Source organism: Oryzias latipes, chromosome 1 (genome assembly GCF_002234675.1).
Source record: "Oryzias latipes chromosome 1, ASM223467v1".
NCBI lineage: Eukaryota > Metazoa > Chordata > Actinopteri > Beloniformes > Adrianichthyidae > Oryzias > Oryzias latipes.
The window spans coordinates 23,235,090-23,343,107 of NC_019859.2; the positions used below are offsets into that span (position 1 = coordinate 23,235,090).

General features: G+C 40.4%; 7 protein-coding genes across 12 annotated transcripts; 4 read left to right on the forward strand and 3 right to left on the reverse strand.

Moving 5' to 3' along the window:
• Positions 1 to 12,729: 12,729 nt before the first annotated feature.
• On the reverse strand, positions 12,730 to 18,450 carry LOC101167931 (serine/threonine-protein kinase pim-2-like). The gene is made up of 10 exons (XM_023958579.1): positions 17,754 to 18,450; positions 16,917 to 17,081; positions 15,749 to 15,853; positions 15,558 to 15,640; positions 15,431 to 15,478; positions 15,117 to 15,332; positions 14,819 to 14,999; positions 14,453 to 14,623; positions 14,215 to 14,374; positions 12,730 to 13,454 (listed from the first exon to the last, which is right to left on the reverse strand). The coding sequence occupies exons 1-9, from the start codon at positions 17,791 to 17,793 to the stop codon at positions 14,280 to 14,282; spliced, it is 1,104 nt and encodes a 367-aa protein (XP_023814347.1). The 5' UTR covers positions 17,794 to 18,450; the 3' UTR covers positions 12,730 to 13,454; positions 14,215 to 14,279.
• Positions 18,451 to 20,406: 1,956 nt separating this feature from the next.
• On the reverse strand, positions 20,407 to 29,496 carry LOC105354629 (mitochondrial dynamics protein MID51-like). Its single transcript, XM_023958582.1, has 2 exons — positions 29,375 to 29,496; positions 20,407 to 21,425 (listed from the first exon to the last, which is right to left on the reverse strand). The coding sequence occupies exons 1-2, from the start codon at positions 29,380 to 29,382 to the stop codon at positions 20,624 to 20,626; spliced, it is 810 nt and encodes a 269-aa protein (XP_023814350.1). The 5' UTR covers positions 29,383 to 29,496; the 3' UTR covers positions 20,407 to 20,623.
• A 1,480-nt stretch (positions 29,497 to 30,976) lies between these two features.
• On the forward strand, positions 30,977 to 41,655 carry parn (poly(A)-specific ribonuclease). The gene is made up of 26 exons (XM_023958584.1): positions 30,977 to 31,091; positions 31,306 to 31,383; positions 31,465 to 31,544; positions 31,682 to 31,749; positions 31,924 to 32,005; positions 32,607 to 32,667; positions 32,792 to 32,957; positions 33,072 to 33,134; positions 33,231 to 33,269; positions 33,355 to 33,397; positions 33,473 to 33,553; positions 33,851 to 33,907; positions 34,731 to 34,808; positions 34,926 to 34,969; positions 35,057 to 35,099; positions 36,515 to 36,590; positions 37,440 to 37,550; positions 37,662 to 37,731; positions 37,807 to 37,862; positions 37,941 to 38,027; positions 38,103 to 38,177; positions 38,250 to 38,421; positions 38,882 to 39,000; positions 40,111 to 40,171; positions 40,250 to 40,383; positions 40,825 to 41,655. The coding sequence occupies exons 1-26, from the start codon at positions 31,073 to 31,075 to the stop codon at positions 40,869 to 40,871; spliced, it is 2,010 nt and encodes a 669-aa protein (XP_023814352.1). The 5' UTR covers positions 30,977 to 31,072; the 3' UTR covers positions 40,872 to 41,655.
• Positions 41,656 to 50,745: 9,090 nt separating this feature from the next.
• rexo5 (RNA exonuclease 5) lies at positions 50,746 to 59,750 on the reverse strand. The gene is made up of 19 exons (XM_011477890.2): positions 59,678 to 59,750; positions 58,206 to 58,488; positions 57,993 to 58,119; positions 57,798 to 57,909; positions 57,236 to 57,343; positions 57,005 to 57,093; positions 55,796 to 55,911; positions 55,473 to 55,611; positions 54,991 to 55,085; positions 54,799 to 54,901; positions 54,627 to 54,715; positions 53,620 to 53,728; positions 53,349 to 53,468; positions 53,135 to 53,272; positions 52,924 to 53,016; positions 52,505 to 52,823; positions 52,229 to 52,404; positions 51,423 to 51,562; positions 50,746 to 51,327 (listed from the first exon to the last, which is right to left on the reverse strand). Exons 2-19 carry the CDS (start codon positions 58,454 to 58,456, stop codon positions 51,282 to 51,284), a joined length of 2,370 nt encoding a protein of 789 aa, XP_011476192.1. The 5' UTR covers positions 58,457 to 58,488; positions 59,678 to 59,750; the 3' UTR covers positions 50,746 to 51,281.
• A 276-nt stretch (positions 59,751 to 60,026) lies between these two features.
• On the forward strand, positions 60,027 to 64,958 carry eri2 (ERI1 exoribonuclease family member 2). Its single transcript, XM_011477900.3, has 9 exons — positions 60,027 to 60,248; positions 60,513 to 60,574; positions 60,678 to 60,758; positions 60,856 to 60,983; positions 61,080 to 61,242; positions 61,358 to 61,458; positions 62,128 to 62,209; positions 62,303 to 62,391; positions 63,039 to 64,958. The coding sequence occupies exons 1-9, from the start codon at positions 60,226 to 60,228 to the stop codon at positions 64,449 to 64,451; spliced, it is 2,142 nt and encodes a 713-aa protein (XP_011476202.2). The 5' UTR covers positions 60,027 to 60,225; the 3' UTR covers positions 64,452 to 64,958.
• Positions 64,959 to 65,111: 153 nt separating this feature from the next.
• On the forward strand, positions 65,112 to 70,667 carry thumpd1 (THUMP domain containing 1). The gene is made up of 5 exons (XM_004066053.4): positions 65,112 to 65,575; positions 66,595 to 66,760; positions 66,849 to 66,934; positions 68,143 to 68,305; positions 69,878 to 70,667. The coding sequence occupies exons 1-5, from the start codon at positions 65,366 to 65,368 to the stop codon at positions 70,171 to 70,173; spliced, it is 921 nt and encodes a 306-aa protein (XP_004066101.1). The 5' UTR covers positions 65,112 to 65,365; the 3' UTR covers positions 70,174 to 70,667.
• A 10,665-nt stretch (positions 70,668 to 81,332) lies between these two features.
• LOC101155494 (axin-1) lies at positions 81,333 to 107,703 on the forward strand. 6 transcript variants are annotated; one of them, XM_020704575.2, is made up of 15 exons: positions 81,333 to 81,538; positions 90,207 to 90,334; positions 91,123 to 91,239; positions 94,158 to 94,839; positions 97,442 to 97,635; positions 97,799 to 97,948; positions 98,208 to 98,342; positions 98,495 to 98,591; positions 99,058 to 99,195; positions 100,882 to 101,269; positions 101,581 to 101,755; positions 101,839 to 102,012; positions 104,239 to 104,535; positions 104,610 to 104,759; positions 104,845 to 107,703. In XM_020704575.2, exons 4-15 carry the CDS (start codon positions 94,228 to 94,230, stop codon positions 104,984 to 104,986), a joined length of 2,652 nt encoding a protein of 883 aa, XP_020560234.1. In that variant the 5' UTR covers positions 81,333 to 81,538; positions 90,207 to 90,334; positions 91,123 to 91,239; positions 94,158 to 94,227; the 3' UTR covers positions 104,987 to 107,703. The 6 variants fall into 6 exon arrangements, with proteins under 6 accessions (XP_020560234.1, XP_020560237.1, XP_011476229.1 ...); XM_020704578.2 differs by lacking the exons at positions 81,333 to 81,538; positions 90,207 to 90,334 and having other exon boundaries at positions 91,106 to 91,239; XM_011477927.3 differs by lacking the exons at positions 81,333 to 81,538; positions 90,207 to 90,334; positions 91,123 to 91,239 and adding an exon at positions 92,465 to 92,662 and having other exon boundaries at positions 104,242 to 104,535.
• The last annotated feature ends 315 nt before the right edge of the window (positions 107,704 to 108,018 follow it).

Below are 108,018 nucleotides of genomic sequence, written 5' to 3' on the forward strand. Positions count from 1 at the left end.
TCAGCTTACTGATTGGACACCCAGGTGTGTCCAATCTGGGACTCAGTCTTCATGGGGGTGAAACAGCACAAAACCCAAAAACCAACTCCACCATAAAAGCATGCAAACAAAAATCAGAGAAGACTTCCTCCATCAAAACAAACTTCAACACAAAAGTGTGCAAAAAATGACAGGAAAAGGTTTCACCACACAACACTAGGAACAGCTAAGATACTGCGCAGGACCCTCAAGCTCCCAGGCCTCTGGTAGAGGACCCGAGCTTGGAGGAATATACTTGCCTTTAAACCTAAATATCTTTAAAAACATATGAACACATATTTACCTTTTATTATTTATTTATCTATTAGCCAAGGTGCTCAGTAGGTATTAGCCTGGTACTTGAATCAAAGTTACCTTTTTTTTCTGTCATGTTGTACTTTTTGTCATATATATTTACTGAATTATGTTTGTCCGGATGTTAAAGATTTTTTTGTGTTTATGTTGTGCAAATACGGCACTAATACCATTAAACTCACCATAAGGCATCTTAATTCTTTCACCTGTCTTTGCTTTAAATGTTGTTCAGCTGTAGTAATCGCTCCTCTGTCAGTTTTCTAGAAGACTCCAATTCACTCCATCACATTCTATAATGCACGATTGTTTGTTTTTCTAACAGTACACCCTTATGTCATCAATGGTTTTTAACAAACAGTGAGTCTTCAGCAAACACAAATCCAAAAATAAACAACATGACTCAAATTCATTAAGACCGTTGGAGCTGGAAGTGAAAACAGAGTCCGCAGATATCCCAGATTCTCAGCCAGCGTCTGTCACTTGAGACGGATTCTGATTCTAAACAGGCGCTGTGTGGCACAGGGATGTATAATATACATTTTAGATTGCCAAAGGGATTCATAATGAGAAGTATAGAATAAATAATAGTGGAGATTTCTGTCAGAGCATCTTTATGTGTCCCATTCAACATTGAGTTAGCGGAAAAACCCTCAGGGTGAAACTGTCCACACCACATTAGAGCAGAAGAAAAATGGTTTTGTGTCTCCACTAAATTGAGCTTTTACATTTCATTAGTGTTGTGTCTCAGGTGAAGAGGTGTTTCCTGCTGGCTCTACTTTGCAAGTCCATCATGCAAAATAACCAGACAACAAAAAAACAGCATCACCACACTGTGAAGCACTCCAATTCAATCAGGTCCACTGAAAACCAGACAGAGAAAACACATTTCAGTCTTGCAACTTTCAATCCTAAAATTAGAGTTTGAGAAAATGGAACCATTTGTGTAATCCTATACGTACACACCAGGCATATATTTCAGCGTATACATGGTGATCACTGTCCCTACCTGATACTAGTTCATGTACTCACAGTTGGAAGAGGCGAAATGTTAACGCAGTGCAAATCTCGCAAATCTTGTTCGGGCTTACACTTTCAGAGCTTCGATTTATGACCCACAATTATTGATTTCTCCTTTTCGGTCCATTTTCAAACGGTTGGCACTTCCGTAAATTAAAAAGGATCGCCACCCATACGTCACTATCGAATCCAATCCCCTGATTGGTCGAAGTTCAACTGGTTTAACTTTCAATTACCACTCGTTTTGTACACAGAGCCCAAAAAACAGACTTAAAAACATGCATAGCAATATTTAAAAATAATTTAAAAGGTACCAACACACAGCCAGCATATGACGTGTTTAAGAACGTGCTAAATGCAGTGTCATGAGCGCGTATCCAGCTGGTGATGTTCACACAGCGGACAAGTAGGTAGTGAGAGGAAGGGGCTTCTTCTTCTTTTTTTTTATGTTTACTAGCACATTTACCTACAATTAGTAAAGGCTTGATGGCAAATGTCAAAGCGGGGCAAAACCCATAAATCTTGCTCCAGGCTTTTTCTTTCACATCTCTATTCCCATACATAAAAGACTTGGTGTCATATAATTCTGGCCGAGCAGAAAATGCGCAATTACATGTAATAATTTTTCCCTTATGAACAACAAATGGCACCTTTGTGTTCTAAAAAGGACGCTACTTACACTTTACCACCAAATCTGAGTTCCTCATTGGTCTCAGTTGGACGTTCTCTCTCGATTTAGCAGCGATCAATGAACGCCTGTTTTGTATGTGAAGTCGACGACCGGACTTAAAAACTTGAGTACCAACCCATGAAGTGGTGCCGCTTTAACGCCGGGTTCTGAGGGCCATGTGATCGTAGCATAAGAAAGATCCAAGTGCTTCTGTTTGTTAAAAAAGTTTGGGTTTATTTAATATTTTTCATTAAAGAAAAACATTTGACACAATCATTTTCCTCTTATAAAACTCTAGTGAGCAAAGCTAAAACTAGTCTTAAGTTTATTTCTACCATTTGGCCTTTTGAGACAAAAGTAAATCATGTATAATCCATTTTAATGTGCAAAGTCGGACTCGTTTTGATACGCTCTAACAAAAAGCTATACGTTGAATATCTATTCATAAGGAACGCTCTCAACCATTTCTTTCATTACACTGAAGGTTTCATTAAATTCATTCAAAGCTGTTCAACCTCACAGATTGCACTGTGCACCCTGTACTTAAACATTAGAGAGGCTGCTCTCATGCTGCTCCGAAAAGAACTACTGTGGGAAAGTAGCATAAATACAGCAAATGGCAGTTGTTTTTCGTTTGAGCCACATTAAGTTACAGGTGCTGCATTCATCAATATCCATTTCTTTTTTTTTAAACCAACATATTATTTCATATCAATGCTTTCAAAAGCTGTTTTCAGAGCCAAACATCTGTCAAATGGTTTATTGGTAAAGAGGCAGTCAGCTTTTGTTCAGCCTGCTTTCATTCCTTTTTTTAACAGATAAATGCATTAGCATTCAGATGTTCTTGTCCTTTATCTCCATCTGACTCCATATTAAGGCTGCAGTTACCTTTAAAACCGGTGCCCATAGTCAATAAATCTAAGGGTTGGTTTTTGTGTGTGCCGACTCATATGTTGCATCTGACAGTTGGTTTTCCTGATAAAATCATAATTATTAAAGACAACACAAAGCATCAATGAAGATAATAAAGGGGAAAAAATACTCCAAAGCAAATACACTCTTTACCAGGGAGCATTTAAAAAAGTCAGTCTTCCTCTGTTCCACACATGCAGTGACTTTATTATAGAGCAGCATACCTTGAAAAGAAATATAAAGGAAAAAAGGGGAAGGGGGGGGGGGGGGTCCCACTGCAGGCATGATTTGAGCTTAGCTGCAGTCTGGCTCGGTCTGGTGGCTCGCACTTCAAACTCTGTTTTGCAGGTGAAAATGGGGTAATGTGAAGATGATAACAAGTGTAGCTGCTGTAGCTGAAGTAGTTAATTCATCTCTTTCAGCTATGTCAACTGTTGTAATCTTGATAGATTGAAGCCACACTCCTCTGTTTTACCTCCATTGATTAAACCTTTTCTTTTACCTCATGCTGCTGTTAATTGCTCTCTTCCAACACTATGAAAGGGGAATGGTTGTTTTTTTTTACATTTTGCATAAAAAAACCCAAGTAAAAGGCTCTGTAAAAACAGAATTCTTACCTTGTTATATTGTCTTTTTTTTGCTAGGGGTATAGTGTGAGAATACAAAGTGCTCCCTTTGATCTGACTGAAGTTTTATTGAAATACAGCATTTTTAATTAGGTGAGATGAATTGGAGTGGAACTCATTCAGCAGTTTAGGCTTTAAATGTCGAGGACAGGATAAATCGTCCAGTTTCCTATGGCTAATGGGAGGAGGAGCAGCTGACAGGGGAATTGCCCGGGATACAGTCCGCTCTGGGACTTGAGAATCAAACGCAAAGCTCACCTTCCACTCCTATGAACAAGAATACCCGTGTGTGTGTGGGTGGTATTGAAATCTGTTCCCTGAGAGTACATGTTTGTTTCTTCACAAGCCAGCATTTCACAAGCAGGAGCGTTAATATTTAGGTGAGGCAAGTGCCTGCGGCCTTGCGGTCAGCATGCCTATTACTGCTTCGAGTGGAGTTATGCCTGTGCCAGTGGACTGGGTAAACACTGACAAAAGCATCTGAGAGATAATGAATCAATTTGACTCTCTGTGACTCATTAATCTCAGTATTTGCAAAATCAAAATCAGGACAGTGTTGGGACTTCAGTTGGTGTTTTTTTTGTGAACTTACCCATTCGCCAGACATCATAATCATGAATTAATGACACAGATTTTCAGTCATTTTGCAGATATTTTATTCCAAAGCATTTTACAAATGAGAAACACAACAAGCAAAAACCGAGCGGTGTCAGAAATGATCTCAAAAATGTTTTTGTTTTTTGTTTCTAAGGGGGTCCAGGAAGCTATCGAAGACATTGGTCTCAGCCAACCATACATTACTACCAAATCCCTGACTGGTCAATGCAACACGCGCTCCGCTGCCACATGTTTTGTGCGTGTAAAGCCCGAAAATGGTCTTAAAAATGTGGAAGTGAGAATTCTGAAGGTGGAATCCCGAAATTGCATGTACGTGCATTGACTTTTCAAAAGAAGTGGTTGCTTGAATGTGCTATGCGAACGTAGCTCTAAGGTTATAAGAATTGGATGAAGGAATTCGGGTAGGAAGGTGCTGCTGCTCTGCAGCTTTGAATCTGATGCACGGGAAACCAGGTAAAGATCACAGGAAACAGATTTTCCAGGGAGTTTTGATGATGCTTTGTCAGTTTTATTAACAATTTGATCTAGCATCCTCCATTCAGAAACATGGTTGCATTGTGTTCTGCATTAACAGATCAGTTCCCAGTTTGAACCACTTTGACTTCAACAGTTAGCAGATCTGACTCGAACACAACACCTTTGATAGGTGGTGGATTAAGAGATTCACACTATCGATTTGCAGGTAACAGACATGCTTTAATGCAACTCTGATGTCAGAAGTACGGTGGCTCTAAAGTGCAAATCACAACAACAAATCACTCAATGAAAAAATATATAAAAGATCACAACAATTAAAAAAGCAAAGCAAATCATAAAAGAAGAGAATTACATTTTAGAAATGAATAAAAAAATCAATAACTAAAAGACAATTACAAAAAAATGTATCAAAATGAAATGTTAATGTCATGGTGGCCTGTCAGACTCCTCCCCCTCCAGCTCTGCTGCTCATTCATCTCAGCTGTGACTACTCAACTCATCAAGACACCTGCTACTCAAGGAGACCCAGCTTCATCATTCTTCACCAGTTTGTTAACCCTGATGGTGCCTAGTCTCCTGAGGCGCTTTACGTCTGGCCCCTTGGCTTGTCCTGAGCTAACCTTATCTTGTCCTCTGCACTTCAGGTTTTCATCTCATGCCACGAGTGTCACCTGAGTTTTACCACCTTGAGCAGCAGCAGCCACAGCTCTCCATCGCTGACGCCGCCTGCCATTGTGAGCCACAGTCTCTGTGCTCCTCCAGATCTCCAGCCACACCATGCACCAAGAACCCAAGCCACGAACTCTGTCTCGGCCCTCACTCAGGGAGTTCGCCACGAACAGTACCGGAGCCTCCAATCAAGAGCCGCAGCCACGTTACCCACAGCTTCGCCAGGACCCAAGAACCTAAATAAACTTCTTACATACCTCTCACTTACCTCCCTCTGCCTTCTGGGTTTCAGCATCTGGGTCCATACCGTGTTTTAGTCATGACAGTTAAGAAACAAAACACAATAAAACAAAAACGGAAATCGTGGATGACGTTTAGTTTTTGACATTTGAGTTTTTTAAATGTGTCTTCCATGTCCGCATACTAATAAAAATGTTATGATTAGTCCGGAGCAGATCCAGTATCTCTTTATGCCAAATACCTTTCAGTTGAAATGATGGACAAACGTCACCAACCAATCAGCGATATCCCATAGTAACATCCCACCTGCCTTTTCTGGCTTCCCAAAAAAAAGAAGAAAAAAGAGTTCGGAAAACAAAAGTAATTTCAAAAAATCAAAATGAGATCTTAAAAATGAAACAAAAGAAAGGGCTCCAACTCAACATTTGCAAGTTGTAGCTAATTAAATGGCCGGTCAGTGTTTCTATTTTTAACTTTTTTTCAGCCGTTACCATCATGTGTGGTATGCCCAAATCCACGCCCATGTTAACCTTTTTTGAGTACAGTTTTAATGGAAAAAAGGTTGAACCTCTGCCTTCTAGAAGCACAAATATTCTTTGGCTTCTGCATCCACCCACATCCTAAAGGATCCTGTGTTGCTTGTCAATGACTTGTCTGTTTGTCAGATGTCCACTTGCTACATCTAATTATTTGCTCTTGATGAGCATCCTTAACAAGTCCTTCACATGCGTGAACATGAATAGAAGTGAATATTAGGATATTTGCACATGAGCACACTCATAGCAAAGCTTACATTAAATACTATCAAAACAAAAAGCAATAAATACGTGTGTTTTTCTTCAAGTGCAGCTCCATTCTCAAACTGGAGAAGGAGAACACCTGATCTCATGGGTCTCTTCACAATCTTACTCTTCCATTTTTTTTGTAATTGCTTCTCATTTTCTTCAAGGCTGAGCCGGAGTTTTACAGATCCCCACTCAACACCAGGCCATGCCACTGTGTGTTGGTGTGTTCACCAAAAACTCCTCCCTTGCTGTTATTGGGATGGGTTTGTTGTGTGTGTGATCTAAATCAACAGAAAAAGGATTTTTTTGCTCTGTGGAAAATGTTCTTTCACTGGTATGAAGTAAAAAAAAAGGTCAGGCAAGTTTGATCTGATTGAACAACTTCAAAAATAACTTCTTCTTTGCAACTATTGTCCCACGAAGTGCATACAAAGAAAAAAAATTGTATATGGACGAAAAAATATCCTGCGTTTGTTGTGGAAGTTGTCTCACAGGGCAATGAGTCCTTAAAGAGTGGCTAAAAACACATTTAAAAAGTGTTGAAGTCCCATCAGTTATTACACACCCAAGTGAGTGAAATTTACTTCTTTAATCTAACATGTCCCCTTAAAAAAGCTGTGAACTGTCCTACCCTATTTTGGTGGTGCAAGCCCCCAATTTAACCCTAAATGTTGAAACACCAGTAGAGAAACACTGGGTTCCAGTTTTTTATTGACTGTGACATAACCAAACTGTGGCTTTGAACCCACAACATCCAAGTATTGGGCATACACACTTCTACTTGGCCAGCATGTCAACTGAGGCACTTTTCTATATTTAGATTCTCAGACAAAAGAATTTGATTTGCATGGTTACCACCAAGGTACCTCTGGAGATTTCCCTCAGTAGGGGGTTGATGAGCAAATCTTAGTCATTCTCACAGCAGAATGCTTGATTTTAAATTAGAAACGACCTTGCCACCCTCCCCAAACTGGTTAGCAGCAGCTTGTGGTGTAAAATCCTTGCCAACTTTTTCCTTTTACAGTATATATACATTTCAAAGGATCAAACCTCACATTTTGCTCTTAAAATTGAAGCTTTCAAACAGCAAATGTTGCTGTTCCTCAAATGACCACTAGAGGCAGGTTTCAAATGAAGGCAACTTCTCACTTTGGAATTTTGGAAGGTCCAACTCATAAATTTATGTCTAGCCTTTTACACGAACTTTTAAGTTTGTTTCAGGTATTTCTGTAAATGAAAACTGTGGGTGGGAGATTTTATTTTTAAAATAGATTTACTAATTTATTTTTACCAGTGGTCAAATCTTTATTTTCCATTAAATTTTTAAAGAATCAAAGTTGTACTCCACGATGCCTTCACTTCCACAGTAGAGTCTAGAACTCAAATGCAGTAAGTTCTTCAAAATATTGCTGAAAGATCTCAAATTCCCCGTTATAAGTCATGGAAAGTATAAAAAATCCAAAATCAAAAAACGAGCACAAATCAAGGAGCAACTTGAATATCACTGAACACAGTTGGTGGATGAGTTTCCATTGGCCAGTTTGAGATCCCAGATGGTGGGATGTGTCCAGGCTTACATGTCGTTCAACCACAGCCAGGCTTTATATAGTTTGGAAAATGAATGAATGAGGTTACAGATCTAGACTGAAGCTTGTTTTCCATGTTAATATGTCATCCTTACTCAATTACAATAGCTTGCTTAGATCAGTTTCAATGAAAACTGGAAAAAAAAAGAAAAGACCGAAGTGACATGTGATGGCTTTAATCTTCTTGTGAGAGCTTAAAAGCTGAGAGTGCTATGTTACTGAGTGTACCAAATGGATAAACACAGAAAAATGATTGGAAACTGCAGGACAGAAAGAGCTTTGAGTGCACCAAAGGCAAACTGAAGATATAAGAACACACCAGCTCGTTGCTGATCACCAGAATAGAGGACGGCATCCACGTGTGGAAGAATTCTTGATTGGAAATTGGAATATGTAAATGTTGATTTTGCCCCTCCTTTAGCCATGTATCTGTTCAAGACAAGGCAAATCAAAAGTGCTTTGAAAAAGCAAAACGGTCTTTGGCTTTCCCCTAAATATAACGTCACAAAAATATACTAAAAGAAAACATAAAGGAGCAACATTTCAATAGCTGAACACAAATCGACGCCCGTTAAAGACCCACTCTAATTATCTTTTGATATATTTTCAAAACGTTCCCAGTGGTCTTTTACTTACGATTATGCCTCTGAGTGGTGGGCGCAGCCATTGGCCATTGTTGCTGAGAGCTCTTTGCTAACAAGCTCCCCTTCTAGCTTAAATCCTTGGACCAACAAAATTGCAGAGCAATGTTAGAGCTATCCAGCTCTATAGTTTTAAGCCAGATGCCAGGTCAGACGAAGCTAACAAAGACGTATGTGGATCTAGTCGTCTACAGGGGGATGTGACGGAATGAAACGGAGCATGGAGCTTTTGGCGTGTTTTTTAACATGTTCCTGTAGCACTTTTCTCACGATAGAGGAAATATATTAAGAAAATTAAGATCAAAATTCAATTTCTGGGTATTTCTTTAATCAAATTGTTGTGAATCAGGAGCAGACGAAAAAATGCAGTTTAGAAAAATACACTGGTGGGCCACAAACTCCCTGCAACAAGGTCTCAGCAACAGAGCATATGTGCTTGCTCAGCGCCAATAGTCCCACCCACAACTGAGGGGTGTATTTCTGATAAACTCCTCCTGCTCTGCAAAATCTGTGTCCTAGAAAATGACAGATTTTTTTATTTTGACTCAAAACTGCATCATCATAATTAAAAGACCACTGGGAACACTTTTTAAATAGCGCAAAAGAGGATCTGAGTGGGACTTTAAATGTCTAAAAGGTGATGTGTAACTTACAGAAACTGGTGTGAAAGGAGAGCATGACATGGAACACAGAAAAAAAGAAAGAAAACCTACCTGAAGAGCGCAATCCCGCTGCTTCTTTCAATGAGTGTTTATTTACTTCTTCATTATTTTCAGGTTTAAATCTTCTTTCAGTGTTTACTGAGTTTGTATCACAATGTGCCACATTCAATCCTGCAGAAAACTTTGCATTTTTAGCAATAAACTGTGCTTTCACAGCTGCAGCATTAACATTAAAGTGCATGTTTAGGGAAGTTTAAGCAGCACAAACACAGTTGCTAAAACAGGTGCCAAAGCAAAAATTGCCGAAGGATGGTGAAAGTACTGTCTTCTTGTGCTCACTCCCACTCAGACCACAGTTTTCCGGGCAGATGGGCCCGGATGAAAAGGCTGCGTCTCCAGGTTAGTCACAGCTGCAGTGCTAATCTGTGGCTGAAGAATGGGACTGAGCCCCTGACCAGCTTAAACCACACTTTTGGTAGAGAGTCAAAGATACACTATTGAAGGGAATCCAATGAAAATACCTGTTACAAAGGAAGCAAGTTTTGCAAAAGACACACCATTGCTTATCATGAAGTGTAATAGAACTTTAAAGCATTATAGTTTCTTATTTTCTTTACTGTATTTGTGGGAGTGACGACATGAAACAGTAGGTGTGCATGACAACACAGGATGCCTCTGGCAGATGCCAAAAGAGTAGAATAATAATAAGCTGTAGTAACTTCTGTTTAGAAATTTCAAATTTAGAAGTAAGCCTATGAGTTCTGAGTATCACCCTGAAAGAATGGGACTTCCTCCCCCGTGTGTTCACAAGCTCAGATTCAGTTGAAGCTTTTCCTTTCATCAGAACCATCCTCCTTCTATGAAATCCTCTGAGACAAAGGACCAGGCCAGAAGGGAGAAAGCAAGCAAAGCTCCCTTTTTCCCCAAAATGCCATCCATTTTTTTTCTTTGTTCTTCTGTGTCTGTTGCACTTTCTCAGCTTTGGAAAAACTTTCATCCCTTCCATGTCGATATGTCTGTCCCTCCTTCAAAAATGAGAATGCAGTGCACACTCTGTGTGGCCTCAAAGAAAATCAGTCTCTTGTTTTTATGTGGAGCAGCTGAAACAGACTCCGCGTGCGTGCACATTTGGTCCTGGTGATGAAATGGGATAGGACATACGAACAGCAGCATTTTCCTCGTGTGTTGCCACCTAATCTCACGGATGATTAGAAGAGCAATGGCACGACTGTCTGAGAAGGTTACACGACTGCAGGCTTGCTCTTCGTTGAGTGTCTACAGACGTGCACGTCTGTCGCATCCATTCCACAGAAAGAGGACATTCATGAGGTAGCTCTTTTTCCCTCACAAACTTTTTTTGTTTACTCACATTGTGCACCTTCTGTACATTTTTTTTATTTCAAATCTACTCGATCACAAGCCTCCAGCCATCACCTTTGTCCAACATTACCAATTCTTCCCTTTCATGCCTTCCCTCCCATGTGGCCTCACTTCCATTTCTTTGCTCAAAAAAGGGTTGATAAAGAGATATTGAATTGTTAGGTCAGTGTGTAACAGATTGAAATGCAAAGCTCACCTCCCAGTGAACTTTTCCAGAAAATGTTCTTATCTCCCAGCTATGGTGGGCTTTTGTCGTTTGTGTGTTTGTATTTGTAACCTTGTTAGGACCGTGCATACTAGAGCCCTTAAACAGGGACGTTTGAGATCTCTTCATGTGAATTTACACTGTTTACAAATCTCTGGTTAAGTTCAAGATTATGGAGAATGAAGGGACAGGCTTTAACTAGTAAGAGTTCATTTTAGCATGAAGCTGTGAAAATAACAATGAAATTCAGATAGATCAAAGTTAGTGCACGTGCCTGTGTGTATGCGTGTGCAAACGCACGTGTGAGTGTGTACACGTGTATGTGCAGGTGTGCATTTGTGTGTGAAACTGACTGGATGTGCACATGCTATTTTTTCTTCGTCTTCTTAGTTCCCTGATATATTTCCTGCAGGAGTGATAAATCCGTTATGCTGCCCTTTACAGGTCACAAACTACTGCTGTAGATTTGTTTTTTTTTAATTATCCTTTAAACAATACCCTCTAAAGAATCTTTGTCTATTTTGCAAACAATAAACAGCATTAATAGAATGTGGTAGTAGGCATAGAGCCCAGTCATTTCAATGCAGTTTAAAAAAAATATCTAAAGGAAATTCAGTATATACAGTACAGACCAAAAGTTTGGACACACCTTCTCATTCAAAGAGTTTTCTTTATTTATTGTAGATTCACACTGAAGGCATCAAAACTGTGAATTAACACATGTGGAATTATATACATAGGTCAAATTCTAGGTTATTTACAGTAGCCATCTTTTGATTTGATTACTGCTTTGCACACTCTATATTTGCAAATATATCTATTTATAAATAAGAATAATTATAATGTCAAAAAGAAAGCATTTTTTTAGCTTATCATTTTATGTATTAATATTGAATGAATTAGACATCTCCATGTGTTTATAAATTCTTTCCTTTTTTTAATGGATGGAAATCAAGCAATCAATCAATATTTGTTCTTCAGGTTCTGCACAGCCTCAGTATTTCTGGTAGAGATAATAGAATTATTGACTAAGCTCTAATGTATTTGATCAAGATTCTTCTCTGAGTCACTCAGTCAAGCTAATGATGTGGCATAGAGGAGCAATATCACGACTTTTTTATATAAAGAACATGTTTTAGTAGAAGGTTCAGGTACAGTATAGTGTACCAAGTGCAATGTACAAACATGTCAGAGCATTTCCTTAAACCGTCAAAGAACGAAACAGTTTAACACAGTCCTATAACAGAATAATTAACCCAACATAACACAAGGAAATTACATTTTAAAAAGAAGAAAATAGAAAATAGAAAATAGGGGTCTGCTAACCAAAAGTAATAAAAAAACTTTAAGTAGTTTAATTGTTTTTAATCGTTTCTGGTTAAATGTACGCTTGGCGCGTCCACGTGTTAAAGAATCCTTATAGGCAAGACGCCAGACCTCACGTTGCTCCTGGTGGTTATAGGTTGGCTTCAGTGTTTGGCAGTGGAGCCGCCGTCAGTGTGGGACTGTGAATGTATGAGCACTTTAAGTCTTCTAAGAAGATAAGAAAGTGTACACCATTCGCCATTTTAAAACAATTAATGACATCTAAAAATGATATTAAAACTCAAAAGCACATATTTCCTGATTGCAATTTAGTCAAACTTTTCTTAAATTAATTATAATGGTGGCCTTAAACAAAAAAACACGACCCCAAAATGTACATAGGCTGTTTTAACAGTCAATTAGGTTGTAATAAAAAAGAATGTTTTTAACAATTTTGTTATTTTAGGTAATTTCTTATTCATAACTGTTTTTTATTTTTTAAGATAAACCCATTGTTTTGTATTTTAATTATTAAGAATTTTTTTATTCTATTTTGTTGTTCCCTAAAAAAATAAAAATAATAACAGAGCTATGAAACTCTCCTCTTCTTTATCAGTTTATCTGGACTGAAAATCAACCAGACTGCAATACTGCACTGAGGAGCTACACTAAAAATACTAAATTAAAGTCCTAAACTAAAGTACTGCACTGAAAAGCTACTGTAAAATTCAAAACTAAAATACTACATTAAAGTACTAACGTACTGCACTGAGGAGCTACACTAAAATACTAAACTAAAATACTACATTAAATTACTAAACTAAAGTACTTCACTGTAGAGCTACTCTTAAATACTAAACTAAATTACTCCACTGAAGAGCTATACGCTAAAACACTAAACTAAAATGCTACATTAAAGTACTAAACTAAAGTACTGCACCAAAGTATTACACTAAAACACTAAACTTAAGTACAATGTACTACAAAACACTACACTACATCACAATATACTACACCACAATGCACTACACCACAATACACAACTCTACACCAAATATCATGATAGAAAAGATCAGGTTTCTGTAGCAGAGGGGGTTACATGGAGAACCCCTCCTCAGGGACGGGGCACATGAAGAGGAGCGACCCCAACGATCCTCCACAGAAAGAGAAGACTTGAGGTATGATTCTGGTGTTCCTCCTCAGGAATGGATGGCTGGATCCGGCATGACTTTCAACGTAGCTGAAAGGAACCTCTATGGAGACTTCTAAATGTCAGGAACTGGTGGTGAAGGACCCAAGATGCTGGAGACCGGGCTTGGGGGCAGAAACTTAAAAAAAACAACCAAAGGAGCATCAGTAAGGTGAAAAAGTAGATGACCTGACAGTGAAGAACTGAAAACCAGGGACTTAAATACACTAAGGATCATTAATACAAATCAAGACAACTGTGGAGGATTGAGAACCAAAACGTGGTGTGACTGACAACGGCAAAAACGGCAAAAAGAGCATGACCAAAACCCAAATTTTGGGTCATGGTAAGTTGTCTTGATGTGTCAGTGTATTTAGGTATCTGCTATTCCGTTCTTCATTGTCAGGTAAATGGTGTATACTTATATAGCGCCTTTCTTCCTACAAGGACAAAGCGCTTTACAGTCACAGACCCATTCACCCAGTCACACACACACATTCACTCACACACTGGTGGCAGCTCTGCTGCCAAACACAGGCGCCCGCCTACCACCAGAGGCAAGGTGGGGTTCAGTGTCTTGCCCAAGGACACTTTGACTCATGGGCGTGCAAGGCGGGAATTGAACCTGCAATCTTATGATCATGGGTCGACCGCCCTACCGCTGCACCACGGCCGCCCCAAGGTCATCTGTTTTGTCACCTTACTGTTGCTCCCTAGGTTTTGTCATATCAATTACAAAAGAAAAAGTTGACATTTCTGCCCTGGTCTCCTGCACTTTGGGTCCTTCACCACCAGATCCTGACATTTAGAAGTTCCCAAAGAGCATGTAAACAGGGTGGGGTTGGTGGTGAACTGGAGTGAAAACACACGGAAGATGGATTGATGTGAAATCCCTGTACCTGTCCTTCTTTTCAAAGTGTAGCTTTCTCACAAATGCTGAGTGTTTCTCTGAATCTAGATCTTTTCATCTTCTTAACCACGGATGACAAAGAAGCTCCTCCAATGTGGGTCTGGTCTCTGGGAGAGGAGCCAAACAGCTTCTCAGGAAGTTCCTGCAATCTGTAAAGACGAGAAAACAGATGAAGCTGACAGATGCAGGGATCTATCCACTCAGCCAAGTGGAGAAGGTTTTCTTACCTCTAGACAGCTCCCGGCTGATTCCTAATTTCTTCCTGAGAAATGAACTTGTTGAGAAGAAACGTTTGTGGAGAACTTCATAGGTCAATACTCCCAGCTGCCACACCGTGGTGGGCCCGGCTGAATACGAGCCAGTTTGGTCAAACTCTGGGGGGATGTGAGCAACTGTTCCTGCAAAACACCCCATCAAGAAAGACAGTTAATGCCTTAGTCAGAATTGCCCTTATGGGTGGATACAGGCTGTCTGCGGGCATGCAGGTGGCCCACATGAAATTTTAAGATAGCAGACCGCTCGATGTACCCGAAGAGCCAAAATGTTCACGCGCACAGTTAGTGCAAAACTGAAGCAGAAAGCCCCTCACTCACCAAAGAACATTGTGTGATGAGCATCCTTCTCTGTCAAACAGCTGAGTCCAAAGTCGATTAGGCGAGCACGAGGGACGTTGGAGTTGGTCTCGATCAGGATGTTTTCCATCTTAATGTCCCGGTGAAAGATGTGTTTGTCCTCCAGCTCTTTTGCAGCCTGGACAAGCTGCTTCAGAATAATCTGAGAAAGACATAAAACACAGAATCCTCTGTAAAAAAAAAACCATGGAAGAAGACCTCCTCAGAAGGAGAAAGAGAAGACAAATGTGAGCAGGCTGCCATGTCAGAACCAGCCTACCTTGGTCTCTTCCTCCTCAATCCTGCTTTTCTTTTTTTTGTACGTAAACAGACACTCAGCAGGGGTCGGTCTCTCCATAACTATGATCAGCTGGTTTTCCAGGTCATAGAAATCCAGAAGAGTCACAGCAGCTGTGGTTCCCACATGTCCATCTCTTCCATCAGCCACTTTAAGCATGATGGCTACTTCAGCTGGGAGCTGCTTTCCATCATCGGCCTGAAAAATGCCAGCAAATTGTTAGATGAGTAAACGCCATAGGAGAAGCTGCACAAGAGGAGCTTCAGGTGAGCAGCAGTGACTGCAGCGGAACCTACTGGTTCTCTGAAGCACATGTTCTCAGATGAAATGTATTTGATTGCGACCTGTAAGATCCAAACAGAACCTTGGTGAGGATTTCCCTCTGGATCTGCTCATTCGAGGGCTGCTCTACCTCACACTTACTGGTAACCCATCAGCAACGCGATGGCCGGCATAAACAGAGCCACAGCCTCCTTCTCCCAGCAGGCCCTCCTTCTTGTACTTTACTGTAGAGACACACCAGATATGTTCAGTTATGACTGTGAGGAAAAAGGATTTCAACAGGATCATAATGGTCTCCTTCACTGGTTAAGAAACCTGACTATTATATTCACCTTCAAATGTGTCTCCATTGCTGATCTCTGGTTTCTCAAAAGTAGTCTTTGGAGAGAAGGTGGTTTCTTTTAAAGATATTCTCTCCTCTGGAGAACTGCTACCACCTGAAGGTGAGAAGAAGTGCAAACACGTGTTTGATGAACTAAAGCTAAAGAAAAAGTTACCCCAGAATGAAAGGATTCCTTTTCCTTCTGTGGGGCAAACATGACAGAGCGGAACTTTCAAACCTCTTCAAACAGGATTCATTTCAAGACATGGAGAGACGTGTTTGTCGATCGTAAGTAAGTGGATTACATCTACAGTTGATAGACGGGATCAGTTCTGGATCATCTCAGCATAATGAAGTGCAGAGTTCACAGTTTTTCAAAGGTGATCATTTTGAATTGACACTGTCGTTCAAGTTCCTCAACAGTCTGATGGTATTTAAAAAGTCATTTCTGTCATTTTATTCATGAACAGTTTCCTCAGAGACGGTCAGAACAGCTTCAGAAGATGGAAATCTTTAAAGGTTGCATTCAATTATTGCTTTAACTTCTTACGATCTCAGTCAAGAATTGTTGAGTAGTTACAGAAAAATAATTCTTTTAATTTAATCTTTTCTTCCAATATTTCAAATAAAATGATAACTATATAAAGTTATGGTAAAAATACAGAAACCTAGGGGTTTTTTATATTTATTAACCTTTGACAAAACTTCTGTCTGAAGTGGAATAATTGATCAACACAATTTCTGTTCCTAACAGAAGAATAATGTGTGCTCAGTGGAAGTACTAGTGTTATTTCATTGTGCAAATCATATTAAAATATATACACTTTTTAAAAATGTAAATTTTATTATGTGATTGTTTTTTTTCTTATGTTCAGGTTTTACAGTAAAAACCTGTAATTTTATGTGTGAAAATAGTTTCAATGACTGACACACAGAGCTTTGTAGAAGAGGATTTTTAAAACATTTGAACTCATACATTTTTCATTTATCCATTGAAATTTTTGACCAAATAAAGTCTTGTTTTGAAAATGTTCGTCAACATATTTCAATGCAAAATTCTTAATTTTAATGATCCTTGTGTGAGTTCGAGTTCAAACCAGCTTCCAAAGTCAAATATTTAGTGCATTTATCAGTTTGCTAACAATGAGAGGCAACAAATGGTCTAATTATCATCTCACCGCTGTCAGAGGCATCATTTGACTCTGGTTCTTGGCTGCTGGGCAGAGAGAGCCTCTTCTTTTTCCCATCAGGCTCCTCTTCAGTAGACCTTTTTTTTTTCCTTGATGTGGTCCCATCATCTTTTGAAAAGGATGGGGGTTGATGGAACACACAGCTGACATGTTCTACAAATAAAACAACCCAACAATGAGGGTTCATTTAGGGGAGATCTGAGTGATATAATGATAATGATAATAATTTATGACGATCACATAACATTTAATAGCAGAAATATTTTATGAACATCTGATAAAATTGAACATTTGTGAGTTTAAATGCTTAAATTGTAATGTTGGAAATGGAACATCCCTCAGTCTTTTATGCTGTTACTGATGGAACCTGTGCCGGATGTTGTTGTTTTTCAAAATCCAAAACGCTGATGTGATTATTCCATTTTTGAACTTTTCTTTTAAGAGTTTGAATGAATCTCTTGAGTAAAACAAACGTCCCCCTCAAACTCACGTCACAGATCTGTTTAAACATGATAAACAGCAAGGTTGACATTTCAAAAATCTGGCCGCCCAGTGTCTAGCCGCCTCTCTGACAAACCAGCTTCTTTGACGCCTGAATTTATGTCCAGCAATGTAAAAAAAAATATCACTTATGTTTTGTTTCAAGTAAAAACTAAATTGGTGTAATTTTGGAGCCAAAGTGGTTTAAAGCATTTTTTTGCATCACTGGACATCATGTGGTTATTGGTAATGTAAAATATTGGTAAATTATATTAAAACATAAAAATCTAATCACAAACATAAACTTTGCCTGAAATCTTGGTTTGTCCTGGTTTTTAAACTTGCCTTCACTGGTTGAGCTGAGATCGGCTGAATTTTCCATCATTGTTTCTTTTCGCGATTTTGACAAAACAAGACTTTTTTCAAGAAAACCGAAAAAGGAGGAGAACAAGTTTGCGCTTTGACGTCCCTGTGTCACCTGGCAGTCTGCTTATTTCTAAATACGTTGCTATAGTAATCTGTGACACCACAAAGAGGTACAACGCAGAGTGACATCCTGCGATGACCGTGTGGAGTAAAATCGATTTGAATAAAAACAATGCAGGGATGCAGCTTTTACAGCAAATATGTTTCCTTTTAAATTCAATCAAATCTCCAAATCACATGTTAAATCTTTTCAGAACCTTTTTCATGTCGTTTAATTTTCATTTTTAGACATGTTGGCATATAGCGGAGCTGGTTAGGTTGGTGTTTCAGACAAATCGTGCATTTTATGGTACAAGCACCAAATTTGGCATGAATATACCTAAGATCCCCTCTTTCCGAAAAGATTAATAAAGTTTAAACGCTTAAAGATAAACAATAGTTTAATGGCTACAAGATAAAAATCCAACATGGTGGCCATTTGTAAAGATGGCTGTCATACACTAAATTGTTTCAAAAATATTCAATGTCTGTTTGCCCCCAATATGGGCTGTTCATGCACACAATGCAACCTTCAAAATTACTACAGAATACTTTTATGGAAATTATATATATATTACATTTATATTTAAATCGTGAATTTTCCCACAATTATTTTATAATAATAACCAGCTCCACTAATATGCTCTTTTTTTATTGGTAGTTATGTGAACTTGTGTGTGCAGTCAACAATACACTTACTTTACTCAGTAGTCACCATGCCCCTCCCACTTCAGACTTCATTCTCACCTTCAAAATCCTCTCGGTGATGTCAGAGTTTACCCATCTAGACTCTATACAGTTCAACTGACCACATGACTAACACACAGTGTATTGTGGGTAGGGGTGGCTATTTTACCAAAGCAAACTCATGTGATGACACTAGAAATCTTTTACGTTTGAAATTGGACGTGTTGGTGTGGAGAAACAAACATCACATTCAGCAATGAAACACAAAACCCATTTTTCAATTTGAGGACATAAAAAATGTTGAATCCTAAAGGAGAACTGATCACATCACAGCTGTCCTTAAGTCAATTCGTTTGCTACCAGTTTAATATAAATCTAATGCAAATATACTGCTGATAGTTAAATATTTACTCTGTAACGTGGACTTTCAATACTCAGATCATCTTGTGGTTTTCAAACCCATTTTTGCTCTGGAGGTAGAACCCATAGACATTTATCACTGCACAAAGCAGCGGTGACGTCATCCATAGAAAATGCCTTACCTCTGGAAAAAAGAAGCCAATTCGTTAGCCATTTTTCCGTGGTACGGGCATCGCCATTTGGAGCCAGTCAACAGTGTTTGGTCCGAGTGGGTCTGAGTCATTATTCCAAAGAAACCACTGTCACCAATCATGAGTAAGCCTATTGGAAGTCCACACCCTAAAAGCAGATCGGGAAAATCTGTCAATCAAACTTTCGAGGTGGGGGCCATCGAGCACCAAACACCTTTCCTGAGACATCTGATTGGTCAGTTTATAACTTGTCATAAAGAAAATCTATCATGAAAATTATTAGAACTAGCAAAATATGTTAAGAAAAAGATGTCAGAGCAAGAATTGTTATCCAGACCAATAGAATGACTGAGCAATAACTGTTTATTTCTCTATAGAAGTCTGTGGGAGTTTTGGTTTCTTGGAGCCAGAGGGTACTTCCTATTTGGAACACAAGGGCGGAGGGGTCAGTATGTCCATCGCTATGTGATCCATCAGTAACCTGAACCCTGTGATGTGGGGTGAACATCCATGCCCTGCTAAATTTGGGTATTATCATTTTTTGACATTCTGTTTTTTGCGAGTTACATGAGCTGGAACCCCAAAATATTTAAAAAAAAAAAAAAAAGAAGAAGAAGAAGAAATGATTTAAATAAATTCAGCAGTTGGCCCTGAATCTATATCCTATTAAAGTTTAACTTTTTTAAATTGAATTTTGGAAATTAAGACACTTTTCTATCATTTTCAATTTTTTTGGAAAAGGTTTATATGTAGCATACTACAAAAAATCCTGTAACATGGACTCACACGTGCACACTAGTCTAAGCTTTACTTGTAGAGGAAGTCAATGCGTCTTTCCTTTTGAGCAATAATATGTGATTTTAAGTAAAGGTCTTCTATATTTTTGTTTTCAAAGTCTCCCAGTCTCAATTGGGTTTTGTTGGTCCAGCATTTGTCATCCATCGTTTATTACTTCACGTTTTGCTTGAAAGTCCAATTTTGAGACATTTTTTTAATTATTCGCCATTTTTTCAGAAAAAAAGGACTCTTATTAAACTTTTTTAAGCCATAACTGCAAAACCATTTTCACTTCTGAAAACTAAAATAAACATATATGCACATTAAGATAACCACAATAAATAGGGAGCAAACATTAAATGCAGATGAAAGTTCGTAAATATCCCACACATCAGATAAATAGGTTTGGGAAATGTGTGTCCTTTTTTATTTTTATTTTATTTTTTTATAGAAGAGCATTTAATTGACTTTTAGGAAAACACAAACAATAGAGAACACAGAAAAAAATAATACAAGCACTTGAATAAAAATTGCACTCTCTTTATGATAAATAATTTATTTAAATGTATGTAGTTTTATTTATGGAAGATTTTCATAAAAATTAAATGCACATCGTATACAACACTGTGTTGAACTTTTGCATCAATCTGTTTCTTGGCACGTCTCTTCTGACTAGTTTAACAATCAGGTCTGGAGTTTAGCTGCTGACATCAGTGGACGATGTCGACCTTTTAATCACCGTAACGTTTTGCTTTTTTTTTCATTCCATGGGAGAAGTGAACAAAAGGTTATATGAGCAATATGAATGAATCCAATCTGGTCCACCTGGTCTTCTGACAAGTTGCTCAACAGGTTGACGGCTGGTTTGAAGTAACTTTGCAACACGCCTTGCTCGAGGTAGCCAATCAGCTCTGCAATGCACTGCTGGAACCGCGCATGGAGGCTGTTCTGGGACCAGTCGCACTCACTGTCACTGAGGTGCAGGACAAGGTTGGTCAGCGGGGCGGCCTCCAGCGCTCGCAGTGCAGGGTTCAGTCGACACACGGCCATCAGGACTTTAACTGTTTGTCTGCGGCAGCCGTCATCAGTTGAGTCGAGCTGAACCAGACGCTGAGTCTCGCAGGGGTAAAGGGAAAGACGCCAGGCATTCACCCAGGGAGAGGTGAGCTCAGGCTGAGCTGTCAGGACCACGTCCCCCTCCCTCAGGATGGGCAACACAGAAATGAACAGGGGCTGATGGCAGCGTTCAGCTGCTTCTTCACTTCCAGGCCTAAAACACAACAAAAGAACACAAAACAACAAAAGATTTCTGTTAGTCACAACACTTGTAGTGATAAAAATATGTCCACAAACAGAAAGGCAGCTGCTAAGAGCAGACACACACCAGATCTCCAGTTTCAGATCTGGTCCTCCTAGAACAGGTCTGACAAGACAGTCCAAAGTGCTGCTGATTGCCGGCCAGTTCACCGTTTCCATGACCGCCTTGCTGAACATGTTCACCACCACTTCTGCAGACAGGTAACCCCCCACCAGGTATCTGTGGGACACAAGCAAAGATCCCAAATCAGTGATGCTGCAAGAAGAATTTTCAGGATTCATTTATGATGGGCGGCAGTGACTAAGGCGGTTGAGCAGGTCATCCATGGGCAAGACACTTCACCCACCTTGCCTCCAGTGTGGCTCCACTGGTGTGTGAATGTGTGTGAATGTCCCGGTGATGGTCAGAGGAGCCGTAGGTGCGAACTGGCAGCCAGAATGTCAGTCTGCCCCAGGGCAGCTGTGGCTACATCAGTAGCTTACCATCACCAAGTATGAATGAGGAGTGAATGAATAATGGATACACATTGTAGGCGCATAGAGCGTCTGGAAAAGCGCAGATAAATCATATCTATTTTTATTAAAGACAAGGAACTCAAGTATTAGGGTTTTGTAGAACTATTATGACTGTTTTTCTGTTGACGAAAGACAAATTTAAAGGAAATTAAGATACAAATTGCATTACTGTGTATTTCTTTATTCAAATCATTGTGACTCAGATGTAGATGAAAAAATGCAGTTGGAAAAACCTTTTGGGACTGACGTAGAAAAGACTCTGGGCAGGCCATCCTGCTCCACTCCATTCTGATGCATCATTTGTAGACGAATGGATCCATGTAGGTCTTTGTTTTCCTTGTCTGAGCTGGAATCTGGCTCAGAACTGCACGGCTGGATAGTTTCTTTCGATGTTTTTTGTTCCACTGATAACGTTAGGTTGAGAGTGTGATTGGCTGTAAGCTGACCCTGCAAACAAATGGATGTTGGGAAATGTGGGGGGCTTACTACGCACCAACGGTCCTGCACACTACTTAGAGGTGAATTTTTAATGAACTCCTGTCCTAGAAAACAACACAGGTTTTTAGATTTTGGTTATAAACTGCATAATCATAATTAAAAGACCACTTTGAACGCTTTTACAATAGTTAAAATGATGATTGGAGTGGGACTTTAAAAGCCAACAACCTCACAAAATGTAAATCTGAATGTAAGGACTGCAGAGTTACATGGGAATTTTTTACTGGTCAATCGTGCAGTTACTGTCCCAGTCACTGTCCCAGCAACTCCAATACTCGATTACTAAAATCTTTCCTAGAGGAAAATGTTGTCATCGGACCGTCCAGTGCAGAGAGTGTGTGAGGAGAATCTCTTCCCCTAAAATCATGGCGTCAATGGCGTGTACTTATTTAGCACTTTTCTACCTTCTTCGAATGCACAAATTGCTTTACAGTCATAGTCCCATTCACACACACATTCCCACACTGATGGCGGCTCCGCTGACGAACCCTGGCGCCAACCTTCCAAGGTGGGGTTCAGTGTCTTGCCCAAGGACACTGCAATCTTCCGATCAGTGGTTGACCGCCCTACCACTGCACCAAGGACGGCTCAAAAAGGCTTCAAGCTGCAGGGGAACCAGCAGAAATGCATGGTCTACTACGCTAACCACCTAAACATGCACACAACATGATGGAAGTCAGATGAGATGACAGTAAAGGTGCATGTTATGATCCATCATGAGCTTAAAGTGAATGTGAACCAGAAGCTTCATCCAGCAGAGAACCGCCGAGGCTCGTTTCTCCCAAAGGCATGTCTGGATGATGGCTGTTAAGAAAGCCAGAGGCTGGACTCTCTGGACTCATGTGGAGCCAGGACCGCCCCGGTGCAGCATGCTCCAGAACTGCTATGCATGTGTGTACCAGCATGTCGGAGATCCGAGTCTTAAAACAAACTTCAAATTTATTGTTTTCTAAAAAATCAGGGTTAATCAGCATAAACAGAAACAACGGTGAGTCGAACATTTTGCCACAAAATTAAATGCAAGAAATTTTCATTTTAACCCTACGAAAACTGTGTTTTTTTTCCCTTTTTAGCAAACATTTTATTAAATGGTAAAATGGTAAACAGTAAATGGTGAACTTTGATTCTTCTTCATAAATACCTACAGTGAAGAGAAACAATAAAATAAACGACATAATAAATCAGAAATAAACTAATTCATCTGTTAAAGCTAACAAACCTTAAAACTTTGGACTAAAGAAAATGGTTTTCTTTGAGTGAGCATACAAACTGTGCATGCACGTGTGTGCACACCCGTTACGTTACATGTAATACTGGTTATCAGCTGCTCTGCCCTCAAACTTTGGAACTCACTCCCCCAAAATATCAACTCAACTCAAACCACACTTGTCTAAACTCACTCACTACAGTTTTTCACTGTTGCTGTTACTTTAGGAATTTACCACCTGTGATACTTTGGCTTTTTTTGTTTAATCTTGTTTTAACTGTACAGTGACCTGAAGGGCCCTTTAAATTAAAAGTATTATTATTATAAATGCTCATGGTAAAAATGAATCACAACCTTTGGGCTACAGCTCCCTCATGTGGTAAACTCTGTTTTTTGTTTGTTGGATTTTTCTCGTCATCCCATCAAATCAATGAATGTGAATCACTGTCATGTTTGCACACATTGAAAATGCAAAACTTGATTTCTTTAGTAAGCCCTTTCTGAAAAACAGAACGAAAAACAAAAAAGGGCCTACAGCTGTAGGATGAGAGGAGGAATTTGGGTCTGAAACTGAGAGTGATGGCAAGGAAGCCTCTGGTCAACAGAAACTGGAGCTTATCAGATAAGAAGCACCATTTAGAAATCCAGTGAACACAAGCAAAACTTCTCTCAGGAACTGAATTAATTGAAAATATATTTGAACATGGCCTCCCACCGGAGATAAAGTTTCAGCAAAAAAAAAACGTCATTTCGAATCGAACATCTTGAAGGTGTTAATCATTTTGAGGTCAATTTAAGCAGTTTAAGCAGTCAAAGTGATTCCCATCTTATATTTCCCAGTGAAATAAATGAACAATCCTAATCTGATTAGCTGGTCACATGTTATAGGCTGGTGAGCTATTTATGTGACATTGGCTGCTTGTAGAGGCTTTGAAATCCTTGTATCACTTTTGGAATTAGCGGAGCGAATCTTTGATTAGCAGCAGACGGAACGTGCCACTCGACTGAATGCTGCCTGAATCTGAGACACATGTCAGCTGCATGAACAGCTAAGTCTTTGAACGGTGAAGTGACAGGAAGCTTCTGGAAAAACAATGGAGACAAATAAACGTCTTTTAACTCAGCTGGGAGAAGGATCTCGATTGGAGAAAAGATTTGTGCTGTTGACCTTGTCTCGAATGGCGATGGAGCCAAAGTCCCCAGCTGTCATTTCAATCACTTCCAACGTGTAGCTAATGCTCATTCAATCAGCTAAAGTTCTTGATAAACCGTCTATCTTTCAGAATCACTGTATAATTTCGAGTATTTCATCAACATTATGCCTTTCTCCTCACAATGTTGTTGTCGTTGTTCACCTTTCGGCATATGTACCTCAATTAATATTGTGAAAAACTCAGTGGATGTCAGAAAGACAGTGATTCGGGATAAGGAAACAATTGTATTGGGGTGATAGACCAACCTCCCCCTGCAAAAGAGTGCAGACGCTTTTTCCCCTGCTCCTGCCGCTTCCTGCTTTATTTGCTTTTTAATCATTTAATTAATCATTTTTAATTATTTTACTTCATCCACAACTCCTGGAATATCAGACTGGTCCTTTTTTGTGACTTCCACCTATACAAATCAATATTTTTACGTCTGACAAGCCAGCGACATGTCCGGAAGAGGAAGAAAAACAAACTCCCACTGTGAACGCTGTCGGATTTACCAACAAGAAATAAAAGAGCTACAAACACGGATATTTACTTTGGAAACTGAAATGGACTTCACAAGACCCTTCCAGTAACATCGGGTGGTAAGAAGCCCACTCTTACTACAAATGAAAAGAATAACAGTGACATAGACCTGAGTGATGTTGTGTCCTTTCCAAAACTTTGTGTGGAGGAACTCTGTGTTAAGCCAAAGCGTAAAGATGACAGAACATCCGAAATAAAGCTCACAAACAGATTTTTACCCCTAACACAATGTGATGTTAAAGAACAAAGTGAAATTGGACCACAGAATAGGAGTCATAATGTTGGAAACAAAGCACAGGCAGAAAGAAAATCTGTGCCAAACGTCAAGGTCAGAGATACGCTGCTGCTTGGAGATGGCGCTATCAGTGGAGTCAGCCACAGAAGAATGCAAACTTTATGTTGCCCAAGTTCTACTGTTCCAGTGATTACAGGACTCTTATCTAAAGTCTTGTACCAAGGAGTCAAACGAATAATCATCCATGTAGGTGCTGTCGATATCAAAAAAGAACAATCTGAACTTTTGAAAAAAGACTTCATCAAGTTATTTGAAGAGATTGACAAAGTAGAGGTTGAAGCCTTCATCAGTGGACCTCTACCTAACATCGATGGGGTGTCACTCAAGTTCAGCCGTCTGTTTCAGCTGAACAATTGGCTCTCCAGAGAGTGTGCTTCCAGAGGATTCTATTACATTGAGAACTTCAATACATTCTGGAAACGAAAGGACCTATTCATGGGAAGAGGCCCACACCTGAACAAAGGTGGAGCAAGAGAGTTAGTAAAGAACCTCCTCCACGCTCTGGGGCATAGAGGCCAAGGCCCTGAAAAGGCAGTAAGGAAGGACCGAGCCAGTGTCCCAGGAACCACAGCACAACGGCAACAACAACAACAACTACCTCCACCACCACCATCGGTCAAAGACTTGGATCCGGCAGCACCAGCACCACAACCACCTCCATCTAAGGACTCAGCTGCACCAGCATCACAACAACCACCGCCAGCTAAGGACCCAACCGCAGAACCACAACAACAACCACCAGATTTGGCCCCAGAAATACCACCGTCTGACCAGCTGTGGTCGCCCCCTGCTACATCTACTCCCAGTGAAGACTCACTTTCCTTTTCATCCCCCCCACTTTCACCCATGGCCCTACCTAGCCATTTTGATAGCCTCATTAAGTCAGGAATTAAGATGGCTCCCCTAACACCTGTGAGCCTCACACCACACAGGAGCTCTCCTACCCCTCCAGCACTCCCTCCTTATCCTTCACCCAAAGTCCCTCCAACACGTCCTTCATCCAAAGCCCCTCCAACGCGCCCCCTCCATCGTTCACCCAAATCCCGTCCAGCTCCCGCTCCTCCTGGTCCAACACCCAAACTACCCTCAACTCGACCTCCCCTGCGCGCCTCTAGACGTGCTATCCCCCAGAGCTAGGATGAAACGGGCCCCCAGTGTCCTAGGAAAGGTTATGTCAAACTGGGACCCTGTGATGAACAGCTTCCTTCTGGTGCTATACCTGTAGTTGCACCACGTAGAATGCAAAAAAGGGCAGTTAGACTGTCCAATCAAAGAAATCTAGTTCATATCCCCAGCAAGAAGGTTTCGACCAGTCCCAAGGAAACTAATCTCAAACTTGCTGCACTCAATGTCAGATCTTTATGCAACAAATCATTTTTAATCAATAATCTTATCTCTTCTTTTAATCTTGATTTTATGTTTTTAACTGAAACATGGCTTGACAAAAACACAGGAAACATAGTTCTAGTAGAAATCAACTCCCCCCAACTACAAACATGTATCAGAAATACGAGAAAATAAAAAGGGTGGAGGCGTTTCTGCACTGTTTAGAGATAATATTGCAACCCGCAGAATATCATTTGGTGTGTTTTCATCATTTGAGTATGTGTGTCATGATTTGAACTTGTCTTGTTTTTGGTCCTTGTTCTGTCTTGTTTCTGTTTCCTGTTTTATTTTGAAAGTCTCCTGTCTTGTCTGTTTTCTTGAGTTTTACTTCCTTTGGTCCCCATCAGCCCTGATCGTGTCCACCTGTGTCTTGTCTGCCCTGTCTGTATTTAAGTCTTGTCTCTGCCTTCCTCCTGTGTTGGTCCATTAGTTATTCCTGTCCTGGTTGTCCTTGTCATGCCATGTTCCTCGTTTCTTGTTCCACGCCACAGTGAGTTTTGTTTAGTTTTGTCATCCTGCTCTGCAGCGCCTTTTGTTTGTTCATTAAACCCTCTAGACTCTGATCCTCATGCCTCCACCTCTGCGTCTGGGTCCAACCGGCTCTCGAGCCACCCTGCACCTTGACAGAATGGACCAACCATACTTTCTGGACCCAGCAGAGCGGGACATGAAGCTACTAGAGGCCTACTGCCAGGAAGCAGAGCGTACGAGGTCTTACTGGGTTTTTGACCAGGCCCAGTTTGCCTCGTATGCCTGGAGTGGGAGCCACCTGGACTTCACAGGGAGCCGTCTCGCCATGAGGGGGGGTCGTCGTCGCCGTCGTCCCCGCCGTCCCCTTCAACCTCCCCTTCCTGTTCCGGAGGTGGTCCGGCACGCACCACAACCCCTTCCAGTGGTGGTCCCGGATGCCCTCCAGCCCCTTCATGTTCCGGAGGTGGTCCCGGACGCACCACAACCCGCTCCAGTGGTGGTTATGGACGCACCCCGACCCGTCCCGGCTCCCAGGGGGTTGCCGCCTGCACCCCGACCCGTCCCGGCTCCCAGGGGGTTGCCGCCTGCACCCCGACCCGTCCCGGCTCCCAGGGGGTTGCCGCCTGCACCCCGACCCGTCCCGGCTCCCAGGGGGTTGCCGCCTGCACCCCGACCCGTCCCGGCTTCCAGGGGGGTGCCGCCTGCGCCCCGACCCGTCCCGGCTTCCAGGGGGGTTCCGCCGGAACCCCGACCGGTCCCCACTTCCGGCTCCACGCCTGACCCGCCTGAGCTCGGCTTCACGCCTGACCCGCCTGAGCTCGGCTTCACGCCTGACCCGCCTGAGCTCGGCTCCACGCCTGACCCGCCTGAGCTCGGCTCCACGCCTGACCCGCCTGAGCCTGACTGCTGGCCCGACCCGCCTGAGCCTGACTGCTGGCCCGACCCGCCGGAGCCTGACTGCTGGCCCGACCCGCCGGAGCCTGACTGCTGGCCCGACCCGCCGGAGCCTGACTGCTGGCCCGACCCGCCGGAGCCTGACTGCTGGCCCGACCCGCCGGAGCCTGACTGCTGGCCCGACCCGCCGGAGCCTGACTGCTGGCCCGACCCGCCGGAGCCTGACTGCTGGCCCGACCCGCCGGAGCCTGACTGCTGGCCCGACCCGCCGGAGCCTGACTGCTGGCCCGACCCGCCGGAGCCTGACTGCTGGCCCGACCCGCCGGAGCCTGACTGCTGGCCCGACCCGCCGGAGCCTGACTGCTGGCCCGACCCGCCGGAGCCTGACTGCTGGCCCGACCCGCCGGAGCCTGACTGCTGGCCCGACTCCACGCCCGACTCCACGCCCGACTCCACGCCCGACTCCACGCCCGACTCCACGCCTGACGACTCCACGCCTGACGACCCCTCCACGCATCTCATGCCGGACCTGCCTCGCCGGACGGCGCGGACCCCCGGCCGTCCTCCGGACCTGCCTCGCCGGACGGCGCGGACCCCCGGCCGTCCTCCGGACCTGCCTCGCCGGACGGCGCGGACCCCCGGCCGTCCTCTGGACTCTTGTGCCCGTCGAAGTTTATCCTCCGGGGCCCCCCCCTCATGTGACTTTTGGAACCTCGGAGCGGTTCCTTGAGGGGGGGGTACTGTCATGATTTGAACTTGTCTTGTTTTTGGTCCTTGTTCTGTCTTGTTTCTGTTTCCTGTTTTATTTTGAAAGTCTCCTGTCTTGTCTGTTTTCTTGAGTTTTACTTCCTTTGGTCCCCATCAGCCCTGATCGTGTCCACCTGTGTCTTGTCTGCCCTGTCTGTGTATGAATTGTGCTATACAAATAAACTTGCCTTGCCTTGCCTTGCCTTGCCTATGTGTTTTCTAAAGAATGGTTTCACTGAGTACAGTGTGTCTTACTTATTGGGCCCAAAACCAAAACCTTCTAAATGAAAAACCTTTTCAATGTGGCATCAATTTCAACATTCTGTAGGGATACAAAGCTGATTTTCCCAGTCAGTCATTCCAAGTTCATCATTCAAACAGTAATCAACACACAATGTCGCTTAATGGACGAGCAGTTTCACCTGGCCATGGCACATCTCCGGGTGGGTATTAGGCAGTCAGATGTTAAAAGGGGAACTTGGTGTGTCTCAAAGTCTCAAACAGACTTGCATCAAGACACAGAACAACTGTGGGAGATTTTGACAGATCCAGGAAGGGAGCCCCACCGGCAACAGACCAATAATGACCAGTACCTAAAAGACCACTCAGACATCAATTTGCAAATGCTACACAGCTGCTGGCCTGTTTACCAGATGTGAGGGGTATAAGGGTTTCCAGACAAACCATTCACAACCAACTCCACCACTTTAACTAAAATGCCAAACAACCGTTGCAGGTGACTCCACTTAGACATTTGTTTAGATGCAGAGAGTTATACTGCATTCATTTGCCGTTGGAAGATTTGTTGTTTTTCCAACATTTATGTGTATTTTCTGAGTTGGACAATCATTTTTCCGATCATTCCAACTCCACATGATCACAGCATTTCTCTAGGTTTGCCCTGAGCAACCCAGTCTTGCCTATGGATAAATCTATGTATTACACGTTTTGGAATGAGACTGGCTGCCCTGAGGGACATCATTCCATTGTTACTATGCGTCTTTGCTCCAAGACGGTTCCCCTTAAATGGAAACAAATCTTTCACAGGCATCAATGCGTCAATGTTTTCTGAGGCAAAAACAGGCAATTGATCACTTATGTCACTGAATAATAGACCTCAACTATTGTTGGAGGTCTATTAAGTGACGCTTGGTACTGGACTGTTGCCACAGTCGGTAAGCCTCTCCACTAGCTTACAGCCCCTCACAACCCCAAGTTGACATTAGCAGCGCAAAAAAAATGGCAAGCAATATTGGAGTTATCCTGGCACACAGTTTTGAGCAAGATGACAGGTCAGACGAGAGACATGAAGATGAACACAAATCTATTCATCTACAAGTGGATGCATCAGAATGGAGCAGAGCAGGGAGCTTATGACATTTGCCATAGTAGCCTCTACATCAAACCTGCACAAGCCTTTTTCAAAATGAATTTTACGTCTCCTCCCGATACACAACAATTTCAATAAAGAAATACTTATAAATACAGTTTTTTTGGGGTTAGTTTTCTATAAAGACATAGTTTATATATATATATATATATATATATATATATATATATATATATATATATATATATATATATATATATATATATATATATATATATATATATATATATATGTCCTCCATTGTGAGACAAATGCCGCAAGAACAAGTAAAAATGCCAAAAGACACGATTTTCATTGGAGTCGGTCTTTTAAATTGACTATTTTTTGATAAGGGTTGCTTATCTCATTTTTCTTGCTTTAGAATAAATGAATAAAAGGAAGACGGCAATTATTGAACCTGTAAAGGGTATTAGTTGTTCGTTATTGTTCCATAATTATATAAACTAACACGTTTGCCTACAAAAACAAAAAAATAACGGACAAGCTTTACATTTATTCATTTATTTATTTTTAGCATAAAATATTTATTTTTTTCTTACATATTCTACTGAATTCACAACTTAAATAGGTACACAGCTGAGAATGAAAATAAGTTAAATTTCTGTAAAAACTTAACGAGGTCACCGGGTTCCGTTCTCGGTGTTGCACCGGAAGTGTTAGCCTGCTTAAAAGCCAGTTGACAAAGGCTAGCTAGGTTTAGCTGTCAGCCGGGTTTCGTGATTCTGTTGGCATGGAGGTAACACGGACGAGTAAGTATTTGCATTAAAGTGTTCTTGTAAAATCCTATACCTCTTGAAACAACGTACAGCATAGTAGTTACATGGCTTATATTTAATATAAACAGTGCCGAGTATGGGCATCTCCTTTAACGGAGCGTGCACCTAGCATGCTAGGTAGCATCTTTACCTCAAGCACTTGACTCTGCCTGATTTTTTTTTTTTTAATTGCTCCTTTTCCCCGCAGATTTTAAAGAATGTTTGAGCCATGTGTACAGCGCTATAGACGAAGCGGATTTCCTTGCTATCGATGGAGAATTTTCAGGTAAATAAATTTGTATTCCGTCATAAAGGAAGGCTGACAAACTCCGCGATGTCTGTTCAATCAATGAACTGTTGTTTCCAGGGATAAGTGATGGTCCAAGTGTCAGCGCTTTAACAAACGGACTGGATACGCCAGAGGAGCGATACGTCAAGCTGAAAAAGGTTCCAGCAAATGAAACGTTTAAGCTGAGATTTCAGTTTTTAGCCTCCAACCACTGCGTGTCTCTTTTTTAACATGGTGGTTAAAAACTTGCATTTGCTGTTGATTTATTCTCTAACTTTTCATTTCTGTCCTCCAGCATTCCATGGACTTTCTCTTGTTCCAGTTTGGATTGTGTACCTTCAAGTATGACCAGGAAAAGTCAAAGTAAGTGACACACCAATGCTGAAAAATCAAAACTCAGAATAGACTTTGCGATCTTTATCCTCTGATTAACTGAGGAGACCTTTACGCTTCATGTACATGTGTCTCAATAGTCGTCTCCTCTTACCTCTAATGTCTGATACTTTTTTTTTTCCTTTTATTCTTGTTGCTCTGCAGGTATGTCACAAAGCCATTTAATTTCTATGTATTTCCAAAACCCTTCAGTAGGACGTCCCCAGATTTAAAGTTCATCTGTCAGGTGAGCGGAGTTTTTGGGGTACTATAGTTATCCTTAAAGTCCCCACTCTGATTAAAATTGTGTTTTTTGGTGTTTTTAACATGTTCTTGTAACGTTTTTCTGATAATGGAGAACATTTTTTAACTAAATTAAGATTAAAACTGCATTTCTGAGAATTTATTGAAATCGTCGTGAATCAGAAGCTGATTCATTTGAAATGCATTTGGAAAAAACTGTTTTGTGATGTAGAAAATACGTTGGGCACGCCAAAAGGTCCCTGCTCTGCTCTATTCTGATGCATTCACTTGTAGACAGATGGATCTATGTACGTCTTTGTCTTTGTCAGCTGAGCTGGCATCTGGCTCAAAGCTGTACAGCTGGATAGCTATAATATTGTTCTCCATTTTTAAAGCACCACTAATGTTGGTTGGGGGTTGTGAGGGGCTGTAAGCTAGCGGAGAGAAACTAGAAAATTGCACTTTTTTTTTCTTTTTGACTAAAAACTGCAGAAACATGATTAAGGTCCATTGGGAGCGCTTTTACAATAGCTCAAAAGCTGATCGGAGTGTGACTTCAAATGATTTTGTCAAAGTTCTAGATATAAAAACATCTTTACCTTCAGAGTTCCAGTATTGACTTCTTGGCCAGTCAGGGATTCGACTTCAACAAGGTCTTCTGTCACGGTGAGTGAACAGCTGCTATTGACCTTCTCTTGTATATGCATGTACCGGTACTCTGTGATGTTCACTTTATTTTTATTTTTTTTAATATAACCCCCCCCCCCCCCCCCCCCCCCCCCCCCCACAGGAATCCCGTACTTAAATCAGGAACAGGAAGTGCAGCTGAGAGAGCAGACAGAGGAGAGAAGGAATCAACATGCTAACGGTCTCGGGACGCCATCCTTCATCTCTCCATCCTCCAAAGCCCCTGCACATGTGCCTGATGAGCAAAAAGACTACATCAACAGAGTTGTGTACGTGCTGACTCATCAGTGTGCATCTCTGTGTTACCTGTCATCCTTAGTAGAGAAAAACTATACTTTTTTTTTCTTTCTGTGACTTCCAACCATTTTTGTTTTCTACAACAGAGAAAAGGTCGAAAACCTTTTCAGTAGCAACAAAGAAACTTTGGATTTGGAACCATGTTCTGGGTAAACTGGCTATTCTCTCATGAATCATTTATTTATTTTTAATTTATTTTTAATCTGTATAATTGATAGCTTTTATTTTTATTTTTAATCCGTCAGCTTCCAAAGAAAGTTGATATACCAGACTCTTAGTTGGAAGTAAGTGTTGCCTAATTATTGATTATTGTATTTCTTTTGTGATAAATTTGTACTTTGCCAACAGACGTGTGTTCTGCTCTCTCAGGTTTCCCAAAGGTCTTCATGTGGAAACCATAGAAACCGAAAAGGTGAGCTTGGTTTCCTTCGACCTGCCTTTCCTTCTGTCTGTGTGTCTGTCGTTAACCCAAAGGTGCTCCGTGCAGAAAGAACGATTCATCCAAGTCAGTAAAGTTGACGAAGAGGAGAGGAAGAGGCGGGAACAACAGAAACTGGAGAGAGAACAGGTGAACTTTGCCTTCAAACTTTCAGCTGTAGAGTTTTGGTTATTTTGTGGCTTAAGTCAATCTTAAATGTTATTGGAGACTCTGAAGAAAAACATGCTCCCACTTTTATCTGCAAATGTTTTATAGAGAATCTCGTTGACAGTTTGTTTTTATTGCTGTATTTTCTATCTAGATCATTGATAATAGTTTAGAATAGTTAGGTTTTTCTTTGTTGGTCTCTCTGAGTTATCTGGATCTTGGAGAAACGGTGGCATCATCCTTTTAAAGTTGACTTTTACTCCACTTGTTGACCAACAGGAGGAACTGAACGATGCTGTCGGCTTTTCGAGAGTCATCCACGCCATTTCTAAATCTGTGAGTTCTGTGATGTCTGTTTTAACTTGCTATACGTTTCAAGTTGCAGTGTTCCCTGGTACGTTCCATAAAGAACCCATGATGGATGAAATCCACAAAGTAGGATTTTAGATGTTTTTAGCAAACTCCTCTTTGCATACTTTAGACTTTTCTCAGACAGAACTTAACATTTTCACCATTTTCTCTCCAGTTAAAACCCTCAAAGTTCAAACCGAACGGAAACAGCGAGACCGCAAAAGGTTAACAAAGATGTATTAAAGGAACACTATTGAGGAATAGAATTGGAATTCACTGAAAAAAAATAAAAATAAATCCCACAGCCTGCACAGAATGTGACACAATTTGGCTTGAAACACAACCCTGTGCTGAATGTTTTAGAGTAGAATAACTGAGATGGCCTGTTTGTACTCCATTTAGAAAGAGCTTTGAATGCTCCGTTTGTTAAGCACAGAGAAATTAGGATTTGATTCCAAGGGGGCGTGATGAGCTTCATCCTGTGTGGGTCCTTAGGGAAGACCCTTCATGCCAACTATGTAGCCACAAGAAGGCCCAAGTCTAGGTTTCCCTGTGCCTGTCCCCAACCCGGATAAAATACTGGGTTGTCAGGAAGGACATCCGGCATATAAACTCTGCCAAACCACATGTGCAGATAGGTCAAAGCTGACTTGCTGTGATGAAGGGATACGCTGAACGGTGAACTACAACCAATATCCAAGGAAAAGCAGATCAAACTAGATGGAAGTTGTTGGATGATCTCAGAGAAAATGCAAAGATTCAAGATGAGACGTGGGATGATGAGGTTGAGGTTGTGTTTCTGTCACAGGGTAAACTTGTTGTCGGCCATAACATGCTCTTGGATGTGATGCACACGATCCACCAGTTCTACTGCTCTCTGCCAGAGGTTTGATACTGATGTTTTTTTCACATTTTTAAATGCATTTGCCTTGTTCTTTTAAGCCATAAGTGCCACAAATGGTGAATTTAAAATATAAGTTTGTCATTGTGTACAAATATGCAGGACCTTCAAGACTTTAAAGAGGTTACAATGTGTGTCTTTCCGAGGTATTTCTCCTTTTTCTAACTGCATTTTTTTGTCTTTACCTAATAAAAATTCTCTCTTATAATAAATACATTTATTTTTATTAACAGACTGCTGGACACTAAGTTGATGGCCTCAACTCAACCATTTAAGGTAAATGAAATACTTGAAGTCACCACTTGAGGGTGGGAGGTGTCAAACTATTTACACCTAAAGCAGTACATTTTAACCTGAAGGTTAATCTGTTACTAGTCAAACGATTCTAGTTGAAAGCTGCACCCATTTCCTGTAGGAACCTAAAGCTGGGTCAACTATTTTGTCTGAGTGATGATACAATGGGTTTAATGCCATAGTAATGCCTTAGACCAGGGGTCGGGAACCTTTTTGGCCAAGAGAGCCATAAATGCCACATATTTTGAAATGTAATTTCGAAAGAGCCATACAATAATGTAGTGTCCCTTCCCCACACTGAGGCACGGAGACTTAACCTCTTTTAAATTTCTTTATTCCGATTACTGCAGACCGCAACAAATGCCGTTCAATTAATTCAGCAACTCCTGAATCTCTCCCGCCGAGATGAGAGCGCTTCTCCCAACTTTATATTCCCCTGCTACCGCTGCAGCCCTCCCATTTCCCTGATTCGGCCCATAGCTGAACCCCATTGGTCCAAACTCCCTAACAACAGGCTGAGCGACAGAACTGAGGGCCAATCAGATCTCTGCTTGACGCGTTCAATGAACTCCAGAACTTTTAACGCGGCCCAACAGCCATACAACTCAGTCCGCGACAATTTGTTTAAAACTAAATATACAAATGAATGTGTGCATTTGATTTAATTTCAACATTTTTAAAGTACAATAAGTCTGTGGATCCTTTTTAATAACATTGTTATTCTGTTGCTAATAAATGATGAGTATTTCTCGTGGTAGTTTTGCTGATGGTCTCTAGTCTGGTTGATACGTGGTGAGTTTCTGCTTCACCATGCAGGCGTTGAGACTTTAAACGTGATCGTAGGTCTGAATGTTCTTTAGATGTGACAAAGACTGATCACATGCAGACGCGGAGCCAAACACACACTCACACGCTGCAGTGAGTGACGGGCAGCGGGCTTTACGTTTTTACAATCCATGCGCGATTCACCTGCTGCCCCCCCCCCCCTGCTTTCTCCCTCACACATCCCGTCCCCGCATCTGCGCGCTCTTTCTCAGAGACGGGAGCGCGCAGTTTTAGGCACGTCAATTCACAGGTTTCCAGCTGGTACAAACTCTGTGAAATAATAGATAATAGTAACTGATAGCGCTGGCGCAGATTTCTCTCTCTAAGCACCGCTACTACTGCGCGCCTCTGGCATCGCATCGCGCCCGAGAAGGACTGGTCTAATGAAAAAAAAAGTATAAGTAAAGATTTGTCTGCGAGCCACATGTGACCATCAAAAGAGCCATATATGGCTCGCGAGCCATAGGTTCCCGACCCCTGCCTTAGACTGAGGCAGTAGTCCTTTTTATTGATTTTATTTTTTTTATTAATCGATGTGTACGTTTGAAGTTGTTCCACCGTTTGGGTTCCAGGAGCTGATCAATAACACGTCTCTGGCAGAGTTGGAGAAACAAGTGAAAGAAAGCCCCTTCAAGGCGCCAGCTGTTGGTGAGTAAAACTGCCCCAAATGGTTGGATTCCTGGAAATTCCTGGAAACCACGTAGAGCTCCAGTCTGCAAACCTTTATCACCAAAAGAGCCTCTTGGTTCCAGTTTCTTACTGACTAAAACGCAGCAGGAGCCGCATAGTCCCACCTCACCGTTTAGAAAATCCACTTGATTTATGTTTTGTAACCATTCATTTACAAAATGTAGCTTTTAAATATTTGCATAATTAAATTATAAAAGTATTAAATGTTTATAACAATTTTGAAGTTCCTTTCAAAATAAAATACCCCCTGTGTCAAATAGGATCCTATTGCAGCAGATTTACTTGACTTAAAAATGCAAGAAAGCAAAGTCAGGGATGGAATTTTCCATCTGACTTTGCTGATCGTTCATCCTCTTTCTTTTTTCGCTATTGATTATAAACATGAAAACATTGGTGTAGAATCCATTTTACTTTTATTTATTGAAGAAAATGGAATTATGAACTTTAAGAACTGAGCAGCAACTAGACACTGTTGTGCAGCAGAAGATCAGAATATGTACTTTCTAATAATAAACCTGACAGTTTAGTAAACCTTTTACTGTGAGTTTTCTAACTAGTTAAAAATCTGACAACAAAACAAATGACCCAAAACTAGACCATTATTTATTTTCTGTCAATTATTGGCGTTTTTATTCAAAGCCAAAATGCTGCATGTGCTTCCTGATCCAGAGTGACTTTACATTTCTGATATTTGTCATGTGAGGGTGTTGGAACATGCAAACTGTGGCCCTTATCTGCAGAGGATAAAGCTCACGTTTAGGCTTACAGCTGCCCTAACGACAGTCATGTTCTGCCCGTCCTCATCAGAGACGGCAGAGGGCTTCCCCAGCTATGACACCGCTCAGGAGCAGCTCCACGAGGCCGGATACGACGCCTTCATCACAGGCCTGTGCTTCATCTCCATGGCCAACCATCTAGGTAACGTGCAGCTGTACAGAACTTGAAAGCAGCAAATGCAGTCAAACTTTAAAAAGCAAGACTGACTGTACATGACGACCAAAAAATGAACGCAACACTTCCCTATTTTAGGGTCTTTCTTGACTCCACCAAAAGCTCACATCTCCGCTCACTCCAAACTAATTGAACCGTTCTTCAATAAGTAAGGAAAACCCGAGAAGCATTTATTTAAATTGTCTTCTTTGAAAATCCTAAGATTTGTCTTGCCCTTTCTCAGGCTCTTCCTCATGAGGATTATAGATATACCCTACCTCAACATCACCGGACCGGACCGTAAGTCAAAAGAACTCGACGGCGTGTGGATTTCTCCATCTTTCTGTCTCATCTTTTAAGTGTGGGAACTTCTTGCAGTGCAACCCAAGAGGGACCATGTTCTTTATGTGACCTTCCCAAAGGAATGGAAGACGAGTGATCTGTACCAGCTCTTCAGTGCCTTTGGTACGATTCAGAAAAGTATTCCACCGCTCACTGAGCTTCTGTTATTTATTTGACATTTTTTGTTTTTCTGTTTAGGGAACATTCAGGTGTCCTGGATAGATGAGACATCTGCTTTTGTGTGTTTAAGTCAAACCGATCAGGTACAAATAGGTGAGTTTTAGCGGGAATGTGGAACTGATAAACACGCACCGACTGATTAAACAAATCAAATCTGTTACGCAGCAATGAACACAAGCCGCTACGCAGAGAGCTACAGGATTCAGACATATGCCGAGTACATCCATGAGAAGCGGCAGAAGGAGGAGAAGCTGGGACAAACCACCAAATCATGGGGTGAGGACGGCTGGATGAAACCCCAGTACCCCTCCTCCACAGCAGGGTTTGGGTACCACAGGTAAGCCTGCGCTGCCGAACGCCGCATTTACACTGGGCCGTCTGCGGCGCATCCAAAACTTTGCTGATCCGGCCTATTTTTTTTGTACTTCCTGACTTGCTTTCATCGTCCATGGCGAATATGGACGATGGTTTTATCTGCGACATTAATTCTGTGTTATTGCGTGAGCATATAACCTTAAATATAAAATAGAATGTTATAAATTTCAATTTTCAGTAGAACAGAAGCTTTAACTTTCAATGTGTGGACGGACTGGAAACGGAACTCCTGGGTAAAGTTTCTGTTGCATTGCTGAGGGACGGACACAGACATGACAAAGGCGATGTAATCATTCCGATTTATTTAAGGTTCTCACCTCAAACTGACCAGCGTAAATCGACCTGAACGCCACAAACATTAACTGCTCCTTCTGGTTTCACTGCTGTGCAGCTGCGTCTTCAGGTGTGGATTCTCTCTGCAGGATGAGGAAGCGCAGCATCAGCCCGGCTCTGGGAGAGCAGGGAACCGAGGACGCTCCAGCCGCAGATGGATGGAGTCACTACTCGGATAACACAGACCGCAAGAAGATGAAGCTCGACGGTGTGTGAAAGCTCGCACACATCACCGGCTTGTAGCATTCAGTGAGATTTTTTCCCCTAGGAGTGGAAAGGGAACGGGGGCGCCTGGAGGCTGCCTTTCTGTTTCATCTATGAAAGGCAGTTTGATCTGGATCTTATTGTAACGCAGCAAAAAAAAAAAAAAACCCCGGCTGAAACAACAAATGAGCAGCATTTCTAATAGTTAATGTTAGTTAATGTTAAGTCTAATGTTATAAAGACTTCAGATTAGCTTGTTCATCAACAGGCCAAAGCGTTGTGTTGTATTTTAAGATTAAAGACCCACTCAATCATCTTTGGATCCCAGGGGTTTTTCAATCACGATGATGCTGTTTTTAGGCAAAATCCAAAAAGTTTTTTAGAAATTTACCTTGGAGTTGTAGGTGGGACAGTTGTTGCCGAGCAACCCCGCCCCCCTTCCCCTCCCTGTTGCTGAGAGCAGGGAGCCCAGTGTATTTTCTACATCACAAACATGCTGTTTTTCAATCAGCATTTCTTTTGTCTGCTCCTGATTCACAACTACAAAGAAATACTGAGAAATGTCATTTTGAGCTCAACTTTTTTAAAACACGGTTTCTTCATCATCAGAAAAATAATGAAGAACAAGAACATAACACCAAAAACAGCATTTTCATTGCGGTGGGTCTTTAAAAACTACAAATGAGTGGTTCTCAATTAACATGGATTATAGCTCTGCTCTGTCTTGATCAGTAGCTGAAACATCTCCATTTGGAAATCAAATGGAGATGGAGACTCAATGAGTCCTCATCAAACTTCTGATAGTTTAAGCCACTGCACAGCGCCATGGAGACTGAGAAACTGCTGAAACAGCATCTAAAAGATCAGCTTGCTCTCAAATGCAGAGCAAATATCTTTTTTTTTTTCCTCTTGCAGTCATAACCTGATGCTTTGATCACATGCAGTGATCTGTTGGGTAACAAAAATGTGCTTAATGTGCTTTATTGTAATAAAAAACACTTAACACAAGGTGAGTATTGATGAATTTTGGCTTGAACTTGGTATAATTGTGTTACTTTTGTCCTGATAACAGTTTTTGTTGAGTCTGATGGAAGCATCTGTCTGGTTCTTTCAGATGGAAAGTCCAGTGTTGAGGCTGCTGAGAGCAAGACCTCAGAGGAATGGTTAAACACAACGTAAGCAGGAAAAACTCCTCTGATTCAGTCGGTTTCTGGGTTTGAGGCTTATGGTTTTCTTTTTTTTTTCTTGTGCAGAAATAAATCATATTCTCCCAGCTTAAGTCCGAGTCCTGATGGTTCAGATCCAGATAGTCAGGCTGAGGGAACAAAACAGCCTTCAACGGCCTCTGGGAGGAAAAGTCAAAAGAACAAAAAGAAGAAGCCTGAAGGTTTGTAAAAGGAACTGATTGTGGTTATGGTTTACTTCATTGTGACCTTTTTGTTGATTTCAATGTGTTTAGTTTAATTTTTATGACAGAGTTTTAGGGTCAGAGAGAAAATATGGAGGATATTTTTTTTTTATTCATTTTTTAGTTACTCACTTACAGGAAAAAAAGCCGAAATGTCGATTAAAGTTGAAATAGATTTAACCCGCCACAGCATAGTTGTCTGTTTATCGGAGCCTTCCTTCAAGATGAAAGATGTGGAGCATTTTTAGAACCTTTAAGTTTAAAAAAAACAAAGAAATTCTCATCCTTTTTAACTCAAAATCACATTCTTGTTAGTGTAGGCGGCTTTCCAGGGTTCGGTATCGGTAAAGCGGAGTTTCATGTAAAATAAGAACTCAACTTTTCCTTTTGATCTAATTTACTTTAAACCACTATTTGCAGCACCTGAATCTTCAAGCTCTTTGTTTGAGGTTCCAGAAGTTTGGTAGAAAGAGCTGAAGAGCAGAAAGACCACTTTCCATGCTGGGCTCCCGCTCACAACCTCCTCTGAAGCACTTGGCACAACACGGACGGTGCTGCATGCAAGAATTCATTCCTTCACTCATAACTGTGAATGCAGCATCTAAAGCAACCAGCAGAGCATCCTCATGACAGAACACAAGCCATAAGAGCAGCCATATGTTGATCCTGGAGGAAGAAGACCTCCTCCTCCTCCTCCCCTCTGGTGTAACACTGTAGATAATAAAAGTGCAACTGCTTTCCGCAGGAATCTGCCAGCAGCACAGTCGCTATGGATTCATTCCAAAATGTAGATGGTTCAGTCTTGTTGGCGGTGTGTTTACTGTCCTCTATGCAGAGGTTTGTGCAGGAAGATGTAGGCTTTCAGAAGTGACTGTTTATTGTAAACTAGTTTCATGAAGCAGAAGTTGCTGTGCTCATCATTGTCCAGTTGACTTCTGAAATTTTAAAGCAGTCAGTTTGTCATTTTAAGAAAATGAAGTTGCCAACTTTTCCCCTTTTTACTAAAACACTTGCTCTTATTGATAACAATGTGACGTTTATATTCGGTGGCTTGTTTTGATTATGAGTATTAATTTTTGTATATAATTTCTTTTTTCTTTTCCATGTTTGGTAACTGTGGCAACTTGCAACAGTGTCGTAAAGCAAACGTTGTAATCATTAAAATGGTCATGTTTTTGTATAAGAATTGTCAAAATACTAAATATTTCCTTTAAGAGGGAAAAAAAATTAAAGATTCTTTTTTGTTTTTAATCATTGGTCCTGACTTCTTTTTTTCCTATCCAAGCTGACGTTTACAGTTTTGTTCAGTTGTTTTTTTTTATTGGTAGTGCTTTAAACATTACAGAGCCGGTGTCCACGCCCCGACCCCCTCGCGAGAGCGCTGCAACTTTACTGTCAATGGCAGGAATCCAAATCATGTTTTTTTTTTTTTTTTTTTTTTTTTTTTTTTTCCACAACTTTTTATTTAAAGAATTAGTCATGACAACACAGCAACTTCAATAATACCAGTTACGTTTTCCTTATAAAAAGGCAAAAAGGAAATAAAATAATTAAAAAAAACAAAAAAAAACTAAACTGTATTGTATGACATTTCACTCAAAACAAATATCTGCACTCAAACAAATAAAAATTATAATTACATAAAACAAAACTTAACAACGAACATTGCTTCTCTTACATGATACCATCACAGCTCTCCTTATCAAAAGCTTTTAAGCTGAGGTTGCAAAATTCTGTGCGGTTGAGATAAAAAATCTGTTGAATCATCTATTAGTTCTAATTTTTGAATATAATTAAAGGGTCCCCAAATTTCCTCAAATAGGTGTTTGCTTTTATGGATATACATTATTCTTTCCAAAGGAAGGCAATACATTTGTTTCAGCCACTGATTTATGCTAGGTCTGCTCATGTTTTTCCAAGCCTGTGCAATACACCTTTTAGCCTTTAAGAAACTGATATCAATAAATGTACTCTCTGTATTACTAAAATTATGTTTCACTGGATATATAGTCAAAAGAAATAGGGTAGGGCTCAATGTAAGTTGTTTTGAGATTATTTTTTCTATTCTAATTTTAACTTCTTCCAAAAAGATTTGTATTTGGTGGCACTCCCACATGCAATGCTTTAATGTGCCTTTAAATCCACATTTTGCACAAACATCTGGTATGTTCTTATTGTATTTATTTAGTTGCACTGGTGTCGTACATAAATAAATTGTAGTATTCTCAGTCGACTGTTAATAGACATAGAATGAATCTTACAACATGCCCATGTCCAATCATTTTCATTAATATTGAGTGATAAGTCATCATCCCATGATTTTAATTTACCATTTGAATTCTCTGATGTATTAGATGTCAATAAGTTATAGAGGTCCGAAATTATGCCTTTTCTTAATTTGTTTTTCATCATCTGGGTTTCCAGCTGTGAAAAAGGAATTTTGTTAAGACTCTTTTGGTTTGCATTCACAAAGCTTCTTAACTGAAGATATTTAAAGTTGGGTTGTTTATCCAGGTCGTACATAGATTTTAGCTCCTCAAAGGACATAAAGGTATCAGACTGTGGGGGGTACAAATCTCTAATTGTTCTAAGTCCTTTGGATGCCCACATTTTAAACGTTGTATCCATTCTTCCTGGTACAAAACACTGGTTACCCCAGATTGGGCTGAATTGTGATAAAGAATTTACTTCTTTTAAATAGTTTTTGACCTCATACCAGACCTTTATCATGTGTTTCAAGAAAGGATTTTTGATTTGTCTTTGTAACTTTCTTATTTTATCGGAGTATAAGAACGACGGTGTGATTCCAGTTATCTGTGTATGTGCACGAATCGCTGCTGCAAATGGTTCTATTGCTAAAGTAAAAAGCAAAGGAGAGAGAGGACATCCTTGCCGACATCCTCTCTTAATTTTAATTGGCTTAGAGAAATTTCTATTTGTTAAAACTTCCGCTGTCGGGTCTTTATACAAAATCTTGATCCATTTTATAAAGTTGGATCCACCTCCAAATCTTTCCAAGATACTGAAAACATAGGGCCACTCAACCCTATCAAATGCTTTTTCTGCATCTAATGACAGGAGAGCAGTATCTCTGTTTTCTTTTTTATGATGAATGATATTTAAAACTCTTCTCACATTATGAGATCCTAGTCTTCCAGCAACAAAGCCATTCTGATCTCTATTTATTATATGTGGCAGAACGTTTTGGAGACGCCTTGCTAACAATTTGCAAATAATTTTAAGATCAGAATTCAGTAAACTAATAGGCCTCATATTCTCGCATTTGTTAGGTGGTTTACCTGGTTTTGGCAGTAATGTGATAGGGGCTTGATTCATGGAGAGTGGAAGACATTCTTTTTCAAATGCCTCAGTAAACATTTCCAGTAGGGGTGTTAGCAATTTATCCTTAAATTTTTTATATATTTCAATCGGAATACCATCTGGACCTGGACTTTTTCCTGATTTCATGTTTTCAATAGTTTGTGCGACTTCTATGTTATTAAACTTTAAATTCAAATTGATCTTATTCTCATTTGAGATAACTGGAATATTCAGCCTATTTAGGAAACTATTAATGTCAGTAGGATTGCAGTTCCCTTGAGCGTCATACAGTTTCTGGTAATACTCTCTAAAGGCGTCGTTGATATCTTTTGGATTGACTAAGTTTTGTTCATTTTTTGTGATACATGTGATAGAGGTTTTAGTTTCCAGTTGTTTTATTTGCCATGCCAATAATTTTCCAGCCTTGTCACCTTGTTCATAAAATGTTTGTTTTAACCTTAAAAGGCTTGATGCAGCCCTGTTACTGGACTGTTTGTCATATTCTGCTCTTAGGAGTAATATCTCTTTTTTTGCTTCCAGATCCCCATTTTCATAAATTTTTTGTTGTGTGTGTTTTATTTTGTTCTCTAGTTGTGCAAAATTTTGTTTGTCTTTCTTATTTTTATAGCTTGTGTAACTAATTATTTTTCCTCTAAGAAATGCCTTAAAGGCATCCCATCTAATGCAGGCTGAAGTTTGATCTGTGTTGAAGTAGAAAAAGTCATCTATTTGTTTTCCTATGTATTTAACAAACTCTCCGTCCTGCAGCCATTTGTGTTGGAATCGCCATCTAGGAGGGTCGCTGGATATTTTTTCATCCCTGTATACCAGGCAACATGGAGCATGGTCCGAAATTACAATATTGTCATATGTACATTTTTGGATTTTGGACATCAATTCAGAAGAAATTAGGAAATAATCTATACGTGAGTAGGTTTGAAATGTTGCAGAATAGCATGAATAGGCCTTGGTTTGCTGATTTAATTCCCTCCAAATATCTAGCAGTTTTAGTTCTTTCATTGATCTCAGAATACTCAGTCTACAGTTGTTTTGAGTTTGGTCGGTTCCTGTGGATCTATCCTGGCTTGGATTTAAGGTACAGTTAAAGTCCCCAGCTATTATAAATTGCCCGGGCAGCGCTGAAAGTGTAAGGAACAGGTCTTCATAAAACTTAAAATCATCAGAATTAGGACCGTAAATATTAACCAAATTTAATGTTTCCAACAATAATGATCCTTGTATTATTAAATATCTACCCCTCTTGTCTTTAATCACATTACTGACATGGAATGGTACAGATTCATGAATAAGGGTCATCACTCCTCTTGCTCTGGAAGAAAATGCTGAAGCAAATACGCTCCCTCGCCACCTTCTTCTAATTCTTTTTTCGTCTTCCTCTAGAAGATGGGTCTCCTGAAGAAAGACTATTTTGGACCCCATATCTTTTATTTTGTTTATTACTTTTTTGACCTTTTTGAAACGTTGCAATCCCCTGCAATTCCATGTTACAAAGTTTAGATCTACTCCTTGCATTGATTTGGACAGATCAAAGTATTTATTTGCATTTAGAGTAAATTGTCTCTTGAAAAAAAAAAAGAGATCTGTATTTCTTTTCAGCTGCTGTGAAACTTTCACATAATACAATGAACATTTTTTTAAAGAGAAGCCTAACTAACCTGGATATAAGAGAACATATCCAAAACACCAAACTTGAACACCCGTTACCCCATTTACCCAACTGAATGGGTTTCCCTCCCCCCACATTGTGTCTCCCGCCATGGCACGTGCCTGATCCTCTCTCTGGGAGGAGCAGTCTGCCCATGTCACTCAAATCGAACATTAACGCCACTGCTGGTCGTGCCTTGACCAAAAATAATTTTTCTACGCTGCTAATTTTCACATAATGTATTCAGTTGTAGAAATTGTTTCAAAAAATATTATTAATTAAGAAAAAGAAAAATAAGGGAAGAAGAAAAAAAAAGTCACTCAGATGTTTCCATATTGGAATGCCAATTTTACCGTCCCGTTACCTGTTTCTCACAACTGTTGAGAGAATAGTATGTCAGATCAGAATCACTTTCACTCGGAGTTCTTCTGGATCTTCTTGAGAAACTCTCGAGCCTCTGTCGGTGTTTTAAAGGCGTGCGTCTTCCCCTCGTAGGTCACCAGTAACTTTGCTGGGTGAATCACTCCGTGCTTTCCAAATCATGTTTTTAGGCTGTTTTTGTTATTATATAAAATGAATCATCTGGAGGCAAAATGGGGGGGGGGGGGTGCATTTCCACCAATCTGAAGCCTTTTAGTAAATCTGTCCTTGTTTTCTCAGCAGTTTTTAAATTTACCTTATAGTTGGTTCCGACTGAGACTCTTCTTCTCATGGGGGCGTTTTTCAGCAAGAAAACGCAAACATTTCTTTTGTGATTGAAAATAAAACATTGCATAGATGATTAGTTGAACTTTGTGAGCCAATTTTAAAAGATGTTAAAATAAGTGTCAAATATAATCAATTATTTTCAATTTTTGTTAAAGTCAAACCAGGGGAGAAATTAATTAAAATCGTATTTGGAATGAAAAATCAGGAGATTTTTTTTTTTTGCCATATCGCCCAGCTCTAATGGAAAACTTGTGGCAAGGCAAGTTTATTTGTATAGCACATTTCATGTACCAAGAATACAAAATGCTTTACATAAAACATTAAAGGAAACAAACATCAAGAGTGATCATTAAGATCAAATTAAGTAAAAAAGAACTGAAATTAAATGAAGCATATAGATAAACTGTAGATGTGAACATTTTTAATAAAACTTATTCAAACACCGATGAGAACAGGTGGGACAGGCAGCCAATGGAAAGCCCTCACAACTGGACGGATGTGGTCTGAATAAGCTGCAGTTTCCTGATTGTTTGGTAGTCTTGTGAAAACACTGCTACAGTAGTCAAGTCGACTAAAGATGAATCCATTACTTAGTTTTTCCAGGTCCTGCTTAGACATCAGATCTTTAATCCTTGAAAGATTTCCAAGATGATAGTAGGCTGACTTTGCAACTGCCTTAATGTGTTTATCTAAATTTAGGTTTGTATCTATCACTACACTCACGTTCATTACATCCACCATCTCTTGAATTTTTATTTTGTTTCCTTTTTTCCAATTTGTTTATTGGTATATATATGTATCCCTTGTGCTATCCTAGGCACTTTAACATTGGGAGTTGGGTCATCTAGACCCACTAGACAGTGCGCTGAACCTTTTTTCTTCAATGATTTGTGATCTTCACTGGTGTCCATGGATTACATGAAATCTTTCCACCTTTATCCACCTTTTTCATGGTAGGGAGAACACGTCAAAGTAAGGGTGGGGTCATCTAAGATAGCACAAGGGTTGATATGATGAGAGAGGCTTGTAAAAGGTACACCTCAACTATGAGGGACAAAATGAGAAAAAAAATTCACATAGTCTGATTTTTAAAGAATTTATTTGCAAGTTATGGTGGAAAATAAGTATTTGGTCAATAACAAAAGTTCAACTCAATACTTTGACTGTTAGATGCCTGATTCTCACCATGATCCTGACTCTCTTTGGTAAACAAACTGCTGCTTCTGACTAAGCTGTTTTCCTCAGGTACGTGGTGGGAGGTTGTGATCAGGCAAGTCTGGGGCCCCATACATTTTCACACGCAGGCTGAACTTTGTTAGACACACCAGGTAAGGGGTTGGTGCCATTTCCTGTAATGTTTTGTATGTTTTTATTTAGACTAGTTAGGTAGACTTTTGTTGTTCCTTTTGATTTATAGGTTAGGTGTGGAGTTAGGCCTGGTTTTGTTATATTGTGTTTGTTTATTTGGCACGACCCAAACGTCACGACCTCCCCCACAGGTAATGGTTTGCAGCAGCCTGAATCTGTCTTTACTATAAACTATATACATATACACATCATCCTTGACTTCTTGTCTTATTTCATGGTTGTGCTGTTGCGCCCTCCCCAGGGACGTAACAGCCCCATTCATTCTTTCATTTACACGGATCAGTTGTCCTGGTCCCTTTACTGAAAAACAGCCCCAAAGCATGATGCTTTACTGTAGGTATGGTGTTCTTGGATGCAACTCTGCATTCTTTCTCCTCCAAACACAGCGAGTACAGTTCTTCCCAAAAAGTTATATTTTGGTTTCATCTAACCATTGGACATTTTCCCAATCCTCTTCTAGATCATCAAATGCTCTGTAGCAAACATTAGATGGACCTGCACATGTACTGGCTTTAGCAGGGAGACAAGTCTGGCACTGCAGGATTTGAGTTCCTGGTGGTGTAGTGTGTTAAACCCTTGTGCCATCCAAGACACGTTAATGTTGGGAGTGGGGTCATCTAGACCCCACAAGACGATGCGCTGAATCTGTTTTCTTCAATGATTTGTGATCTTCACTGGTTTCCATGGATTGCATGAAATCCTCTTCACCTTTATCCACCTTTGTCATGGTAGGGAGAACACAGGGGTGTAAAACTCATTTTGGTTCGGGGGCCGCATTCAAGGCGTCTGATCCCAAGTGGGCCGGACCAGTGACATAAAAGCAAAAAACAGTTTTCTTTTGTTTGTTTTTTTACTTAGTTGGAAAAAAAGCCTAAGTCTACATGGTAGCCTAATAATTTATTATTACACATTCATTTACAGAGGCCAATGGATGTCAAATAAAATGTATTTCACTTTAAAAAATTGGTTTATTTAATTTTTGTTCAGACTGAATATTTTACATCTGACACTGAATCAATTCCTATAATAAACTCAAGAGGGGCTACGGAAAAAAAATGAAACACCTGCCTAAAATGTAAATGTGCAAATCAATGAATAATTAAACTAAATTAAACTTGCAAACATTTGTGAACATAACAAGAATTTGGAGTTAACCTCCTTTCTCTCCTCAAACTTCAGCCAGCCATCAATATCAGGATTCAGATCAATTCAATTTTATTTGGATAGCCCAAATTCACAACAACAGTCGTCTCGATGGGCTTCGAATCGATCCTGTGCAGAAACATATTTACTGTCATTCAAGTGTGCAAGACACAATGAAATGTCCAAGAATATTTTCCCGGTTCCTGCCTGAATTTTGTGGTAACACCTGCCTTCTTCCTGACCTTTGATGGAGCGCCATCAGTGACCAAATTTACTTCATGTGACCAGTTCACTCCAACATAGTCCAGCACTGTAACTAGAGAGCTGACTGTCATCAGCTGTTGTGTCCATCAACTCAAGAAATTCCGCTATGACGTCTCTTCAGCGCCTCTAAGAAAAGCACAGTTGTGCAATATCTGTATCTGTGCTTTAATTAATAGTGACAGAAAATACAATAAATGACTGGATTCCTTAATATGGCGCTCAAGTCTCAGAGATGTTGGATCTGTAATCATAATCCTTGACAGACTGCTTTTTGGGAACAAGACTTCTGCAGCCTTCAGTATTTTTCAATAGGTTCAGCATCCTAAAATGGTTTGGATGTTTGCTCCAACTCCTCTGCAATCAGGTGTCTGTCACTGCTCCATCACTGATGTCACGCTGCAGTAAATGCAGACGTTTTTTTTTTCAGGCCAGGTTTTAGTTGGTAAATCTTGTCTTTTCTTAATTGCAAATGGTGAAACTTTCCTCATTGTCTCGTAGTATTGCTGAATGAATGAATCTTTGAGAACTGCTACCTGTTGATGACATAACAATCAAGCAGGTTTTGCTTTCAACTCCGCAAACAGATAAAACTCTGTCCATTTTCCTTTGAAAGCTCAGCACTTCAACCCTTTTTTTCTTTTTGACAACATCTTGGTCATTAGGGTGTCACTACTGATCATTCTTATAACAATGTAACAGCATTGGGGCTTGCGGGGAACCAAACTACATCTTATTCAGACACAGAGCCGTTAGGTTTCACTTTTGGCAGGTGCAAAGATATGCATTTTCACCTGTTTTGCTCAGCCTTTGCTCCCCCTAGTGGCGGAAATGCGCATTTCGGTTATTTCTTTAAAAAATCATAACTCGCCGCAGGAATGGACTAGAAACGTGCTTGTTTTTTTAAACATTCTTATAATTTTTACTCTTCATGACTGGGCCGGATTGAACCATATGGCGGGCTGGATACGGCCCGCGGGCCGTATGTTTGACACCCCTGGGATAACACATCAATGCAAGGGTGGGGTCATCAGGACCACATAAGATAGTGCAAGGGTTACTGATGGTAGCCTTTGTATCTTTGGTCCCAGCTCTCTACAGGTCATTCACTAGCTCCCGCGTGTGCTTCTGGGAGTTTTGCTCACCAATGGAGGTGAGCTAGAGGACTGGTTACACAGACCTCTGGAAAGACCTCAGACATCTCATTCCAGAAAAGCGAAGTGCTAGGAACAGCTAAGATACTGAACAGGACCCTCAAGCTTCCAGGCCTCTGGTAGAGGACCTGAGCCTGGGTGAAAAAAACACCCGCGGAGGGTGAGAGGGGCGTTTGCTGTATACACGTCTATAAATAAGAGAATGATCTATCTTCTTGACATAATAATTGGTTTTAATCATAATAAATCAAATTTGTACCAAGGTATACACTACACACATCAAACTGAATCTATTAAATCTGACTGTAAAATTGTTTAATTAAATGTTAATAATTCCCTTTTTATCCCTTGTGCTATCTTAGGCACTTTAACATTGGGAGTTGGGTCATCTAGACCCACTAGAACAGTGCGCTGAACCTTTTTTCTTCAATGATTTGTGATCTTCACTGGTGTCCATGGATTACATGAAATCTTTCCACCTTTATCCACCTTTTTCATGGTAGGGAGAACACGTCAATGTAAGGGTGAGGTCATCTAAGATAGCACATGGGCTAAAGAGCCATTTATACAATTCATTTCTAAAAAGTATTTGAACATACACCACAAAAAGTAATACTTTCCAATTTGTGATGTAAAATCTCTTTCTAGCACATCTTTTTTATTCAAAATGCCAAAAACTACAAGTTCAACAACAATTTATGATTTAAAGTAAACACAGAGTCACTGTTTACTCAGTTTATTAAAATTTCAATGTGTTCAAAATTCCAGTTGACATAATAAATAACACTTATTGGAAGGCATTGTATGAAAATACCATTGCAATTCAAAAACTATCTTAAGAGGAAATCCATTAAAGAAAGCAATGTTTCTGTCTTAACTCGTTTACTGCTCATCATATGGTATATCAAATTATACCTTAATGTACAAGAAAACTACCTTTGGCTCCCAAATATACTCATTTTTATTCCATGTACTAGTTTCCTATTGGCTCCAACACATGTTGTTTTTCCATTTAGTTTATCTAATAAAAACTTTAAAGCCATTTCTTCTCTATACCATAGTCTGTAAAGTCTTTATGAACGTTCATCATTTGAATGAGTATGGATATTAATACTATGTATGAGCAGAACTTCATAAATCTAGACAAAAACACAAAATCCTTGTGCAGTTTTATACAGCAGGCCACAGTTTCACAACTTTTATTCGCCTTAGTCAAATTGGTTGCAAGACGGCTAAAGAAAAGATTTTGTTTTCGTTTATTTAACCTCCAGTAGACACAAACCAGGAAGTTTCCCCTCCATGCTGCAAAAAAGAAAAAGAAAAAAACACACAAAAAGAGAAGAAGTTAAGCCATGTTTCAAGGAATGAGATTGTTCCAGCAGCTGTGTCGTATTTACCTGCTTGGTCCAAGCAGTAACACTACAGATAAAGTACCATCTGGGAGGGATCGGTAGACCTTTCCCAGCTGCCGGTCCAGCTTTCTCATTATGACATCGGTTCCTTGATTCTGCTCCACAGGTTTTGTGTTTTGTGTTTCCTGTGTAATATTAAAAAAAAACAACATGATACAATGTTTAAAGTTCCCACTCTGATCATCTTTTGATCTATTTTAAAAGTCTTCCCAGCGGTCCTTTAAATATGATTATGCTGATTTTAGCCACGATCTAAAAACCTGTGTCACTTTCTAGGACATAATTTTCTGCAGAGCAGCAGCAGTTCATTGGAGAGTCCCCTCTGAGTTGTGGGCAGGACTGTTTGGGTGGAGCAACCCGTCCCTTCCTCTCCCAAGGAACAGTGTATTTTCTCACAAATAGGTTCTTTTTCAAACGGCATATTTTCATCTGCTCCTGATTCACAACGATTTGAATAAAGAAATCCTCAGAAATGCTAAATTAACCTTTAATTTTCTTTAGATTTGTCATCATCAGAAAATAGAAAACTTGTTAAAACCCCCATTTTCATTGCAGTTGATGTTTAAATTTTCATTCCTGATTCGTCTTAAGATTAGTCAACTAAAAATGGTTTAATATGAATAGGGATGCCAAGGGATGGTCTTTTTTTTAAGAATAGGTACAGTTCTAACTATCAAACGTTTTTGATTGTTTAATTGAAAGCAAATCTATTTGGGGGGGGAAATAATAACCAACTTTAAGGATTTTACTGTAATTTTTGATAATTTCCCCAAATAAATTCACATCTGTACCTGAGAACAAATGTTAAGCATCTTCTGTTTCTCATCTGTGTCTTCTGTCGATGTTGTCGCGGCAACCCATGAGACTAAGTGGGGCGGAGTCAGGGATGGGCAAATGAGGTAGTTGTCTTGCTGTAGATCTTCGGAGGAGCTGACAGCTGCATTTTTGCCCTCTGGACTTTCAAATCCTATTAGAAAGACGAACCTTTATTATAAATTTATCCGACTGAATTCTCACAGTCACTGCAAAAATACAGAAAATGTTCCAACAATACGCATTGGACTTACTTATGAAGGCATGTTTTGCACATTTTTCGGGTTTTCCTGGCACTGTGACTCTCTTCACTGCACCAAAGCGACCAAACGAATCTCTGACAGTATCTTCAGACATTTCAAGGGGCAACTGTCCATTTAGCTTTGCAGCCGAAAACCCATTTTCTGCTCTTAAGCGTTTGCCATTTAAACTGCGTCCATTGACCTGTGCAGACATGTTCATGCTGTGCCTCCCTTCAACAGCATAGAGAAGACTGGAATTCAGAGCGTCGCACGCTAACGCATCAAGATTCACATCCAGGTCTAAGGTGGACTCAGACACCGGCCTCTGAACCTGAAATGAGAGGTGAGGCTTCTTTTAGAACAGCTTACAAGGATGTTAATAACGGATGTAAAGGATGAGTGGAATGCAGAGAAAAGTAAAGGAGACCCACCTTAATGGGCTGGCCCTTTACACTCAGTCCATTTAAAGTTTTTAAAGCTAGCACAGCTCCTTCCAGCAGCTCAAACTCAACCTCTGCATGGACCTGGAGAGCAGAAATCTTTTTTTTTTACCAAAAGCTGAGAAAATCTTTAATATAACAGGAAATGCTACCACATTATAGAGAATTGAACAGATCTCCAGCACACATGGGTGTCACATACTCTGACACTGGTGTTCAGCATCTGGATTTTTCGAACTGGTCCACAGCGGCCAAACAGCCGCTTCACGTTCCTCTCGGAGAAACCTGCAGGGAACGGCCCAGCAAACAGCACACACATACCCCGGAGGTGGTTGTGCACCTGTGGGATGAAGCAGGACTGTGAGCGTCGAAGGATTTTGGGATCAAAAGACCACAAAAGTGGTGAAAACCCGTACACTCCGGTGCAGCTGCTGCTGCTGGTCAGGGAAGCATCTCTGTATGTGGTCCAAAAACGAGGAAAACTGGAGGACAGCGAGGAACGGCTTCTTGGTCTGCCTTTTGAAAGACGCCAGCATCTGTGGAGGAAAAACAGGAAAGGAGGATGGCAATTTTGAAGAGGGGAGCAGTCCAAATACCCCTGGGGCAGATCAGTGTTACTGCTGTGGGCCCACATGTCAAAAAGATGCAGAACCACAGATTTTTCAAATTAAACGTTAGTTTTCTCACTTCTTTGTCAGAGATGTACCACTGCTGATTGGACAGATCCAGACTAATGTCAGCTCGCTTTCCTAAAAAGGTTACTGAGCGGCCCAGAGTCTGCAGAACATCAGCAAACCTGAGGGACAAAGACAGATGGAGAATTTGTCAAAAACATGGAAACCTGTGCTGTAGTTGAATTTGCACAGAGACTAAAATAGAATAAGGAGTTGAGATTTCTTTGGTTTTCACATTTTTTCAATACATTGTGATCTGGCTGTACCTTAACTGAAGTTACATGGTGCACTATTTAACTAATATCCAAGTTGAAATTATTAAAAAAAAAAAAACAGATGGGTGATAAAAAAAAATAATGATGCATCTGTGGACTGTTTTTAGTTAGATCTTAAAAGAAATATGTATGTTGAGTTTTATTTATCAAACCTTTAACCATGTAAAGCCTAAACTCTCGTTGACTTTATAGTGTGGAGCATCATGGGAGGTGCTGGGGCGTTTTTTTCCAGAGGTTGAAGCGAGGAAAACCCCTGGCAGGTTAAATGTTTGCTTCATTTTAAAGGAATATCAGCAGCAGGGCAGATAAAACAACAAGAGAGAAATAAACCATGGTCTGCTTTGAAAGCTGCATTTTTCTTTTTTACCAGGAAATTTGCTTTCATGGGACGAAACTAGAAGAAGAGAATCTGGAATTTAAACTCCATTGTTTCAGGGGCAAGTGATGAGCCTCCTTTTTCAATTCAATTCAACTGTATTTGTACAACAACAATAGGTAAATTCTAAACTGAACTAACTAAGCAGACTAAACTAAACTAGGCATCCCTGCCCTTAGACCTTCCTTCGCCAGAAAGAAAAAAAAAACAGTTTCCGGAAAAAAAGAAGTAACCTCAGGGATGTCCACATGAAGGAGGGATCCTCCCCCGGGACGGATTTTAAGAGGCATAGAAACCCAGAAGAAAACACATATACCTGGTCAAGGTGGGATGTTGTATCAAAGTTCAGCAGAAGCTTTTCTGTTGTACCTGAAACTTGGCGTGGGGACAGAAGTGCAGTCGGAGGGCTCTTCTTCCAGGTTGTATCCCCAAAGATCCCCTAGATGGAGCTCAACAACCTGACCGTGGACGATAAAAGAGATACTGGCAAATTCCAACGTGTTTGTTTGTCCACATCGTCATGATTTCGGTCAATCTGCACCTGACAAGGTCCCCTTTCTATGAAGTACTGAGCCAACTCCAGGGCCGCCACGGCGTCCTCGATGGGATTGTGGCCTTTCCTCTCTTCGGTTTGAATTTTCCGACTGCCATGTGACAGGACACTTCCATTCATAGCCTGCTTTGACTGACTGAAACTGAGGAGGAGGAGAAAATGGGGAACTGAAGAACTCACTCTAGGACCACGTCAGCCAGAACCTTGAGTTTAAATTTCTGCCCGAGTTCTCGTTTGTACAGGAGCGATGTGTCGATCACATGTGGATGGATGAGCTGTAGGAGCACAAAAACACAAAAGAGCTCCCAAATTGACATGGCATTCAGAGTCTCGCTAAAAGAAAGCAGCTATGTAAATCAAATACTTTGCAAAAAGGAAACCATATATGGAGCACAACTGAGAGGATTCATACCTTTTAATCATTTTGTAAAGTGCAGAGTATAAAAATGTCTCACAAGTAAGATTTTAATGTTTTTTTTAAAAACAATAATAGCACAAAAAGATTTTCAATTGTGAAAATTGCTCTTTCTCAGAGCCGTTATCACTGATCAAGAGCACATCATGGTTTTCCTAACAGTGGAGACATTCTGACGAGGAATGCACCGAAAAAAAAGAAACCTGCAAAGGCTCATGGGGGAGCGAGCAGATTGACAATCTCTCACCTTCAGAGCCGCAAGGTCATTGTTCAAGGAATGGCCCACCAGCACGGCGTCCGGCGGCAGCAGCTTCCTGAGTTTATGTTGCACCTCCTTCAGAGTGGTTTTGATGGGACGCAACATTGCTGCAGTGATGCCAGAGAACCTGTCAGAGAGTTTAAATGAAATATAGAAAGCTATCCAACAAAAAACGCAGAGAAATGTGCTTTCACTGTCGAGTACGAAAACAACAGATGTGCACAAGTTCTAAGTCCACTCAGTGAGCTGCAAAGCTCATGCATGGAGGCTGACGTGGGATTTATTTAGGCCACAGATGTGTGTGGAATTACTTGGTGAGATAATTAAGGACACGGTTCTGCGGTTTCACCAGGTCATCCATGATGCACTTCCCACAGCTGTCCACCAGAGAGACACGTGTCAGCTCGTAGCCCTTTTCTGTTAGACACTGTGACAGAAACACAAGGAAAGGCCGGTTCAAAGACAAACTCTTCTGCAACAATTCCTCTGTAGACTTTCTTCAGATGGACATTTATTTCTAAGACCATTTCTCACCTCTCTGCGCCAAACTGTGCCAAAAAAAAAGCTGTTTTATTCATCCAGAAACTCTTATATAAAGCAACTATAATCAAATACATGGAAAATTTGCATGTTATATACGATTTAAAAGATATTTATTCAGCATTTTGGCCATTCTGGTTTAAAGAAGTTTAAAAATTCAAGCAAAATAAAGTCTCGGATTTCATGCTCATTGGATGTCCCTTGGCCCCAAAAATACAACGAGAAAAAAAAAACTTTAAGGACTATTTTATGCTCATATTATGCTTGTATTTGTTGTGGGCGATTGGTAAAAAATATTCTATTTTGCTTCATATGTTTGTAGGAGTTTAGTCAAGAAGTTGTGGGTTAGATTTACAAGCACATTTCTCTTAACATACCTTATTCAATCAAAGTATTTTTAAATGTTTTTGTCCCATTTTTCAGTAAAACCGCATTTCTTCAGTTTTCTGTTTCCTTCATTTCTGAGTATTTCTGTATTCAAATTTTTATGAATCAGGAGCAGACAAAAAAATGCCGTTTGAAAAAAAAGTCTAGTTGTGACGTAGAAGCTGCAATCAGCAAGCTCCCTGCTCCATTCTGATGCATCCACTTGTAGACGACTTGAGCTGGCATCTGGCTCCAAACTGTATGTCTGGGTAGCTCCAATATTGCTCGCCGTTTTTGTTGTTGCCCTGCTAATGTTAGCTTGGGGTTTTGAGGGGCAGCAAACTATCCAAAGAACGTGGAAAACAATGTTCCGCTCCAATTGTCCAGTCCGTGACTCAAAAGGTGAATGTTTCATGAACTGCTGTCGCTCTGCTGAAACTATGTCTTTAAAAACGACATTTTGTTTAATTTTGGCAACAACAAAAAAACAGCATAATCATAATTAAAAGACCACTGGGAAAGCTTTTGAACTAGACAAAAAGAGGATCATAGTGGGTCTTAAACACATCAAAATGCTTTTCAAAGGAAATCTATCATTACTGGGAACTTCTCACCATTTCACAGTCAAGTCCAAATAGAGGACTGCCGTCAGAAACACAGTCGACTGCATCCGTGCACAGAAAGTCCTCGAAACCCGCAAACCCTAGGTCACATGGGAACAGTAAAGGTAAAGAACATTGTCTGTCCTAAGGTGAAATGACTTCCCATGAAGGTTTGACATCAACAGCTGTGCACTTGAGTAAGAGCACAGAGACATGAATCAGCGGCGTACCCTATAGGTTTACCTTTAACAGGATAATGGTTTTTTATCATCTCCTCCGGGGTTAGAACATATGCCGTTAATCCTTTCTTCTCCGTCCCATATTTGGTCACAACTGGATGATGTTTCAGAGCTAAAAAAAAGGCAACAAATACAATCAAAAAAGTATGATAACACATAAAATAAGACTTGTGAAATCTAGCAGGGTAAATGTATTTGATAGTCTGCAATTCTGCAACTTGTTCCACTTCAAAAAATCCACCAGGGTTACATTACAAAGTATTGTGCAGAACTTTCATTTTGGACCAAATACAAACTTTCTTTTTTACAAATATTTTTTTCTTTATTCATTCAATGTAATTTCCTAGATTCTATTTTTTAACATTTTGTCTCTCCCAGTTAAAGTGCATCCATGATGAACATGCACAGACCCCTCACATCTTTTTTAAGAAGGGCACATTGCAGAATCAGTGACTACTAAATACTTTTCTGCCCCAGTGTTTACATTTCAATGCAAACAGGATTCATGTTATTGTCAGCTATTAAAGATTACCCTTCAGAATAACGAACCCTCTCCCTCTTTTTACCTTTTTTAAGCTTATCATCTGGTTTGGGGGCAGATAAGAAGCCGACTTTAGGTACTTCACTGGCAAAGATTCCAGATGCTACACTGTTAGACGGTGACGTGAAAGTCATCCTCTACAACAGGAATGAAAGAGAAAAGCAAAAAGAAGTTGACTTGATTCATAGTTGTACATTTTCAGCCCCTCTCTGTTACTTACTGTGGAGTAGCTACTTCTGAGGTGCTTCATGATGAGGTAATTCTTATAAAAGAGATTCTGCGTCAGGCCCTCCACGATCATAATATTTACCCCCTTGACCTTTCTGTGATGCCTGAGACGGCACCAACTAGTGGAAGTAAAGAGAATGGGGAGATTACCACAGGAAGTGTGAAAATAAAGCAAGATCTACACGACATTTTCATGCAAGCCAACCTGGGCTGTTGCAGGCCTGCTGATCTACCCAGAGCAGCGAAATGTATGAGCTCAGCCAGCTCGGTCAGTGAGATTGGTTGCTGCAGGTGGTCAGATCGCACTGAAACTCTAGGTGAACTAGACAACGGTCCAGGCTGCATCACTTCATCTCTCCCCGGCTCTATCTTCGGTTTTTTGGTCTCCTCTTGAGCTGCGGGGGCTTGGATCTTCCTTTTCTTTGTGTTGCATATAAGTGAAGAAGACGATTCCATGTCTTAAAGGCTTATGGCTGCTGAGAAGTACACTGTTGACAAAAAATAAAAATAAAAATCCTCATATGAGAAGTTCATAAATGCTGAAAATTCAATCTAATCAATTAGATAGATAGATAGATAGAGAGAGAGAGAGAGAGAGAGAGACAGACAGAGAGACAGACAGACAGACAGACAGACTTTATTCCAGACTCATGGTCCAATCAGTAAAAAGGAGTACACAGACCCACTACATTTAAAAAATACAGTGTCAAGAACACACAAGTTGAGGTAGTGTTTAGTTACAGTTAATAAAAAAGTTAATACAAAATATTTAATAAAAATAAATTACTTAAAAAGGATACAGATGAGTGCAAAATGCTTTAAATAATGTCACCTTGACTCCTTCTGTACAAATACTAAACTTTCGGGAAAGAGTGTTGGCTTGGCCATATACCACACGACACTGCCTGTAGATGTTTGTGTCATCTGACAAGTCTTCCAAAATGATATGCCCAAGATACTTCATCTTATTAGTACACACAAGCACAGCATTTGATAGGTAAAAATCAGGGAATATTTGTTTTTTGTCTTCTTTTGTCCGAGAAATAATAATCAGACTTTTTTGTGCATTAAATATGATGTCATTATTAAGTCCATAAGCTGAACAGATGTTAAGCAATTGTTGAAGACCAGCAGTACTTGGACTCAACACAACTAGATCGTCAGCATTCATCAAATGGTTGACAATGAGATCTCCAGCCACACAACCAGTGTGACAGGCGTTAATTTCAAGAGACAATTCATCCAAATATTTATTAAACAGAATAGATTTATTTGTTAACTATTCCAGATTAAAGTAGATGCTAAAAATGATCATAGTTATGACAGCTTAAGCAAACATCACCAAGAATTCATGCATTAAAGTCCCAACTAATGTCTCTAAAACATCACCATAGTGAAACCCTGTTCGAGTTTAAATATCAATGGATCTGCAACCACCGATAAACAATTGTATTAGTTCAAACATTTTACTTGGTAAAACACTGTTCTCGTGTTTCATTACAGAGAATACTGCACAGAAACACTGAAGCTACTCTTTTCCTCAATGGACTTTACACTGAAAACCTCCGGTCCGTGAAGTGTCTTGGTGATAAGTATGTGTTAAATACGTTTTACAAAGACGGTTTTAATGTTACACTGAGATTCAGTTGGTTAAAAGAGTAAAGAGAATGTAAATACCAGATGTTGCTGGCCCTGCTAAACCCTAACCAACGTGGTTTCCAAGTGAGAGAGCTTTAGTGGCACACTGCTGGAGCAGAAAGAAAATGTGTTCAAGCACTTCCGGTTTAAACCTAAAAAATAATGTTTACGTATTGTGGAATTTGCTATAATTGCTGTGTTTTGTGTTATTTTACTATATGTATATAATTTTTCCTTTTTAAATAAAATATATTCTAATCCACTTGTGGTAAATTATACAATATTTATACGTGTTTGTGAAAGTATTCTGTTATTTTCACAACTGCATAAATTTATTTTGAAAGTATCGTCTAAAAACCGGAACAAGAGCTGCTATTTTTTACAGTCATTTCGCTATCATGTGTTAAATGAGTTCGACTTCGTGTACTTACAGAGGCAACTAATCAACTTCAGAGTGAAGCTCAGGCGCGTTTTGAAAAGAGAAGCGGGATCACGAGAACAGATTCTCTGTGGTTGATTATACACATTAACAATTTTTTAAGATAATGATGGCAAATATGACTCCAGATTCCATTTAGGTAACAACCATGTCTACAAAGAAACTAGCAAAGTAAGTCAATTAGCATGAAAGTTGTGGTAATTGTTTGTTAGCTCCAACTTCGGTCTTTCTTTGTTTGGAAAATGGCTTGAGTGTAAACAATATTCTCGAAACTACACAATGCTTTCCGAATTTGAGTTAACGCTGTTGCAGAAGCGATTTCCAAATAGCATCAGAGTAACTTAGTTAGGTTTGAGGGAAATGTGTAGCTCAGAACTATTTGAACCAGCTGGCCGTGTAGCATTTAGACTGGCTAACCTCCAGTTCTCCCCACAGGAAATTAGGATTAGTGAGGCAGAGGAAGAAACATGTTTCTGCATCCAAAAAAGTTATATCAAGTGAGTGTGATCCTTTGATTTTTTTCATCCACTACACATACGTCTTTTCCTGCTTGACCTATAATTGTATTTATTTATTTTACTTGCTTCTCACTACTACTAGATCAAATATTTTCATACCTGATTGTGATCGACTTTGAGTCCACTTGCTGGAGGGAGAAAAACACCTCCAGTCAAGAAATCAGTAAGCAGCACTTTTGGAGGCTGAGCATTTTTCCCTCTTAATGGCTGGCTGTCATCACCATGACGATACCAGGAACTCTTCTTTGTTTTCCCTGCAGTTGAGTTCCCAGCTGTCCTGCTAAACACCTCCACGGGGGACATCGATTCCGAGTTTCACACTTTTGTTCAGCCCCAGGAGCACCCTACTCTTTCTGAGTTCTGCACTGAGCTGACCGGAATTACGCAGGTTTCTACCCACGCATACAACTATTTGAGTCCTGTAACTGATCAGCCTCATGATTTGACACGCCATCGACATGGCTCTGCTTGCTTTTGCTCACAGGTGCAGGTGGAAGCTGGTCTCCCCCTTCAGATATGCTTGTCACGCTTCACCCGCTGGCTACAGAGCCTGCAGCTGGAGATGGGATTCACCTTTCCTAACAAACAACAGGGATCTTCTTCCTCTTTGTCTACACAAAAGCTTTGCACGTTCCTCACATGGTCAGGTAAATGTTCACCTACGTGTGACTCTCTCATTCACACGGCTGCAAGTATTGAATGTTTGATTCAGAAGAACAGCTGCCAGGGGGATTTTTAATGTCCCACTCTACTGTGCATTAGACTGGGATCTTGGAGTTTGCTTGCAGTATGAATGTAAACGCAAACAGCTTCACAAACCTGATGTCTTCAACAACTGGATCGACCTGAGAAGTACTTACAGGGTAAGAGCCGGCTGATGCACATCTTTTACGTTTTAGTTCTACCTATAAGCTTTATTAATGAATCCTTTAGGACCCACGCTGATGACAATCACGTTTTTGGTGTTTTTAGCACGTTCTTGTGGCATTTTTCTGATGATTGAGGACATGTATATGAAAAAAATCATCTCCAAATTGCATTTCCGAATTATTATTTTTTTATGCAAATCGTTGTGAATTAGAAGCAGAACGGATAGCTCAGTCATGGGTGACGGGAATGAGGGCGGGGCTACACACGGCCAACACAACTCGGAGGAGAACTTCTGCTGCTGCTCTGCAGAAACTATGTCCTCCAAAACAACACAGGTTTTTGATTTAGGCTAAAAACGGAATAGTCATAATTAAAAGACCAGTGGGAATGCTTTTGAAATGCACAAAAGGATGATCAGTGTGGGACTTTAACATGTTTAATATACAAGGGCATATTGTCAAATGATAGTTATATTCAAACTTCATATCTGATTGAACATTTTATGGCAACAACAATTTTTTTCTGGGTTACAGAAACTGTGATAACTATTTTCTTTTAACAAGAATCAAAATGTTTAGAGGTTTTTGTACTTTGTCTGATAAACATCCACCACTTCTTGCCTGAATGGCTCCTTCAGCTCTTTTTCTTCTTTTTCTCTCCAGCTCTGGTATAACAGGAAACCCAAAGGCCTGAACGGCGCACTGCAGGATCTAGGATTACAGTTTGATGGCAGAGAGCATTCTGGTATCTACTTTTGTTATCAATAGCTCCACATACCAAGCTGCTCAATGAAATTTTCTTTAATGAGCTTTTCCATCCCTCTCACCTCATCATCAGGTTTGGATGATGCCAGAAATACAGCTCGGCTGGCAGCCAAAATGATGAGGGACGGCTGTGTCATGAAGATCACTCGGAGTTTGGACAGGGTGAGTGCCCACCCGATGGCTGCCTTCACCAGCTCTGACGCCTGGAATCCGAGCAGACACTGTTGAGAGCTCTTTCTTTTTTGTCTTTGTTTGTATGAAATAAATATGTTCCTCAGAAAGCTATTTGAAAGAATAAAAAAACGCAAATAAGAAGTTGAGCTGAAGTAAATCAGTAAAAAGAGATTTACTTACATTTGTACAGATTTGTGGTTGATCAGAAAAACAAAATGGAAACAAAGGAAATCTGTCAATGTCAATTGGTAGCACTGAGAATTCCTACTGTAAAACAGTCAATTTGTAAGTCTGTGATTTGATTTAGTTTAGTTTTTTTATATGAAAAATGTTTTATCTGATTTTTCTTTTATAAAATACACTTTTCCCAAAATTAGTGATGTAAACTGAGCCAATCAGAATGCAGCTTTTCCCCCTTAAACAATTAATTGATGGCTTTAGATTTGAATAACTGATTTTGATTTTCTAAGTATAGATTCATTGAACATTGACTACTTTTTTTTTATACCAGCCCAACAGATACTTCAAAAAAATACAAATGAATCTTTTTTTGAACCTACAGATCTGTTAATTTTAGAAAAGTGTAGCTTTTATTATTTTCATAGCTGCTGATTATATACGTTGTCTTCTATTAGACTCCAGTCGTGGTCAAAGGGGTGACGGGAAACGCTACCCGTCTGACGAACAACACAAAAGAAAAACTGACCGTCAGCAAAAATGAAACCGGGCCGTCCACCAGCAAACCGCTTTGTGCTAAACTTTGTCAACAACAGACGTTTCTAAAGAAGAAGAGTGAAAGTTCGGTCGTGGCGGCGGGCTCCGATTCGCTGTCCGTTCAAAAGTTCGAAAGCCTCATTTCCCCAAAGACGCTACTGAACGTCCCAGCAGCAGCGCTGTGGGGTCACACTCACACCCCAGGTACTGGTGCCCGCCTCTCTGCTCCCATGAACCTTCACTCAACACACAACAGCAGCAGCCATGTTTTGTGTTCCACCACTATTAGCTGCTTGACTGATGGACCTCAAGTAAATCAGCCCTCCAGTACAGTGTCTGCGGATGACGTGGAGGATGTGGAGCTTCTCGTGGACCTAGAAGAGCGTTGTGGTTCATATGATGATGTTGTGTTGGAGTGTGGAGGAAATGAGGTAGACGATGATACTGAAGTGCTAGATGTTGATACTGGGATCTATGATGAGGAAGAGTCTGACAATTCACACTCATCCAGGAATTGTGCCATAGTGGAGGTCAAATTAAAGGAGCGTGGGGCTGTTGTGCAGAAGAACCTTCAAAATATTTTACAGAATTCAGTAACCTGTGAAAATAACATTTTCACATCTACATCCAAAAAGGAAATGACAAATCTTTTAAAGTCCAATCACTGTTTTGCTGTTCCTAAACCTGTTAGATGGGGGAAACAAAATCAGTGTAAAACTGGCCCTGCCCCAAAAATGCAAGGGAAGTTTGATGATTCCCACAAAGATAAGATGACGGATGTAGTTGGGACAAGTTGTGTGATCTCACAAAACATTTTCAGCCCAAATGTTCTTTCTTCTAAACCCAAACCAGCCATCACTAAACCCGTCAGGCCTCTGAGTTCACCTTTTATCATTTACTCTGAACCGGAAAAACGCACCGCCGCTTCTTTCCCTTCACGTGCATCATCTGGTTCTCTCCACACACCCAACAACGTCCTCACCACGTTATCAACCAATTCCTTCTCTCGTGTTAACAATTCCCGTGTCTCCGGGACAACTAGAGGGCAAAAGGTGACCTCCCCACTGTGCGCCTGTGGCAGGCGTGCAAAGCGGCAGGTTGTGTCGAACGGTGGTCCAAACCACGGAAGAGGGTTTTACTGCTGTCCGGTCCGCCGCTCAGGTGGAAAAGGCAAGATGGAGAAAAGGTGTGAGTTTTTTAAGTGGGAGTCAGCTCTGATGCAGACTAGTTCAGGGGGAGCTGCTGTTTTCAGGTCTTCTGTGTCATTTTGTCAGACAAACTCCTCTCTATCTCACTATCAGCCACACAGAGCTCAGCTAAGAAAGAGCTGTTGAAGATCAAGCTGTAACCAGTCACACATCAAAAACATTACAATCATTACTTTATGAACTTTTTACGAGTTTTTTGTAACATATTTTTGAGAAAAGTGACCTAACTATGGCAATCAAAGAAATGTAGTTTTGGATATTTGTTTTGTTTTTTAAATTAATAACAATTAACTACAGATGTAAATATGTACAACAGATTTCAGCTTTAGATTTAAAATAACAAACAAAACTATGTATTCATCAATTAATATTAAATTTGGTCTTTAAAATTTTAAGAATGTGTAAGCTTTTAAGTTTTTTGAGATTTGTAAATGTTATTTTTATTAGGAATATATTTTTACTACTTAATTTTAAACTATGAAATTTAGTTTTTATTAGGAATATATTTTTATTAATCAATTTTAAACTGTTTATGAAATGGAGTTAAATAAAAAGTACCTTATTAAACATAACTTCATTGTCTTTTCAGTATGAAATGTATAAATGAGTCAAATGAAATAAATAAAAAGGGGATCTTTTTGTCTACTTGTACTTTTTCCATTTACTTTGTGATGGTAAAATATTTTTGGTTAGTATTTGAAATAAAACAATACCTAAACATAAAACTCAAAAAAATTCGCCCTGAATTGGCTTTTGAGTTGGTCTCCTAATTTTGTCCTTCCTGACACGCCGTACAAGATAACTAACGTTCAATGTTGTGACTGACGTCCCTCCTTGAGCGCACGTGAGGACAGTAAGGCGCACAAACATATCATTTGCCCCGTTCTTATATACTCTTGCATCAGTCGAACTTATTTTGTTTTGTTTTGTAAATCCCGACTTGGTGACTTGTTTGATTTGGCGAACGGCTAACGTTTCCCGTAAAGACAGGCGGCAGCTTAAACTCTCAGCTCCAGTCGGCTCGAAAGCTTGTAGGTAACATGTCGGCCGCGCAAACCGACTCCAGGAAGCGAAGCAAGAAGCGCTTTGTAGCCGGCCACAACAACAGCAAGCGGTGGAAGGGCTCCCGGGAGCTAGAGGTGGGCATGCAGGGGATCCTCATCACCTGCAACATGAACCAGAGAAAGTGCACGGCGGAGGCCTTGGACCTGCTCAATGAGTACGCCGAGAAGCTCTATGGGCCGGAGAAGGTAGGTGTGCTCCGAGTCTGTCTGTGAGTAACTTACGGCGGAGCTTCAAGTCTCAACACATGCAGACAATCCGCGGGGTTTATTTGTAATGAATTATTATTATTATTCTTCGGCAGGAGGAGGAGCAGGGCCGTCTCTACGATTTTAAAGGCCCTTGCTTGTCCCTCAAAAGATGACAACAACAAAAAAGTCTGGGACATTGAAAAAGTTCTGACAGCCATTTCAATCAGCAGATACTCTCTTTTGCTTTTTCATTGTTGCAAACATCTCTGTTTCAAACACAATCAATCAAAGAAAGTCGGATTTTAGATGTCTGTAGAGACCCACTCCAACGAAAATCGTGTTTTTAGTCTTTTTAACATGTTCTGGTAGCATTTATTCATAATGGAGGACCGGAGAAATCATGAGATTAAAGCTGCATTGCTGAATATTTGTTTATTCAAGTCGTGATGAAGCAGGAGTAGACACATTTTTGTAAAAAGCTCAGCTTTGTGAGGCAGAAGCTGCCATGGTTGGGTCAAAGTCTCTGCTCTGGTTTGGATGCATCCACTTCTTGCAGACACATGGATTAATTTTCCTCGTCTGATTTGAAACTGTCCAGCTGGATTTTTTTTTGATAGCCAATGTTAGCTTGGGCTTGTGAAGTGCTATAAGCCAGTGGGAGAGAGTGTAACTAAGGGTTGATTAGCCTCGGCTAATTTCCCATCAACCCCTTTTCTTACATTTATTTCAGACCCTTATGAAGCGAAAAGACCTGGATAAAACCCTTGAACGTTCTCAGAATGGCTTTATGTACTTTTTGAGATTGCGTTTTTACTCAATAGAAATCAGGAAGTAAATATATTTTGATGAACTGATTCCAGATTTGTTTGTCGTTTTTGACTGTTCTCCAAAAGCTGAGAGGTCAAATGTTTGGTTTCTTGTTGTTCTGAATAGTAGAGCAAGTAGAAAAAATCTGTTCAATTCAATAAATGATTGTCTTTTGGAAGTTTGTGACAATAACATGTGTGCCATCTTAGCTGCCAAATGCAAACGGAGGCAGCAGCGAAGAAGAAGAAGACGTCGATGTTGCGCTGAAGAAGGAAGTTGCACAGCTGCAAGCATCCAACACTAAACAGGAGAGACGTTTCCAGGCGCTGGAAAGTGGAGCCAACAATGTCATTTTCATCAAAACGCAAAATATGGGTCAGGATTATTTTTAGAATTGTTTTCCATTGTGACATATTTTTTGGGGTTTTCCTCGGTTTGATGACTTTTTCTCCGTCTGTCGTAGAACCTGACAAGCTCATTCATCAGATCCTGACTGACCTGCACACCAGCAAGAAAAAGAAGTCTCGCGTGATCCTCCGAATGCTGCCTGTAAGCATCAACCGTCTTAGTTGAAACAGGTTTATGCAACATGTTGTCATTTGAAAATTGAAAATAATGCTCATATAGGGTTTTCTGAGGAAAAATCATTTAAGTTGTGAGAATTATTCTTTGACGTTAAATATTATATTGAGATCTAAAGTTTTTCAAAAAAAATTTTTAAAATAAAGACAAATCTGTTGTTTATGTCAAACCGCAGTTTGGTCTTGTTGCCCCAAATATTGAACTTGTTCTGCTTGTTTCCAGCACCTAAAGTCTGGGTTCTGCTACCTGTGGCTCCAAAGCCTCTGTTAACCTTCCATTCTGGCTCCCTGACTTTGAAAAAAGAGCTGATCATTTAAATAAATATGAACTTTTGAACATTAATTTTTAAATTAATTTTAGTAGTTACAAATGTTCTTTTTAACATAGTTGGTCTTATATTGGTGGGTAAATATCTTTTTTTTCTAGTACTGCTGACATCACACTAAATCAGGAGGCTTCCTTTGGTTTAGCACGCCTCCAAAATGCACACATTTCAGATCATTGAGTGACGTGATGGCAGTCCAATGCCAACTGTTCATTATTACAACTGGTTTTCCTGCTGAACAACAGAGTCTAGTTGATTTTAAATATGAATATGTATTTTTCTATTGGATACTGAAATTTTGTACTAAAAATAGAAAAAGGATAAAGGCTGACAAAGGCAATAGGCAATAGAAAAAATAGGCAATAGAAAAATTGCCATTTTGGCTTTTTTCTCATTATTTTTTTTTTTTACATTTCCTCGTGCTCCAACGGGACACTTTGATTTTAACACGGGGTGTATTTTATTTTAGAAATAAGTTCATGTGCTGTTGTCAAAAGTAGATACAATTTAAGTTAATGTTCGGAGAAAAATCTACTTTTTAATTCCAAAATTTATAATCTTCAAATAAGAAAACATTCAGTAAATAAATTGCATAATTGTGGGGAGAACATGAAAACAGTGCTTTTATTCTTCTTAGCGCCCCATAGAAGGTTGAAGACCCAAACACTTTGTCTTCTCATTGAGATTCCTCCAAGAGGAGATCCCAGCACTCCCACTTTGTTTCCACTTTTCTCATTTCATCACCGACTTGTATTTACAAAAGAAATGTTCAAATTCATTGTAGTTGGACCTCAAACTGCTTGATTTTGGTTCCAAAATGCACCATTCTGACTTCTTTTTACCCCCTTAGGTCACTGGAACATGCAAGGCCTTCCAGGAGGACATGGTGAAATACCTGACTACATACTTGGAGCCATGGTTCAAAACCCCCAACTGTGCGACGTATAAAATTGCTTTCAAGGCTCGTAACAGCAGCCACAACAAGAGAGATGAGATCATCAAATCTATCGCAGGTAGACACCAACCCGGCCTGTATGTAATGATGTTAAATGATGAGTTTATCTACTGTGGGAGACCTCACACCTTCACAGGACAACATGTTACTCTGTTTGAGGAGCACCTCTGAACCCAGGATGCTGTTCTTACAGGTCCTGCCAATCAGGGGGCTAATTAGCTCTTGACAGGCCAAAAGAGTAAATGGGAGCAACAGAAAACAGATTTTCAAGGACGTACACACACTCCGGTCTGCTGGGATCACATGGATGTGTGTTATTTATAGGTTGAAGACCAATGAATCATCTGCCCACAATAGGTTTCCACTATTTAGTGTCCTAACATGCCCCAGAGTTTGAACATGCTAAATGTGGGCCTTGAAGTCACCACTTCAAACTTAAAAAAAAGTGTCAGTTTCTGCACAGCAGAGGTAGTTCATTAGAAATTAGCCTCCGAGTTGCAGCAGGATAGTTAGCTGAGAGCAACCCCACCCCCCTTCCCCTCTGCTGCAAGCCCTTCACACCCCCAAGCTAACAATAGTGGTACGAGCAATGGCGAGCAATATTGAAGTGATCCAGTTTTGAGCCAGATACCAGCTCAGACGAGGAAAACGAGAACGTATGTGGATCCATTTGTCTATAAGTGGATTTATCAGAATGGAGCGGAGCAGCCAGCTTGTGGCCGGCCAATCGTATTTTCTGTCACAAATAAGCTCTTTTTTAATGATTTTTTTTGTCTGCTCCTGATTCTCAATGATTTAAATAAAGAAAAGTAACATTTAGCTTAATTTTCTTTATGCATGTCCTCCATCATCAGATAAATGCCAGAGGAACATGTTAAAAACACCAAAAACACAACTTCTTTGAACACGTGTTGGCTGACGGAAATTGGAAATTTCAGATATTTAGGCCCTTGTTTTTATTTGTTAAAAAGAGTAACAGTCATGAAAACTCACAAAACTGCTTAACTCTTCACTCCAAGATTGACCAAAAATCAAACTAGCAATAATTAAAACGTTTCCTGACGACAGCTCACTTGATTTAAAAAAGGATATAAGAACAGTATTATGGGTAAATCAGTCATGTATGTCCCTCAGCTTTTTACTGTCTGAGAATCGGGTCCATTCAGTGGTCAAATGCAGTCTAGTTTTGTTGTGTGGACATCGTTGTAAAGGGACAATGTTTTCTCTAACGTAGATCAAATTAAGACATTTTTTTTTGTGATCCATCCATTTCTCAGTAGAACTCAGGATAACACCAGGAGCTATACACTAGTGTCTGAGCTACAGGTGGTGTGTAAAATAGTGTAGGAGGGGAGGTCTTAGGGGGTAAATCTTTGTCCTGCAAACAGACGGGTAAACTGACAGGTTGTTGTAATGTGTTGAAGTCTGTTGTGGGTGCACTGATGAATTCACAATCATAATGGCTGGATAGTCAAAGCAGAAGTGTTTCAGTGAGACATATTTGCAATATTCTTCACACCTACAGACACTGATATTGTGCCGATATTCTGTATTTATGAGGACCACTTGTGCTAGATCATTGCAACAAAGCCTCACCTTTTCATGTCTGTTGTTTTTTTAAACTCTACAGGCATTGTGGGAAAGCTAAACCCGAAAAACAAAGTGGATTTGACCAACCCTGAACTGACCATCATTGTCGAGGTCATCAAAGCTGTGTGTTGTATCAGTGTAGTAAAAGACTATACGCTTTACAGAAAGTACAACGTTCAGGAAGTAGTGAAAGAAGATGAGCCAGCAAAGCCCGTCACAGACACGCCGGAGGAGGAGAAGCACGACGGAGGGGTGAAGGACAAAGAGGAGACGACAGAAATGGAGGAAGAAAATGTGTCGCAGAACAACGAAGAGCCTGAAAACGGAGGCAAATGAGACTCCACGTTCTTGGAAACACTCTTGTTAAGATGTTAACTGTTATTGTAGTGATTTGTTTTGAAATGGAATGATAATCTGGTTTCTCCAAAAACTAGGCGTAAAAAGATTTAGAAGGGTCTCCATCTCATTTTTTTTAACATCCGTGAATATTTGTAGACTAAACTGGGATCCGACCTCGGCTCCATTTCAGATGCAGCTGTTTAGAATAAACCGTACATAGTAACATTTTGCAGCTCTGTGTTTCTCAGATGCCTGTTTTAATTCTTTCAATGTTTCTAATTTTCATGTTTTTATCTTTAAAAAATGGAATATTTTTCTCAGTTTGGATGTTGACCCTCAAGACACAATCAGGGATCAACCTGGTCAAATAATACTGAGTGGAAGCCCACCCAGAGAAGCCATCCTAAGACTCGGGTCATATTTGATATCTGTGCTTTTTTGTTGTTTTCCAAACGACTTCCTGAATTAAAGAAACAACTGAGTCAAACAAGTTTCCCAATATTGTCTACTCATTGTGTTTTTAAATTAGATTTGATTAATACTGCAATAAAGTAGTGATGGAAAAACCAAAGCTTTCTGAACCAAAATGAATCAAATTGTATTGAAATGGTTCAGGGTTGTAAAGCATTTGACACAGAAACTAGGGACATATATTGGTCAGACTACCACATTGCATCAGAATGGAGCCAAAAAGACCAGTGTGTCATAAGAATAATGTGTGTTAAGTCGTGTAGCAATAAAACTTATGATTTCCAAAATCTGTTTCACTAATAATCATAATGTAGTTGTCACAGAGTGACATTTCATGTATAAAATATTGTAGAGCAAATAGTTTGTTTGCATGATTAGTATAAAAAAGAAATTTCTAAAATAGCAAATTTCTTAAAAGAAATCTCTTGTGCTACTGCTAAATGAATATAGGCCTATCTGCGCTGAATGTGTGGATAAATGTATTTATATAAAAAAATGTTTGGTTCGTAAATCAGTGTCTGATAGCAAATGTCAGTGAATGAAATGTTCTACCAAACTGACCAAAAAATGTCCCCCCTGTGTTTAAAGGAATGTGACCACAGCAACAATGCAAACAAAGACACCTCCACTGCATAGGGATGATAGGAATTCTGGCTCTTTTCTTTTGGTTCTGCTCCTTTAAGACTCTTTTGGCTCCCAATCCACTCTTCAGATTGTTTAGTTGCTTTAATTTATTATAAACAAAAATGGATTTCAATTTTTAGAGTTTCTGTCTGCACGATGGCCCAGTGGTTAGCACTCTCTGTTCACACTAAGGAAGCCTGGTTCCTGGGGGACCTGAAACAGAACACCAATGGGGGATCTTTCTGTGTGGAGTTTGCATGTTCTCCCTGTGCATGCGTGGGTTTTCTCCAGCTTCCTTGGTTATTCTAAATTGCCCCTAGGTGAGAGTGTGAGTGTGAATGGGTGTGTGGTTGTGGCCCTGCGAGAGACTAGTGCCCACAAGTGGCCCTGTGACCCTGAAAGGGACTAAACAGAAGAAAATGAACAAAGAGTTTCTAGTGCTTTAGTGCTTTACTCAGTGATTTAGGATTTCAAACGTCTTACTATTTAAGACCCTTTTTATCCATTGTCGTTTACTTTAAACGCTGTAGAGTATACACAGTATTTACTGCTTTGTTAACTGTAAACAAAGCAAGGCCCTCTAAAAATAGGTCAAACTTTCTTAAAATGTAAAATAAAATGTATAAAGTTAAAAAATAAAACAGCCAGCCAGTGTGGTAAAAAATAAAATGAGATCTTACAAAGATTTCTTATATGAAGAAAAAATACTTGTCAGTAAGAGATGTTTTTTTCTCCAACTATATTTTGCTATGAAAATCTTTCTCCATAAAATTACTTTTCCTGCAAGGCAGACAATAAGACATTTTTGTCTTAAAGAAGGTCTTTTCTTAAGACTCACGTTTTACAGTGTATTAAGCGGAATAACAGACTCTCTAGTTTTGCTCTATCGTTAGACAAGGACTTTCTCATTGACCCTATTTAAAAACATTCATATAAAGTTGGGCCCATTTTTTGTTTTTGCTCAGTTTTTGAAAACTTTTTCCTTCCAGTGAGGACAAAGCTATTAACTCCATGCAGCATTACTGGTTATATATGTTTAAGCCACAAGATGGAGTTAAAGCCTGTCTTACTAGCTTGTGGGCTTCATAAAACACTTCAGATTTTGTGCATCTTTCAATCATTTCTCTCCAAACGTTTAATCTACATTAGAATTTCCTAATTCCATTTTTGTCTCAAAGGAAGAAACATTTGAAAATGGTATTCTGTGGGGAAAAATCAATAAATGACAGATGTTCTTTAAATGTTCTTTTAAGCTTCATAGTCTGTAAAGCAAGTATTTATTTAAGAATTTCCTGTAGACTGAATGAGCTTTTCATTTGATGGGGAAATGTTAGAACTTTCGAGGCTTCTCCATAGTAAATGAAAGTGTTGATATTTTGAAACGTGTTAAAACATTAAAACAATATTTGCCTGAAGGTTTCAGTATACAGAATGACAGCAATGTTTTAATTCATGAAAAAACAGAAAAGATTATATTAGTTGAATGCTTTTGTATTCAAATAAACCAGCTGTAAGCAGAAACTGTAAATTACAGACCTTAGGAGTGCCTAAATGTCACTTTTGGAGAAAAACACAAGCGACGATGATGGTTTAATTAGTCATGCCCACACACTCCATGTTGTGTGAGACACACACTCGAGCTTTAATGGATTTCTGAATCCATTTTTTGCTCTTTTTCCCCCCCCACAGCTTGAACTGTAACTGTGACCTGCCCGTCATTATCTGCACCATTTTTTGTGCTAAGACTCACAAATTGGGTGGTTGCCAGCTCTCGGGTGGCTCAGTCGCTGAGGTCTTCTCCCAAGCCTGCAGCCCTGATGATGCGAAGCAAAAACAAGGATTTATTATTAGTGAATTACCAATTAGCCTCTTTAACAAGCTCACACCGACACCTGCTAATAATGTGTCTGCTGCCTGGCCAGTGCTTATGTTGACAGCAGTACGAGCACATTTTAGGAGATGAGATTGTATTCATTTGTTCCAATGTTGGTGATGCATTAAAAGAAATGTACATAAGCTATAAAAAACACATTTCTACAAAATGAGCCACACTTAGAAACGTTTTCATCGTCTAATGAAGTAAAACAAAATAGGTGATATTGTCAAAATAAGTGGGGAAAAAAGCTTCTAATGTTATAATTACCCCCAAGGCCATGTTTAATTAAACCTCTGGGCTCCGGAGCGAACTGATTTTCTAGTCAATTGCATATATCACATACTCCCTGGTCTGCCAAACAGGATTGCACTCTCATTCAGGTTTAAATGTCGCAGGCCTGTGAAACAATTACATCCACACACACACACATCCACACACACTCCCTCGGGTCAGGATTAGCAACCATAGGTGTGCCTACGTATCTGACCTTTATAAGCGGCTAAGTATTGCTCTCCGGGGTCTCATTTGTCTCTCTACATCCAAAAAGCAGTTCTGTTGAAGTGACACAGAATCCCCTTATGACTGAGTCTGTAAAACAGAAATGCAGAAAAAAGACAACTTTTCCTGATTGTGAAGCATTTGTAAATCAAGACAGAGCGGGAAGTGCATCCTGCAGTGGATGCCATGTTCTTTTTAGCACTTCAATTCTGTCGTGGCTTTTTCAACAATTGTATTTAGAATCTGATCCTATATTTTTGCAGCCTTATTGAGAACTATTATTACTTATGGAGTGCTAGAAACCCTTCTAATTTGGCATTTAGCCGAAACTTTTGTCTAAAATTTTTTTTTTTTTTAACACTACAGGCAATTTGAGGTTTAGTGTTTTGCTCAAGGTCACAATGATTGTCCTGTCTGGAATTTGTACCCCTTAAGGGTAGAAAGTCTACCTTCACCTAGTTTTCCTTTTGAATCATCAGGAGGCTGGAAACTTCAAACGGGTCTGAACATTAGCTGATCTGAGCAGCTGTTCAGACATTTTGGATCATTCTAGACGGATTCCTTTTTTATCGTCATTAAAAACCCCAGAAAAGTGAGACCCTGTGTGGCGCTTCGGAGCCAGGGAATGGTAAAGAATTCCATCATTGTTTTGCCTTGAAGATCATGGTAAATGTATCAAACATGTATGCTTTGAATAAACAATGAGTTGAACTTTATTGAGTTAAACAGTCTAAGCGTTTGTACCGGCTTCTAAAGGTTGTGTTTCCTCTGCCTTTAACGTCTTTATTTTTCTCCCCCCTCATTCTTAAAAGCAATGGATACAAAACACACAGACACACTTCACTCAAGTGACATAACACTAAAAATTCAAAATAGAATATTAACAAGATTTAGAGACAAACAGTTACTGTATAATTTTAAAGACAGGCTGTTCTAAAAAAAAAAGAAAGGTTTGTTTTTAAAATGGGATTTAAAAACAGGAATCAGTGGCTCTAAAGCCTTCAGAGGCACTGCTGAAATCCTCATCCACATGGCATTCCTGTTCAAAACAAGTGTGTGACTGTAAAGGCAGCTGAAACCTCTACTCCAAACAGATGCAAGGGCCACAGCAAAATCTGAAGCTCTTTATTCACCTCACTCACAGACTTCCAACCCTGCTAACCATGAAAAAAAAACTAAAACCGTTGAGCTGTTAAACAACTACTCTCTCAATATATTTAAACTCATCAAACCAAATTCCTGGTAATTTTGAATTTGATTCACATGTGCCGAAAAATAGGGTCCTGAATCCTTTTTTTGTTGGACTTTGCATGCTTTCCCTGTGCATATGTGATGTTTCTCAATGTGTCCCAGGACAAAGGCCAAAAAATGTGAAAGAGGTTGATTAGTTACTATGTAAACCCATTTGCAATTACTTTAATACAAAGAGAATGTGACAATAGGAGCATACATATTGTGCATGCAACAATAAGACTTCAGACAATATTAGCCACAATTTCACCAGGTATCAATCACATCAGTGAATCTCTCATATGATTTATCTAAATTGTAGTTATTAATCTGTTTTAATTTGTTGCTTGTACTCAAAAAATTGACGATAAAATTCCAATTGTTTTCCAGTTCACATGTTTGTAAAGAATCCATTTATTTAAAGTCCCCCTATGACCATTTCTTTTTAATAACAAACGTTCCCAGTGGTGTTTTAATTATGATTATGAAGTTTTTCACCAAAATCCCACAACCTAAAGGTTTTAAAAAGCCACATTTTACATCTACGTATCTCAAGCCTCTGTTTCCAAAATCTCCTCCACATGGGCGTGGCCATTGGTGCTAAGCTGAGTAGCCCCGCCCTCAATCCCGCCTTTCTGCAAGCTGCGTCTCGCAGCAAGTAGCACCGGCTCTGGCTCAGAACTGATTTGATGCAGATTGTTGAATTCACTCGCCCAACAAATACAATGAAATGCCAGAAAGAAACTATTAGCTATTCACACGTAATTTTCCAAATAGGTGCGGCCGGGGCTGAACTTTTTTCTTGGCTGCACGGACCCAGAGGAAGGGTTCAGATAGGATGAGGAGTTATTATTTTCAATGATAAATCAATGGTACAGACGCAATGTGAGGTCCTGCGGCGCGATTTGAGCGACGGGTGCGCCTCAAAGTTCTGGCAACAGGGAGATTTCAGTGGTGCAGCCGATTTGGTACCCGTCTGAACCAAGTCGCCCAACAGTACCCATCCTGTCTACTGTTGGACGAAGGTAGGTCACAGGGTCAAAGGTGGACAGTCTGTTGCAGGGCCCATAGAGCTGGAGCAATCATGATTACCATGGCGGCTCCTTGGAGGTGAGCTGGTGGCCAGACGGGATGGGGAGCCAGCCTGCTCAGGCCTCCTGAACTTTATGATATTTATCTTATTTTCATTGAGACAATAATACAAAGCGGCCCCCTGATTTTATTCTTGTTTTTATTTTCACCCTGTCTGGTTGATGCGGGACAGCAGGCCTTCAAACTCAGTCAGAGAGTGAACACAAATGCGAAAAACACATTTCACACCCCTAGGCGCATGACAGCTAATGGCTCTTTAAGTTTAATTTTAAATATGTGCGGCCAACAACTAAATCCAACCCGGGAAGCACTTAAAATACGTGCGGGGAATGCAGCAATGTGCCATCTGCTCTTCTCCTGCTCCTGAGCTGTTGTGCACGCAGATAACGAAGCTTGTGCAATGCACATGCGCTACTGGGCTGTTGTGACATCACAAAGGCTCTTTAATTCAAACCAAGGGTCTTTGCAACAGTTTGATTGACAGCGAATTAAAAGGAGAAATACTCAGAAATGCAAAAATGAAATTATTTCTTATTCCATTTGTTCTCTTACAGACCTGAGAGTGTGAATTTTGTACAGTGTGTTTTACCCATTCATGGAGAGGGAGAGCGAGGGCGAGGAAAAGTTCCAACCACACTCCCAAACCATTTCCAGTTTTAATCCCCCCAACTTAATCCTTGATATTAGGAGTCAAAGAGAAAGGCGAACTTGTTTCCAAATGTGCTTGAACCTTTTGGGAGTCTTTGCGTGATCCATCTGCAGATTCAAAACCTACTGTCCCCCAGAGTTAATGTAGAGTTGCAATGTTTCCTTTAGTGGTTAGGTCATGTTTTGCTTGTGGCCTCTCAATTTAAAGCCAGCCATCCATCCATCCATCCATCCATCCATCCATCCATCCATCCATCCATCCATCCCTAGAGCCTATCCCATTCATCATTTGGCAAAAGTGGGGTACATCCTGTAAGTGTGTCAGTCATCACAGGGCCCTCCTATTTTCCATTTACCATAACGTTCACACTGGGTTGGTGTTAATAGATTTCCTAATAGCCTAAAGCTTGGTTTCAGTTAAATCTCCTGGTCTGTGTCATTATTTCAGGCTCTTTATGGTCACAGTTAAGTTCAGGTCTTGCTTTTCTTATGGCATGTTTTGGTCATTTTAATTAAATGAAGTTGCCGTCTGAAACTATGAATTTAGTTCTTATGCAACTTCATTGTTTAGCTCCCCTTAGTTTTTGTAAAGTGAATCATGTCCAATCAAAAGCTCTGCATGTGCTACTTCCCTGATAACTGCATTAATCCAGTGGGTCTGCTCTGAAACAAAAGAATTGGAATTTCCTCCAAACTATTGTGCAAAGACGGCCAGTATTACTATTATTTTCTCAATGCCCTTAAGACATGTGCCAGGTTGTAACATTTCCATATGCCTTGGCTTTGGCTGTACACATGTATAACACAAATTGGTGCAAAAATCAATTATTTATTTTCTCTCTATTGTTTGGAAAGCAGCATACATTTTAAGGACATCTATTTCTCGGACAGACTGTGCTTATTTGTTTATTACACACATGTGGCGGTGGTCTACGTGAATGGAGTTCAGTAATGAGAAATGCTTATCAATCCCCAACAGCCTGTCCGCTCCCTGCCATTAGCTGCCATTCTTGCATTGCTACAGGTAGGCTGAGAGTGTTCACACTGATTGCAAACATCCCTGTTAGCTCCTCCAAAATGAGAGCAATCTGCCACCGTATTTAGATGATTGGGATTATGGCTTTTGCGGTGGGAGTGAGTGTGTTGTTAAAATGAGCCGTTAATGATGTGATGTTCCTTTTCTAATAACCTGCAATGGATTTGCTGACAGAACTTCTCTGCTTATGTAAATGGTGAGGTGCTAAAGAAATAAAAATGATGGTTAATTTTACTGAGAAGGAAAAAAAATTAGAATTTCTGAGCAAAATAGTCATTGTCTTTGCTGTCTTTGGTTTATCACTTGTCCTTCCTATCGGAAAACCAAACCCTAAAAGTGCTTTCTTTAAATCTCAGCGAATTTGGCTGTGAAGTGACACATGTAGGAGATATGTGATCCGGAACCTTGACAGTCACTTTGACAGCGGTGGCTGTGTGGGGCCAGAAGGACATGAAGGCAGAGCGTGAGGGGACACTGTTTGAAAAGTAGTCGGTGGAAAACAGACGGACAGCAGACTGAGAGAAGGAGTAACGTGAACCTCCACTTTTGACCAAACAAGACTTTGACAGGTTTTGAGAAAATGAAAGTTTATTTTCCCAGTGAAGTTGGTTTGGTTCAACATTCATAGAATTATTCTGATGTAACACATTCACAGCGGACTTGTGAGGAGCTTTTGCATCCAAAACAGGAATAAGAAAATGTTCTTTACAGCTATAAAATCTTTGCTCCCCTGGTTAACCTTCAGAGCTAATATTGTGCACAGAAAAGGGTGATACTGGTACTGTTTTCAGCATGCTGCTTCAGATCACACCTTGTTTCCTCCCCAGTAATCATGCCTCAGATTTTTGTTTTGATCCGTTCATCAGACGTGAAGTTTGCATACCTGGATTTGACCACTGTCTTGGATCCGATTATTTTCCCCCTATTGACATTTGATCTAATCTGGCTTGGTTCCTGGTTTTGTGGATTATGGACCTGTTTTTATTTATGGTGCTGCTGATTTTTGGTGTGAGTGAAGTGGATTTTGTTTTGTTTGGAACTCTATCTGTTAGTGGATTGTCTTCCTTGACTGACCACTAACTCTCCCACATCCCCTGAGAACAGCTTCTGAAGCGTCTCCATCCCCACTAAGACTGTTTCTGCAGTGAGACAGAACCTGCTGTCTCAGTTTTGCTGTATTAACTCTGTCTTGTCCTTTCAGATTCCCATGGCATGGATAGGGGTTTGTTATCCGATTTCCTCATCCTTCTCTCTTTACTTTACCTGATTACATTTCTGTTAACACTTCTTGTGTTGGACTGTTTTGGGTTTTTCTCACCAAAAAAAGTTACAATGTCAGCTAAATGCATGATTTCGATTTCTGTTATAAAGCTAATGTTTAAGGTTGTCAATCAATAGACCACACCCCAGTTTTTCAAATTTTTAAAGCTGGACAAATGAAATGGTCATTCCCACTTTACTTGTTATAAGTTCATACATTTTTCAGAGGTGAAATAAGATTTTGTGAGGAAATTGGTAATATTTTTATTTCTTTTGTAAATTTAGACTATTTTGAGCAAACAAGAACTGTTTTGACTTTTATAAGTGGCCACCTGGTGGTAACTAGGTCAACTGAGCAGTTCATTCTTTTTAAAAAAACCTTCAGGTTGGAAGTCACTTGGGTTTTCTCTTGGCCAGGATTTGAAGGAGGACCGTCGTGTTGTAACCACAATATGTGTCTCTTGTATTTATCATCCAGTCTAACAAAACCATTCTGAGAATCTAAAATGAATTATGACAAGTGGATTTTAATTCTTCATTGTTCTTGAATGTGCAACACGTCCTCTGTGTGATGTAGCAGAAGTCCTATACTCTTGTCTTTTCTTTTCTGGCCTTGTCTACAAACAGACATTCTAACAACAGTAGTCAATTTTTAGCTGACACTCTGTGTCCTAACAGCACACTGTGGGTCAACAGAACCATTGGCGGTCATTGTCAACCTGGGCCACAACCGAGGTGTGAACGTTCTGTTTGTGATTCTTGTGATTGATTTGGCTATTTGGTATAGTTTTACTTCGGATGCCGTTCCTGACACAACTCTGCGCTTACCTGGACTTGGGACCAGGGAACAAAAGCACCAGATTGTGTTCTCTGGTGTTGCATTGCATAACATGAGACTTTCTTGAAATAAACTGCTAATGTTTTTTCTCAGTTCTAAATGTTTGGACTCTGCACACCGGACTTGAACGAACTGAAAAAAATATCTGCTTGTTGGCTTGAAGTAAAACTATTCTGGTACAAGTATGTAAGAAAATAATGAAGACAGTGAAAAGAATTGTAACATTTGAACATCATTGACCAAGGATGGGATTTGCATCAGAATAAGTTCAGAAAAATACAAATTCTTTTCACTAAAACACGAGCTAACACATTATGAAGAAGGATCAAAAAAACTTTTTAACTAGCTTGAACCAACAAATTTGTAATAACTTTACGGGAGCCATGTTAGCCAGTTAATCTGGGACAACTCTGGTAATACGATCTCAAACAAAAACTGTTAAGACTTGGAAGGAAGAAAATGACTTCTTTTTTTAAACTTGGGTTTAAAATGTTTTACTCTTTGAGACATTTAGGATGTTAAAGAAAGAGTTCTGTTCATGTTTGGACATGACAAACACGGCTTCTAGATTATGAGGCTAAATTAAAAGTTAATGCCCCTGTATCTCTCTACTGTGTTGTTACTGTTGCCAGCGTGACTTTACTGGGAGAAACAATGCAAACAATTAACTGAATGTGAAATGTGCAGATTTCTTGAACTTTTAACTCTTAGTTATACATCATTCTCTGTTACCTTTTTATGCTTCTTTTCCCACTTCATTAGTTGGGTTTTCAACTGTTTATATTGTTTATCAGTGCTGCAACTTTAAGTTGATGGTAGTATGAGTTTCTGGTACATTCAAGATGGATTAAAATGTTTAACCTGTTACTAATCACGTGTGTTTTTTAAATGAAGATCTTCATGGATTAGATAACAGCTGCCAGAGTGGATTGGAAGTTTGGCAGTGACACATGTATAAGTAATTTGGAGGCAGATGTCAGACACAGATGGGTTCCTTAAGAGGACACAGAACTTTAATGGGATTGGAAATGGTACTGACCAGCTGTAAGTATTTAGAGAAGGCGGGAGATGACAGTCCAAAGTAGGCCCGAGGAGGGGTGGCATTGCAAGTGTTTTCTTTTAGGCTCCGACTTGACCGAGAACACATTCTGGCCTGCTGCATCAATAAATGGATAAGAAAGATGAAGAAGATGTGAAAGAAAAGGATAAGGCTTTGGAAATGAAAGAAGCTCTTTAAACACGTCATCAAACGCTGCGGCCACAGCGGGGGGCCTCTGCATACACCCGTGTGAGGGATGCTTGGAGTGGGTGTGTGACTATAGTTTTGTATTGGCCTAATAAACCATCCGTCTGCAGGGAGGGGTGAGTAGTGGATGTGAATGTTAAAAGGGGGGGTTACAGAACTCTTTTTTTCTCTCTCTCCATATTTATACCCCTTTGAAATTCACAGACAAACGGACGCAAAGTCCAGCCTAGAGGTTTTTTTGATGGTCGTCGATACCGCTGCGTGATGATGTCATACGGCAGACAGCAAGGGAGGGAGGCCTGATCAAAGGAGAGAGGGAGGGATGAAGACGGAGGAGAGGATAACCAAGACAACAACGGGACAAAGATGGCGACAGCTTCAGCAATGGGACGTCCACTGGCGTCCAGACCCTCAGATAACCAAAAGGCGCCAAGGCCATGCAGCAACTGCAACTTCATCCTTTATCCCAACAGGAAGAGCACCAGCGACACGGATGGGAACGACTGCGCCAACCTCAGCCATCTCCACCTCCGAGCTAGCATGGTAAGCGCTCTTAGCCTTTCCTTCGCTGCCATCAAAGCTTCAAACCCTCAACATGCTACTGTCTGGCTACCATTATAAAGTGCCATTCTTTTTGAAATACCATTTTGGACCCATTTTCCTCCCTTTCTCTGCCCTTTCATCATGGTCTTTTTGCTGTTAATATAGGCCTCTCTTTGCCATCAAAGGCAGCACATCAATTGCCTTGACTCCCAAGTGTATGTGTGAGGGTGAAAGAGAGAAAAGGGAGAGGAGAAAAAAAAGAAGAAACCCACGTATCGAGATCAAGACGAGGCTTTCTTGCCCGCTGTAGATGCTGGTTGGGTATTCTTTTCCATCCACGACTTTCTACGCCGTCCAGAGCTAAAGATGCTCTCTGAAGCTTCCGACAAGTCCTTCGAAACCTTATGGCCCAGATTCAACATTTACTGAAAAGATGAAACTGGATGCTCTTTATAGGGAAATGGAAGAAAAGCCATTTTTTTCCTGCTTTTCTTTAAGAATATTCTGTAGCTTGTGGGCTCCTGGGCCAGAGCTCTTCACCAGTGATGACAATACGTGAAACAATATTTGAATAAGCAGCAGGAGGGCAGCCAGCTAATCCACTGTGGCTAATCCAGTATTGGTGCAGGTCATATTGGTAGCTGGAGTATTCAGCCTCATCACAATACACATCAGCAGGATGCCATGGCAGATATACTGACACTCGTACTACAGGCATGGCTGGAAAAGGCCAGCAGATGGATAGAAAGATGGGTGTTTGCACCGAGAAATTTAAATAGAAATTATGTAATTAAGACTATTTTAAGACTTGAGCATCAGCTTCCACACCATACTCACGCTGTGACAATGTTTGCATCTATTTTAGTCAGATGGGTCATACAAATAAAGCTGAACGCCTCTTTGGTTTATGTTTTAAATGTATAGGCTCCACTTTACAGAAAACGGTATTCCATATTTTGACATTTTCATTCTAACGCACAATATACTTGTTCCTAATTAGTTTTTGAAGCAGTGGTGTTCTGTTTGTATTTTAAGAGGTGTATAATAAAGACTTCACTCTCTGTGAGCCTCTAAATGAGCCTTTGTGCCAGGAGGCCCCCAAGAGATAAGCCTGTTTCTGACAGGCCTCTGTACAGACGCCTAAATCTGCTGTGGCAGCTGGAACAAAAGGACTCCCGAGCTGGACCGGCGCACTGACAAAGATCTCTGTCTGGAAAGTCTGGGAGGCTGCCACAGTTTAAGAATTAATAATCACTTCTTATCGTCACTGGGCGTTGTTACTTCATCACAGTATTGACAGAAAGAAAATAGTGGTTAGATGGCAGAAGCATCAACATTGATCCCTCTTTAATTGCACACTTAACATTGTACCCATGCATCTGTTCACTGGTCCAAATGATATTTGTGCACACAATAGTTTATTTACAAACAGAAAGTGAAAGATTAATCATAAAATACTCCCAATGTACAACAAAAATACATCCATGGTTGAATTTTGATAAGAAGAAATTATTAATGTTAGTTTTAGGTTGATCTTTTCCCACTCATCACTGCAAATGCAACTCTAGCATGCCACCATTTGCTTGGTTAACTGTTTTTGTGCTGGCTGGTCCTGGTATTTTTATCTAGATTCCTGTATTTATAGAACACACACTGTATTACCAAAAGTATTCGCTCAAATGAATACTTCCAAATGCATCCAAATGACCAGAATCAGGTGTTCTAATCACTTGGCCTGGCCACAGGTGTATAAAATCAAACAATCAGGGATGCAGACTGTCTTTACAAATATATGTGAAAGAATGGGCCGCTCTCAGGAGCTCAGTGAATTCCAGTTGTGAGACGTCCTCACTCCTAAATATTTCAGTCAACTGTCACCTCTATCATAACAAAATGGAAAAGTTTGGGAACAACAGCAACTCAGCCACAAAGTGGAAGGCCACGCATACTGACAGAGAGGGGTAAGCGGATGCTGAAGCACATTGTGCAAAGAGGTTGCCGACTTTCTGCACAGTCAATTGTTACAGAGCTCCAAACTTCATGTGACCTTCAGATTAGCACGGTATTAGTACGGTACTCAGAGAGTTTGAAGGAATGGGTCTCCATCACCGAGCAGCTGCATCCAAGCCACACATCATCAAGTGGAATGCAAAGCGTTGGATGCAGTGGTGTAAAGCACGCCACCACTGGACTCTATCTAGAGCAGTGGAGACGCCTTCTCTGGAGTGATGACATACGTTTTTACATCTGGCAATCTGATGGTAAAGTCTTGGTTTGGAGGTTGCCAGTAGAAAAGTACATGTGAGACTGCATTGTGTTGAGTATGACATTTGGTGGAGGAGGAATTATGATGTGGGCTTGTTATTCAGGACTTGGCCCCTTAGTTCCAGTAAAAGGAACTCTGAATGCTTCAAGATACCAAAACATTCTGCGCAATTCCATGTTCCCAACCTTATGGGAACAGTTTGGAGCAGACCCTTCCTCTTCCAGTATGACTGTCCACCAGAACACAAAGCAAGGTCCATAAAGACATGGATGACAGAGTCTGGTGTGGATAAACTTGACTGGCCTGCACAGAGTCCTGACCTTAACCCAATAGAACACCTTTGGGATTAATTAGAGTGGAGACTGAGAGCCAGGCCTTCTCCACCAACATCAGTGTGTGACCACGTTCAAAACGTCCACACACAAATTCTCTGAGAATTGGATTTATAGATCTACACACACACACGCACACACACACATACCAATATACACACTTACAGTAATTTCTGAGTGAAGGCTATGAGATTGTACTTAGTCTTGCCTATGTATGTGAACATAGAGTAGATATAGGCATAATTTTGTTATATTACAAACAATGTAGCTCTTTGTTGTAGTGTGCCAATATATAATCTGATATGCACAGTAGTGTAGTGTTAGCACTCTCACTTCACAGTGAAAAGGTCCTGGTTCAAATCCCTGCAGGGACCTTTCTGTGTTGCGTTTGCATGTTCTCCCTGTGCATGCGTGGGTTTTTTCTCTGGGCACTCCATCGACCAACGCCTGGGGGGACGCCGAGGCAGTTCCAGGCCAGCCGAGAGATGTATTCTCTCCAGCATGTCCTGAGTCTTCCCCCTGGGCATCCACCCAGTGGGACATGCCGGGAACACCTCCCCTGAGAGGTTTTTAGGAGGCATCTGGACCAGATGTCCAAGCCACCCCAACTGGCTTCTCTTGATGTGGAGAGCAGTGATTCTACTCAGAGCTCCCTCTGGCTGACCAAGCTTCTTTCCCTATACATCTAATGGAGCGCCCATTCACCCTGCGGAGGAAGATCCTTTTGGCTGCTTCAGGACCTCGTTCTTTCGGTCATGACCCAGAGCCCATGACCATTGGTGAGTATTGGAAAGAAGATCGACCAGTAAATTGAGAGATTTGCTTTCTGGCTCATCTCTCTTTTCACCACAATGGACCGGTACAGAGAGTGCATAACAACAGATTCCGCTCCAACCAATCTTGTGCCTTGATCTTTCCTCACACGTGAACAAGACTCCAATATGCTTCAACTCCTCCACCTTGGGCAGGAGCACTTCACCCACCCAGAGAGGACAAACTACCATGGGCTCAGACTTGGCAGTGCTGCTTCACACTTGGGCGCGAACTGCCCCAATGCATGCTGGAGGTCCTGGCTCGATGCAGCCAACAGGACAACATCACCTGCAAAGATCAGGGATGAAATCCTGTGGTCCCTAAATCAGATCTCTTCCAGCCCCTAGCTGTGCCTAGAAATTCTGTTCATAAAAACTATGAACAGAACTGGTGATACAGGGCAGTCCTGCCAGAGATCAACATGCACTGGAAACAGGTTCAATTTACTGCTGGCTATGAGAACCATCACCTGTTCTGTTCATACGGACAGCCCTCAATAAGACTCCTCGAACTCCATACTCCCAGAGCACCCTCCACAGGATACCACTGGGGACGCAGTCAAACACCTTCTCCAAATCCACAAAACATATATGGACTGTATGGACTGGATGAGCAAACTCCCATAAAACCTCCAGCAGAGGTTTTGTGGGAGCCGGTTCTCTGTTCCACAACTAAGATGGAAATCGCGCTGTTGTTCCTGGATCTGAGATTCGACTATCGGCCGGACTCTCCTCTCCAGTACCTTAACATAGTCTTTCCCAGGGAGGCTGAAGAGTGTAGTTCCCCAGTAGTTGGAATACACCCTCCAGTCCCCCTCCACCCTCCCTGTCTGCCAGTCCAGTGGTACAGTTCCGGACTGCCGCGCAATGCTGCGGACATGTCAGCCAAGGCACTCTCACAGCATCCAGAGACTTGAGGTACTTAGGTACTTCATCCACTCCTGGTGCCCTGCCACCGAAGAGCTCATTGAATACCTCCGGGACTTCAGCTTGGGTGATAGACAGCCCCACCCCAAAATCCTCAGCCTCTACTTCCTCAATAGGAAACGTGTAAACTGGATTGAGGACAACAGCAAAGTATTCCTTCCTCCACCTGACTATATCCTCAGTAAAAGTCAACAGCCTGGGCCGCAGCTTGCGTGCACTGCTGTCAGCTGTCAGTTGTGAACTAGCGTTTTAAAAAATAAATTGAATTTACAGTGACTGCGTTGTTGCATAAAACTAATATTGTCAATTTTAGAAGTCAAACTGAAATGATCTCCTGTTTCTCTCCAAATCATCATGACATTTAAAGTTTCTCCATATTGACTTTGATGGCAAACACATTAGTCAAAATTTAAAATAACTGTAAAATCCTGAAGAACCACAAAATACTAAACACCTTTTCTAGAGTCATCAACTCCAACAGCTGTTATAAACAGCTCCTTGCTCTAAAGACAGTTCTTAGTCATACTAGCAAGAGAGCACATCCCTGTGATGGTATATACAGTAACTCAACTGGTGAGCCTTACGGGTACATTTTGTTACTTGTGTGCCTTCTGACGTACTCCCCCATCATGTGCTTGTAGCATTTGTCTATAATGCATTGTGGAATTATCCGTTTTAAAGAGGCCATGTGAACAAAAACAGACTGCCTGAAGGAGGTATAAACTGAAGGATAGAATAGATGGTTGAAGGTAGAATGAGGGCAAGGTGTATTAGTGCCCCCTTGTGTGATGACCTTTCTTCCACTGAGGACTCAGACCGCTACATACACGGTGTCTCTGTCATACACACACATAGTGAAGATTCATTATTCATTCATAAGAAGCAACATGCCCTCAACCCCTCCTCACCAAGACATCATAAAGGTCAAGTTCATCTTCGTCAGTATTCTCCCTTTGTTTCCCTTGCTCTCCCCTCATTGTCTCAGGGGGGACTGCAGCAGCCATAACAACAGCAGCCTGTTGCCACGGAAAGCTCTGAATGCAGGTGCAATGTGTTGTTGACTGCAGAAAAAATCCACCAGAGCAATGTGAATACATTTCCATGAGATAGTGTGTTTAGTTTTCCTGTAAAGTCTGCCAATCAAGCATTGTGCCATTTTTTCCTAAGCAGAAGTGCTGCTTGTCTTCATTACAACTTTCAAAAACAGTGCACAGCACACTGATTGCCAATTTAAAGAAATACAGCTTTAATCATGACTAAAAGCGTTACACTGTATGGCAACACGCCAAAAATTAAAATGTGCCAACAACAAAAAATCTAAATATTTTAAAACACACACCACATTTAAAACAAAAATCCCCAACTTTTTATTGCCATTTCTGGCTCTACAATCAGATCCATTAAAGCCTTGGTCACAACTGTAATAATGAGTGGATGCGAGCTGTCTGCCAGCAAAAAAATGGGCATAGTTTTTACGGGGCACGCAGGTGGCCCACGCAAAATTTTAGGATGGTTTGGTGAGCCTGTAGAGCAAAATTGTTCATGCACATTCTTTCTACGGACATACTGTGGGCGACAGGTCGTAGCAAACATGTAAACAACGAGTCAGGGTAAGTATGAGGGAGGTAGGGGAGAAAAGTATGTTTTTTTTTTTTTTTGTCAACCCTCCCAAACCCTGTGCACAGCTCAAGGGCTCCGTTAGTGCTGTTCAAGTGATAGGTGTGCACTCCTCGCATGCAACCCAGCTGTTAGGAATTAGGAAATTAGAGAATCAAAGTGTAGTTTGCGTTGGCCTCCTATGGACACTTACATGTGTGCAGCACCTGTGCACAGTCAGTAAGGAGCCAATTTGCACAACTTACAGATGACTAGCATGAAATGTAAGGACACTCTACACTAGCATCACTCATGTGTCATAGGTGTGTGTACCTTACAGTGTCCTTACAAATACGTTATGATTCATTTACCACACACACACAACAATGGTACATTCCATTTTCATCACGTCCCTCAAGGTGGCCACACTAGCCTCAAAGGAATTTGCAAGACACACCTGCACTTACCTTCAAATCTGAACGCTCCTGCCTGTGACCCTCCATGAGGCCGGACAACCCAAAAACCTGCAGCCCCCATGTGGGTCAATCACCCATACAGGAACAGGATCTCTAGGTATCCATCTTGTCCAATCAAAGATTGAATACATGTCAAAGGGCCAGAGTGGGGTACATTTATTTCTTAGCCACTTTTGGGCCAAACAAAGAGCGAGAAATGCTTCAGTTCCCCAAATGACCACAAGTAGCTGGTTATACAAGGGATCAATTTCCCATTGAGTCCAGTGTTAAAAAGATACTTTTTTTTAACACCGAATGTACACTTAGTTGCAATCAGGTTTTTGAAAGGTCAAAATATCTTAGAAAGTGAGGGGACACCTGAAGAATGAAGGAGAAGTCAAATCAATGTTCACAAAAAAGGGAAACATGCAGAGGTGTAGAAACTACAGAGGAAAAAAGCTGATGAATCACACAACAAAGTTTTTGGTAAAGAATAGTGGAAGTTACACTGAGGTCAGAAATGAACCTTTGTGAACAAAAAGTATGATTTCATGCCAAAGAAGAGAACAACAGATGGAACATTTGCTTTGAGGAGGATTCTGGAACAGAACAGAGAAGATCAGAAGGAGCTGCACTGTGTTTTTGTAGATATTGTTGAAAGTCTATAACAGGATACAGAGAGAGGAGCAGTGGTTTGCATGAGGATGACTGAAGTGGCACAGAAGAAGGTGGAGGACTTTCCATACTTGGGTTTAAGAGTCCAGAATGTGGGAAAGACATAAGGAAGTGAGGGCAAGTGGGTTGAAGCACGTGGAGGACAGTTCAAGTTTCCATGCTTTCAAAGATTTATTTAAAGGTGGACTGAAAAGTAATCTGAGTATGTGCAATAAGCCATGGCTTCAGCCGAATCCTTTCTGGTGTTTTTGTGAAGCAATAGTTGAATGTGTACAGTTGAAATACATGTATGTTTTGCTGTGTTTATGTTGGAATGATGAATACGAATGGTTTCACAGAAAGAAATCAATCTACAAAAAAAGAGCAGCCTGGATACAGATTCCAGAAGGGAACAATTCTCCATTCACTCCACGTTTAAAATTCCAACTTTAGTCCTGAAATACATGAACCGATGTGATCCTTGTTTTCCAAATATGTTTCAAAATGTACTTCTTTATTAATTATTGATGATTTTGATGGGTAACCCAGTTTTTAAACTGCACTTTTCACTTTATTAGAGCTTAAATTTACACATTTGTAATTGTCTGTTTTTTTATTGACATGTTAGTGGACCAATGAGTGAACCCAACTGAGCTTCATACTTTGTTGCACCCTGAGTTCAGTTTTTGAAACAGTGTTGAGGTAGGCAAAGTAAACTCCAATCAATGGGGCCCGTTGATGGGTCCCGTTGGGAAGTGTCAGAGATGATCCATCTAGTGTATAAATGTCTATGAATAGAACCAATTGCTGAAGCACTATTTCACAACCTCATGTTTTGCACATCTCACTGCTAAGGTTTGACCAGTAAGTGGTTTTCATCTGTTCAAGGGTTTTCAAAGACCTCTAATTGCATGTGGTTTCATAGTTTGCACAAGAAAATCAATAAAAGAAACAGTTCTGAACAAAAGCCTTAACCTCAATTAATGCTTTTGAGGATCCTAACCTAAACAGGTCTACGTTCCATTGTGTCAAATGAAATATGACCTATCACCTACCGCTAAGGAGAAGGGAACTAATATGTTTAATACTATAGTCTGCTGTGTCCACAATTTCTAATTACTATAATATACTTTCATTCATTTCATTCATTCATTCATACTTTTTGCATTGAATATTTGAATATTGAATATTTTTTTTCCTCCTAAAAAAGTTCACTCTATGGTTGATTACTTAAAACCATTTCATTTTCCTGCTCACGTGTTTGTTTGATAGTTTGGTCATTTTTTATTGTTGTTGATGCGTTTTTCATCTAATTAACACCAAGATGGTCTGTGTATTTTAAAAGTGACTTCAGAAACTTGCTATTCTTGTCAGGTTAATTCAAATGCAAAAAGCTTTCGATGAATTTCGGAATGAATTTCTAAAAAAATATCTACCTTCTAGTTTTAGTTAGCAAACTGCTGTGGCATGTCTGTGGTATGTTGTTTGGTCATTAAACAACATTAACTCCTCCTGTCAGATAACTATCGCATCCTCTATTATCATTTACAATGCCCTCAATTTACTAATTAGACGTTTTTTGTGCAGCCAGTTTATTTCTCATTCCTCCTATTTTGCTTTGTGCAGCTTCAGGTTGTCATGGAGAAGCAGTTCAGCCAGAAATGGACAGAGATCAAAATAGTCCTCTGGACCTTACCTGAACCACCGGATCCGGACCTCCAGCACATTCAACAGCCAGCCTGACAAAATGAAAAGTATGTTTTCTGGCATCATTTAGTTTTGACTTTGTTTTGGTAAAAATATGCCAAGTTTGCTGTCAGTCTAGTTTAATATTTAACCACAAATGAAACAGTTTTCACATTATTATCTTAAGAATCTCCCATGCAGCTGATAGTTTGAGTTAATTGCAATGTAATCTAATTTGGTTATAACTGACTGACATGACACTTTTGATGAAAATAATCTGTAAATTTGGTAAATATTTATTTCATGCATTTCTTATATGTTCAATTATTTTTTTGTCCTAATTGTGGTCCCCTATTTTTAAATAGATAAGCTTGTGAAACTTCTTGTTCATCTGAGCCATGTAATTACAGGATTTCTGCTCTTTGACAAGTGGATTTTTAAGGTTAATCACAATTCAGTGCTAATCTGTGTAGCTTCTTCAGATAAGCCTTAAATATTTAGTTACTTTAAAGAAATCCAGTTTTTCATGCTGAAAAAAAAGAAAGATTAACACAAAATAAGACATTGCTGTCTGTTAGTGCACCGGCAGATAATATAGGTAACAATTACCGAAACACAGAGTAAGATTTATTATTTAATAAATCTAAAGGGTCTCAAAAATTTAACTAAAATAAAATAACACAAATTGAATGTAGGGTCATTTAGTAATCCTTATTTTTTTGGTTATCGAAATGATCACAATCAGTTTACATCAAGCAATAATAAAGAGTCCTTTTCTCTCTCCTCCTCACACGCACATGCGCACACGTACATGCCCGCACACATTTAATCACCCGCGGACTTGAATGACTGACAGCTCGTTGGAGGAGAGTGACAAGGAAGGCGGTCGGACAGGAGCAGCGGCGGCGGCAGTGGCGGCGTGTTTCCTCAGCCTGTCTGTCTGTCGGGGATGCTGGCTCTTGAAGTCTGACAGGTGAGTCCCTTTAACGCAGCTAAAACGCTAGTTTCTCAAGATTTGTTTCGCATTTTGTTCTGCAAAATAGCCTCACATTTAATTTTCATTTAGCAAAGCTTTTATATATATAAAATTGTTTGTTTTTCTTGTGTATTTCTATAAATATCAAAATTAATTATTTTTCGTCAGTGTCACATGGCGTGGTCCAATGTTAACTATGAAATAAGCTATAACTTGCAATTAGCAGTTTTTTTTAATAACGCAGTTAGACTTTGACAAATTATGTAATGAACCGTTTCTGTCGACAGGGGCGCTGTTGGGTGCATTTACAAATACTTGGATATAGAGCTGTCAAATGTAGAACAGATACACGCTCATAAATCTGGCTTGACAATTTTTGCAGTGGAGCGCCAATCACGAAACACTTCACAAAAAATATCGATTGATCTGATAGATTTTTATTTTGTCTGTTTGCTGATAGTTGTCTCTAGTTCAGCTATGTCTAACAGTAGAAAGGTGTAAAATATTGTAACGACCCAGCTGGTTACAATATTGTGTCCACAGTGTGGAAAAAAAGTTAAATCCTAGGGCCCAGCAGTTTTGTAAAGTTTTTTCGTTTTTTCTTTTTCTGATAGGCGATAAAAGTTTAATATTTAAATTTGGAATTATTTCAAGGTGAAGGGGAGCTAACATCCGAGTTATCTGAGCTTGTTTAAAGCATAAATGTAAGAGTTTTAGTTACTGATGTGGTCTTAATAACTCTATAGTGAAAGTGCAATAATTTGTACCACTTAAAATTAATGTTTTAATTTGTTAAAGTTTTTATTTTATCTGTATGGGAAATTAAGATTTTATCTTCTTAAAAGAATGTTTTAAAAAAAACAACAACTTCACACATTTAAACTCATACAAGAATATAAAAAGGGAAAGAAAAGAAGTATATTTTTTGAGTTGTCTAAATGTCATAAAGAAACGCATTTTATATGTTTATAATTATTAGAGCTCTTTTTCTTTAGAGGAAAAAACGTTTTTGTAACTAATTTTTAAATTCAAACATATGTAAAGGGAGGAAAAATGAGTTGTGTAAATTTTGCAAATTACCCTATTTTTAAATTTTCGCCTGACTTTAGTTAAAGATAAAACAGTAATAAAACAGAGAAAAGAAAAAAAAGAAAAGAAAAATACAAAGTGTTCTTGAGGGAAAGCAGATCTATGCAGTGCAGTTCTACAGACGTAAGCTGTCGGCGTGCGGGCACGTAGAGCTTTCGCCCTGTATTATTGCTCTCAAACTAACCCACCATGGAGAGTTAAGGGCCAGGCAACGGGATAGTTTTGGTATCATTTAGTAACTCAAAGCTATCCATATGCTGCGTTTCGGAGCACATTGTTGTCGCCAGTATCCCCAATGCAGTGGATTACGGGGATCGGGCTCTCAGACACGGTAGGACGGTGACTTTTGTGGGGAAACACGGGACGTTAACGCACTTAGCTACGCTAGCTAGAGCTAGTGCGCTAATAAACGAGCTGACACACCAAGCTAGCTGGTGCTGCAGCCGCTCAAGTGGAAAACGTGTCTCTTTGCCTTCTTGTTTTTCAAATCGTCCAGTAGATTAGGTACATTCTTAAGAAAGTTTGCGTTATTCTTTTGTTAAAGTTTGCTCGTTATATGCAAGTTCACAGTTGTTGCCGGACACTTTTTTTTTTTTTTGCGTGCAGGCCCGTTTTGTTTGGCTGTGGAGTTTGTTGCCGTACCCATCCCCCACCGTCTCTGCAGGCCAAGATGAATGAGATTCTCACTTCAAAGCGCTGGAATCGCTGGTGGCATTGCTACAAGGCCAGCTAGCTGTCTTAACTTGTTAACACGAGTTGTAGAAAAGCGCTTCCCGGCCGCACGGACGGTTGTCGGTTTGATTCCTGTTAGCACCAGTGAGTTAAGCCTCTCGGTTCACAGACGTCCCAAACTTGATGGTAAAACTTCGGCTCGTACGTTAGAAGTATAGTCAAGTTTTCAATGTTTTTACTCGTATTTTCTCAAATCGAGGTTTAATATTTTTAAAAGTACGTTAAACACTCAGTTTTAACGTGTAGCAGCATCATAACATCGAATCATTAATGTCTTAATTTCTTATGTTTAACTCCGTTTGTTTTTATTTATTTGTTTATTTTTGTGGCTGCTCGTGTAAGCACTTGGTCTATTTATAGCCTTTATTGTATTTGGGATCAATCTAATATTAGAGACTACTGGGGTTGTTTGTCACTTGTTGAACAAATAAATCAAATTCCTATTTAGTGGGGGGGGGGGGGTAACGATCAATCAATGAATTGATTTCTATTTCTACCGTCCGACCAGATCGATCTGTCTGACACAAGTTGTTAATCAAATCGATCTATATACCATTAAACAGTTGTTTCAAAACAAAACAAGTCGATTATATAGATCTTGGTAAATACCATTTGGGTTGAGACATGGTAGATTTATTTTACTGTAAAGTAAAAACGAAAAATGATCAGCCCATCATTCCTGTCCAATGAATTTGAATTTAGCAAAGACGGGTGACCATACAGTTCTAATAATGTTCCCTTTGGATTATTTTGATGTGGAAAAACAACAGTGAGCTGAACTTTATGGAATTAAAATGTTAATGGATTTGCCATTAATTCTTGTTTACCTATTTGTACATGTCTTTAATTTAAAGATGATTCTTTTGGAAGTAATCCAAATAATCTGGAACTGTTTAGAACCCAGGTATTTATCTCTGAGTCACACTGGTTGAAGTTTCGGCTAAAGATGTCTTGGATCCATTTGGAAACCACAAATATGATATGAATTAAATCTCAGTTATAATGAGTCGTTACACCCTTATTGGCATCTTCTGCTCACTTCTATTGAGCCATCTGTCATTTTTAATGCTAACTGTCTTTTTCTTTCATTGTAGGGTGAATTGCTTGCCAGAAAAATCCTTGCTGCAGGGGAAGGTCTGACCTCTGCTTCGTACAATCAACGCCATGAGTGTTGTCAGAGAATTACCCGGGATCGGGTTCAGGGGTGGTGGAGGGGTTGCGGCCTCTCTTAGCGGCCCCGCTCATTTTACTGAAGATGCCCCACGACCTCCAGTACCCGGCGAGGAGGGAACGGATCTGGACCCCCCAATCCAGTCGGTCAACACCCGTCCAAACAACCTTTCCCAAGTGCTCGGCTGTCCCCCTTCGTCAAAGATGGGGGATTTGTCTGGCTACGCCCCCTCGTCGTCATCTGCGACGCCTCGTCGCCCCGACCTGGACTTGGGATATGAACCTGAGGGCTCCGCTTCTCCAACGCCACCTTATCTGAAGTGGGCCGAGTCACTACACTCTCTACTGGATGACCAGGATGGCACTCAGCTGTTCAAAAACTTTCTGTGCCAGGAAGGGTGTGCAGACCTGCTGGACTTTTGGTTTGCATGCTCTGGCTTCAGACAGAGCAGCCAGGAGAAAAGGGCAAAGCTGGCCAAAGCCATCTATAAGAAGTACATAGTAGATGGAAGTGGGATCGTCTCGAGGCAGATCAAAGCAGCTACCAAGAGTTTCATCCGAGACTGCGTGGGAAAGCAGCATCCGGATCCTGCCATGTTTGACCAGGTAGCCACAGCATTGATGATAAACTGTCAACAGTAGAACGCACTAAAACATTCATGGGCCTTAGTTTGACTGTGCTTCTTCAGACAGAATCCGCAGTACATTCTAACCTGGTTTATACATATCAAGCCATAAAAATAGTCCCACTTACACGTTTAAAGGATGTGTTTGGTTTCATAGTCCAAAATAGCCAGCCTTTGAAAAGATCAGAGCTGGAATAGATATGAGAGTAAAAAGAATTTCACTGCCATTAAGATCCATCTTTGTGCTTTATTTCATTCTTTATAATCTTGTGGCAAATCATGCATGTTGCACATCTCCAAAAAGGGTTTAATCTGCTTTGAGTTCATGATATAACTACCAGAGCTGAAACAAATATTCAATTTGTCTTAAATTTATGCTGCCCTAATACTGAAAATTGTTGGAGAGGATGACAAAGTAGCTGTTTGTGAAGCAGTTGTCTGAGTGCAGGACTGGGAAATCAGGGTTCGATTTCCAGAGTGTGCAATAAGCTTCATCCAGTGTGGGTCCTTGGGCAAGACCCTTCACGCTAGTGCCTAACAATGTAGCCTCAAGGGGGCCGAGGCTGGGTCTCCCTGTGCCCAGCCCGGAGAAAACACAGGGTTGTGTCAGGAAGGGCAACCGGAGGGAAAATATCTGCCAAACCAGTGAAAGCTGGTTCTTTGTGGCAACCCTAATAACAAAAATAAGTTGGAGATTACAGCAAATTTCCAGATCATCAAACTGATAATGCTCAGATTCATTTTCAGGTACATAAAAAGTGTTTAATTTCAATGTATCCTTTTTGTGTTTTTGTTTAAGTTCACTTGTGAGTTTGGTCACTTTTAATTAGTCTTTGTACTTAAGAACAGACGTTTTCATTTCTCTCACAGGCCTCAGCAGTAGCCGGCACCCGGCGAAAATGTGCCGCCTGTGAATGAAGCAGTCTCTGGCTACCTTTTTGATGAAGAGCAAAAGTTTCATTTAATACCTCACAGCAAATAATCCATGTATGCCACTTGCCACTCGCAAGCATTATTTTGTGTTTGGCGAGTAACAGTTTGTAGATGTTTAAATCGGTTATGTTTCTTAGCCCTCCTTTTGGCGGTTTTCTTTTAATGGTCCTCTAGTGTGTGCACACGAGGTCCTCAAGCGCTCGATAAGAGAAGGAGACTCCTTCCCCTGCTCGTCCGTTACTTCTGTTTATTCGCCTCCGTGTAGCGTTCAGCGGATGAAGCAGTGGCGATTTTTAACAGGATTCAGACAAAAGTGGAGGATAAATGGATGGACTTGGAGCAGCAGCAGAAAGTTTCATAAGAAGTGATGCTTTGGAGACAGCGGTGTTGTTACACACTGATGCTGTCATGCTAATGAGCTGTTCTGTGACCTTTAACTGGTTTCATTTCAGACACTATTTTCAGGGACCGGACTTTAAGACGTGGCCGATAAATACAAAATCAATTCACAGGAAATTCATAAAAAGCAAAAAATTCCTAAATGTAATAACAGACATGAATTACTGGGTATACAAATTTATTAGCAGCATGTTTCTAACATTATACAGACGGTGTTGGTGTGAAACCCCCCCCACCACCACGCACAAACGCACTCGCGCATGAAACCGTGTCAAACAGCCTCAGAAGATGCTTGCATCTTTGCTGGCAATGACATAATGGCAAGAATCAAAAACAAAGATGTTTTCAGGCTGTTTTTATTTTTTATAAATTCATATGAAAATGAATTCCCTAGAGGCAGAATTAGTGGGGAAAAGTGCATTTCCTGGTCAATCTGCCCCCTCCCCCTCCTCTAGTAAATCTGTGTTCTCTCAGCAGGTTTTAATTTGAGTTTACATTAAAGACGACCTCATACCACAGTGTTGTGCTGCTGTGCTAAAGAAAACAGTGACAGCCTATTTGTAATAAAAAACAAACAACCTCTTCATTGACGTTACAAGTTTACTTACCTAACAATGGTCCTGCATTGCCTTCTGCAAAGTTTTGAAAGGACTGTTTTTATGCAGTTCAGTCAAATATCAATTATCATAGCATTATATGGACGGTGGCCCCCGTGATGCAGCGGTAGGGCAGTGGACCTGTGATCGGAAGATTGCAGGTTTGATTCCCGCTTTGCCCACCCAAGCACCGAAGTGTCCTTGGGCAAGACACTGAACCCCACCTTGCCTCTGGTGGAAGGTTGGCGCCAGTGTTTGCAGCGGTGTGTGACTGTAAAGTACTTTGGGCCTTCATGGAAGGTAGAAAAGTGCTATATAAGTACAAATACATGTTAGACTTTGATGTATTACTTTAGATGATGTCTGTCATTAGATCTGTCAAAAGCATTTTTAATAAAGGCTATAGAGACGTGTATTAACCAGCCTGAATTTTGGCTTTGTTGTTTTGGATTTTAGAGCTGTGAAATCCAATTGACATTATGTTGTGGTGCTGTACTATGTTTAATGCAAACGTTTTTGGGAACATTATTCTTTCCTCTGACTTTAAACCAGCGTCATTTGTCAATTAGACTGTCATGAAAAAGAGAACTCAAAGAAATCGAGTTGAACTTTATTGGAAAAAGTTACATGTGTGACGTCTGTGGTCTATTCCAGGCACAGACAGAGATCCAGGCCATGATAGAGGAGAACACATACCCTTTGTTCCTTAAGTCAGATCTGTACTTGGAGTACACACGGACCGGAGGAGAAAGCCCCAAACCCAACCCCAGTGACCAGAGCCCCTCTTCAGGTCCAGCCAAGTCCAGTCCTGGATACCTGCCGACACTTGCTGAGGATGAAGAGTGGAGGTGGAGTGAACCCATTTCTTTATATTGCGACATCATTTTCATCATCCTAATAATGTTTTGAAATGAAATTTTCTAAATAGTTCTCAGCATATCTAAATTCCTCTTTTTTAATAAAAAAACACATTTTTTCCTGCTTAATACAACTTTAAAAAAATGATCCTAGGTGTGGAGGGGGTGCAAGGGAGATGGAAGAGGAGAAAGATGAAGATTGTGGAAACACACCAGCGAGCAGACTGACTCACAGCCTGCTGATGCAGACGGCGCCACATCGAGCTACAACCAGCAGGAGAAGACAGGACAGCAGAGAGTACAGGTGTGTGTCGTCATTCATTCCTAAAACCCCCCAACATCCGTGATGTTTTGGTTTTATAGCAAACATTTTTATTTCAATGTTATACTTTTAGTATATATTCATGTGTGTAATATTAGTTCATCTATTGGGGAATTCAATTTATCTGTTGATGTATTTATCCATTCATAACAACTCCATTGTTGATTTTGTTAGTTTTGTGTATCAAAGTGACATTGATCTTTTGTGAACTAAAGAACCATGTGTGTTGATTCTTCCTCAGGCCGTGGAGAGAGCCTGTCAACCCCTACTACGCCAACATGGGTTATGCTCGGGCTCCAGCAACCAGCGCTAATGACAGCGAACAGCAGAGCATGTCAAGTGACGCAGACTCAATGTCACTAACCGACAGTAGTGTGTAAGTGAACCCGACTGCACTCCCCTGTGCCATTGACTCACTTTCCTGGGCTAGTTGAAATCAAAATGCAAAGTAGCTACCGGTAAATGGAAGTGCCGGGTTATGCTGAACAAATCCAGGTTCATTATTGATTTTCTACGTCTTCCCCACAGAGACGGTATTCCTCCATACAGATATCGGAAGCAGCATCGGAAAGAGATGCATGAAAGTGCCAAAGCCAATGGCCGTGTGCCTTTACCGCATATACCTGTGAGTCCAGACGTCATCTCATCTCCTCTTAAAAGCCTGCTTCAACAGTGGGGAACATCTGACTCTGAATTTCATTCAAGAGGCATTTCCTAACATGTATTTGTTTTCTCTTTTTTACTGTGTACACCTGAGTTGGTAAAAAAACAACAACATTTTCATTTATAATTTATTTTCTTTCGATGTTCATTTGCAGCAGTTCTTGGTTAAAAAAATGCAATACATCTGGCTGCTGTTTCTATAACAAAGACTAATTAAACCTTGAAAGCATCAGTGCTAAAGGGGATCTTCAACTATATTTGGTTGAAATAGAAAGAATTGAACAGGAATCAGAGGCCTTCAGAAACCGGCAACAAATGTTCATGATTCAAAATGCAAAAAAAGACTGCCGAGTGATTGTGGGATGGTTGAGATTCATTATCTCTGATCGGAATGAAATGAGTTTTTTGTGTGTGTGTGTTTTTTCCAGCGCACTTATTGCATGCCAAAGGACATCCACGTAGAGCCGGAGAGGTTTGCAGCAGAGCTCATCAGCAGGCTGGAGACCGTTCTCCGAGAAAGAGAAGCAGAGGAACGACTCGAAGAGAGGCTGAAGAGAGTACGACTGGTGAGTTCAACAGAATTCAGAATTCACCAATTGTTCATCATAAGGGTGCCAAGGATCATGGCTGATTCGTGATCCGTACGGATGGGTAGACATGGTTCTGGACACACGTGTACCCCACTCCCACATCATTAAAAAACAATTGTGTGGGAGTACTTTACCTTTCTATTCAACTGTGATGACAAGGGCTCGCTGCGTTCACCCTAAATGCGATTTGCGCATCAAATTTGACGTCTGCCACCTCTGTTCCGGCATGTGAAATTCGCTGCTGGACGCTCGTCCAGCAGGGTGTTCATAAACCTGACGTTCCCGCCTTCAAAGGTTATTCTCCACCAGATCTCATCATCACAGAACACTGGGATGATGTTGAGAGATCAGATTTATATATTTTGAAGAGCTTTACAAAGGCATCGCTGAGCTGTCCTACACTGGTAGGAGAAAGACGCTGCTACGTCCAGCCCTGTGTTTTACAGCAGCGGGGCGCATTGGTGAAAGAATTTGTACATTTTTGGCATTCCTTGATTGTCTTACTTTTTTTTTTTTTTTATTATACTTTTCTTTTTGTGTTTTGCACTATAATGCACTTTGTTTTTTCTATATCAATAGACTTTCCTTAACTCTGAACCAACTTGTAGTCCTGCGTCTATACCGCCTCCTCATCACGTTCAAGCAACCACTGCCAATGAAAAAGAGCTTTCACAACTCTTACGATGGTGTATTTTTATGACTGTTTTTGCGCTCCAAGTACAAAACACATGGCCATTGAAGGCGCCATGAAAGTGAACCCAGCTCGTACTTTAACCAGTCAGGGACTCTGATTTGGTAGTGACGTTTGGATGACTCCCCTTTAATTCACGGAAGTGCCAACTGCTGGAAAAGAGGAGAAATAAATAATTGCATCTAGCCGGAATTATGTGACAAAATCTTTCAAATATCAGAATAGGAACCTGGAGCAAGATTCACGAGATTTGCAACGCTTCGGCATTGCGCACCAAGCTTTTTCCAACTGTAGGTAGCGGACATTAGCTTGTAAACCGTAGAAAAGGAAGAAGAACCCCCACCATGCTTGTCCAGTGTGAACACCACGGCCTAAACATGCGTTGACCTACCCTCGTTTAGCGCGTTCTTGATAAATCCTCCGTGTGTACTTACTTTAAAAAGTTTGAATCATTACACATATTAACATAATATGGAGCCTGGTGGTATTTATTGCACGTTACCAAACGTATGAAGGTTTGTAAACGTTTAATGTGGAAAAAAAGGCTTTTTTCCTTTGTAAATATTTTAGCAGTGCAAACATGTCTGTTATACTTAAAAGCCTCTCCACCGCTTTTGCTCAATTAAAAAATTCTCTTTATTTTCTTATTTAGATACTTGTTACTATTTTTCAAATGACATAAAATCGCTGCTGTGTTATTGACTAAACATAGAATACATTTCTGTCCAGATTTAGTGGTTTCAATTGTTCATTCTCACACAAATATTTGATTTAATATCCTCCTCGTTTATTTATTTTATTCTCACTTCTGCCTGATTAGGTGGCAGGATTTTCAAGAGCCTATCCCAGCTGGATTAGGGTTAAGGCAGGGTGCAGGCTGGTTACAAGCCCAGTTAGAATGCAACGGAGGATTTGCTTTCTCAGAATAAACCCCTTTTCTGTGTTTTTTATTTATTTGCTTTTTTTAAAAGGAAGAAGAAGGGGACGATGCAGACATCTCCATGGCAACCTCCATCTCCTCTCACAACATACCACTTCCCCTCCCCTCGTCATTTCCCCCTGTATATGGTGCCCGTTATTCAGAGACCACTGCTAATGCAGCAACAGGCGCTACTTATGGCAGTCTGGTTGCCATGGAGGATTCCCAAGATGATGACCCAGAATCTATTTTGGATGAACACGTTCAGCGGGTGATGAAGACGCCAGGCTGTCAGTCCCCAGGGGCGGCCAACAGCACCTTAGGAGGAGGTAGACATACCCCTCCCAAATCATCCCGCTCACCTGATGGGGGAATTGGGCTGCCTCATTACCCCCCACACCGAGGCGGAGGTCATGGCTTGTCTACTGCTGGGGTCAAAGGTATAAGATTGGCCAAGGGGGAGTTGGGTCTAGTGGGAATTCTCATAATTTACTTTTTGTTGTTGTTGCCATTTCCTCTGTACGGAGACGGAGATGATGGAATTTTACCGTCTATAATGCTGTATTTCTGTGCCACAGATTTAAGAGTTTAATTCTAGCTGTGGGGTAAAGCCAAAGCAGAGACTTGTGTTTTGAGTTGCGGCTGCTTTAAGGTGTTCAGGGAGTTTGCGGCTTCTGGATTTCATTGATTTAAATGTAGGATATCTGCAGGAAAGACCTTATCTAATGACCGTTTCCTGGATTTGTTACAGGAATGCATTATCATAAGCAGCCGTACCACCACAGAGGGAGAGAAAGCACGGAGGAGGCGGGCAGTAGGCCTCAGGCTAACCTGCTGTGGAACGGGGAACCAGCGAATCAATACACAGGAAGAAGGAATTATGCAGACGGAGCTGGAGCCAGCGTTCTTGATGGAATGGGTTACAGGTATGCAGGGCTCTGAAATCTGAAGGGTTCTTTAATCACTGCTGACTTCATATTTTAAATGAGAATTATTGTTTAATTTGCAGTAGTAAAGGCAGCACGCTATCGAGAAGAGGTTGTAAGAAGACGGAAACTGTAGGCAAAGCGGAGGAGGGCGGCCGTGGCGCAGAAACTCAAGTGCCACTAGAGGATCTGGAGAGGAACCAGAAGATTCTGCAATGGATGATGGAGGGAGACAGACAAAGGAAGAGCACTCATGGGTAAATCAGTATAAATCCTTATGCTCAGCTTGACAATGTAGTAACAAGAAACTTCTCAGGTTAAAGACTCACTTTGATCATCTTTTGATCTATTGTAAAAGCGCTCCCAGTGGTTTTTTAATTATGACGATTACACTTTTCAAAAATCCCAAAACCTGTGTCGTTTTCTAGGACATAGCTTCTGCAGAGCAGCAGCAGGTCATTAGAAACTCTCCTCTGAGTTGTGAGGGGGACCAGTTGGTGTCGAGCAACCCCTCCCCCCTTCCCTTCCCATTGCAGAGCGGAGCAGGGAGCTTGTGGCCCTCACAGTGTATTTTCTATGTCACAAAGAAGCTCTTTCTCAAACAACATTTTTTTGTCTGCTCCCGATTCACAGTGATTTGAACAAAGAAATACTCAGAAATTCCATTTTGAGCTGAATTTTCTTCATACATGTCCTCCATCATCAGAAACATGTTAAAAACCCCAAGAACACGATATTCATCCGTGTGGGTCTTTTAGACATGCAATATGACAAAAATGTGTCAGGAACTGTTGGTATATATTTATATCTTAAAATCTTTTTCCGCTATAGAAAAGAATTAGGAAAAATGTTTCATCTCAACTTCCTCAAAGCAAACAAAAACATTTCAAACACTTCCTGAGTCCTGAAGAAGGAAGCTTTATCCAGAGAGAGTCTGTCTGTCTGTGGAGAAACTCTTCTGCTTTTGCTCCAAACACACACATGTTCAGACCAGTCAACATTTTAGTGTCTTCCCAAACTTAAAAATTGGAAGAATTTCTTTCAAATGAGCTTGTTGACTTCCCGTCTTTTAAATTTTTAATATAATATTACATAACTTATTTGCTTATTGTTTATCAGGTGTGATACAGAAAGAAATGACACGACTGTGGTTTTGGCAGCACCAGGCAGAGTGATGGCGTTCTGGCGGTGTTTTTCTTTTTTTTCATGCTCCGTGTCTTCTTAAGGGTGGATGGAGCAGAATATTTCCCAGCTTTATTAACACTGCCTGTTGGCACATTTTGCAGATTACCGGTAGTTAACCCACTCTGCCTTTAATTTAAAGCGTTTTGAATATTTCCAGTCGGCTGCTGTCAAGGGACTCCTTTCTAAAACCGTGCTGGTGAACTGTGAGGCAAAAATCATCTCATTCTTGTGATATTTTTTAACTTTAGGCGATTCGCTGAAGTTTTGAGCTGAGTTCCACCAAATGCAGTTCACGCGGCAGGTGGAATTAGTTTCAGTGTTGAGTCAATATACAGATCAGAGGTCCTGTGGTGTAAGTTGAGTGTCGGGCGCTCAGCTGACATCAGCATGATTTGAGCATCCCTGTGCGATTTGGGCATCGTAGCACATCTGGAGTTCAAACATCCTCTGTATCTTTCACGCATTGTAAATGAGATACAGGGATTCATGCTAAAAACATTTGACGGTTGCTCCTCCCACACTCGTCAAATTTGATGCGTGTGCAAGGAGCTACTGTGGCCTCATCCCTACATGGAAGTATCGACTTGTACGTCTCATCATGGACACTCAGGGCATGGAAGACACAGATGATATTAACAAAATCAGGTTCATTTCTTTTGAAAAGCTTTACAAAAGCATCGGTAAACATGACTCCATGTCTGGGTTCATGAGATCATTCAGTGACTCTCCCAGCTTCACCATCTGCAGGAGCTGCGTCTGAATGGCGCCAATTTTAGCGGAACGTCTGCCTCCCTGTTACCCACTTTGATGACTTTCTGTCCTGCATTAATCCAAGGAGGGGAAAAATTAAAATAAGCATAAAATTAGAGGACCTCTTTATTGTTGACTCCATACGAATAAGATAAAACATCATAAAGTTCAGTAGGAGAACAATCAGATTCTCCTCCAAGTTTGTTTTGGTCTCCACTCGCTGATTACATCATCAAAGCTTCATGGGCAAAAACTGGGTCCCTGATTGATTGCTGCAACATGAATTCTTCACCAAAGTTAAGATATTTGAACTCTGGAAACTGAGCGATGTCCAAAACACGCTGCTGGTAGACCGCTGCGCCTGAAGCTCGAAACAGGACCTCTGATCCTGTCTGTACTTTGACTTAACGTTTATACTGGAGGCCCCTGCCATGCAAATCACATTTGGTGTGAAAGCAGCTTCATTATACTTGATTTTTAAATGTGCAGATCAAATCACTTTTTACACAACAATTTTTGATTTACAAATCTCTTAATGTGGTTTTCAGTAGCAGCACCAACAGTTCTCGGCGGACAGGAACTAGCAGTGAGTCCCGTCCAGCATCTGTGGAGAAACCCGGAGCTGTGCACCCCTGGGTCTCTGCCCAGCTGCGGAACAACCCCTCATCAATGTCCAGCGCTATTCCGGGCTCCACGTCCGCTCAGATCCAGCCTTCACACCCGTTCATCCAAGACCCCGCGATGCCTCCCAACCCAGCTCCCAATCCCCTCACTCAGCTGGAGGAGGCTAAAAGGAGGCTGGAGGAGGAGAGGCGGAGGGCTGCTCTGCTGCAGGCCAAACAGAGGTATGCTGATATGTCAAAATCTATTTCTCTTTTGACTTTCTAATGTTTTTAACATCCGTTTTGGTTTCTCTTAGGCATAAGTCTGGAAAGAGGCAACTGTGTGAAAACATGACCGTTGCTTACTACTTCTGCGGCGAGCCGATCCCGTACAGAACATCTGTCAAAGGACGAGTCGTCACCTTGGGCCAGTTTAAGGAGCTGCTTACCAAAAAGGGCCACTACAAGTTAGTACGGATTGTTAGTGCCAACCTCTGTGTGTTTCTGTGTGAAAATTGTAATCTAACTGTGCGTCCAATGTTTTGTTTGCAGATTCTACTTCAAAAAAGTGAGCGATGAGTTCGACTGCGGTGTCGTTTTTGAGGAAATTCGGAACGATGATGACATCTTGCCCATCTTTGAGGAGAAAATCGTTGGAAAGGTGGAGAAGATTGATCGAAACCTGGGAACATGAAAAGCAAACAAAGGTTTTTAAAGGAAGCAATTGGCTGAGAATGGATTGCTAGACGTTTGACTGCAAGAAACCGGATGTCGGGAAGTTAAATAAAAAAACAAAAGGTGGACGGAGCAATGTGCGACAGAAGGGAAACTGCTGCAAACAAGAGGCGGAGCTTGGAGAAAGAAGTTGTGGGGCGTGAATGACCCTGCCAGTGCCTGGCTTGAACCGACTTAAGGCAAAGAACCTTGAACGGATGTGCAGGAGTGGCAGAAAAAAAATATCACCCGTCATGTTTTCATGGTGGATTTTGAAGGTTAGTTAAAAAACTTAAAAAAATAAAAAGTCTGATCAGTCTTCCGCATGGATGGATGGAAAAAGGTGAGGAAACTTCTGCAAGAAGTTCTGAAAGTAGTCTTCCACTTCTGCTCTGGAAGCGCCTATCCTTCGAAGACCATTACGATGCTGCTACATTACCACGGAAACTCTTCAATTGGTGCTCGGGACAGTCTGCTCCTCAACGTCAGGCGATGAGAGGAGACGACGGGAAAGGGGGATGTGGAACTTTATTATTATTTTTTGGCCTGCTTTTTCTCTCATAGCCTCAAACAGAGATCCTTGCTCATCCTTGATTCCTAGATGTCACACGGTGATCTCTCACATCCACGCGTTCAGAAACCCACGTCTGAGTCACCCGTTTACCAAAGTAACATGCTTGTGATCAAACAAGTACCCACGCTACTTGTTTCAATTTCATTAGATTTGTATATGTACACGCCAGGTACAGTTACCTATCAGCAGCTTAGTTTTGTCATCTTATCGTGTATTGTTAAAGTTTTGAAGGTAGTTTGTTTGTCATACTAAGGCAGCCTTTTTTTATTTTTTTTGTCCATACAAACGTGTTTCTGCACCTCACTTCAATGCTGTCTGCACCTGAGCAGGTGTTTAAAAAAAAAAAAAAAGAAATCTCCATGGCTGTATTATTTTTTTTTCTCACTTGAACTGTCAAGATTCTGACTTGTTCTTGATGAATCTCATTTCCCCTCTCTCGGCTTGATGCTAAGCTCGTTGGGATGCCTGCCCGGCCAGTGCCAATTCTTTTGTAGAAACTTTTTCTAGAAGTGCGTTTTTGAGTGAGTTAGCTCGCGTCTGTCTTTTATGCTGGAAATCAGCCAAAGAGCATTACACTTCCTGTGTCCCAACGCGCACCTTTTCTTAAGTGGAGCCCCCACATGAAACGTTTTCATCAGATTCATAGATGTCCTCGCTGAAAATTTACATTTTCTACAAAAAAAAAGTGTTCAATGTTTTGGGATATTGCATACGGTTGATGCGATTATAGATAAAGAATCTGTACGGAGCCAAAGCTGGCTTTTTTTTATTTTATATATATATAAAAGAAGCAAATGTAAAAGGGAAAGTAGTTGGTGAGGCATTTACATGGATATTGCAAAACATGCTAGCAACGTTCAGACACTGAATGTGATTCAGTCCTTAGTGCATTTTGAAATTAATTTATATATTCAGTCAAAACTGCTGGTTTTGTCCAACCCATAGCCAAGAACTTAGAGGAACTAATGTCACAGGACTAATGTCTTGGTTGTTATTTGGTCGCAGGTTCAAGCAGTCCTCAATTACAAAAAAAAAAAGAGTGGAAGTTGAGGTAGATTCAGGCCGGCTGCTTCCACCAGTGACCTCCTCCCACTTTAGATAACTTAATTGTTGGATGGTTTCATTTAAATGTTAATGGGAACTGAGCGCTTTGAAGAAACAATGACTGATTCTCTGAACTGTATTACAGAAAAGCCTTCACATTATTGTGCCATGAAACCAATTGGACTAGTGCATTAACACCTACGCCAAATGTGTGCTTTTTATTTGTCTGTGTGTGCTTTTTGTTTGTCTGTGTGTGTGTGTGTGTGTGTGTGTGGTGGTTAAGCTCTTGCCAACACCCTCTACTACAGGATTACTTATCATTACAGTCTTCAATCTTAAACTGTGGCCCCTAATCTTAATCTGTGTCGTTTTATGTTTGTAGTTTATTGAATGTGCTTAAAGAAAAAACTTTTTTTTTTTTTTTTAGATTTAAAGAAATTCTTTGGTCCAGCAAGGGAAGCAAGATCCCTAAACTCATCTGTCTGTAAAAATCAGTTTTGCCTTCAGTATAAAAGTATAAATATGTATTTGATTATTTTAAAAAGGAAAAGAAAATGGTATTCACAGAGCATGTTCTTTATAATGAATGTTTTCTGGATGAGTTGACTTATCTATTTAGTTCCATATCTGTGCAAAACGCTATCGGCCCCCTGGTAGCTTGTCGGTTTTAATTTGGACACAGATGGACGTTAAATGAAAACGTGTTGAGAGTTCTTTCTTGTGATTTCGATTTAATAACTGAAACAACTGGACATGCTGCCGTTGTTTTGTGTGAAACACAGTGCCTTGTATCATGTTGTCTTTTGTGTTATCTCTAAAAAAAAGTGTTTATTGAACCAATCCATGTTTTTACTGTAAGGTTTTGTTTTTTTAGTCAGTACCATTACATTTATGGCTTTTCCTCACCTCTGTTGAATTCAGCTGTGTTGTAAATATGTACATTATCATTTCATACACAACTTCAGACCTGCACCACAGGCCCATGGTGTTTGTTTTTTCAACACCGAGATGTCACTGTGGTAGTTTTACTTGTACATTTCTTTTAAAAAAGGTACTTCATAATAAAGATGTTAAATAAGCCTTTTGTTATTATTTGAAGTTTTGGTAAAGTCGCTAACAATTTTTCACACCAATCTTGTCTAAAAATATCTGCTGAAGATTCAGATTTAATTTTCCTGCACTTAGTCATTGGTTTTACCATTTTTTGTTTATCTATTGATCTAGTTTTATTTGATAGCAATTTTAATCAAACTTCCTCAGATAATAAAACCCTTCTAATGATTTTTACATATTTAAAGACAATTTTTAAGAAATAACTCCTTAAAATGTGTCATTTCATTTATAGTTTGCTAGGATTTCAAAATAATTTGTTTTATTTTTCATCAACTTTAATT

Excerpts from the sequence above, each read along its gene's own strand:
- eri2 (XM_011477900.3), top strand. The coding sequence starts at position 60,226 with ATGTCTACAAAGAAACTAGCAAA. Across the intron at positions 60,984-61,079 it reads AGCTGACCGGAATTACGCAG|GTGCAGGTGGAAGCTGGTCT; the intron begins GTTTCTACCCAC and ends TTTTGCTCACAG. Across the intron at positions 62,392-63,038 it reads TCACTCGGAGTTTGGACAGG|ACTCCAGTCGTGGTCAAAGG; the intron begins GTGAGTGCCCAC and ends GTCTTCTATTAG.
- LOC101167931 (XM_023958579.1), bottom strand. The coding sequence starts at position 17,793 with ATGATGGAAAATTCAGCCGATCTCAGCTCAACCAGTGAAG. Across the intron at positions 15,479-15,557 it reads GCGTTGCTGATGGGTTACCA|GTCGCAATCAAATACATTTC; the intron begins GTAAGTGTGAGG and ends TGGATCTTACAG. Across the intron at positions 14,375-14,452 it reads CAGCCGGGAGCTGTCTAGAG|ATTGCAGGAACTTCCTGAGA; the intron begins GTAAGAAAACCT and ends TCGTCTTTACAG.
- thumpd1 (XM_004066053.4), top strand. The coding sequence starts at position 65,366 with ATGTCGGCCGCGCAAACCGACTCCAGGAAGCGAAGCAAGAAGCGCTTT. Across the intron at positions 65,576-66,594 it reads AGCTCTATGGGCCGGAGAAG|CTGCCAAATGCAAACGGAGG; the intron begins GTAGGTGTGCTC and ends GTGCCATCTTAG. Across the intron at positions 68,306-69,877 it reads GATCATCAAATCTATCGCAG|GCATTGTGGGAAAGCTAAAC; the intron begins GTAGACACCAAC and ends TAAACTCTACAG.
- rexo5 (XM_011477890.2), bottom strand. The coding sequence starts at position 58,456 with ATGGAATCGTCTTCTTCACTTATATGCAACACAAAGAAAAGGAAGATC. Across the intron at positions 54,902-54,990 it reads CTGGCTGACGTGGTCCTAGA|TCGGAAAATTCAAACCGAAG; the intron begins GTGAGTTCTTCA and ends GTCACATGGCAG. Across the intron at positions 53,273-53,348 it reads AGCAGCAGCTGCACCGGAGT|GTGCACAACCACCTCCGGGG; the intron begins GTACGGGTTTTC and ends TTCATCCCACAG.
- parn (XM_023958584.1), top strand. Across the intron at positions 33,135-33,230 it reads GATTTGGAACCATGTTCTGG|CTTCCAAAGAAAGTTGATAT; the intron begins GTAAACTGGCTA and ends TTAATCCGTCAG. Across the intron at positions 33,554-33,850 it reads AGAAACTGGAGAGAGAACAG|GAGGAACTGAACGATGCTGT; the intron begins GTGAACTTTGCC and ends GTTGACCAACAG.
- LOC101155494 (XM_020704575.2), top strand. The coding sequence starts at position 94,228 with ATGAGTGTTGTCAGAGAATTACCCGGGATCGGGTTCAGGGGTGGTGGA. Across the intron at positions 97,949-98,207 it reads CAGGACAGCAGAGAGTACAG|GCCGTGGAGAGAGCCTGTCA; the intron begins GTGTGTGTCGTC and ends ATTCTTCCTCAG. Across the intron at positions 98,343-98,494 it reads TCACTAACCGACAGTAGTGT|AGACGGTATTCCTCCATACA; the intron begins GTAAGTGAACCC and ends TCTTCCCCACAG.